The sequence below is a fragment of the Lygodium microphyllum genome, chromosome 2 (assembly GCF_053477565.2).
Source record: "Lygodium microphyllum isolate KBCC chromosome 2, Lygodium_microphyllum_v1.1.10, whole genome shotgun sequence".
NCBI lineage: Eukaryota > Viridiplantae > Streptophyta > Polypodiopsida > Schizaeales > Lygodiaceae > Lygodium > Lygodium microphyllum.
In genome coordinates this window covers 70,924,417-71,068,595 of record NC_141136.1, presented here as the reverse complement: position 1 = coordinate 71,068,595, position 144,179 = coordinate 70,924,417, and the positions used below count along the sequence as shown (strand labels likewise).

The window sequence follows — 144,179 nt, the reverse complement described above, 5'->3', positions numbered from 1 at the left end:
CGAGGGGCTTGCAAATACACTCCAACCATAGAGGACATTCAAGTCCTAATTCACAATGTTTCTTACCATTTTGTCTTCCATCATCTACTTTTGTAGCCTTGTTGTGATGGTAGTGGTTGTACACGAATAGGTTGTGACAAACTTGAGTTGAGACTCTCAACTTCTCCTTGGGTCTCGAATTTAAGTGGACTCCACTAGTGGTTACCTATGGCACATAATCCCATCATTAAGATACCTAAGGGGATCATTGTAGCTTCTCCTACTTCTTAGAATCCACTCAAACCCCAAAAGAATTTTGTATCAACTTGGGTGTGATCTTTATTTTCCTTGATCTCTCCTTAGACTATTAGGCATTTCCTAGCTTGTATATTAGCATTGTAGTCCTAACTCTAGGGTCATATTTCCTGATGAAGTCTAAGTGTATTATGAAGTGTAATAATGTCCCAATATCCTTGGCATAGTCTGCTAATCCACAAGTTACTATCAGCTCTTTTATTGAGTGGTATCTATTAATGAGATTTTCAAGGTTTGGCAATAAAATCTAAACTATCCTACTTTCCACATTTTTGTTTCCATGCCCAATTTGGTGTTCTTGAATGGTGAATACAATCTTATGCTCATTAAGCATGTCCTTGATCTGCATGATGGTCAATAGTGTGATGGTCATGAATTGGGAGGGCTAAGGGGCTACTACTTTTATAAAAGGGTTGATATTCATGCTCTCATAAACAAACACATTCGGATACTCCAACTATTCTAACTACACCTGCATCTATGCACATGCTCTTCATTTGAGAGAAATTGGGGTTTTTATAATTTTGCCATTAGTATCACGGTCAATGGAGTCACTCTCTAATTCATCATCACTCTCATTATCCTAGGAATGTCCTCTTCTAAGTCACTTTTCTCCATAGTGTCTACTACTTTTGCTTGCATTAGGGAGGCAAAGAGTTCATCGTGGTAATCAAACAAAACTTGGTGGAGTTCAATCCATTGCTAATTAGGCTTGTGAGTAGCTCCTTGAAGATAAACAAGTTAGCTTCATGCCTATCTCAAAAGTAAGGTAGCCATTGGCTTAATATCTTACATAGGTCAAGCCTATTTGTAGGGGTGGGATATCCCTTAGTGGAAGTGGGCATTGTTGAGTCAGGGTTCATCATGAAAACTAGTACTGAGAAAATGTAGAAAAAGGGTTGGAAAGGTTGTGAGATGATACAGTATCCATATAGCTTAGCTTCATTCCTTGTGTTTTGAGTTTGGTTTTTTTGTGTGTATGTATGCTTTGCTTCTTTTTTTTTTGTTTTACGGTTTTGTGAGTGTGGTTTTCACTCTTTTTTTGTAAAAAAAAAGTTGTAAGGGGCAATTGGAGATGTGGTGCAAGAATTTGGTGGTTCATAGTTTTTGTTTAGTGATTATTTAGTTTTTTGGGTAGAAAAATGTCAATTAAAATTACATTAAATTTATAAGTAGAGGAAAAGGTGTGGCTTTTGGGCCATTTGGCTTGGGTTTTCTTTTTCTTTTTATATTTTTCACATTTTCTCCTTTTTGTCTAGGCATAATTGTTCACTTGGTTTTGATTATTGGGGAATTAGCAATTGTGGTGGTTAGTAATTGCATATTATTGTTATTGTTGTCTTGTTCTTTGATTGGAAATAATAGGGGAATAAGTACAATAGGGGTTGAGGTTTGGAAAGGGGGGGGGGGGGGTTTCCAATTACGGGTTGTAAAGGGAAGGATGGGACAAGAGATAGGGATTAGGGGAAAACCATGCCCCATCTATATCAATAATCTAGGATTTAGGAATGGATGGTGGGTCATAGGATAATTTTTTTGGTGAGATCCTTTGAATTAATTGAATTTTAGGCAAGATTTTGTATGAAGATCTATATCTATAACATCATGGTTTATTACATATCAATTCCCACAATATTGTAAATTGTAAATACATGACTACATAAGAGTAGTTACATTAAGAGGACTTGCACCATAAGTTGGTTTATAAAATTTCAATTTGATTATGCAAAGCTTGGGAGTGGGGCATCATAAAATCCCAACAAGGAAACTAGCTAATTGGCAACCTATGCCCAAGACAATGAAAAAGGATATTCATACAAGCCCAAAAACCTTATGAATACAAAGTTTAGATGTTTGTAGGCTAAGGAAGTCTTCCTAGCACTCTCTTTTTTCTAAAAACTAGGGTATATACAAGAAGACTCCAGTTTCAATATGCACCTCATATATCCCACCACTATCCATGGCTACATGGAAAACCTCATGTTTCATATCTTCAATGGTAACTTCATTCTCAAGGTTTGCAACCATACTTTGTGCACTTGCGACTCTTTGGTTGCCTTTGATGAAACCCTAAGTCTCCACTTTATAGACCTTGATGATATTAGGGTTGGAGGAATTGATGGACCTATTACTACGCTGTAGACATGGTGGCACTTACTTTGCTGGCCATGTGGCCCACCCTCTTTATGATTGTTTCTAGTCCAAATGATGCATTCATCAAGTTGCATATCTCCTTATGTGTGATGTTTGTGCCTCCATCAACCTTCCATACAAGAGGGGTCCCTTACACACTATAACTTTTTCCACAACATGAGTATGTGTAAGATCTTTTGGACAATATCACTTCAATTGTGCTTTCGAGACTAGCCTTCTCAGGATGCCATCTTTTAGAGAAGAAGCTCAAAGCCATCACACCATGTGAATATTTTTGTAGCATCGTGCAACATTTGGTCTTCCCTCCAATCAATCCCATACACTTTACGATGTGATTGAGTGGAGTCTTGCATATTGTCCATAAAGCTAGATTGATGTTATAATCCACAACTGTGAATTGCTTTGTAAGTGGAGTGTACACATCATGTTTTGGCATTATGTGGTGCAGATTTTCTCCATTCTTAGAGTCTCCACATTCTAGATAAACATGCATCATAGAGTGAGATCTTAAATCCCTCTCTAGCAAGCCTGCCACCACAAACTATGCATGCTCTCTAAGAGGTTTGAATCCCTCTATAGCAAGCCATTTACCATATGTGCTCTTTAAGAGAAAGTGTTATCAAACAACACATCCACTATGTGAATCCCCAATGATGTTGCCATTGATTGTTGTATGTATTATGAAAATCACAAGACTTAATCCCAAAGATGATGAATTGATACTTGCCACCTATCTTCAGGAGACAAACCAATACAAGAAAGCACACACAATCGATGCTTTGATTGACAAGCGAGTTTACTTTAATGTCATTACATACCATGATTGGAATAGTCTTAGGCAACTCCACTTATCCGTACTACTTTCAAAGTGAATCTATGCTTATTGACTATCAATATTGAAAATGTGCTTACCATCCTCTATGTGCATTCACCTAGAGCTACCCAACATGAAAAAACAATTATTTTGGACTTTCAACAAGAATGTACATGCTTCTTGCAAGTAGATCAATGTGAGCTAGTGAGCATGACATCTAGACCAAGCATGATCCACAAAGAATGGATTCCCAAGGTAGAATACCAAAACAAATAGGTCCAATCTCATGCTAAGCCACCATGGAAGTCCCCCATCAAGCAAGAAAACAATACCAATGTCAAATAGCCAAACTAGATGGGTTCCTAAAGTCTTACTATGGGCATAGGTCTGCTATGTTGGCAACACATAGATATGGCTACCCTAGTTATCACATTCCACAATCACAAAACCCTAATCATCTAATTACAAAACGTTCCAATTACAACATTATCAATTGTCCAAATCACAAACACAATAGGAAAACAAGCACCGCAAAAGATAATGCATGATGCTAAGTCTCAACTAATCTACAAGGAGAAAGGAGAGCACTTGCTAAATGACTTCACAAAAACCCAAACTCTAAACCTTATCAAAAGAGCTACAAGGAGATGCAAACCACACTCTCACTTAATCAAAATGGCATCGTTTCAACTTGAGTGCCATTGACTCTAAGGTAAAATCATATGGTGCAAGTGTTTCTTATAACACTATTCCTAAAACCTATCTACAAAAAGATTTTGCAAAAGATTCATTAAACTCTAGTGGCATCCTTGTTGCAGCTTAACCCAGTAACAAAATCCGACTAGCTATTGCAATCAATCAAATTAGTACAACAAAGCTAGACCCACCTCTAAGCCTAAAGCACTCTTACAAGAGACCATCCCTCTTAGAATTAGCTACATGTATGGCCATAGATGTAAATGATGATATTTCAAAGGCTCTAACCCTATTTGCTCATAGCTATAAACAATATGATTTAGGTCTCTTAGACGAGAACATAGTGGAGGATGTAAAGTCTCTATCTTGCTCATGGGAGGATTTTGAACTCATATTCACCAAGGCCTCCTCCATCATTGGCAAACTAATTGCTACTCAAATATCTTAGGAGATAGCCTTAAAAGGATGCCTTATTACCTCCTTCCAATGTAGTTTTGTATAGACAACGCTTGAGGATCTCTTCGATCAATACCACTTAGCAAAATCTAAGTCCCTTTTCTTACAATGATGATTTATCACAGGTGCATAGTGGAAATATGTGGGTTGTCAAATCATGACCAATAAAAAACAAATATCACACCATTAAGCTAGTTAAATATGACCCACTTATGTCACTCCTACATCATTTTAGGTCCTTGCCTTGACCCATAATAGACCATTAGATGATAATATCATGCTCCATCACTACATGGATTGGATTCTTAATGAGGAAGAGCTCCATATTGCCAATAGGGATGGGTTCATATAACCTCCTAACTCAAATGTAAACCCCTTCTATGAAGGTGCATTCAAGGAGCATACAGAAGAAGATAGTGCAAAAGAAGGCAAAAGAAAAATCAAAAAATTACAGAGGCACAAGAAAAGAGAAAAGAGAAAACTAACTTAGCATATGCAACTTTTGAAATTAGAAAATTACTTAGAATTATTTTTATATAAGAGCATCAGGCTCACTCTCATGCAAGTTGTAACAACCAATATTGACCAAGCTAGTTGGAAAACAATTGAAAGAGTGTAAATTGTGTGTGCAAGTGAGAGAAGTGAAGGACACCAATAATCAACGACATATTGAAATACCATCCATGCCAAGTGTAATAAAGAAAGCCTTGGATCTCATAGAAAAAGAGAAGACAAAACCAAAGAGCAAGGTGGATGTCTATGCAATGCTAAGCATAGGTAAGCAAAATTCCAAATTCGACTATGAGAATGCAAGAAAGCTTATCCATTATCTATTCTCCAACACATAGCTCCATAATGAGTAGAATCTAGGTGGGAATGTTGGAGAGTATAGCAACATACAAAAGAACTATCGATGCCTTTGTTAGAAAACCATCCATTACAACCAAGATGTTGAGTGCGCAAGAATACAAGGCTTAAAAGATATGGACCCATGCAAACCATTGTAAGGAAGTAGAAAGGGAGAAAGCTATAATAAAAGCCATGCTGGTCAGATCTTAGGGTGTATTAACTATAATCATAGAAGAAACAATCAAAGTTTCACAAGCAAGAAAGATGTTAGGAACCCCAAAGCCTCCATGTGTATCAATGTAGAAGTATCTTCCACATTTGAAGGTACATTGAAGCAAGAACCTACAGAAGATACAGGGGAGAAGGAGATTAGCAAAAAGCTTGAGGCACAAAAATAGTCAAGGAAAAAAACATCAAGTCAAGCCTTTGGGAGAAGCCTCGCTAGAGAAGGCATGTAATCTGGCCTTCCATGCAAAGACTAAGCACATTGACATCCGTAACACTTCATGAAAGAGGTAGTTGAGGACAGAAAAATAAAGCTTGTGAAGATGATGGGCATAGGATGAGATGAATCTTACCAATTCACTCACTATAAGTCTCTAAGTGGAACATTATGCCTTCCTTAGGAAGACAATGGGCATAGGATGAGATTACATCTATTCCTCTTCCTATTGTTGTTGAAAGATATGAAAAATGATGTATGCTCTAGGAAGAGATGCTTTGTATCCCATAAGCATAGTAAGGAGTGTGGAACAACCCAAAGGCTACATAAGCATGTACTTGGTTCTTATTTCAATGCAATGCTATTGTACTTTGTCCTTTGAATCATTGTTATGTCCTACTCAAGATTTTGTTTATGAGTCCAATCACTTAATCTTGGAACCTAATTCGCTTGAGTAATAGTCATTGTCTCTTATCTATGTCATCATTGTTCATGTCTATGTATCCTATCCTCCATAGCTCAACCATGATCAAGATCCATGTTGTTTAACATGGTATCAGAGTCATGATGAGCATTGTTCCAACTTAGTTCTCTACTTCTTCAACTCTCTTCAACCTTAGTTGAGTTCAGCACATGACCTTATCTCTCACTTCATTTTCACACACTCTCTCTTGTCTGTCATAGCTAGCACCTACATGCATGCATTAGAGGAGTTGGATCTCTTAAATCAAGGCATATCTCACTAAGATTTCTTCTAAACTCTTATTTTTCTACTCATGGAGCTTCTCCTTGTTACATCATAGTGGAACATTGGCCTCCTTCTTGCCCAAGATTGTAAGAATTCATGGTTGCTAGTCCGATTGTGCCAATTTGTGGCTGTACACTCATCTCTATGCATACAGGCCACCATTCATCTTGCAATCATAGGGCTTTTGAAGCTCCATATCCAAGCTTTGTTCCCATAAAATATGTCCTTGAATGATCACTTCTACACATTGCTATAAGGAAAAGACCAATCACCTGCAAAATCCTAATGCAAGAAGCCATAGCCACTTTAACTAAAGCTCTTAAAACTCTTCATTTCTCTCATCTGCTTGGTACATTGAAGTCCTTGCCACTCTAATCTACTATACGGCTAAGGATTGCCAGATCAAATCAAAAAGGAGGGGAAGATTCAAGCTCAATAAGAAGATTCAACATCAACACCAAGCTTCAAGCATAGTATCTCTTGATACTCAAATAGTGTTGATTCACACTAATGCTCTTGTATCCTTTCACACAATCAATTTTAGCTCTCTTATTGGCCATTGTAAAATGATAGACATTGCTTGAGTATCTCATAAACTCGTGTTAAGACCTCCTCCAAAAATGTTTCAACTTGAACAAATATCAAAATTTAATGGTGAAGGCTTCCCTGCCTAGAAGAAAAAGACTATGTACCACCTCACAAGGAAAGACCTTTGGGATCTCTTTGAAGACCTTTGGTGTTTTCCCATAGTGGAATTTTTTTCCCTTCTTGGATGTTGCTTTGTAAAAACCCTTGCCAAAGATGTACATTTTCAAGCTTTAACTTGACTAGGCTACCTTTGAGCTAGTCTCTCAGGCAATGTCATCATGTAGGGGGAAAAAAGCTAGCATTTGAGGGAGGCATTGAAAGATATGACAAATGATGTATGCTCTAGGAAGAAATACTTTGTATCCGATAAACTCATTGAGAAGAGTGGAACAACCCAAAGGCTACATAAGCATCTACTTGGTTCTTATTTTGATGCAATGTTATTGTACTTTGTCTTTTCAATCATTGTCATGTCCTACTCAAGATTATGTTTATGAGTCCAAGCACTTAATCTTGGAACCTATTCACTTGAGTAACAATCATTGTCTCTTGTCTATGTCAGCATGGTTCATGTCTATGTATTCTATCATCCATAGCTTAACCATGCTCAATATTCGTGTTGTTTAACAATTGTACTTCTATGTACACTTTGTACTTTGTCACTTTTTTCTTGTTTTCTCCACACTCAAGGACATTCGCCTTTAAGTGGGAGGTTGTCGGGGGTTAAAGGCCACATGTGCCTAGCCTCCTACATTTACTTGTACTTACCGTTCGCGCATGTGTACATTGTAGGCAGTGGCTACTCGTCACTATCACATCATTATTACTCTTTACATGAGAATGGAATAAGGAAAGGCAAGTCACACATTATGAGTATTGGAGCTCCCACATGCCATATTACTCACTCTTTCTTGAATATCCATAGCACTTACTTCTCTCGTGCTTCCATTCGTGCTCCATCTTTCATCCAAAAAGCTACCATTAGTTTTCAATCCTAGTCCAATGATGATCCTAATTACTATGTAAACTAGGATCACATTCATTGACTCTGAGATGTAGCCATTCCCCTACAAGGAGTTGATTTCCAATACAAATGATCAAGAACTTTAAGAGTTGGTCCTCTACTAACTCGTTTATAAAATGTGTTCCTTGGTGACTCACAATCGCTATCAGACACCCAAATCTATATATCACTTGTTTACATAAGAATTTGGCTATCATTCTTGTGTCATTCTTTCATACAGCTCGTATCTTAGTCCATTTGGTTACGTGATCCATAGCAACTATCATGTATCACGCCTACAATTACTACACCATAGGTTTGATGGATCCCATAAAGTCAATCCCCCACTTTTTAAAAGGGTCAACAGACTAGAATTGACACTAGCTTCGTTTTATCCTTTTTGATGGGCGCATTTACACGACAGTAGTTGTTGCAATGTTTTAGAAATGCTACATCTCCATTAGCCAAAAAAGTTGTGATTGCAAAACCTTTTGTGCCATGGGAATGGCCTCTAAATATTTTTAAATGTGCCTCCAAATTTGTGATTGCAAAACCTTTCGCACTATGGTGGAGGCATTGAAATGGCCACTAGCTATTTTGGCATGTGCCTCCAATAGCATCTCTTCAAACTCGTGCCCATATACACACCTTCTCAATGATCCATCTTGTCCTAGCTTGCACAAGGCTCTATGCATCATTGCATGGGGACTAGGTGATGATGTGTTGCATCATATCTTTGCTAGTAGAAATGTCAAATCGGTTTGGGAGGAACTTGATAAAATTTTTGGGACGTGAGCTAAAAACTCCAATGTAAAATTACTCATGCAATTCTTAAAAGATAGTTCTTCTATGACCATGTACATTAATAAGTTTAAGAGCAAAGGGACTGTTTGTTGTACACCAAAGGAAATTATGGAGCAAAGGGTCGAGAACAAGGATTCAATTTCAACAACAAAGATCAGGTCACATAACATTAATTGGTAAGACTAGCCACATGGCTAGTGAATGTTTCCACAAGAAAAGAGGACAATAATTGCAGAATGGTAGCTATGAAAATCAGTTCATGAATGAAGAAGATGAAGAAGATGCTTATGTTATGGACAACAACTCTAACAGATTGTTTTGAAGAATTTTTCATTTGTATCTCTTCCATAATGGGTCTTGTGTTTTCCTAGAGTGGATGTTGTGTTTTCCCATAGTAGAATTTGTTTCCCTTAGTGGATGCTGTTTTGTAAAAACGCTTGCCAAAGATGTACAGTTTCAAGCTCTAACTTGACTAGGCTACCTATGAGCTAGTCTCCCGAGCTATGTCATCATGTGGGGGGGAAAAAGCCAACATTTGAGAAAGGTGTTGAAAGATATGACAAATGATGTATGCTCAAGAAAGAGATGCTTTGTATTGATAAACATAATGAGAAGAGTGGAACAACCCAAAGGCTATGTAAGCATGTACTTGGTTCTTATTTTGTTGCAATTTTATTGTACTTTGTCTTTTCAATAATTGTCATGTCCTACTCTTAATCTTGGAACCTAATTCACTCGTGTAACAATCATAGTCTCTTGTCTATGTCAACATGGTTCATGTCTATGTATTCTGTCATCCATAGCTAAACCATGCTCAATATCCGTGTTGTTCAACAATTGTATTTCTATGTACACTTTGTACTTTGTCACTTTTTTCTTGTTTCTTTACACTCAAGGACATTCGCCTTCAAGTGGGAGGTTGTCGAGGGTTAAAGGCAAGATGCACCTAATTTCCTACATTTACTTGTACTTACGGTTCACGCATGTGTACATTGTAGGTGGTGGCTGCTCGTCACTATCACATGATTATTATTCTTTAAATGAGAATGGAATAAGGGAAAACAAGTCACACATTATGACTATTGGAGTTTCCACATGCCATCTTACTCACTCTTTCTTGAATCTCCATAGCACTTACTTATCTCATGCTTCCATTTGTGCTCCATCTTTCATTCATAAAGTTACCATTAGTTTTTAATACTAGTCTAATGATGATCCTAATTAATATGTTAATTAGGATCACATTCATTGACTCTGAGACGTAGCCATTCGCTTATAAGGAGTTGATTTCCAATACAAATGATCAAGAACTTTAGGAGTTGGTGCTCTACTAACTCGTTTATAGAATGTGTTCCTTGGTCACTCACAATCTCTATTAGACACCCAAATCTATATATCACTTGTTTCCATAAGAATTTGGTTATCATTCTTGTGTCATTCTTTCATATAACTCATATCTTAGTCTGTTTGGTCATGTGATCCATAGCAACTATCATGTATCATGCCTACGAATACTACACCATAGGTTTGATGGATCCCATAAAGTCAATCCCCCATTTTTTAAAAGGGTTAATAGTCTAGAATTGACACTAGCTTCATTTTATCATTTTTGATGAGCACATTTATACGACAGTAGTTGTTGCAATGTTTTAGAAATGACACATCTCCATTAGCCACCACAGTTGTGATAGAAAAACCATTTGTGCCATGGGAATGGCCTCCAAGTATTTTTGAATGTGCCTCCAAATTTGTGATTGCAAAACCTTTCGCACCATGGTGGTGGCATTGAAATGGCCTTTAGCTATTTTGGCATGTGCCTCCTATAGCACCTCTTCAAACTCGTGCCCATATACACACCTTCTCAATAATCCATATTGTCCTAGCTTGTACAAGGCTCTATGCATCATATCTTTGGCATCAAAGATGTTAAATCGGTGTGGGAGGAACTTGATCAAATTTTTGGGACCTTTGCTAAAAACTCCAAGGTCATGCAATTCTACAAGTTGGATGTAAAACACGGCTCCTCTATGATCATGCACATTAATAAGTTTAAGAGCCTAAAAACTCAACTTGCAACTCTCAAGAAGAACATTGATGAAGATGAAGCCATAACAGTTCTGCTAGCAAGTGGTAATTAAGAGGCTTATGAGAACCTTGTATCTACCTTAAATAATTCTCCAAAACTCTCATTTAAAGACATTGAGTATTCTTTTCTTGATGAAGAAACCAAACATAAAAACAAAGATGCAAAGGGAGTTGTCTCAACACAAAGAGACAGTTTGTTGTACACCAAATAAAATTATGGAGCAAAGGGTCGAGGTTGAGGATTCAATTTTCACAACAAAGATCAGGTCACATGTCATTATTGTGGGTACACTAGCCACATGGCCAATCAATGTTTCCACAGGAAAAGAGCACGATAATTGCAGAGTGGTAGCCATTAAAATTAGTTCATGAATGAAGAAGATGGAGAAGATGCTTCCCTTATCGACAACAACTCTAATAGATTGTTTTGAATAATTTATCATTTATATCTCTCCCATAGTGGAATTTGTTTCCTTGAGTGGATGTTGTTTTGTAAAAACGCTTGCCAAAGATGTACAGTTTCAAGCTTTAACTTAAGTAGGCTACCTATGAGCTAGTCTCGCGGGCTATGTCATCATGTAGGGGGAAAAAAGCCAGCATTTGAAGCAGGTGTTGAAAGATATGACAAATGATTTATGATCTAGGAAAAGATGCTTTGTATCCAATAAACACAGTGAGCAGAGTGGAACAACCCAAAGGCTACATAAGCATGTACTTGGTTCTTATTTTGTTGCAATGTTATTGTACTTTGTCTTTTCAATCATTGTCATGTCCTACTCAAGATTTAGTTTGTGAGTCCAAGCACTTAATCTTGGAATCTAATTCACTTGAGTAACAATCATTGTCTCTTGTCTATGTCAACATGGTTCAAGTCTATGTATTTTATCATCCATAACTAAACCATGCTCAATATCCATGTTGTTTAACACTTGTATTTCTATGTACACTTTGTACTTTGTCACTTTTTTCTTGTTTTCTTTACACTCAAGGACATTCGCCTTCAAGTGGGAGGTTGTCGAGGGTTAAAGGCAAGATGCACCTAATTTCCTACATTTACTTGTACTTACGGTTCACGCATGTGTACATTGTAGGTGGTGGCTGCTCGTCACTATCACATGATTATTATTCTTTAAATGAGAATGGAATAAGGGAAAACAAGTCACACATTATGACTATTGGAGTTTCCACATGCCATCTTACTCACTCTTTCTTGAATCTCCATAGCACTTACTTATCTCATGCTTCCATTTGTGCTCCATCTTTCATTCATAAAGTTACCATTAGTTTTTAATACTAGTCTAATGATGATCCTAATTAATATGTTAATTAGGATCACATTCATTGACTCTGAGACGTAGCCATTCGCTTATAAGGAGTTGATTTCCAATACAAATGATCAAGAACTTTAGGAGTTGGTGCTCTACTAACTCGTTTATAGAATGTGTTCCTTGGTCACTCACAATCTCTATTAGACACCCAAATCTATATATCACTTGTTTCCATAAGAATTTGGTTATCGTTCTTGTGTCATTCTTTCATATAACTCATATCTTAGTCTGTTTGGTCATGTGATCCATAGCAACTATCATGTATCATGCCTACGAATACTACACCATAGGTTTAATGGATCCCATAAAGTCAATCCCCCATTTTTTAAAAGGGTTAATAGTCTAGAATTGACACTAGCTTCATTTTATTCTTTTTGATTAGCCACCAAAGTTGTGATTGCAAAACCTTTTGCGCCATGGGAATGGCCTCCAAATATATGCCTCCAAATTTGTGATTGCAAAACCTTTCGCACCATGGTGGTGGCATTGAAATGGCCTCTAGATATTTTGGCATGTGCCTCCTATAGCACTACTTCAAACTCGTGCCCATATACACTCCTTCTCAATAATCCATATTGTCCTAGCTTGTACAAGGCTCTATGCATCATTGCATGGGGACTAGGTGATGATGTATTGCATCTTATCTTTGGCAGCAAAGATGTTAAATTGGTGTGGGAGGAACTTGATAAAAATTTTGGGACCTGTGTTAAAAACTCCAAGGTAAAATTATGCATGCAATTCTACAAGTTGGATGTAAAACATAGTTTCTCTATGGCCATGCAAATTAATAAATTTAAGAGCCTAATCAACTTGCAACTCTTAAGAAGAACATTGATGAAGACGAAACCATAGCAGTTCTGCTAGCAAGTGTAAACCAAGAGGCTTATAAGAACCTTGTATCTACCTTAAGTAATTCTCCAAAACTCTCACTTAAAGGCATTGAGCATTCTCTACTCGATGAAGAAACTAAACATAAAAACAAAGATGCAAAGCGAGTTGTCTCAACACAAAGAGACAGTTTGTTGTACAACAAATAAAATTATGGAGCAAAGGGTCGAGGTCGAGGATTCAATTTTCACAACAAAGATCAGGTCACATGTCATTATTGTGGTAAGACTAGCCACATGGCCAATGAATCTTTCCACAAGAAAAGAGCACAATAATTGCAGAACGGTAGCCATTAAAATCAGTTCACGAATGAGGAAGATGAAGAAGATGCTTCCCTTATCAACAACAACTCTAATAGATTGTTTTGAATAATTTGTCATTTATATCTCTCCCATAGTATGTAAAAACCCTTGCTAAAGATGTACAGTTTCAAGCTTTAACTTAAGTAGGCTACTAATGAGCTAGTCTCCTGGGCTATGTCATCATGTAGGGGGGGAAAAGCCAGCATTTGAGGGAGGCATTGAAAGATATGACAAATGATGTATGCTATAGGAAGAGATGCTTTGTATCCAATAAACACATTGAGCAGAGTGGAACAACCCAAAGGCTACATAAGCATGTACTTGGTTCTTATTTTGTTGCAATGCTATTGTACTTTGTCTTTTCAATCATTGTCATGTCCTACTCAAGATTGTGTTTATGAGTCCAAGCACTTTATCTTGGAACCTAATTCACTCAGCACCAAAGTTGTGGTTGCAAAACCTTTTGTGCCACTGGAATGGCCTCCAAATATTTTGGCACGTGCCTCCAAATTTGTGATTGCAAAACCTTTCGCACCATGGTGGTGGCATTGAAGTGGCATCTAGCTATTTTGGCATGTGCCTCCTATAGCACCTCTTCAAACTCATGCCCATATACACACCTTCTCAATAATCCATCTTGTCCTAGCTTGTATAAGTGCCTTGTGCTCTATTGATAGGGCTTCGTTTTAATGAGGAGGTGTCTAAGTCAAGCTTTCTTTATTGGGTGCTTGGGTAGTCTAACTCTCGATATGTGGTCAATGATATAGTATGTTTGCTCTTTCTTACAACAATATTAAAGTTGAAATCTAATTGTAATAGTAACCATCTTGCAATGCATCCCATGGTGCTTGGTTTGTTCACTAGATACATTAAGGCTTGATGTTCTATGAAGAAAGGGAAGGGAGTTGCTAGGAGGCAGTGGAAGAATTTATTAAAACCATATATCATGCCAAGTCCTATGCGTTCTATGGTTGAGTAATTCATTTCTATATCCACGAGCTATCGATTTGTGAACCTTACAAGTCCATATTGTGTTCTCATGTAGGGGCAAAGCACTACTCTAATGGCAACTTTGGATACATCAATATGCACATTGAATGTAATCTCCAAGTCAAGGACTTGTAAATTAGGTGCCTTGATTAGATCCCTTTTTAATGCTTAACAAGCTTACTAGCATTCATTGGTCCACTCCTAGTTACCAAGAGCTTATACAATAGTCTTACAATGGTTGCATTACTAAGCACGAGGCATCTATAGTAATTGATGCATCTTAGTAAGCATTGTACTCCATTGGTATTTATTAGGGTGACAACTCCAAGATAATCCAAATCTTTTCATTCTTGGACATGACATGGCCTAAAATAATGCCATGTTTTTTATACAAATTAACATTTGAGTAGATTCGGTGAGAGTTGATATTACCTACATTTCTCAAAGACAACTTGAAGCTTCTCCAAGTATTCACCCCATGAAGGGTTAACACTGAGGTCATCTGTAAAAACCTTTAGATACTTGCAAAACATGTCCTTGACGATCATAGAGATCAAATACTATAAAATTTTAAGTACGTTGTTAAGCTAAAGCATATGACAATACACTCAGCCACTCCCCATTCAATGGCAAGGATTTCCTTGTACCAATCATTACGGTGAACCTATAGTTGATTGTATCCTAAGAAGTTGTTGAGGAAGTTGTGTGTCTCCTTGTCTCGCATGTGAAATCATATGTTTTGGATAAGGAAATAAATAATGGTCTCTCTTGGTGTGTCAATCTAAATAAAAAGTGGGTGCCATGATCTTACTACCTAGGTGCTTGAACTCACACAGTTCATAGCCACATAGGAAAGAAATAATGGCCTTAAAATGATTTACTTTACTTCCATTAGACCAATGATCATTTGACATGCAAATATACTATATATTATTAGAAGGTTTTTGTGTCTTTACACATGGCAAGAAGATCATGAGAGAGAGTAGATGTGAAAGCAACATTCACAATGGGTACAGGGGGGAGAGAGAGAGAGAGAGAGAGAGAGAGAGAGAGAGAGAGAGAGAGAGAGAGAGAGAGAGAGAGAGAGAGAGAGAGCGATATCACATGGTTTTGTGTTTACGGATTGAACAAGAAGTCTATAAGAATTAATTGATGTGCTTATGGATTAGCTATCATTGCTTATGCTAAAATTAACTTTATCTATGAGTTATCATGATGCTTGAGTCAAATCCACACTTTTGTTTGTGAGTTAAGCATCCAAGGCCTTTAATGGGCATTTTAGTGGCTATGTTTGTGACTCAAGGCAAGATGATGAAGTGGATTTCAAGTGCGAATGCATCGAAGGAGTTGCTCGTGATCAATGCCACAATTTGTATGTGCATACATGCTACCCTCAATTTGGGAAAATCATACCAAAAAAAGCATTGCATGGTGGTAGTCAACTCAAGAGAGAACATGGAGAATGTAGGGTGAAGATTTATAGATGCTGACGGATGTATGTGCATGGACATATCTAGTTATCTTTAGACTATTGTGGACTAATTTGAATAAGGTAAATAGGTTGTTCAATGCTATTCATAGCTTTCACACAAACTTCTACCTTGAATTGAGTGAAATCTATTGCTCTTGGTTGTCCCAAATAAAGGCATATTGTGTACGACTTTGAGGTTAACCTATCACACTACTATAGTGAATCAAAAAAAGGATTTTGGGCTAAGAAAAGAGTGTTCTTGAAGCTTGAGAATATAGAATTTTAATCTATGTGGGTTGCTTTGGTACTACATTATTATATGCATGTTTAGAGGCCAATTTTCAGCCTTTAATAAATTGTTTTGTGCTTGAATTCTTGTATACCACAATCATAGATCTTTTAGGCTAAATTAACTAGGGATTTCCCAAAGCCATAGCCTCAAAACTATCATATATAAGTGGATGTATATAATGCATAGGATTCGAGCGAGAGCACTTATGTGATAATTACAATCTACAGTTGGTTTCCTTTAGTCTCTTATGTTTCAATTGGGTTTTGCCTTAATCTTCTACAATATTTATTGTCTCTCTATTATGATATCTTCTTGCTAGAATCCCAATGGTTTTAGGCTAGACACAACAAATACCCCAACATAACCTGATGTAAAAGGTTGAAAAAAGAGTTTTTGCAAGATGGGAGATGCTACAGGTCCTTCTAATGATGTAAGGCAATTATTGAAAACTTTCATGATGTATTGCAACAACAATAGTAGTTGCAAGCATTTACAAAGCTTGAATCTAATGTAACCAAATCATTGCAAGTTGTGGAAAGCTAGATTAAAATTTTTGATGGTTAGAATGTTTCCAACTATGTGAATATATACTTAGAGAGGATGGATTTCTTTGGGATTCCTACACATAGGGTGAGCTAGTATTTTGTGTAGCTTGTGATCCATATGAAGCTATGTATAAACAAAAATTATGCAAAAGATTTAGCATGGGATGAATTTAAGAAAGCTTTGAAGGAATAGTATTTCAAATAGGATGCATTGTTAGTTTCTTGTAGGACTTTCATGGAGTGGGTTAAGAAACCTAATAAAGGTTTTGTTGCTAAATAAAGCTTTTGCATGAATTTAAGCATAGATTTGATGAGTTGGAATAGAGAGTAGTAGGCTCTAGAATTTGAGAAGATAAAAGTTTTTATAGGCCATAGATCCTGCTTTGTAATTGAGCTTAGAAGAGCTCCTTGAGGATGAAACTGTGTGATAGGGTTTAAGAACGTAGCGGCAAGATGTCAAGCATGTTGTCTCTATGCTTGCCAAGAGACAAATGAGATAGGCTAGGATGCACATTGGGCCTATGCCTTTATCCTCTAGTAAGGTCTCAGAGCATGCAAGAAAGCAGCATGTTTCTATAGCTATTCCTAAAAAGGAGGATGTGATGGATGAATTGGTTAAGGGTATGTGTGACCTACAATTAAAGCTTTCAAAGCTAGAGGATAAAGGGTGGTCGATAGCTCCACATACTCTAATTCGCAAAGGCTTTGTATAATGGTGTATCTCATATGATAGCATTGGACATAAGCTTAAGGATTGTGAGACGTACATGGATGTATTGGAAAAGAATTTGATTTTCTTTAAGGATGGCAAGATCCATCTGCATGAGACAAGTTTACCACTCAATCCAATTTTCAAAAAGGGTGGAATGTAGAAGTTGGTTGATGATGTGAAATGCTTATGTTAGTGGAAGCTGCTACTTTGGTCTATAGATTGGGAAGGATCCTAGTTGTGTTGCTATGTTTGGTAATAAATATGAAATTTAATCACAAGCTATGCATGCTGCAAAAAAGGGAAAGATTCCTAGAGCTAAATAGAATGATGCAGGGAAGAGTATTTGAGAGATGACATGATGGGATGCTCAAGTGGATTCTTATTGTGGAAGGAAAGAAAAAGAGGGATGATGGAAATCTAGGTATGTCTAAGAGGGTCACTAGATCTTACTCAAATTAGCCACCACCCGTTGCTAGGCCTATACGTAAGTATACAATGGAGGATGTTGCAAAAGAGAAAGTAGGAACATGCAAAGCCAAATGGAAATTGTAGTTAGCTATTGAGACTGCCACCAATCTAAAAAAGGTTATTGAGAACTGCATCTTGAATAGCAAAGTGGAATTCACTTTGGGAGAGATTCTTAGTATTTTCAATAGAGAGTTCCATGAGGAAATCATTCATATTATCAAGAGAAAGTGGCAGCTCATTGGGAAACTAACACATGCTATGATATAGGGTGAAGAAGAGCCAAGATTGCAAGGTATTCAAGAAGTCAATGATGATGATACAAGTGTTGCAATTGAATTTGCTAAGGCTAAAAATGTCATTGCTAATGGTAAAAAATAAGTTGCTACGGCTAAAAAAGCATTGGTTTGTAGCAACACATCAAAGAGAGTACATCAAATGTACTATAGTGATGAAATGATTTGAGGTGTGATATTTAGAAGTCACTATACATGGGATCATTGGGCTTGTGCAACTACTGACACAATTGTCAAGGTTGGGAAACTTGAAACTCCTTACATTGCTCTTGTCGACCATGGTTTGAAAATCAATGTCATCATTGGGAGTTTATATGAGAATGACAGATGGTTAATGGATGTAGTGTTAGAATATCATGCTCCCGTTACTCTTCAGTCAATCTATCTTTATGTGTGTGACTGACATTAGTTGGATACAACTGTACATGTGTGTGACATTCAATAAGTCGGTGTAGTCACTGATTTAACCACAGTTAGTCTTGGTTAGTCATACCTATGTGTGTAAGTCTCTTTCAGTTAGTATGATGGAAGAATAATGGAGGAAGAACAACAACGAGCTGAGGTTCATCTTCCGCTGCACTTTGTATCTCTCCCTCTCTTCCAACATGGTATCAGAGCTTGAATGCCTAAAGCTTAAAGGCTTGGCGGTGGCCATTTGACATCAAGACATCAGATCTGAAAAAAACGTCATCAAAGGAGACTATTGATGCAGCCCATTTTTTTGCAGAAGCTATATATTGCTACAAAAATGGTTTTTGGAGAAATTGCCCTCAAATCTAAGCCGTTTCAACGTGGTCTACAACTTTGCAGCAGAAAGTTTTTTCAAATTCCTCACACATTTTGAGATATTTAGCACAGACATGTGCAGACTAGTTGTTTATTGCAGTAAATAGCAGGTGATTCCAGGGCACTGGTGGCTTTCATCCTAACAATGTATATGCCCTTATTATCATGCATTTGAGCATGATATTGGAGTGTTAAATGCTCAATTTTGGAGCTTATTTGCAGGCTGAAAATAGTGAAGTGATTGTTGTCCTGAATTTGGAAACAATATACCTACAGGATTGAAGTATCTATGATGCTTATTTGCTACCGACAAATGCTTGGATCATACCACTTGAGTGGTAAATGCTTTTTGGGATATTGTGAGTGCTGAAAGTTTAAAGTTTGGATTGATTTATTGTTGGTTATGCTAGGGTATTGACTGGTTATTGTCTGCAGAAAGGATACCTATCATCTTCACTTGACATACATGCAATATATTCTGACCAGTTGGACATGTATCAACTCCTGCATAGAGTGGCAACTAAATGAGATGTTTTGGGGCTTTTTTGAGGTTTGAATACTCTTGTTTTAATAGAGAAAATACCATTGGTTATAACATTGGGCTGGCTATATTTGGTATTGCCGTTTGCATACATTACAAACATTGATACTTGTATGGGCATAGCTTGTTGCTGGGATGTTTTGCCACTACCATAGAATGTTTTGAACTGATTTGGGCTTGGTTTATGCTTTGTTGACTCTATTTTTTCAGTGTTGGAATATATTTTACAGCAAGCAGATTGCCAGGAAAATTGTCCTGAATTGTAGGAAACTCTCGGGGGGTTCACTATATATATTCTCTATATAACATGTGTTCATAGCCTATTTATAAATATCCTAACCTATGAATTTTTCTTGAATAAAACACAACCCTTTTCTATTCAATCTGTAAGTAACCCCTTTATATGACACCCTTCTGTATGTAAAAAATGTATAAAAATGCTATTTTGAAAACCCCTTATTTTGAACTCACGTTATATATACATATATTCATGAGTGACCCCCCCTCCCCCCGAGAGAAAACTGTCCTAAATAGCAAGAAACTGGTCATGAACTGTAAGGAAAAGGAGTGAGATACTTACAGGTTGTATACATCACTAAATACCTAAGCTAAATCTATGGAAAATGCTCAAGGCATTGACAATATCACTCAATTTGTGGGAGAAAAGCTAGACAATCAAAATTTTGATTTATGGAAGTTCTGTATAAAGAATTTTTTGGTTGGGAGAGGTTATTGGGACTTATGTACATGTGATGAGGCTAAACCTGAAAAACATGAAAGAAATCTGACAAATGATTAGAAAAGGGCTCATAAGCTATGGACTGATAGAGTATGCAAGGTGTTACATTGGTTTTCCTTATGTATATCAGATGCTATGGTTATACAGATTACTGGATGCAATTCTCCAAAGGACGCACGGAACATACTCATGAAGAATTATGGAAATGTAATACATGCAAGAAAGATTTAGCTAAAGCAACAATTTAATAACATGTCTAGGAATGGCAGAAGCATTCATGCCTACACTACAGAGATCAAGAACATAGCGAATCAACTTGCCACCATTGGATCTTTAGTGTCTGAGGATGATATGATTGCAGTGACATTGAATGGACTTAGCAAAGAGTATAAAGCATTTGATACATCTATTTTTGTAAGAGCTGAATCCCCTAATTGGGATGAGATGATTGATTTTGCTGCTGCATGAGGAAATTAAGCTTGGGCTGAATACAAGTTCTAGTACATCTCGAAGCAGTTACAATGTCCTTTACTCTAGCCAGCATGGTAGTGGCGGGGCAGAGGCCATGGCTCTTTTCGAGATCGAGGAGACACTCGAAACACTTATGGACAGCATCAACAGAATGCCTAGCATGGTACGAATACAAAGGGCCAGTGTGGATCTGGTGGCTTTAGAGGCCGAGGGAGATCACCCCGTGGTAGAGGTGGTAGATCTAGTTCCTGGTAGTCAAATGATCAGTCCAACAGGGACAAGGAATGTCATTATTGCGGTAGATATGGGCATATAGCCAAAGATTGTCATAAGAAGTAGGCTGATATGAAAGCCAAGGGTAGACAGTATGGAAATTATGTTTCATCTAGCGGAGTTCTTGATGATCAGGGTGACAGGTTTTTTGCCATGCAGCATGTGTTTAAGAATGCATCTAGGCAGAACATAGATGAGAGATGGTACATTGATTCAAGGGCTTCAAATCATATGACACCCCATGAAGAATGGTTTGATGAGATGGTTGCAGGTTCGTATGGACATGTTTGCACTAGGAATGACACCCAACATACTATTCAGCATAAAGAAATTGTACCTTTGTTGATGCCTGATGGTAAGAAAAAGAGCCTGCATGATGTACTACATGTACCTACACTAACCAAGAATCTTCTGTCAGTTGGACAGATGGCAAAATAGAAGCTGCAAGTAAGATTTAATAGAGATGGATGCTTTGTTGAAGAATATGGTAATGGCTCCAAATTGATTGTTAGAGGCTGAAGAGATGGCAGAATGTTTACTCTTGATGTGTCAATTCCATAATTAAAAGAAGCCATGTTTGCACATGATGATGGTGCTATACGGGATATTAAGATATGGCATAAGCGGATTGGTCATGTGAATGTACAAAAGCTAAAATCTATGTAGCAGAAGGAGATTGTGCTTGGACTACCTAAGTTCAAGTATCATGACTTTGGACATGTATGTGATGCATGCCAGTTTGGAAAGCAAGCACGGTTTCCATTTATGAGACATGTATGGAATAGCTCACGACCCTTGCAATTGGTACATTGAGATGTATGGGGTCCGTCTCATAATGCTTCATTTGGTGGTGCTTGTTATTATGTATCCTTCATTGATGATTTCAGCAAGTACACTTGGCTTTACATACTAAAACATAAGGATGATGTGTTTGATGCATTCAAGGCATTCAAGAAGCATGTTGAAAATGAGTTGAGCTGTAAAATTTCATGTCTTAGATTAGATAGAGGTGGAGAATATGCCTCTAATTACTGTGGCATGTACCTTGCTAAACATGGGATCAGAAGACAGTTAACTTACAGCTATATACCGCAGCAAAATTGTGTAACAGAAAGGAAAAATAGGGTACTTATGGAATCGGCAAGAGCTATGCTAAATGAGAAGAGTTTGCCAAGTGGTTATTGGGTTGAAGTAGTAGTGACTCCTATTTATGTGTTGAATAGAACCCCTACAGTAGGGATTCATGATGTAACTCCATATGAGAGGTTGTATGGTCACAAGCCTGACATTTCACACTTGAAGATATTTGGCAGCATTGTATATGTGCATGTTCCTGATGAAAAGAGAAAGAAATTGGATCCTAAAGCTACCAAGAGTGTGTTCCTTGGTTATGCATAAGACCGGAAAGCTTACAAGTGTTATGTACCATCTACACATGTGACATTGATTAGCATAGATGTTGTTTTTGATAAACTGGCATCGTGGTATGATAATCCTATTGTAGTGGCTACTGATGGATCAGCCAGCACTAGTAATGCTGAAAATACACCTACATTGAGTACATATATGAGTGGTCCTACAGGTGATGGGTCACCTATAGTAAGTCCTTGGTCAGGATGCTTGTGGAGTCGTACTCCTACATCCACTGACATGGATATGTCAATGAGGGGGAGATTGAATAAGGGAAAAGAAAAGATGCTTGAGGATGTGATAGGTCCACTTACAACAAGATATGAGTCATCCAACAATGACAGTTTGGATAGTGAGTTGGGCATTCCGTCTATTATGACTCTTAGAGCAAGGCAAAGTAATTATGTACCGCCTCATGAGAGGCAAGCTTAGAGTGAGCCACAGTTACAGAGATCTAAGAGAGTTAAAAAACCAATTGATAGGTTTACATACACTGGTTATTCAGCCTGCCATTATGCATATATGGCTAGTGTGACAGGTTACAAAGAACCTACAAAGTTTGATGATGCAGTTACATATGATAATCGGTGTGCTGCCATGGATGAGGAGTATGAAGCCCTGGCTGAAAATGAGACATGGGAATTGGTTGAGTTGCCTAAAGGCAAAGTCCCCATTGGCTACAAATGGGTGTACAAGGTTAAGTGCAAGTCAGATGGTTTGTTAGAATTCTATAAGGCCAGGCTGGTTGCAAAAGGCTATGCACAACAATATAGCCTTGACTATGAGGAGACTTTCAGTTCGGTGGCTAAAATGGCAGTATCTAGAACTGTCATTGCTTTGGCAGCATGAAAAGGCTGGAAATTATGGCAAATGGACATCAAGAATGTCTTCTTGAATGATGATTTGGTTGAAGAAGTATATATGGAGTAGCCAAAAGGCTATGTTTACTCGAACTTTCCTACACATGTATGTGAGCTGAAAAAGGCTTTATATGGATAAAAACAAGCACCTAGAGCATGGAATGCTCGGATTAGCAGTTATTTACAGCAACATGGATTTAGATTGGGTGATACATATCACAGTCTGTTCACGAAGAAGACAGATCATGGATATGTGTCTCTGGTGGTTTATGTACATGATCTTATCATCACTGGAGATGTTGAAGAGGGCATTGCTAAAATTAAATCATATTTACATGCTAAATTCAGAGTCAAAGACCTTGGTGAACTAAAGTATTTTCTTGGGATCGAGGTAGTCTCTATGCCTCAAGGTATATGGTTGCTACATAAGCAGTATGCTCATGACATGTTACAAAAGTATGGTATGGTTGAATGCAAGCCTATGGAGACACCTCTTGATCAAAATGTCAAGCTGCTGATTGATGTTGGGAATGACATAGCAAATGTGACAATGTATCAACAGATGGTGGGCAGTTTGATATACTTGTGACTATTACCCGTCTTGACTTATGTTATACAGTGGGCTGATTAGTCAGTTCATCGTGAAGCCTCGCAAACCACATTTAGATGCAGTCAAGAGGATCATGAGATATGTAAAGGCTACTATAGGTTATAGGTTGTTTTATGCATATGGAAAATTCCTTGACTTAACAAGGTTTACTGATGCTGATTGGGCTGGTTGTGCCTATGGCAGGAGATCAACCAGTGGTTATGCATTTGGATAGGGCAACAATATGATTAGTTGGCAGAGTAAGAAACAACCTACTATTGCATTGTCTAGTACAAAGGAGCTGCCTTAGTGGCTTGCGAAGCAATTTGGTTAATGAAATTGCTGAAAGACTTGGGAATACAGTTGGAAAGTAGAGTGAGATTGCATTGTGATAACCTCAACAGTGTTATGTTGGCTAGCAATCCTGTCTACCATGCTAGGTCCAAACATATTGAGGTTCACTACCATTTCATCATAGAAATGGTTCTTACAAGGCAGATTCACTTAATTCATGTGAAAATTGAAGACCATGTAGCATATATATATTTACCAAGTCTCTTGGTAAAGAAAAGTTCATATATTTCGGACAGCTACTTGGAGTTTATCAAACGGTTTGAGCTTGAGGGGGAGTGTTAGAATACCAAGCTCCTATTACTCTTCAGTTAGTCTATCTTTATGTGTGTGATCGACATTAGCTGGATACAGTTGTACATGTATGTGACATTCAATAAGTCGATGTAGTCAGTGACTTAACCACAATTAGTCTTGGTTAGTCATACCTATGTGTGTAAGTCTCTTTCAATTGGTATGATGGAAGAATACTGGAAGAAGAACAACAATGAGCTGAGGCTCATCTTTCACTCCACTTTATCTCTCTCCCTCTCTTCCAACATGTAGATCATAGATGGAGAATGTGGGTTGCCAATAATGCTCTAGGGGATTTGTATGGAGCTTGCCCGAATGTCAAGTTTACTATTGGATATATCTAAGATGAGCGATGCTTTTTTGTGTGGGATTCCTCTTCCTATCCTATTATACTTAGATGGTCATACATTATTAATGTGCATATGGAGACAAAAGTTTCGGATGGTCAATTAGCCTATGTATAGATCATGAGTCAAGCTGGTAAAAGGGCTTTAAAGTTTTTGATTATTTGTGTTAATCATGTTGAGAATAGAGATGCAGAGAAATGGTCCATTACCACCAAACGTAAAAGAAGTTATAGAGTCGACGAGTATCATTGTAAAGCGGAACTATGATGGTGCTAAATGAAAAAAAACTCTTGTCTCATATAGTAGGCTCGTGTACTTTTTCCATAGGTTTCTTTGGATTTTCAACATGGAGTTTTGTATGTTTTCAAAGGGTCGAGACTATGAAAATGATTGCAAATTAATATATTTTTAAGGCTGAAAAATATATGAAATGGCATGGATTATTGGAAGTTGATGAATTTATCTAGAATGTATGATGGGTTGCATCATATGACTACATTGGATGAACTTTCAATAATGCTAAAATTTGAGCAAAAAAAAAAAAACACGATACAGGTATGTTCTTTGTACACCTATCACATGATAGCAAATTTCGTGATGTAAGTGTAAGAAGGTCTATGCTTATATAATAGGGCTAAAGCTACGACTTGTACAAAGTATAAGATTGTGGATAAAAAAGTAAAACAAGTTGCATTGCCATTGCCTCCAAAAAGTGAGAAGATGATTGAGTTGGCTTCTTGTCAACCAAATTTAAGGGATTCAAAGAAATCTAGTCACAAGTTTACTGCAAATTCTCTCAAGGAGCTAAAAATAGGATGTAATGAGTTACTTTTGCTATGCTAAGAAGCAATGTTCTAAAAGGAGATGTTCTCTAGGCATAGTAGGGCTTTTGGCTTTCAACCACATGGGATTGGCCACATGGATCTAGATATTGTTACACATATAATCATTTTTACTATTCCACATGTACTATGGAACTTGTGGCCAATTCTAGTGCCAAAGGCTCATTTGCATAAACTAATTGATCTCTTGAATGAAAAGATCGAGATGGGAATTTTTGAGCCTTCCTCAAGTTCTAAGTCAAACATGCGGTTTGTAGTGCCCCAAAAAACGGGGCTTTGAGATTCATTTAGAATATGCACCTAATCAATAAAGTAACTATCAATTAGGTGGGATTACATCCTATTGTTGATGAGTTTGTAGAGGCTTTTGTTGGGAGAGCGATATACTCATCGGGAGACTTATACTTTGACTATGATCAACTCCAATTAACAATTGAAAGCAAGGACTTACAACCATAAAGACACCATTTGGATTAGTGAGTACGTGTATTTTTCCATAGGGGGCAATAAATTCTATTGCACACATGATGAATGCAACGAACAAAGGCAAGGCATATATCTACTTTTTGAAGCATGGCTTTCTTTAGAAGCATCCAATGCATTAAAAAGGAACTCCTTTGCGAGTAGTGTATGTGGCAAGGCTACTCAGTTGTTGTAGATCATGTGCAAGTTTCATGAAAGTCTATGGGCTAGTCATAGAGATGTATAGGAGATATTTGAGAAGATTGAAGAGAGATATTGGTGGAAAGGCATGCAGAGGGACGTTTCACATTTTGTGAAGACTTGTAGCACATGTTGAATGTATTCTTCTGTGAAATACATAGATGGTTTTCATCCTACATATCCTCTTTTGATGCTTTACAAATGGGTTGTAGATCCACTGATCATGCCTATGAGACAGTGATGCTATATGTAGGTTTCTACCAGAAGATGTGTTTTGTCGTTATGGATGTGTGGGCAAGGTTTCTGCTAAGAGGAGAGCTTGATGCTAATGAGGCTAGAGACATCTTCTCTAGATTGGGGATCAAGCTTCCACTCGCATATAATTCGGAAGGGAACGAGAAGAGTGACAGAGGGCATCCTCCAATTGTTAAGGCCTTACCAAAGGCATGTGGGGAAAAATTATGAGAGTGGCCACAATTGCTTCCATATGCCTTATGGGCTGATCGCACTACTCATAGTGTGTGGATGAAGAAGAAGACCTCAAACCTATTGAGAGGTTATGTGGCACATGCCAGAGGATGTGCATGTTTAGAGGGGTTGGATATCATTCGATTTGGTTTTTATGAGTTGAAAATTATAGGATGTCTATTAGTGACAGGATTTCATTTGTTTACCTATGGATTAGTCTCTCATTGTTTATGCTAAAATTCACTTTATCAATGATGAATTATCTTGATGTTTGAGTTAGTTTCACACTTCTATTTGTGAGTCAAGTGTCCGTGACCTTTAATGGGCAGTTCAATGGCCAAGTTTGGGAGTCATGGCAAGATTACGAGGTGGATTTCAAGTGTGAATGCATCCAAAGGGTTTCCCATGATTTGTGCCATAATTTGCAGGTGAAAACAAGTTGGCCTTATTCAAGAAAATCACAATAGAAAAGGCATTATGTCATGGTAGTAAACTCTAGCAAGGTGAAGATGGAAGAAGATTGGTAGATGCTTGTGGATGCATGTGTGTGGATAGATTTGGGTATCTTTAGACTAGTGTGGATTAATTTGAAGAGGGTAAACATGCTGTTCACTCGTGAGCTTTCAGAGGGAGTTCTACCTTGAACCAGGTGCAATCTATACTCTTGGTTGTCTCGATTAGAGGCATATTGTGGACGGATTTGAGGTGTAACTATTGCACTATTGTAGATGAATCAAAACAAGGATTTTGGGCAAAGAAAAGAGTTTTCTTGAAGCTCTATAATAGGGAATTTAGATATATTAGGTTGTTTTGGTATGGGGCTATTCTATGCATGTTTGAGGCTTGATTTTGAGCCACATAGAAATTGTTTTGTGTTCGAATTCTTGTATAGGAAGCATTGAATCTTTTGGGATGAATTAAACTAGGATTTCTCTGAGCCATAGCCTTAGAACTATTGTCTACACATGGATGTATATGCTAGACATGATTTGAGCCAAAGCACTTACATAATTAATACAATCTATAGTTGGTTTTCTTCTGTCTCTTGTGTTTCAATTGGATTTTGCCTTCATCTTCTACAAAATATATTGTCTCTCTACTATAATCTTTTCTTATTAGAGCCTTAGTGGTTTTAGGGCAGACACAAAAAATACATTGACAACAGATGCAGCTCAATTGGTTAAGTTGAATGCATGGTAACCAAAAGGTATTTCTTCAACTCTTACATTCCACATGGTCATTTATTATTGGTATAGAAAAAGGAAGATACAAACCTTGGTTAGAGGGTTAATAAAATAAGTGGCTTACCATTAGGGTAGCCATTAGACTACACAGAGAGAGAGAGAGAGAGAGAGAGAGAGAGAGAGAGAGAGAGAGAGAGAGAGAGAGAGAGAGAGAGAGAGAGAGAGAGAGAGAGAGAGAGAGAGAGAGAGAGAGAGAGAGAGAGAGAGAGAGAGCTTAATGTTATTAAGATTTTACAATCAAAATGTTTCGATAACACTTTGATGTTTAATATTTAATTATCAAAATTATCATTTAATATGCTATGCTTAAATAAAATATTATTATCAATATTTTAATTAATAAATTTATAATAAATATTTACAATATTAAAATATTATAATGATAAAATATTAAATTATTATTTTATTAATATTATTAACATGTAAAAAATATTTAATTAAAATGTTTCATAATAAAACATCCAAAATCTTTTTAATAATCAAAATGTTTTAGATACAAATGTTAAAGTGTTTTAAGATTGATATTAAAGTTGGTTATTAAGAAATGTTTGATGAATTTTAATGTTAATGTTTCAATAAAAACATGCTTTAAAATGTTTTCAATAGCAAAGTCGATTATTAAAACATTTATCTTTGAATAGTTTTAACATTAAGACTTTAAGTAATAATCCAATTTAATCTTAAATATTTAATAAAACATCAATTCATAACAAAAATGTATCATAAAATATTTTTTACAAATTAAATATTTATTAAGTTTTCGTTCAATGTTTAATAGATTGGTGATTTTGAAAATTTTTATTAAGTATTTATTATAAACATTGTCATAAATAATAAAAGTAACATTTATAATATGGTATATTAACAATTTAAATAAATAAATATATTTATTATATTACACACACACACACACACACACACACACAGATAGACATACATATACGGACACACACATGCCTTCCCCTCCTCCTTCCCTTCCTTTAAAAAAAGTTGGTGCGAAGCATTAGCTTAGGTGAAAGACCATATGAAGCATTGCTCTAGGATAGTATTATGGCATGTGAAGTGTGTGTGCATAAGTGGTTGGAGATACTAGCCCATGTGCTGAAAACTATGGCGTGTGAAGTATGACATCGATACATGCCCATGCACACTCAGAAGCATGTCCTTTTGTTTTCATGCACTAAAGTGCTATGTGGTCCACAACAACAAAATATGATACTTATGCCTCACGTCACTTTTACCACACGAACTGTGACTTAGGGCACAAAGTACACTTTGTTTTCATAACATTGTATGAAGCATTGCATGTGGCATGGCAGAAATATTATACGAGTGTCTGTCATGTTTGCAAAAGCACACACCCAATATTGCTTGGCACTTTGTGTTCATGAGGATGAGTGTTTATGGGGCAAAGTAATCGCGAAATGTTTTACCCTTGAAATGTCTAATTCTTGAAACATGGATAGGTCTATATTAGAATATTTTTTAGTAGAAATTGTTCTCTCCTCCTTCATATAAAAATTGAAAGAAAACATGTTTCATGGTTACCATGGATGGGGCCTTACTACTACTATTATGAGGATCGTCAACTCGATGAATTTTCAAATGCAACATAAGGAATCAGAAGTGCCTTATGGGAAATGCATTAGCAGTGCTACATAAGAACCTAGAGGTGCCTTATAACGCTTCGAGTGGAAAACACACGAAGACGCAAGACGAGGGAGAGAGGAATGTCGAGCGCAGCGGGAAGAAATGCCATGGATCATGGAGAAGCGGACTTCGGCGACAATTTCTTCGGAGAGGAGGACGAGGCCCCTGTCGACATGGAGGTCGTGAGAGAAGGCATGAAGCTTGTGCCCCTCTCTGACATGGGGTTTGGCGAGCATGACGTCGTGATGGATGTCAATTCCTCCATGAGAGACCATGTCTTGAATCCGCTCGGTCTGATTCTTCCGGACCAGGTGCATTTTCAGGTTTGCACGGCTTCTTTTTGCTCTCATTGTTGCTTAGTAGAGTGGCATTGGGGGGATGATGTGATTCTGACAGGAGGGCATCTCCTGATATGTGCAATTTAGAGTCTGTGTCAATGATGTGATTTCTCTCCTCAAACCCAAAAAAAAAAGAAACATTTAAGGTTACAGAAATTTGTTGTTGAAGATTGTAGGCGGACCTTTGTGAGCGTTCATTTGTTCGTTTGTGCGTGCGTGCGCGCGCGTGTATCTTATCTCAAAGCAAAAAATTGTACGTGGGATTATTTTGAAAAAGTAGAAGTAAGATGCATTTTCGTGTTGGAGATGGCACTAAGAAGATGTTAGGCCGGATTATGTTGGAAACACAGAAGTAAAGATACATCTTTGCATCTGATATGATATACTAGTGACTAGCTAGAGTGGGATCATTTCTAAAATACAGTTTGTGGTCCATTAATGCTTTTGTGATTCTGCATGTTCCCTGCCATCTATATCCACTCAGGTTTGTATTATATTCATCACTGGTACAATTGTTTATAACTTATGTCCCACTCTCAATACAAAAAAGGCATTAATTGTTTTGGAATTATCAACATCACCTTAGTCTCGTGTCTTTGACTATTAGCTTTGATGTTTGTTAGCTCCATTGAGCTTAATCAAGCGCCATTCACTTCCACTTTAAGCGATAATCCATCTTGGCTTCATTTCGTTCTAACTATCCAAATTGTTTATGATTGGGACATGTATGTACGTGCCTTCGAGGCGTGTGCACTTGACTTGGTATGGGCAATCAAACCTTAACTTTCGAGCCCAAGAGTTGGTATGCATGCCATTCTAGGGTGTGAGGCTCAAGATTGAGTCCTCTCTTATAGTTAACCTCAAGTATCCTTTTTACAAGTTGCCTTTGTAATTGTTTGCCATATCAAAGTGGTTGTTTGTTGACTAGGTACGGGTTGATGACATAGTAGACCGGGTAAGTAGAGGTACTATGGACATTTAATTCATTTTTGCATAGGGACCATATCCTAGACTTTTGGTTGTTCAAAGTGCCTAATAGCTACATGTTACCATACTCCATCATGGGTACTGGTCAAAGGGCTCTCATGTTTTTGTTTTCTTCTTTGAATAATAGTATGAGGGCTTCTTGATCATGCAGCCTTGCATGGAGAGGTTGTGTCGACTGATTCTGGAATGCATGGAGGCAACGGTCCTTTATCAAGACCTTGCACCTTTACAAAGCTAGACGACTTTCTTTATGCTTGATGGTTTCCCGAATTTTGAAGGAAGTTGTTGACATCAAGAGGCATGCCGAGTGAAGTTTGGATTTGCCTTGAGCATTTGGTGGTCTTGAATTCTATGCATGAAGTTTTCAATGCCTTGAGCACTGGTTTAAGGGTGCTCATTGTGAGAGAGCGCCAAGCATAGTTTGGTGTTTCGCAGATTAGTCAGTTCATGTGTGAGTCTATGTTGAATTGTATGGGCTGGGCATTTTACTTCAGTCATTATTTGTGGGCGCTTGATTTATTGGGGTCTGTTTGTGGCTGGTTGGCATTTATGACTGGCCAACTACATTTTTCTGGGCTGCCAGCTGTTAGTCGACTTTTTCATGGCTGAGGCTTAGTTATAGGTTGGGCTCCCTCCTCCTCACAACATCATCAGCATACTCTGTCATTTGCAGGTCCTGATGGAGAGAGCGAGCTAGTGCTAGTGCCCATCTAGCCAGTGACTCACTATTGTATTCGATTATCGCATGTTTTGGTATATGGATTTCATGTCTTGAGCATCCTTCTAAGTTCTCTTGGCAGTGTTCTGCTCTTTCTTTACGGTCTCTCTTTTCCCCTTGTGTTGTGCAGTATTTTACAGCAGATTACATGCTTCTGCGGCTGCACCCTCTTTTGACATGGCATCTGATATCCATGTTTGGGATCTAGGTGCTGTTTTCTACCATTGCAGGTTTTCCCTCACACTTTGTATTGCTCATCTGCCTTCTCTTGACTGCTGCTGCCCAGTCAACTTGTTTCTGCTCCAAACCAGCCAGTTTGCAGCCCTCCAAACTGTGTCTTCACATCAGGTGCCTGTGTTTGTATTTCTGTACTCATTTCTTCCAGTGTGCTTACAATAACTGCATTTTCAGTTTTTCTTATCCTTGCAGGCTGGATCCTGTTTCAGCAGTTGTTTAATGACAAACTATTTGTACATTGTGTGTGAATTTGTGCCCAATGCAGTCTATTCTGTGTTCTGGCTGTACTCTTTCTCTGTCTCTCTTCCCTACCTTGTCTTCTTATGCTATCCTCTCCGAATGGCACTGCCTTCTTGGTCAACCAATTTAAGCTTCATAGTCTCGGCTACCTAACTTGGAGTGCTGTTATGAAAGTATGGTTTGTGTACAAGCACTTGTGGTTTAGGTCCCCCACTATTCAACCTCATTCTTTTAGTGCAGATTTCAGCCATCAGCTTTCATCTGCGTGGCAGTCTACCTTTTGCAACTGCTGCCACTGCTTCATCATTCCTTGCAGTGCTTGTTGGTGCCTTCCTCCTTGGCTATTGCCCATTGTTTGGTGCCCTTCTCCTTGTATATGTTTGGACTCTTCTGCCATTGCCAACACTCACTTTGCCTTCTCCAACTTGTGTTTGGACACTCTCCAATATCTTTCGGTGACATTCTGTAACTTGCGTTTAACCTTTATCACTTCAGGCAACAGCTGGCGACACTTCTCATCCACACATCTCCTATTTAGCTGCGTTTGTATTCTTTTAGTATTGCTACCTTCCTCTTTCATCTTTCATTGTTGTCGCCAGTATCTTTGACATTTTTTGGTATTTGCATTTGATACTTTCTCTCTCCAACACTTTTTCTAGTGGTCACATCGCGTGGGATCCGTCCCTAGTGGACGTCACTCTTCAACACTTGTGTTTTAGTTTTGGTTGTAGATGCTGTGTTTCCTGAGCGTAAACCCTAATATATCTTCACATGGTATCAGAGTTGATGCTCTTCTAAAGAGTATCCTGTAGTGATTGTGGAGTCTAGTCTTTGTGCAAGACTTACACACGACTAGATTTTGACTCATAATGTCTTATGCATCTTTTTCTAGGGATCCTATGATGCCCTATTAGGGTTCTCCATCATTGGAGGCTTTGAGAAGGCATTATGGTCTCAAGGAGGAGGTAGATATACACCTTTACCTTTACTGTGCTCTTCTTATTGTTTCAGTGACCTTACAGATGAAGAGTTTGAGCAGTACTTGCGCATCATGTACAGTTCAGTCTATAGTCCTCCAGTAAGTGCTACTACTTTGTCTGGACTAAATAATGTCTCATGCACCTTTTTCTAGGGATCCCATGATGCCCTATTAGGGTTCTCCATTGGAGGCTTTGAGAAGGTGTTATGGTCTTGAGGAGGAGGGAGATATACACCTTTATCTTTACCGTCCTCTTCTTCTCGTTTTAGTCACCTTACAAATCAAGAGTTTGAGCAGTACTTGTGCTTCATGTACAGTTCTATTTACACTCCTCCAACAAGTGCTACTACTTTGCCTGGATTGATTGGTGAGTTTGGCCACCTCTCTAAAATTGGAGGTGTGAAAAAAATGCTCTAAATGCAAATAGTATGAAATCAATTGTACAACAAAGCATTGACAGAACATAGTTAGGGTTAGGGTAACTCAGATACAGAGAACACAATGAATTATAAAGTGAATGAATAATGAATATACAATGCTCTTGTAGCAAATACACTATGTAGTGAATATTGAACCTCGAACTCTTGTACCTTTGGGATCAAGGCAGGGTTATGAGTTGTAGAGTGTGTCGTACTCTGAACAGATCCTAAATCATAGCAAAGGCAGCCTTTGAGCGTCAAACACCAGCAAAAGCGACCAAGGAAGGTTGGATTTGATGCAGACAACAGTGCAAGAGAGAGAAAGACTAAAAACGTAGGTACCTGAGGAGAGAGAAAATCAGCACAACAATTATTAGGTACAAATGCAATAGATAGTGGTGAGTGAGTGTCAAGGCGGTAGCCAAAAAACCAAAACGTAGCATTTAGAGGAGATAGAAGATAATGGCGACAACAACCAGCTGATGGCGACAGCAACCAATTGTAGGTGACAACAGTCAACTGTAAGTGACCGCCCAATTGTAGGCGACAACTCCTAGAACTTGGTGACAGCTGCAAGTGGTTGGTGGAACCTTTGATCGAGATGTCCTCCGTGAACAGGGTGTGGGTAGTAGAGATATGGCTCTTGAAACTTGCAAAAACGAGATTGAGGGAGAGTAGTGGGCTGCATGTCTATTTAAGGAAAGTTTGGGGTACCCAAGCTAGGGTTTTGTATGTGGGACACAGTAACTCTTTAGGATTGTGTTTCTCTTTAAAATAAGAGGTTTTATTCATTAATTAAGCATGTTTTGGGGTTGTGTAAGTCAAACTAATGCATTTTAAGCTCAACACCCTTTCTCAGGCCCAAAATTGAGCCATGAGAAATAACCCCTTGATATATATTCTCTTTCACCCCAATGCGTCCTACCCCAAAGCGCCATGGCATCGGGCAAAGGGTGCACGTCAGTTGCCGAGTGACCTACAAAGACTATAGAGACCAGACCATGGTTATCTTACAAAGTGACCCCAAATGACCGCCATAGACGTCCAGGCGTTGGACCAAAGCAAAGGCGGATGGAATCAGCAATGGACTCTTTGATTTGATTTGATTTTTTTTTTTGAGGGCTTTTGGTGTGATTTGTTCAAAAGATTTAGTTTTAAGTGACCTGACATTTATTTCTTATGTATTATGTATTATGGACATTTGTAACTTCATCTACACTCTCAGGATGACATGATTGTGAAAGGGCGCTTGGGCAAGTGAACGATTCGACTAGTCTAAGTGGCACCGTTGCATCACATTCTGCATGAGCATGAATATTTACATTCCCCTTTGCATTACTCCATGTATCGGCATTTTGTTCATGTAACATGCATCTGTACGCATTTATCCCCTTTTTTGTCACCTTAGGAGTAGTCGACTCTAGATCCACCATAATCGCAGTATTGCACATGGCAGTCTGTGAAGCCACTATTTTTTGATACGCTTGTATGCTAGCTTTGCTTGTCTCGCTCGCTTTTTCGTCTTGCCTTTCTCTCCACATATTCTCCATATTATTGGCACACAAACACTCTCTCTCTCTCTATCTCTCTCTCTCTCAGGACTTCCTAGGCACTTATCCTAGTAGTGTGTGGAATTGTTTTGCTTGTTGTATAAAGGTCATGGCACTATCCATCCTTATTTTCCTGTACTTTGAGACACAGTAAGCTTTAAACATCATCATTGTTACTATCAAGAGAAGGAAACTACTCTCTCTTAAATTGAAAGGAGAATTAAGAGGGAAGCATCCTCTTGCTGTTAATCTAAATAAGTAAAAGAGGGTGTACTCAAGCTGATCCACGGTAGAAGACATTGAAGAACCACCGATTGACTGCCTTGGTCAAAATATTTGCAAAATTGTCACTTAACAGCACGAACTTTAGGCAAATGGTACATAGCGCAACCTATTCTTTGGTGAAATGGTAGTTAACCGCCACGTGCCATGTTTAAGGGGAGATGATGGGATTGTTTGGTAGGGCAATGGTACTGTGGTTGTTGCTGTAGAGAACTGTAGGTGACTGGCAAGGGAACTGAAGTGCAATCACCAGTAAGTTCCTCAGATAGTTGGCCTTCGTAGTGCCATCAAAGAGAGTGCGATAATTTGCCTTGGCCTTGGAAGCTACCACAGTCTTCTGCTTATGGCTGGCCCAAGAGATGGGTGTCATGCTCAAGGTGTAGAGGAAGCTACTATGAGAACGGTGGGTGTGAGGATCTTTTACCCAGTCAGAATTAGTGTACCCTTGCAAACATAAACCATGACCATAAGTTAGTCCAAAATTATAGGTATACCTTGAATATCTTAACATATGAAGACAAGCAACCCAATGAGACATTCTAGGTGCATTAAAATACTCACTAAGCAAACTAACTGAGAATGCAAGATTTGGCCTAATATGAATTAACCATAGTAATTTTCCTACAACAGAACGATAGGTATGAGTATCAAAAGGCTGACTCGAGGTATCCTTGTGCAGATGGACAGTGGGATCTAGAGGCATGGCCACTAGCCATGTCTGATTAGAGTAATATTATTCCACCAGTTGTAGGGCGTACTTCTATTGTGACAAAAAGATACTTCCCTTGGATCTAACAATCTTCATCCCCAAGAAATAAGACAACAATTCTAAGTTTGTCATCTCGAAGGTAGCGCAAAGCTATGCCTTAATTTCTACTAGAGAGTCGCAAAATTTGAGCCAATTAGTAGTATACCATCAACATATAACAGAATATAGCTGACTCCCATGCTAGTGGTGCGTATGTAGAGATTTGGATCATAGGGGGTAGAATGGTATTTATGAATCCATAAGAATTCATCCATCCAGTGGTACTAAGGCCTTAGCACTTGCTTTAACCCACAAAGAGCTTTCCGCAAGCAAAATACCTTGCTTGTTTGGTTAGCAGAAGAAAAGTCGGGAGGTTGTTGTCAAGAGGACGTGAAAATTTGATGCTTTGCTTATGTTTAATTGACATTTAATTAAAGGATTAATCAAATGTGCAATTAAATGATGCACATGTGTTGCACATGTGAGGTGCAAGCTACTTTTTCACAGTTGAAGGCCGAAGGACCCTATGAAAAAGATGGGTGTTAAAGGCAAAAGTTGTAACAAGTTACACTTGTTAGATTCTAGGTGAATTTTGGTGTCAGTTTGCCCCTATGACCATTAATTGGCCATTAAGTGTCTGTGGTGACACTAGGGACTAGGCATTAATTAATGGATTAATGCTTATCCAAGGGTCAATTAATGCATGGGACCACTTTGGGTTGCAAATGGCCTAGCCAATTAATTTTTGGATGGGCAAGGTCAATTTTCTGGGCATGGATCAAGGGCTGAATTAATTTTCAAAATTAATTAATTCTGAAAATTAATTAAATGGCTGGAAATTACTGAAAATGGATTAAGAAAGCTACCACTTGGCAAAACTTTCCCATGCAAGTGGGGGAAAGGCTAAATAGGGCTGAAGGGAGAGGGAAATCTCGTTTTTCATTTTGGAGCTGTTGGAAAGAGGTGTTGGATTGTTGCTGCCAGCTTTTGGGGCCAATTTCCAACCATTGGAGACCATTTTGGTGATGGAGATTGCATATTCTTGACCTTGGGAAGTTGACAATTGCTATTGATGCACTTTGTCCTGAAGATCACAGTCTCTGATGCTCCTATTGTTGTTGGTGTATCCATTTGGGGCTGGTATAGCAAGGCAGCAACTGATTTTGATCAGTTCTTCGCGACAAATCTCAAAATTTTCTCTCTCTACAGCATTCTCTTATCTCCTTTAGACTATGCTCAGCCATTCTCAGCAATTCTCAGCCATTCAAAGATCTCAGCCATTTTTGGTGGGTTGATATGTAATTTTTGCAGTAAACCCTAATTCACAGCAGAAATTAGGGTTTGGCAGCCACCTTGGGATCCGTGCCAGAGATTGGAGGCTCAAGGGACTGAAATCAGCAGCTGATAATTGAAGATTATCAAGGGATTTCAGGAGCCAGCCCATCCCGAATTGATTTGGGGCAACATTTGGCCAGCCAAGGGTCAAATAGGAGAAGAAGTCCTGGGTGAAACAAGGGGCAAATGACCTAAAAGGCTTGCTGAACATTTATGACAGCAAGAGCAATTGGTTAGCAGGAGGAGATTGAAGAATCTCAAGTTGCACTCCTTCCAATTGAATGAAAGCTAAAGAAATACCGCAAGGGGCGCCAATTTTGGGGCCAACAGGGTGTCTATTGTCCAAGAATGTTATGGTAAAGTCTGTATTTCATTTTATGTGCATTTATTTATTGCTGTAATGAACTTTTAAATCAGGTTATCACCACCCATTCCAAGAAGGAAGGCTGGTTTCATGGTTCCATTGCTGGGATACATCAAATCTCTTGATTTGGTGGGCTCGAGGCACCTGATTGCAAGCCAAAGCTTTGTGCTAGTGCTGATTTTTGTGCTCAGCTGAGAAATTACAGCAACATGTCTTTATACTGTGAGATGGAATCAAGCAGTGATGATGCCTCTTAGTATGGACATTCTCATGGGAATGAAAGAAATGCAATGCCTAATCTTGGACAAGGCTCTCATGATGGACAACAAGTTGAAATGTTACTGTTGGGCAAGATGCAAGGTGTTCGAGCCGTCATGAGGTAGATGACCGGAAAAGTGAAGAGGAATTTGATGACCAGTTCAAGAATTGGATGAGGACAGCAGCAAATCTCTTTGATGACCAGTTTAAGAATTGGATGAGGACAACAGCAAATCTCTTTGCTGAATTGGCAAAGGATCCTTAGTTTACCCGATTTTTGAATGCTCCGAAGAAGGACAGCAAGGGCAAGAAGAAGAAGTCAACTTCTACACCTTCGGGATAGCAAGATGCACCGAAGGTAGTGCCAAATCCTTCACTTGAAGCTCCTAAAGAGGCCAATGAAGCTAAACAGTTGGTACCTATGGAGCAAGGAATGCAAATGCAAGGCCATTATGGAAGTGCCAATCCAATGGATTTTGGACAGCCGGGCATGCATGCTATGATGGGGCAGCCAGGATACTTTGGTGGTAGCACGATTTTTCATGCAATGGTTGGCCAAGGGCCTCATACGGGAATGCATGGCACAAATCCCTATGGTATGCAGCAACCAATGCATGGTGTGCAAGGCCCATTGTATTCGGGTATGGCTGGAAATGTGCAAAACCCTATGTATGGTAGCATTGGCTCGATACCTGGGGCACAAAGTGGAATGTTTAGCAATGCATCTGCACCCCCAAATGCTTATGGGGCTCAAGGAGTGACTGCTGGTCATCCAAATGCGTCATTTCAGCTTGGTCATGATGTAAATACAGCAAATGCACCCTTTTTGCAGCAGCCAGTGTATGACAACTTAACTCCCAAAGGGGAAGCAAAAGACTATGATGAGGGTGGAAAAGCAGTGAAGTTTGAGTCCTTCAATGGTACATAAGATAGGCTGAAAGCTTTGACCTTCATTCAGCAATTTGATGCAGCCTATTCAAGGGGAAACTTTACCGAATCCTCTAAGATTCGAGAAAGGCAGCCACTTTCTTGAAGGGGAATGCATTGCAGTGGTGGTCCACGCTCTTGATGCAAGGTAGATCACCGTCAACATGGGTACAATTCAAGCAAATGTTTGCATTGAATTGGTTGACTAGTACCTTTGAGGTGGACATCATGACAGCTTGGAACAAGCTTGATGCAAAGGAATGTAAGAATTTAGAGCAATACAATAAGAAGTTTTGGGATGCATTGCTGCCCGTCACTTCTTATTGTGCTGTACCCCTTCATGAGCAAGTGGAGAAGTATGTATGTGGTTTGCCGAAAGGAATCAGGGATTTTTGCATTAAACCCACTGTTTCAAGCATGTCTCAGCTTATAAAAGCTGCTACTACAGCTGATACATTGCTGCGTGGAAAGGATGCCGGCTTTCAAGACCATGATGAGTCAAATGTCAAGGAAAAGAAGGCTGAGAAAAATGGCAGATCTGAAAATCAAGCTGAAAAGAGGCAAAAACAGTAGCAAAGACCTTCGAAAAGTGTGGCACAGCGTAGGGAATTGAGGGCTGCTAATAAATGTTACATATGTGAACAGGAGGGACACATTGCTAGGAACTGTCCTAATCAACAACAAGCTGATAACGATGATAGCACATGAGGGAATCAGTGATGTATGGAATATTACACTGGGTTGCATGTGATGAAAGATCGGACATGCATTGTATGTTAGCAAGTGAAGCATGGTAGGCAAAAGATACTCCTTCCAATTGAATGAAAGCTAAAGAAATATCGTAAGGGGTGCCAATTTTTGGGCCAATAGGGTGTCTACTGTCCAAGAATGTTATGGTAAAGTGTGTATTTCATTTTATGTGCATGTATTTATTGCTGTAATTAGCTTTTAAATCAAGTTATCACCACCCATTCCAAGAAGGAAGGCTGATTTTAGTTGCTCCACATAGACTTTCTCCTTCAAGTAACCATTTAGAAAGGCACTTTTGATGTCCATCTTATGGATTAGCCAACTGTGGTGAGTAGCAAGCATAACCAATAGATGAAAGGATGCCAACTGAGTGGTAGGTACGAAGGTTTCTTTTTAGTCAATGCTGTTCTTTTGCTTGAAACCTTGCATTACAAGACGAGTTTTGTATTTGTCTAAAGTGCCATCAACCTTTAGCTTGGTCCTAAAAATCCACTTTGTCCCGATGACCGGCTTGTGGCAAGGACAATCTACCAATGTCCAAGTCCCATTGCAATTATACTATCTAGTTCCTTCTCCATGGTCTCATGCCACAAAGGGTCCTAGAGAGCCTCCTCGGCTCAGAATGTGCAATGTAATTAATTGTAAATAACGATGCATATGAAGCTTGAAAGGCAAGCCGAATAGACCTTCTAGGGCCCTTTGGAGTGAAATCAAGTGGAAGGATTGTTGAATCCCGCATGGTTTGCTAGTACTAGTGAGGTAACGGGTCTTGCGGAGGAGGCTTGAGAGCTGAAGTATGTGCAGGAAGTTCGGGAGTGGGTAGTAGAACCAGCTCAGTAGGTACGATCTCAAATGACAGGTTCGAAGGTGAGGACGAAGAGTCTAGTGTACAGAACTGCATTATGTCCCTCTCATCAAAGATGACATTTCTTCAAACGATCACCTTGTTTATTCGAGGATCAAACAAATGATAAACTTTTGCTTCCGAAGAATAGTCCACAAAGATCAAGAGATCTACTTGAGGGGTGAGCTTTCCTATCTTGTCATTAGTAGTGTGCATAGAAGCACGACTACTGAAAGCTTTGACGTGTGAAATAATAGGTTGAGAGTCCAAAAATGCCTTGTATGGAGTCTTTTTAAAGGTTGTCTCAATCAGACATTGGTCGAGGATGTACACTGAAGTGTTGATAGCCTCGACCTAAAGTCACTCAGGGAGGTGTGTTGCAAATAGCATAGAGTGTGTGATATTCAGGATAGTTTGGTTTCTATGCTCTACGACTCCATTTTGTGTAGGGGAGTTGGTAGAGGTGAGTTGGCGTGAGATACTGTGCTCTTGTAGAAACTTAGAGAACTCATGGGAGGTAAACTTGCCACTAGAATTAGTCCTCATAGTATCCACACGACGACCAATTTAGTTATGAACCAGCAGTACCCAAGCACAGAAATACGTAAAAGCATCAGACTTATGCGTGAGGAAGTACACCCACATGTATCTAGAGAAATCATTCACAATCAAAAAGATACAGTGCACCATTTATGGCAGCAGTGGATGTGGGACCACAAAGATCTACATGAATGAGTCTAAGGGGTTTTGCAACACGAGTGATAGATTGCTGAGGAAAGGGTATACGATGCTGCTTACCTAGTTGACGTGCTTTACAGACCTCTCGAGAGAGTTTTAGGCATGGAAGGTCCTTAACCATTTCTTGATGTGATAGCTCATAAAGACAATCGAAGCCAAGATGTCGTAAGTGAAAATACCAAAGACGCTCAGAGTCCGTGATTTCGGGTATGGTGGCCAAAGCTTGGAAGCGATGTGTCAAAAGACGTGGATCTAGAGCATGGCATGAGCTATGGAGGATGGAAAATGTAGACAAGACTCATGAGGATATAGATACAGACAAGACCAACCGTCACACAAGTGAATTAGATTCCAAGATTGAGACTTGGACTCATAAACACATTCTTGTGTGTATAGACAATGACACTGACACTTGATTGAAAGGACAATAGTAGTGCATTGAAATAAGAGTCAAGTACAACCTTATATAGCTTTCTAGCTTGTTTCACTCTCCTTACTGTGCTTATAGGATATAGAGCATCTCTTCTTGCAGCATATATCATTTGCCTATTTCTCAACACCCCCCCTCAAATGATGAGTTTCTACACTTGCTGGCTTTTGGCCCCCCCTACATATAGACATGGTCCGGGAGACTTGCTCTTAGGCAGCCTAGTCAGGTCAAGCTTGAAACTTTACATTCTTGGTAGGTTTTTACACGATAACATCCACTATGGGAAAGAAAAGATCCACTATGGGAAGATACAATGAAAAATTCTTTAGAACAATTTGTCAGAGTTGTTGATGGTAGTGGAAGCATCTTCTTCTTTTTCATTCATGAATTGGTTTTGGTGGCGATCATTTTGCATCTGTTGTGCTCTTTTCTTGTGGAAACATTCATTGGTTGCATGGCTAGTCTTGCCACAGTAATGACATATAATCTGATTCTTGTTGATGTTGGTGTTGAGTCCTTGACCACGGCCTCTTGCTTCATAAGTGCCCTCGGTGTATGAGAGATTGTTGTTGGTGGTGTGTTCCTTTGCATCCTTGCTTTTAACTTTGCTTTCTCCATCAAGTAGTGAGTGCTCAATATCTTTAAGTGAGAGACTTGGAATGTTACTCAGGGTGGACACAAGATTCTCATATGTATCCTTATTTACACTTGCAAGCAGTATGGCTATTGCTTCATCTTCATCAATATTCTTCTTAAGAGTTGCAAGCTAGGTTTCTAGGCTCTTCAACTTGTTAATGTGTATGGTCATGGAAGTATTTTCTTTTATATCCAGTTTATAAAATTGTAATTTTACCTTTGAATTCTTTGCTTGGGTACCAAAGATTTTGTCAAGTTTCTCCCAAGCAGTTCTAACATTTCTGATCCTAGAGATACGATATAGCACATCATCACTTAGTCCTCAGGCAATGATGCCCAGTGCCTTGTTCATCTGTTGGGAATAAAGGCCCTCGTGCCTTTAAATGTGCTCGTGTGTGAACATATCCTTAGCACTTGTACTTACACATATATATCTATCTAAAAACCTAAAGGTACACACTCGTCATTGTACCTAAAATCGTGCTCACTCTCTGCTTTGCTTTCCCACACTCTCTCTGTCTCTCCGCAACTAAGGAACACCCATTGTCTTGATATTTGTGCTTGACACATCAGTACAAACTAGTATCAGAGCGGGCAAGAGAGCTCAAGTGTTATAGGAGTCTCTGGTGGACTCAACAAGTGTGAGTAAGCACTCAAGTACGAGCAGGAGTCTCTGGTAGGCAACAGTTACAGGTAGTGAGGACAGTCGATATCTGCAGGCATTGTGGGCAGTCGCAGGCAGTGAGGACAATTGATAGTTGCAGGCATCGTGGGCAGGCGCAAGCAGTGAGGACAGTTGACAGGTGCCACGTGAGACTCCAGCGAGGAGACAGGATAAGCGACGGGTGACCTGTGGACGGGACGACCAGCGGGCAGCCGTTTGGCTGGTGCGACAAGTCACAAACTTGAATGGCTGTTGACCCGTAATTCTTCTGTTTTTTTTTTTTCAAAATTTTGAGTTTGCTTTTGTCTCCTCTCCTTTGGGTGTTCGCGCGTGCAAGCACAGTGTGTAAATTTGTGTAGATTTAGGCCCACAAATTTGGGGCTTTTTCCAAATTTGGGGATCTCAATGCAGAATTGAACAATTTGACTCAGAAATTGCAAAGTTGGTGCACATTTGCCTAGAAATTTTTGGGGTTTTTCACATTTTAGTGAAATTCTTTTAATTTCACTTAGTGCAGGCAGGACTTGGAAAATTTGGGGATTTGTCTAGATTTGGTGCGAGCAAGATGCAACAGTGATATTTGTCTTAGAAATTGCAGGAATTTGTGACATTTTGCCTTTGACATTCGGGGCTTTTCATGTACATGCACAAATTGGGCTGAAATTTACCCAATTTCTCGACATTGATGCACATTAGACCCTGTGCAATTCGGGGCTTTTGCAGTTTGGGCAAAATCCGTGCAGCATTTGATCATTTTATGTACATGCAGGTTGAATTCCATGCAATTTGGACATCAACACTTGGTAAAATTTGGGGGTTTTGCTGAAATTGCTCTATTTTGGCAAAATTGGCTTGTTCTATTCATGATAGAGAAAATGCAGATGTGTGGTTCATGCTTTGAGTACAAAAATTTTGGGGCTTTTAACCGTTCGTGTCAAATTTTATGCCCGTGGGTACATGTACAACAGAAATTGCAGCTAAAATTTGGGATTTCTCATGTAATGTGATGCATATGCCCTTGGAACAACTGTAATCAGTTGTGAAATGCTGTAGCACATGGTTTGGTGCTTCTGAAAATTTAATTACACATCTGAAATCTGTGCTTCTAAGTGGTCATTTATTGCTGGTTGGTACCTGTTTGTCCCTTGGTCACTTGGGTGACAGTTTTGGCCTGCATTTGCTGAATTTTTTGTACACATTGGGGCTGAAAATCATGGCTGGCAGCAGTGACAGCAGTAATCTCATGCACATAAAGAAGCTTGAAGGAGCACATAACTTTGCAGTTTGGCAAAAACAATGCTACAATATCCTGTTGCAAAAGAAGTAGGCAAAGCTGATTAAAACCAAAGGGGCAAAGCCCGCGGTCATGGAACAGGAAAATTGGGATGAGTTAAATGATCTTGCATGCTCAACCACATCGAGCTATTGATTTCTGATGCCTTGTTGTTCAACATTAAAGGTTTGGATTCTGCTTATGCTATTTGGACTAGACTGGAAGAACTGTATGCACAAAAGAGTGCTGCAAGCAAAGTGTATTGGTTGAAAAGGCTTATGGATTTGCGTATGAAAGAAGGTACAACAATGTCTACTCACCTGAGTGAGTTTAACTCTATTTTCAACCAGCTGGTCGTCTTGAGTTTCTTGATTGATGAAGAATTTAAGGCTATGTTCTTGCTTTGCACTCTTCCAGAAAGTTGGGATACATTTAGGATTGCTATGAGCAATTTGAATGAGATTCTTTTGTATGCTGATGGTGAGAGTGCTATACTCATGGAAGAAATGAATCGGCAGAACAATGCATCTAATAAGTCTTCTAGCGCTTTGCATACTAGGCAGATCACAACAGAAAGGCAAATCTGATAGCAAGGGACGTAGTAAATCACGTGGCAAAGATGTTGAATGCCATCATTGTGGCAAGAAGGGTGATTTTAAACATGACTGCTACAAATGGAAGAAAGAGAAAGGAAAGGGCAAGAAGACAGATGATAGCAAGGAAGAGAAGAAAGACAGTCAGGCTAGGAAAAGTAGTGTCAAAATTGAAGAGGTGAATGTAGTCACTCATGATAGTGATAGTGGGAGTGACGTACTCTTTGCCTCTTCATACTTTGGTGCACATGCTTTACTTGGAGATACAGATGATGATTACATGCCTGCCTGGATTCTCAATTCAGGTGCTTCCTTTCATGTTACCCCTCATTGTGAGTGGTTCTCTGACTATACAAGGGGTTGACATGGTGTGGTCCATCTTGGGGACAACTATGCATGTGACATTGTAGGTATCGGCAGTGTGCAGTTGCAGTTTCAGCATGGCTCTCTTCACACTTCAGCATGTACGACATGTACCTCAGCTCAAGAAGAGCTTGATTAGCACAGGGCAGTTAGATGATGATGGTTTTCATATCACCTTTGGTCCTTTGGTGATGGAAAATGGAAGATCTGTAAGGGATCTAGGGTTATTGCTAGAGGTTGCAAGAGTGATACTTTGTATCCACTTCATGTATCTAGTGTGCGTGACCATGTTGTTGCCGTGATTGAGCAGACAAGTGTTTCTTTGTGGCATGGCTAGTTGGGACACATGAGTCAAACAGGAATGAAAGTGAATTGTCTTTGTTATGCTGATTTTGAGCATTGTGATAATTGTATTTATGTATAGACGTCTCATAAAAGGTCACTTTCTTTGAAATCTTCTCCTCTAGAGTTAGTACATTCGGATGTATGTCAGATGCTAGGGTTATCTTTAGGAGAAAGGAATATTTTGTCACCTTTGTTGATGATGCTACACGGAAGGTATGAGTTCACCCTATTCGTAGCAAGGATGAAGTGCTTGATAATTTTAAAAAATTCTTGGCATTGGGTGAAAATCAGACAGATAAGACAGTTAAGTGTCTTCGCTCTAACAATGGTGGGGAATACATGTCCAAGGCCTTTCAGACATTTTGTGACAGCAAAGGAATAAAGAGGAAGCTCATTGTCCCTCATAATTCACCCCAAAATGGAGTTGCAGAGCGTATGAATCGGACCATTCAGAATAAGGTCCGTACGATGCTGTCTCATGTTGCATTACCCTATGGTTTTTGGGCAGAGGGTGCTATGACAGTCGTATACTTGATTAATCGGTCACCAAATATATCTTTGGGAGGGGGAGGGGAGGGTGGGGGGGAGTTCCCCAAGAAGCATGGTTGGGCAAGCCACCTTCGTATGCTCACCTAAAAGTGTTTTAGCTGCGAGGCTTTTGTGCGCATTCATAAAGAAACATGCAGCAAACTTGAGTGAAAGTCCTGTAAATGCATTTTCCTAGGATATGGTGACGAGGGTGAAATGCGGTATAGATTGTGGGATCCCGAGAAGAGGAAAGTAGTACGCAGCAAATACCTGCTGTAAATGGACTTGTAAATGCAGTAAATGATGCTGGAACTGTTCAGCCAGCTATTGCCCATGATAATGAGCCACTATATGTGCAGGAATAGCCAGCACAACAAGCTGTTAATGCTGATTTGCAGGCTGAAATACTAGGACAGCAAGCTGAAAATGCTCAGCCACCAGCAAACAATGATTATTGGGTTGGGAACTTGTTTGTCAAAAGGATTGCTTGCTCTGTATTCGTGTATGTGCCGTAAATTACGCGAACGAACCTTGTTTCTTAAAAGAATTAATTAAGGAAGCTGGTTTTAAATGTCATACATAAATATGATAGGACCTAATTAGATAACTAAAGAATGCCTATTGAGGGAAGTGGGTGGGTGCAACCCTCGATGGGTCCATCCTATGACGTACACCCCGTATCCAAGAACCAACGCATACACCAAGTAAATGAGCGTCAGCCCACTGTATTACAATGGCATATTTACTGTTAAATGAAGCTCAAACGGTGCCCAAATCTGCTCCAAATCAGTCCCAAAGCATAGATATAGCATCCCATAACATCCGGGCATCATTGAGCATCAATAGACATCAAACGGGCAATGCCAAGAAGCATCAAAGAGTAAATGTTAAGTGCTGCCCTGTTTTGATAGTTCAGGGAGTATGTATATAGCAAGGGTTGAAGGGGGAAGCACTGGAATCAATCACCGGGAGACAAGCACTAATGTTGGGGAGTCCAACAATGATTGGAAAGGTTGCAAGAGTGCTGGGAAGCCAGGGAAGAGTTGGGAAATGCCAGGAGTAGGTCAGCCCAGCCCCCTAAAAATGCGTCGCATTTTGCGTTGGCTGTTCCTGGGGGCTTGGGGGTCTTCAGCAGTGCTCGGGGGCTCCTGGCAATGTTGAGGGGGCTCCGATGCAGCCCTGGAAGATCCCAATGAAGGTTTGGAAGCTGATAATCTTGGTTTTGTATGTTGATGACATGCTCATTGCTGGCAGGGATACTCATGCCTTGGATTCATTGAAGCAAAGTCTTCATGGCAGTTTTGACATGAAGGATCTCGGTGATGCAAATTACATTCTTGGCTTGTGAATACTCAGAGATAGATCAAAAGGCTTACTCTATCTATTTCAGTACGAGTATATCTCCTAGGTTTTGTAACGTTTCAATATGGAGGTGGGGAAAACAATTGGGATTCCATTGCCTCCATATGTGAAACTCAGTGCAGAGGACAACCCTACATCTGATGATGAGAAGGCTGAAATGGCCAAGATACCATATGCTTCAGCTATTGGCAGTTTGATGTATGCTATGGTTGCTACACGTCTTGACATTGCCTTTGCAGTAGGAGTGGTTAGCAGATACATGGCAACCCGTGGCAAGAAGCATTGGGATGCAGTGAAAGGTATTATGAGATACCTCAAAGGCACAAAGGAGTTGTGCATTTGCTTTGGAAAGCAGAAGGCATCTGTTGTTGGCTTTACGGATGCAGACTATGCTGGTTATGCAGACTGCAGAAAGTCCACTTTTGGGTATGTGTTTACTTTCATAGGAGGAGCAGTCTCTTAGATCTCCAGGCTACAAAAGTGTATTGCATTGTCTACTACAGAGGTAGAGTATGTGGTTGCCATTGAGGCACGCAAGGAGGCTTTATGGCTTTCACGTCTGGTGGGAGAGCTTGGCATCACAGTGCTACCTGTTCTCCATTGTGATAGTTAGAGTGCTATCATGCTAGCATGGAATCCTGTCTTTTATGCAAAGACAAAGCACATACAGGTGAAGTACCACTTCATTAGAGATGTACTTGACAACAAGAGCATTGAGCTTGTCAATGATAATCTTGCAGACCTTCTCACGAAGGATCTTCTAACAGAGTGGTTTGCTCATTGCCGACAGATGATGGGAGTTAGATAGATATATGTATTTTAGCTTTGTACATACCTAGACTTAAGGCACATTGTCTTTAGGTGGGAGGTTGTTGGGAATAAAGGCCCTCGTGCCTTTAAATGTGCTCGGGTGTGAACACACCCTTAGCAGTTGTACTTACAGATATATATCTATCTAAAAACCTAAAGGTACACATTCGTCATTGTACCTAAAAAAAAACGTGCACATGCTCTGCTCACTTTGCTCTCTCTCACTCTCTCTATCTCTCTGCACCTAAGGAATACCTGTTGTCTCGATCTTCGTGCCGGACCCGTGGCTACATCATCATCTTCAATTCTTTGGTTTTTGGTGGAGCTATCGTAAGGATCCCGCTTTCTGAATCTTCTTCCCCCCCATCTGCATCACTTTTATAATCTTCAAAGAGATCCCAAAGGTCTTTCCTTATGGGGTGGTGCATGGTCTTTTCCTGGAGCTTCGAATCATTGGCAATTGGCTCGATAAGAAAGTGTCATGTGGTAAAGGCCATTAGGTTGTGCCATGCTGCGAGCAATCACTAACACAGTCTGAGAGTGTAAGACCTTGACTGTGGTTGCTATGAAGAAAACTGCTCGCCCCAATTGGCAAAGCTGCAGAACAGACAAGTTGTTCACCCCAAGCTGGGGGACATGATAGACATCATCCAGTGACGCGAGATCTAGACCCAGACTGACGCGACTTTGGGCATGAATATTGTCTCCGAAGTTGTTTTCTATGTGGGGACTCTCGACTGCAAGGGCTCGGGAAATAAAAATATCTGCTCTAGGAGTCATGTGATGGGTAGCTCCATTGTCCATAAGCCAAATAGGTATTAACGTGCTCAGCTGTGATGAGTGGACCTTTACAGGCACTTTGTTAGGAGGCAACTCACAGATGTGAATGTGACTAGCATCCGATGTCTCTAAGGAGACAATGTGGGCCTCTGTAGACCAATTAGACAAACCCTTTGGAGTTGAGTAGTTCTCCGATTGTGATGATGGACTAGCGGCAATGTGGGTCTACTGGCCTTTGCATAGCCCTTGCTGAGGGTTCCCACCACCTTGCTTCCCCTTTTGGGGGTTATGGGATTCACTAGCCCTATTTGGATTTTGATTTTGATTTTAGTTTTGTGCATCATTGCCCTATTGCCCCCTCCGAAGAAGATGCAACAAGAGTCCCCTCTATCAAGGATGTGTTATGAAATTGATTGAACATTTGTATGTAACGCAACAAGTGACACTCAAACTCATAAAATGTGGGCATTTGAGGCTGTGAAGTTACGTGTTGCACAAAATGGAAATATTTTCTTGACAGCTTGTTAAGGAATGAGGTAATCTGATCATCAAAGAACTTAGGAGCCCTAGCGGTTCAAATAACTTTGGAGCCCTAGCGGTTGAGAACTCGTCGAGGAGACGCCAATACTCAGCCAACTTGGCATTCAAGTCATCCTTGTCGGTGATTTTAAAATTTGACCTCATGATCCAAATTAATGCAACGGGTCCTATTTTGCATAGTGGTTAGTCAAGTGTGTTCAATGCTTGGATGCTAAGTTGAAATGTGGAAGCTAAGAGTGAAGTGCAGGCAACAAGCCTTGCATAAGCTCGACACTTCCATGAGTGGATGACCTTGTATGGAACAAGGGTGGGATCAGGTTGGGGTTCCAACCCCTCCACTAAATCCCATTGGTTTTGAGAGTCTAAGACATGCCTCATTAAATTTAACCAAGTGGTGTAGTTGACTTGTTGAAAGGAGTCTTGTTTTTAAATGCATGCTTGGTGGATGAGGAACTAGAACCATGAGGTGTTAGTGAAGATGGATAGATGGGATAAGATGGTGGTGGTGGAGGTAGATAAGAAGGAAGATGGAGTAAAGGTGGATAGGTAGAAATAGGCTACTGATGTCCAAGGAGTGCTGATTGTTGCGGAGGTACCGAAATGGATATAGGTCCATATGATACCATTGGTGTAGGTGGAGGCACTGGGACACAATAGCCTTGTCCAAATGTCGGCTAGGGCACTATAGAATGATCGGATGGTCCACTAGGTAATCCCATAGAGGCAAACTACGGTACCAAACAATCCACACTCAAAGAATGCCCTGGAGGGGGGAAACTCGAAAGTCTGTGTGTGGGAGGATAGGCTCCCATCACAGGAACACCACCCGAATAAGGGAAAGGACTCCTAAAGGCTGTGCCTAATGAAGGAGCCCTTTGTGTGGTGTGTTGTGGAAACATAGGTGCACTTAATGGAGGTTGAAAGGAATGTGCAGCGGAAGATGAGGGAGGGATGGGTGGGAGCCCAAATGGATTTGTGATGGATGTTGTTGGGGGAAACATCGTAGGTTCCTTTTGTCCATTAAATGCATTAAATAAAGATGCACCTACTCCATATTGACCATGAGAAATAAAATCATTTGAAGAAAAAGGAAGGGTAGGAATACTTACAAGTTCTGCTTTTAGCTTCTTACCTAGTTTTGAGTTCATGAAGAAATACTTTGTCTTTCTCATTACTCACAACCCAAAGCTTGTTTTTAAGAGTCGCTTCTTGATAACAGAAAATACAGAATCAGTTGACATAGAGTCTGAAACAGTAGGGTTTGTACCGTCAAAGTGAAGCAATGCGGAAGTGAATGACCAAGACAAAGAGTGAACACAGAGAGAGAGAGAGAGAGAGAGAGAGAGAGAGAGAGAGAGAGAGAGAGAAACAAAAAATATGGAGTGAAGAATGCTGTATAAGGATGCAGAATTATACATGAGTGCAAAGAGAAATATCTGTGTATTTCTCTACCTTGAAGATCTTGGTCTCTGTCATCCTTGAGGGCACTCTCTAGGGTCTGCAGCCTAAAATCTGTGGAGCACAACCGATAGAGGCTGCTGGAAACAAAGCCTATAAATAGGCTGAAAATAATGCCCAAAATAATGCAGCCAACTACTGGTCGAGTGGTGCAATCTGATTGCATGCCACATGGCGACTGGCCAACTGCTTGCCATGTGGTGCCTGCGACAACCTGCTATGTGTCCTACCCGTCCGAGAGATGAGTCTCTAACACCCCCCTCAGATCTTGGACACGGCAGAAGGCTAAGGGATTTGGAGTGTTGTCGAAGTAAGGCTTGGGGAAGCGCCTTGGTAAACAAGTCTGCAAGATTGTCCTTTGTCTTGCAATAGACTAGGAAAATGGCCTCATCTAGAATCTTCTCCCGAATGAAATGGTACTGAATCTCAATATGCTTCGTCCGAGCATGAAACACAAGATTCGTGGCCAAGGCAATGCAACTCTCATTGTTGCACTATAGAACAATAGGACCTGTCTACGGGCAGCCAAGCTCCTTCCTCTGAAGCCACATTGTCTCACATGTAGTAGAAGATGCCACCTAATACTCCACCTCAGTCAAAGAGAGGGGAACCATAGGTTGCTTCTTGCTGCTCCATGAAACAGCACCAGCACCCAAGATAAAACAATAACTTGTGGTGGACCGTCGATGATCTACATTACCAGCCCAATGTGAATCACTCTAGCCTGTAAGGACCAAGTTTGTAGCACCTGTACCAGCAGGATAGTAGATCCCAAAATCAAGAGTTTCTCGTAGGAACTGGAAAATCCTTTGAGCAGCCTGCCAATGCACCATCTTGGGTTCACTCATGAACTCGGCTAGCACACTGATAGCATAACCTAAGTCAACATGGGTATCAGGAAGCCAAATCAAGAAACCAACCAACTGCCTATAATGGGTAGCATCCGCCAAGGGAGAATCGGAATGAGGTGTAGTCTTCCAATTCGGGTCAATAGAAGTCGTAAGAGACTTGTATCTCTCCATCTCACATGTAGCCAAGAGTTTCTGTACATATTGCTGCTAGGAAATAAAGATCTCCCTCGGAGTCTAATAGGTCTCATGACCTAGAAAGAAGTGAAGAAGTCCCATGTCCGTCATCTCAAACTTCTCATAAAGTGCTGCGTTTGTCTGCTTGACCATTTGAATATGGTCACTTGTCACAGTCAAGTCATCCACATAAAGGACAAACAATACATGACCTCCACCTGAGGTGTGTACATACAACTGGGGGTCGGCTTTGGAATGCCAATACCCTAATTTCTCCTAGAGAAACAAGCCAATCTTCTCATTCCAAGCATGAGGAGCTTGCTTAAAGCCATAGAGAGCCTTCCACAACCTGTACACCTTACCATCAGAAAAATCGAAGCCTGGGGGCTGCTCAATATAGATCTCCTCCTTCAACTCTCCATTCAAGAAGGTAGACTTCACATCCACTGATAAATCGGCCATCGCCTGTGGCTAGCGAAGGCAAGAACTACGCGAATAGTGGCCATCCAAGTTGTAGGGGCAAAAGTATCGTGGAAATCAATGCCTGGGTGCTGTGCAAAACCTTTAGTGACAAGGCGGGCCTTGTGCTTGTCCAATGTGCCATTACTACGGTACTTGGTCTTGAAGACCCATTTGACTCCAATGATCTTCTTATGAGGAGGTTTTGACATGATATACAAAGTGCCATTGCTCTCAATAGACTCCAGCTCTTGCTTCATCACTTTCCGCCAATGGTCATGCTGTAAAGCCTCCTTCACGGAAGTGGGCTCCCGATCTTGCATGACATGAGTCATTAAACAATAATTAGTGTAAACAAGCTTAGTGTGATGTGCTTGGTTTCTCCGAGAACACTATAGGCTATCCTGCAGTTGCCACTCCTCAGGGACCCTCTCAATCCTTGCATCATGAAGAGTGTCATGAGCCCAACGAGGAGGAGGCTGGGATCTTGCCTCGTCGCTCTCCATCTCTTGAAGCTTCTGGAAAGTCCACCGACGGCAGGGGAGCAATCGATGAATCCGGTGGCTGGGAACTAATCTCCTCATCCGAAGAAGAGTCATCAAGAGGCACAGGCTCTAGAGGGACAGTTGTTGGGGCCCAGCTATCATCGAGATCTCCAAGAACAGGGTGTTCCTTACCCCCCTCTGAGGCTGAAACTTCCACGAATCGAACATCATGGCTTGTGTAGACATCCCGCTTAATAGGATCATACAATCGGTAGCCTAGGGATTGCGAGCTATAGCCCATAAACACCTGACTTTTGGAAGCGCTTCAAATTTGTCACACTGTGTCTTGGCGATGTGAACATAGGCATTACACCCAAAAATCCTGAAATAAGAAGCATCTGGATTGGTGCCAAAGTGAGGTTCATATGGAGTTATACGAACAACATCGGAAGTAGGGGAACGATTAAGGATGTGAACTGCAGTAGCTATCCCCTTAGCCCATGGACACTGAGGTATCTTACAATGCTCCATCATGGTACGGGCCATCTCGATCACATTGTGATTCTTTTGCTCCAAGGTGCCATTCTCTTGAGGGGTGTTTGTATTGGCAAACTCTCGGTGAATACCACGATTTGCACAAAAACGAGGAAGCTCATTAGAAACAAATTCTCTGCCCTTATCTAATTGTAAGGCCTTCAGCTTCCGGCTTGATTGGTTTTCCTCAAAGAGCAACCAATCCTTAAAGTTGGAGAAAGCCTCCGACTTCAGCTTCAAGAAATAAGACCATGTCATCATGTTGTAATCATCCAGAATTAGCATGAAATACAGGCTCCCTCTAAGGGACTCCGTCCTCATCGGTCCACAAAGATTGGTTGAAACAAGCTTCAAGGGTGCTAAAGACCGTCTCGAAGCCTTGCCAGGAACAACATCACGAGTTTGCTTCCCAAAGATGTAGGATACACAAGGTTGCTGGCTCACCACAAGATCCAACAAACCTAGAACAAGTTGGAGAAGTCAAGTCAGAAGAAGACCACAACTTGTAGACTCCATTCTCCTCATAACTGAAGAAAGAACTTGTCTCGATCCTTGGTTAAGAATTAAAAAAGAATCCACATCAAATTCGACCAAAAGGCCGAGGGCACAAATCTTGTGCACTGAAAGAAGACGATATCCCAAAGCAGGCACATAAAGTACCTTAGATGTATGGGCACACCGCATCCATCTGGAATAAGCTGCATGTGGCCCCATCCGTGTATGGGAAAAAACGAACTGTCACCAATGAGAATTTGGCCATGCGAAGGCTGAGCAACGCGTGCTGAAGAAGGATTCATGTGCTGAGAGGCACCGCTGTTAACAATCCACTCCTGAGTATATGGGGCCGTTAATGCAGCATCAGAAGCTGTCAGGGTTGAATCTGCAACCACCTCCAAGTGGAGGAAATCAGCTGATGAGGGGGCAACCACCGCTCTGGAATTCTTTGAAGATTTCTCCTTCTTCTCCTCATTGGGGCAATCCTTCTTCCAATGACCTGTTTTGCCACAAATGTAACAAGTAAACTCCTTGTCTTTGTCCTTCTTAGATTTGTCCTCCTCCTTCTTTTGGTCCTTCCCCTTCTTCTGAGAGGATTGACCAACCAAGGCCTCAAATTTTGAAGCATTGGTGCCTTTCAGTTACTCCTCTTGGTCCAAGACAATAGAACCAACTCTTCCCACTGAAGAGTCTCAGGACCGCCTTGAAGCAATCAAGGCGGAACAAAAACGAGTTAGGTGGGGCGATAACTATGAAAGAAGAGTTATCGCCATGTCTGCAGAAGTGATCACCTTCCTTGTGTTTTGAACTTGCATCTGAAGTTGCCTCAGCTTGTTGATATGCTCTCGCATAGAAGATGACTTGTTGAATTCATGGTCCACATCTGTACTTCCAAAGAAACTCGCTTCATGACAGTTATCCAATTGTACATTTGATCAAGCTCCGGCCATATCTCCCGGGCCAATGAGAAATGCTCAATATGAGAGATAACAACGGTAGTACATGAGAGAAATAAAAATGAGCGAATGCAATCATTGAGTTTGTCCCAATGTGCTTGAGCCTTTGCCAACTCCAACTTTTCACATGAAGAGAGTGTGGAATCGTCTCGTGAAGAAGGACGATGGATAGCCTCCATAACAAGCTTTGCCAAATCATAGGACTCTAGAATGGCAAGCATCATGACCCATTAGATGAGGTAATTCCCACCATCGAGCTTTTGATTTAATGGAAAAGCTGGTAAGATGGGCACCTTCCGGTCCATGATCGCTTGAAACTTTGTCTCGGCCTTAGAAGACATCTTCACCTACAACGCTTGCACAAAACACAGAGTAGTCCCCTTTGACTGTGAAAATACAGCTTGCTAGGGCTATGGTTCACTTGTCCCGCTCCTTCTTCACCCACCGGTGGCGATGAAAAGGTGAAATCTGCACTTAAAGGCCCAAAATGTAGCATTCTTCCTTCTCTAACAGCAAAACCCAGCAACAACTTCGGTAAATTGTCTCCTTTTTGGCACGTCCATGCTCACCTCAACCTTGTTTTGATGCGCAGCCCATCCACTCGCACTTGAACGTTGAAAAGGCAGCCTTGGGTTAGTCCTTCAATGCTCTGATACCATGTCAGAGTGAAGCGATGCAGAAGCAAAAGACCAAGACAAAGAGTGAACACAGAGAGAAGAGAGAGAGAGAGTGAAACGTAGAAAATTTGCAGTGAAGAATGCTGTATAAGGATGCAGAATTATACATGGGTGTAGAGAGAATATCTGCGTATGTCTCCACCTTGAAGATCTTGGTCTCCATCAGCCCCGAGGGCAGCGGTCTCCACCGTCTGCAGCGTGAAATTTGTGGAACACAAATGATAGAGACTCCTAGAAACAAAACCTATAAGTAGGCTGAAAATAATGCCCAAACTATTGGCCGAGTGGTGCAGTCCAATTGTATGCCTCATGGCGACTAGGTGACTATCTGCCACGTAGCGCTTGCGGCAGCTTGCCACGTGTTTTGCTTGTCTTGGAGACGACTCTGTAACATGTACCTGGCATTGGACAAAAGAAGTACTATGAAAGTGATGAGTAATCTAAGCCAGGTTTTAGTTTGCAGACGGCCGGTTCGTAGTGGAGATTCCGAAGGTCCTGCAAGTTCACTAGTTCTATGCACTGAATCTAAAGGAGAAAACTTGGGCTTACCTTCAACCTGTTGTTGAGCCCTAAGCATAAGAATGATGGTGGTGGGTGTAAAGTCCCTTCGGGTGTAAAGTCCCTTAATCTCAGCGTGTATAAACTTATATGGGTGTGAACACACCCTTATTTGTACCCTAACATATAAATACATTTTATTCTTTGTGTACCATCACAAGCTGCTACACTCATCTTGGGATTCTCTCACTCACACTCAAGATTGTTGCTGCTCCACTTCTGACTTGCATTCCATCGGGCACCCATCTCAACAAATTGACCTGCCTCTAAGATGATAAGTTGTGAACCATTGCTTTCTCCATTGGACTTTCTTCTGATCTCATCATTGAGAATAGAGCCCCGAACACCATAAAAGGTTAGAGGAGGGTTGCTACTAAGTGAAACAACCAAAGACTCCTAGCTATCAAGTAAAGTCATCAACAAGAAAATAGCCTTCAGTTTATCATTGAAGGGCTGTAAATTAGAGTTGTGCAAGTGACTCAAAATCCCTGTGAAAGCACTCAACTGTTGAGATGTGAAAGCACTTGATTCACTAGAGTTGTACTTTCATAAGTGCCCATTAACTTTTTCCATATGGCACAAGCCGTATGGAGATGCTTAATGTTTGTAAGTGTATCATCAGATACAACCATTTTAATGTATGCAATAGCCTTCTTGTGGAGTCTAGCCCAATCCTCATGTGCCATAGCTGCATGCTTATTTTCCAAAAGAGCATCATTATAGTCCTTGAGAAACAAAATGCCTTGCATCCTATCCTTCCACAGATCAAAGCCAGTGCCATCGAACCTCTTGATTTCAAGAAGGGATTTAGTGTCATTGTTGCTAGAGGCATTAGTGGCCATTTTTTAGGAAACTGCCAAGTACCAATGCTGTATTTTATGACAGTAAATAACAGGCTGAATATTCAGCTAATTTCAGGCCAAAATTTCAGGAAATAAGAGCAAGATTTGATCCAAAAACATGTACAGCAGTAGAAAGAATGATGTTGAAACATGCTACATAGGGTGACGTTGACAAAAAAAGGTCAAATTTCAGCATGAACAGCCAGCCATTCAGCAGCCATTAGCTTAAGCTTTTGTTCCTTTTGATGGTGAAAATGAGCAGCAACCTATTGTCTACAGCCAGAAGATAATGAATAACAAATATATGCATAGGATGGAATAGGATAGCAGCAAGAAAATGCTGAAAATCAGCCACTAGGTGATGGCGTGCACATACTTGAGGATGTAGGTCCATTGCTTAACAATATAGATTATTGGGTAAGAAGGTCTACACATGTCAGAAGGCAGCCACAGAGGTTTCAACCATCTTTGGAATGCATTTTATTGATTGATGAAGGTGATCTCTGACATTTAGGGAGGCAAAGTCATGTGAAAACAAGAGAAAGTGGGAGCTTGCTATGTAGAAAGAGATTAAGTCTCTGTTTGCAAATAATACATGGGAGCTTGTACCTTTGCCCAAGCCTCAAGGATAGGAAGGCGATCCCTAACAAATGGGTTTATGAGGTGAAATGTATTGATGGAAGCCCAAGTACAAGGCACGTTTGGTTGCTAAGGGCTATACATAGAAGGAAGGCATAAACTTCGAGGAGGTTTTTTCACCAGTGGTAAAGATGACTATGCTTCATGTTTTGTTTGCTCTCATTGCATCCTTGGATTTAGAGTTGGATTAGATGGATACAAAGATTGCTTTTCTTCATGATGGTGACCTAGATGAAGAGTTGTACATGAAATAGCTCGAAGGTTTTACCATTCCAAGGAAAGAGCATTTGGTTTGTAAGTTGAAACGTAGCTTATATGGGCTGAAACAAGTCCCTAGATGGTGGTATAAAAAGATTGATACTTTATGCTCAGCCATGGATTTAAACGCAATCATGTAGATCATTGCTTATACACTAAAAAGGTTGATGATTGAAGCCTTATTGTGTTGGTTCTATACGTGGATGACATGCTGATTGCAAGAAAGCATAAGGCAGCTGAGTTTAGCCTTCTCAATGAAAGATTTGGGGGCAGCTGAACACTTTTTGGGCATGCGCATTAGAAGAGATAGAGAGCAACACTTGTTGTTTTTCTCACAGGACAAGTACATTAGTAAAGTACTTGACAGGTTTAATACGGCTCATGCTAAGCCTCTTTGTGTGCCTTTACCGCCACATACCAAGCTTAGCAAAGCTGATTGCCCAAAGAATGATGCAACTGCTAGTACTATGAAGGGCATGCCTTATGCATAAGCTTGTGGATCTTTGATGTATACCATGGTTGCAACTCGCCTTGACATTGCTCATGCAGTGGGAGTTGTTAGTAGATTCATGTCTAACCTTGGCAAGCCACATTGGAAAGTAGTGAAATGTATCTTCAGATACTTAAAAAGGTACATAAGAGAAGTGTATATGCTATGGAAAGGGTATACTAGAGTTGTGAATTGGACATGGCAAGAGATCTTGACACCAGGAAATCTATTAGTGGGTATGTCTTTACTTTGGTTGGTGGGGCTATCTCTTGGTGTCCAAGGTTGCAGAAAATTGTGGCACTGAGCACTACAGAGGTTGAATATATTTCAGTTATCGAAGCTTCTAAGGAAGCTATTTGGCTTGGCCGTCTGGTTAAGGATTTTGGTATTTCTTTATGTGTCCCAGTGCTTGGTTGTGATAGCTAGAGTGCAGTATATCTGGTTAAGAATACCATGTTTCATGCATGTACTGAACACATAGATGTGTGATATCACTTTGTTCGACAGGTTTTGGATGATGGTCTTGTCACGTTGACTAAGGTCAAAATCCAAGATAGCCCTGCAGATGTTCTCACTAAGAGGCTTTCAAAGGCTCAGTATGAGTATGAGCATTATATTTGATTAGTGGGAGTTGGTTAGCTTAAAGGTACCACTTCGGGCCTTTAAGTGGGAGGTTGCTGGTGTAAAGTCCCTTTGGGTGTCAAGTCTCTTAATCTTCGTGTGTGTAAACTTATACGGGTGTGAACAGATCCTTATTTGTACCCTAACATATAAATACATTTTATTTTGTGTACCGTGACAAGCTGGTACACTCATCTTGGGATTCTCTCACTCTCATTCTCAACACTGCTATTGCTTCACTTTTGAGTTGCATTCCATTATACACTTATCTCAACAGATGAGACCATACTTAGTAGTAGAAATTTGATATGGTTTGTGTTCTCCATAGTAGTGTGATGGTTCTCCGTCCATGTCAAATCGAGCAATAGCAAGTTGGGAGGGATTGGAGTGGTGTTGTGAATGTGTTTGAAGTCATCTGACCCTTCTATTGTTCTTGCTTTCGCGAATGAGCTTTTTGATCAAAGGCCAAAGTTTCTCAGAGAGTACCTAGCTCTAATATTGTGAAGAAATACTTTAAGCACAAAAAGCACAAAACCAAACGTATGACAAAGCACAGACTAATAAGCTTAGAACACAGGTAGGGTTAGGGTTAGGGTAACACAGAGACGGTGAACACAATGAATAGTAAAGTGAATGAATAATGAATATATAGCGCTCATGCAACAAACACACTATGCAATAAATATCGAACTTTGAACTCTCGTATATCTAGGATCAAGGTGGAGGTTATGAGCTAGAGAGTGTGTCATACTCCAAATGGATCCCAAATTGCAGCAAAGGCAACCTTTGAGTATCAAATACCAGCAAACGCAGCTAAGGAACGTTGGATCTAATGTAGATGGTAGTGTAGGAGAGAAAGAGACTAAAAATGCATGTACTTGAGGAGAGAGAAAATTTGAACAACACTTATTAGGTGCAAATGCAGCTGGCAAAGGCGAAAGAATGTCAGGCGGCGGCCAGAAATTCAAAATACAGCATTTAGAGGAGAGAGAAGATGAGGGAGATAGTTCTTATCTAATGGCGATAGCACCAGATGTGCTGACATCAGCATTAAATTGTAGTTTATAGCTCTTGGGACCTGGCAACAGCTGATAATAGGTGATGAAGGCTGAAATTAGGCGCTAGATAGTTGTTGGAAGCTTTGACTGCGATATCCTTTGTGAACGGGGTGTGGGCAGCATAGATATGCCTCTTGAAACTTGTAAAAGCGAGATAAAGGGAGAGTGGTGAACTACATGTCTACTTATAGAAAGTTTGGGGCACCCAAGTTAGGGTTTTGCATGTGGGACATAGTAACTCTCTAGGATTGCATTTCTTTTTAAAATAAGAGGTTTTTTTCATTAATTAAGTGTGTTTTGGGGCTGTTTAAGTAGGCTAATGCATTTTTAGCTCAACAATAGGGACAAAATAGATTTTTAGAACTAAAGTGGAAGTTAATGAAGCTTTGGATGAGTACAAGGCTCACCTTGTGGTACAAGGGTTTTGACAAGAGCGATGGATTGACCAAATATATTGGTGTGCACTACCATTTTATGAGAGAGTTGATAGAGCTAGGTATCTTTTGCCTAGAGTTTATACTATCATTAGACAGTTTTGTAGACATTTTGACTAAGTTGGATAGAATGATCCTTGAGGACTTGTTCTCATCCATAGCTCCCTTGCACAGTCTAGTGGGGAGAGAAGGCGGCTTCTTCTCTTGGTGCTTATAGGATTTTGGTCACCATTCCTTCAATGACATATGTACTTTGTATCATCATTTGTTTGCATCTTGATTATCATAATTGTAAAAGGGCGCTTGGGCAAGATAATAATTCTGCTTAGAGTGCATTGTCCAAGTAACACTATTGCATAGCTTATTGCTTGAGCATGACACTTTGCATTACCTTGAGCATGACACTTTGCATTACCCCTTGCAATATCCCATGCATTGGCAATGTTTTTGTGAACATACATTTGTGTATATTTATCGCTTTTCCTTGATAGGAGAGTGATCAACTTGAATCCACCATGTTCGCGGTAGCGCATATGTTAGAATTTCCCCTATGACGGCATGTGATACATACTTTCATATGTTTTTGTTACCAACACTCGGGAGGGGTGGTTGGGATAGCTTTCTATTTTGTGATGTTGGATCCAACCATTCTTTCTTTCCCCCCATGGGGATAGATACTTAAAAAAAAAGAAGAAGCTTAAAGTAGTTACATTTGGGCTCTTGAGGTAAGATAACCATCATCTTTTTAGTCTTGGTAGGTTTTGGGGTAGTCAATCTTCACCCTTGAGGCTTGGACCAATGCCTTGGCTACTTTTGGGGTGGGACAGCTTGGGGTATTATGGGCTGAGCTATGCTTTGCAGTCCCTCTTGGTTTCTAGTTTTGGGCTTTGGAGGGGGTGTCAAGCTAAAAAGGTGCATTACAAACTTAGAACCTTAAATAGCTCTTTAAAACAGTCCCAAAACATGAAATTACCAAACTTTATGAGAGATCACCAAAGTGTCTATGTCCATAGGCCAACACCCAAACTTTGGGAGGACGATCCACATCTGTAAATAGAAGGCTGCCTAGCCACTTCAGCCTATCCTTGTTTTGGAGATTGCTGGCACCCAATTGCCGTTGCTGTCTGCCTCCCTTCCTTGGCGGGTACTTCAGTTCATGGTGCAGCCAGCCCTTCATCAGCTCGAGATGTCCTTCCTGGCAGTTGCTGCCATCATCCCCATCTTGTTTAGTTGCTTCTCAGCCTTGCATTTGCTGTAGTGAGCTGCTGCTTTGTTCATCCTGATGTTCATCGCCAGATAGTCACCAAATTGCAGTAATTAGGTGGGTTTAGAGCAGCCTGCTGCTGTCCAGCACATTCTTCCTGACCAAAAGCAGTTGCCAGCTGCTAGACTTGCGTTTCTAGTTGTTGCATTGGCATTTTCATCTTTGTGCAGGCTACCCTACTGCCATTCCGTCTGATCAGCATGATCTAGACTTGAAATCTGCATTTGCAGCTGCTAATTACTTCCAAAGGCTACTTGGTATGATTTAGGATCCATTTTGAGTATGACACACTCTCCAACTTATCTTTGCTCCATTCCATTTTGAGATACGAGAGTTCGAGGTCTTGTATTTACTCTTGCATAGTGTGTTTATTGCAATGAGTACTTCTTCAGTCTTCATTTATTCTTCATTATCTTTGAGTTACCCTTTTCCTTTGAACTCTACTATTATCACTTTGTGTTTTGTTGTACACTTGTGTTTATCTTTTGTGCTCAAGCATTTCTTTACTTGCTTTTCTTGAAGCCCATTTAATGGGATCGTTCTCTACAACCTACCTCCAGAGCTAGTTGGTGTGGCTTATGCTGTACGAGTCTAGTCATTGGTAATGCCTATTGGTTTTGATCATATGATTTCCATGTTGCTTTAGAATGAGGCTTCTTTGCATTTGCAAGGGAGGTTACTATTTTAGTTTGGTGGCAAGTAGGAGGCTTTTATAGAGTGGTGACAAGTAGTAGTAGAAGAAGAAAAGTTAGTGCTAGTATTGTTGTAAGAAGGGGTGTTGGGAATAAAGGGCTACCATGCCTTTTATACGTGCTCGGGTGTGAACACACTCTTGGCACTTGCACTTTACATATAACTATCACGAAAACCTAAAGAGGTAAAACTCATTGTACCCACACATCACGCATCTCATACACACACTCTCTCTAATGCTGCTCACTCTTTTGCTCTTTCTCTTCACCATTGCCATTGCTGAATATGTTGGGTTTCACTCACGCCTGTGCTCACAGAGGAGTGTCGGTGACACTAGGGCACTTCCTACCCTCTGTACGAGAGGTTTTCTCCCCAAATTTATTTTCTTTATATGTTACACATTTATGGGCACTTATCATGTATGATGTTGCACACACTTTTGGGTGTGAACACCCTCTTACAACCCCAAGTTTTGAGGGTTGTACCTTGTATTTTCATCTTACACTTTCAGTCTATTGCATTGGGTGTCGTGCTTCACTCTCCACACTAACTACTGCACTCTCAATTGAGCTTCTATCCTCTCCATCTTTCACATTTGGTATCAGAGCTCAACGTCAGCTTTGCCCAACCAGTGGCCATCACCAGCTGAGCCACCACACTCTAGCTTCTCGGCACTTAGTCCAACAGTCAGCTCCATTTCTAGACCTATAGGGTTGCCAAAAAGGCACCGAGACTGTTTCAATCCCCCCTTGCGCCAAAAGTCCACCAACGCTAGTGCCAGTTGCGCTCCACCTCTGTGCCCTGTGTATCACTCGTCTATGGCCAACGTTGCCCTTGCCTAGTCGCTTGCGCCGCCCTTGGTCTGTCTCCTTGACCATCCCCTCACCTTTCCTATGCTCGCCATGCCCCAGCAGCGCTTGCCTCGTCATGTCCTGTGCTGCACACGACTGCAGCTCCGCCTGCGCTTGTGGCCAGCCACCTCGATTGCGATGTCTCCAGCTCGACCAGCGCCGCCTACCACTAGCACGACTGTGACCAATTGCTCCCTGACTCCAGATAGCTCCTGCCACTGTGAGGTACCAATTTGTCAAAGTAAAAATTATTTTTTATTCCAAATTAATTTCTAGAAAAAAAGGCGGCAGGCACAACAATATGGATACGTGTGTGGGACACGATTGATGCCAAAATTTCTTGGCAAATAAGTTAAGAATTTTGGGGCTTTTGGGTTTTGTGAAGACTTGTAGTCTGAAATAGACTGTTTTTTAGCATTTTTGGGACAAGAAATTTTGGGGTTTTTGCTTCTATAGTGTTGCTGAGCATTGAATGCAACTTGGACTGCGTGCATTACAGAGAGTTTTGACAGAGTGTACTTTAGTTTGCTAATTGCAACAAGTTATTTGCTGTAATTTTTGAGAATTTTGAGATTTCCAGGTTGGTTCAGCTAGGACATTGCTTTTTTGCTCTTTTATTTTTGGCATTGATTATCATGGCAAATCAGGGAGGTGATGTATTTACCTATGTGCTGATTGCAAAGAATCTTTGGGACTACGTAAGTGGAGAAGAAGTTAGGCTCGGAGTTGTGGGTCCTGCTACTACTTCTCCAGGAGGACGTGGATAATGGGCAACTCAGCTTGTTCAGCCTGCTCCACTACAGCCACTTTCCCAAAGATCAGCAGCTCAAAAGGAATGGGATACACTCGATGCACAAGCTTTGTCGTTGATTGCATTGGCAGTTTAGCGGTCTATTATGCCTCACATTCGATCTGCAGCTTCTTCACGAGAAGCCCGGCTGACTTTGGATGAGATATTTGCTAGTAAGAATGAGACCATCTCTTTCTTAAAGAAAGAGCTTGAGACACTGAAAATAGATGAGGGTGATTCTATGCAGGATCACCTAAACAAAATTTAGGACTTGCGTGAGCAGCTTATGAATTTCGATGAGTATTACTTTATAGAAGATGACGTACCAGCGAGATAGTAGGGTTTTGGGGGAGGAACATGGAGTGAACTCGACAAACATGGAGAAGAGAAGAGAATAGAGAAGAAACTCTAATGAATGGAATAATGAAGTTCTGAATCATGGAGTGAATGTGATACAAGGGAACAAGGGTGTCGTAGCACAAGGAAGATGATGAAGACAGCCATGAACCACGAACCATGAACCGCAATGTCCTCCTGAAGGGGTGTGAGGGTAGTGGAGAGGTTGGAGAGAAGAGGTGACGGATTGAATAAATCAGCCGTGAAGAGTGAATGAGAGAGTGGGCTATAAATAGGCACAATCAGTCTAGGATAGCGCCCCTTTTTGGGGTTGCAAACCCTAAACGCAAAACAGAGAAACACAAAAAAACGCAAATTGCGGGCGACGGATGAAAGGTTTCTCAACACCCCCTCTCAAGCTCAAAAAGGGGAATAAGAGAAGAGTGAGGTGGAGATGCAATGCTATATGTTGAAGAATGCTCATGCAGCAGGTGCCACTTGGACAGTGCTTCTCGTGGGGAAATTGTTCACTTGCCTAAGTGCCCTAGTACAAAGATGATAAAAACATGCAATGCATAGGAGGAATGTCGGACTTTGTGTGGTGCCGAGAACCATAAGGATATGCTCGTACTCGATCTCAGGAGGTGGTTCCATGCTGACCAAGTGATCAATGCAAGAAAAGAAGAGGAGGAAGAAGATGTAGAGGATCCCTAAGATTCAAGATTTCCACCGGAAAGGGAACTTATAGTAAAAAACAGTATATAGAGTGAACTAGAGAATCCGAAACTCAACCTCAAGAGAGAAGCCACTAGCTCCGTGCATCCATGCTGGAAGAAATAGGAAGGCCTCGTTACAAAGTCGTGGCTGAACCTATGAGGTCCTGATCTAGTTGGTACCCGAAGATCTTGGGTATTAGTAGAAGAGATGATTGGTCGAAGACGGCCACCCCAAGAAAGTAGAGGATGGGTGAAGAGCTGCATGTGGAGTAGGTTTTCTCTCTGAGCGGGGAGGTGGAGGGTGTCAGAAGTGGAGCAGCGGTGGAAGCATAAACATGTGCTGAAGTAAACTGCTGAAACACAAGACAAAAAGAGAAAAGAAAAGAACACTATACAGATGAGAACTCAGATGTATGCACGGGAAATGGAATCCATATATTTGAACACGAGACAGTCGCACACAATAGTGAGTCACTGGCTGCGTGGGCACTGGCACTGGCACTGGCTCTGGCTCCTCTCTCCACAGAGTTTGCAGATGGTGAAGATGATGATACTGACTGAGGAGGAGCACTGAGTATAAATAGGCTGAAAAAGTGGGGAGCAATAATGTTGGTCGGATAGCATTAATGCTGGCCGATTGGTGCATAAAATGCTCGACTGGCATAAAATGCCACGCCAGAAAATACCTAAAATACCTAATAAAAATACCCAGCCCAGATCAAGCTCAGACTCACACATGAGCTGAACAATACTCATCTAACACCCTCTCTCAGATCATGGGTGATCTGATACAATACAATAGGATAATGAAAAGGGATCAGAAACTATACAACATAGAACCACCAAGTAGAACCATGGATACCCAAGCAGTGGGTGATCAAGCCACCACCAAGGTGCCTCGGAGAGAACCTGATGTCGATGTCGATCGTAGCAAACACCTGAAAATAGAGAAGATCATAGCATGTCTCTGTGTCCATCATCAATGTCTCGCAGGAGCATACAAGACCATCTTGTCAAAAATTCCCCTGAACATAGGTGACCATGGATTTCCCGCCTTTGGCCAGACCGCCAAAGTGTCCCCTCATGTGAGCTCCAGACGAAAGCCTCCTGCTCTCTGTTAGATAGCTAGCTCATCATGAACCTGGATGTTAATCCCAGCTCCAGGATTTGATTCCGCCAGACTGAAGTCGATGCGTCAGGGGGGTCCCTCTTTGGAACCTGTGCATCTATATAAAAGTATAGATGAGGCGCGGCTGCCCCATCTGAACACCCGCTCACGCTCCCTCTTTGGCACAAGAGAGTCGTGAGGGATGACCTCATCACTACCACTAGAAAGCAGCTGAGGAAGGGGCCACCAAGCCCTGCCTGCGATCCGAAGAAGAGGATCCCTTCCATGCCTTGGACTTCACCTTGGTCGGAGGAGCGGAGTCGGAGTCTGATGAAGGAGAGGACTCATCGGTAGAGTCAACAGCCCACTTCTTCTTCTGCTCCTTCTTCCTGGAAGCCGCTAACTTCTTGCAGCCCTTCCACAAATGTCCCTTCTTGCCACAGTGGTAACACTGGGCTTTCGACTTCTTCTTCCCGTCACCCCTCTCTAAAGCTACATAAGCCTCGCCTCCATAATGTGCCGGAAGCCACCCGTAATCTCAAAGATGTCTCATGCTCAAGAAGCATCGAGGTCATATGTGTAAAACTGACAGGAGGCGATGATGTTTGCGCCCGCAAAGCATTGGCCACTCCATCAAACTCCGGGGGGAGCTTGTAGAGGACCGTCCCGAAGAGCAGATTGCATGTGCGGAAGCTGGTCCTGTACCTGCGTAACACGAAGAAGAAAAGACTGAATAGTATCTTTCGGCTCAAACTTCATCTGTTGGAGCTGGCCATAAAGTGTGACTGCCCGCATGGTGGAAGGTGCCTCGTACATCTGTTGCAACTTCTGCCATACTTCAAGAGATGTCCTACAGGAGGTAACCGCCGGTAAGACCACTTTAGAAATACACCGAAGCAACGCCGAGTAAGCACGGGCATCGTCCGAGTCCCATGTGAGCACTGCTTCCTCATGGTTGTCCTCATCAAAGTCTTCAGGAAGAGGAAAAGGACGGAGAGGTCGAGCAATAGCTCCACAGACGATGTACCATAACCGCTTCTGCACAAACCAAGCTTTTATGATAGCACTCCATGTGAGATGATCAGGTCCATGTAACTTATCATTAGTGGAAGTGCACGGAGGAGCCATATGGAGAGGATAAGAAGAGAAGTAGAGAAGAGATGGAATTGAGAGAGGAAATACAGCCAAAACACAAGCACAGACTACAGAAAATGAGAGTTCACATGCAATATAACCCAAAATCTGATCAATAGAAGACAAAATCTGCTGCAGAAAGTCAAAAAATCAGTCAAAAACTGCCAAAAACAGCAAAAACTGCCTGAAGTAACAGTCACCCAGCCAGGAGAGATGCTGAATCTGCAAAATGCAAGCTGTAAACTGGAGAAAAACAGATAGAAAACTGTCACCAGCAGCTGCAGATGAAAAACGCAGGCAGTAGAGGGTGAGTAGGCAGCAGGCGATGGCAAGACTGCAAATAACGCAGGTTGAAAACAGCCCTAAAACAGGTCGCCTGGCTGCGACAGTAGTCGTCTGATCAGCAGGGGTACAAAACAGTCCTGAAATCAGCAAGAAAACACAGCAGAAACACAAATCTTGAAAACTAATACCATGTCAGAAGTGGAGCAGCGGTGGAAGCGTAAACATGTGCTGAAATAAACTGCTGAAACACAAGACAAAAAGAGAAAAGAAAAGAACACGATACAGATGAGAACTCAGATGTATGCACGAAAATGGAATCCATATATTTGAACACGAGACAGTCGCATACAACAGTGAGCCACTGGCTGCGTGGGCACTGGCACTGGCACTGGCTCTGGCTCCTCTCTCCACAGAGTCTGCAGATGGTGAAGATGATGATACTGACTGAGGAGGAGCACTGAGTATAAATAGGCTGAAAAAGTGGGGAGCAATAATGCTGGTCGGACAACATTAATGCTGGCCGACTGGTGCATAAAATGCTCCACTGGCATAAAATGCCACGCCAGAAAACACCTAAAATACCTAATAAAAATACCCAGCCCAGATCAAGCTCAGACTCACACATGAGCTGACAAATACCCTGCTAATAGAGGGGCCCCGCTAAAGTCGAAGAAGAAGTAGATGCTTCCTTTGAGGGTAAAGAAATAACATCCCCCTTTGAATCTCCCTCTGAAGTAGATAGAGAATCCAAAAACTCATGGATCACGGACTCCGAAATGTTTGATGACGAAGGAAGTGCCACCATTTGTGTCGAAGAAGGTATCTGGGGTGCTGAAGAGGAAGCCAGAAAGCACCTAGAAGTGGCCTCTCGAACTTGAGTGGAAAAGGATGGGGAAGGAGGAGGCATAGGATGAGCAAGAGGTGGGCAACAGTTGCTGTCTCTCAGTGGAGCAGACTGGGTACCCGAAGAAGAGGAAGGAGTCGAGCAGCCACTGTCTCTTGAAGGAGCAGACTGACGAGGAGACGATATCAATTAATCACTGTCTCTCGATGGAGCGGAATGCAGATCTGTAGGTCGTGGAAGCCACTGTACCCGAAAATAAATGGGAGAAGACTGTCGTTGACATTGCGACGATCTCCAGGAGGTCATAGTGCGAATCGATCCTCCGTGTGCTCGAAAGGACTTAGTGCGCATCGGATGCATCTTATTGCCTTGAGCCTAGTACTCTGATAGCCGATGTAGAATGGTCTCTGTGGCCCAGAAAGAAGAGGTGGCACAAGGGGTGCCTGGTGGAAGATGCATATACTTTGGGGGGGTGGGGAGCAAAGGTCGAAGTCGGCAAGCATCGGTGGTGTCTTCGGTGATGCCAAAGTAGGAGCACCCAATAGTTTGGACATTTGTTGGTAAAGAAGCCATGGATACCATTGTGCCTTGCTAAAGAAGGAAGAGATCAGCCACCATGAACTACGAACCACAATGTTCGTCTCAAGGGGTGTGAGGGCAGTGTGAAGCACGAACCACAATGTCCGCCTCAAGGGGTGGGAGGGTAGTGGAAGGGCTGGAAGTGAGCTGCTAGTGGGAGGAGGATGCGACTAGCAGTAAGAGATTGCGACCAGTAGAAAAAATGCAGGTGAGGAGAGAGAAAGTCTAAAAACGCAGGCAGTAGGAGAGAGAATGACTAAAAACGCAGACAACAGGTGAGAGAAAGACTAAAAACGTAGGCAGGACAGCTTGCAGGAGAGAGAAAGACTAAAAACGCAGGTAGCAGGACTGTGATGATGTGGTACGCTATACAGCAACAGGTTTGCAGAGAAATAGCAGTCGCCTCGCTAGAATCAGCTCCAAATTGTGTGAAGAGGGCTAGAAATCAGGCGCCAAGTGATGGAGACAGCATTGGATAGCTTCGGTTGAGATGTTCTCCGCGAACGGGGTGTGGGCAGCAACTTGAAACATTTGAAATCTGCAAAAACGAGATTTTGATGCAACGGAAGAAGAAGAGAAGTGGATGCCGAACATGCCACCGGTCTTTCCCTATACTGGAGTGGAGGAAGTAGCTGCTAGGTGAGCAGATCCAGCTTTGATACCATGTCAGAAGATGATGTACTAGCGAGACAGCAGGGTTTGCGGGGAGGAACACGGAGTGAACTCGGCAAACATGGAGAAGAGGAGATGAGAGAAGAAACTCTGATGAATGGAATGATGAAGTTTCGAATCATGGAGTAAATGTGATACAACGGAACAAGGGTGTTGTAGCACAAGGAAGATGATGAAGACAGCCACAAACCACGAACTGCAATGTCCTCCTGAAGGGGTGTGAGGGTAGTGGAGAGGCTGGAGAGAAGAGGTGGCGGATTGAATGAATCAGTCGTGAGGAGTGAATGAGAGAGTGGCCTATAAATAGGCACACTCAGTCTAGGATGACGCCTCTTTTTTGGGATTGCAAACCCTAAACGCAAAACGCAGAAACACAAAAATGCAAATTGTGGGTGACGGATGAAGGGTTTCTCAACATTACTCAGATGCACAGCTAATATCTACTATATTGAATTCATTGCTGCCCTCGTACTTGGCCTTTCATACAGCCTTGAACCTCTGTTGAGGCAGAGAAAGTGAGGACCGAGCCACGCAGTGCTTACTAGCAACAGAGAGAGTGAGAGAGATAGAATGTATAGCAGTGAGGAGAGTGAACACAATTTTTTGGGTACAATGACGAGTGTTCCTCTTTAGGTTTTTATATATATATATATATATATATATATATATATATATATATATATATATATATGAAAGTACAAGTGCTAAGGGTATGTTTACATCCGAGCACATTTAAAAGGCACAAGGGCCTTTATTTCCAACAACCCCCCACCTAAAGGCAATGTGCCTTAAGAGGAGAAAAGAATCAGCTAAGTCTAGGTATGTACAAATCTGAAATACATATATCTATCCAACTCCCATCATCTGTCGGCAATGAGCAAACTGCTCTGCTAGAAGACCCTTCGTGAGAAGGTCTGCAGGATTATCATTTGTATGCACTTTGACAAGCTTAATGCTCTTGCTGAGAAGTACATCTCTAATGAAGTGGTACTTCACCTGTATGTCTTTCGTCTTTGCATGAAAGACGGGATTCTGTGCTAGCATGATAGCACTTTGACTATCACAAGGGAGAAGATGTAACTTTGTAAAGCCAAGCTCTCCCACTAGACGTGAAAGCCATAAAGCCTCCTTGCATGCCTCAGTGGCAGCCACATAGTCTGCCTCAGGAGTAGACCATGCAACACACTTTTGTAGCCTGGATATCCACGAGATTGCTCCTTCTGTAAAGGTAACACGTACCTAGAAGTGGACTTTTTGCTTTGTGCCTTTGAGGTATCTCATAATACCTTTCAATGCTTTGCAATGCTTTTTACCAGGGTTTGCTATGTATCTATTGACTACTCCCATTGCAAAGGCAATGTCAGGATGTGTAGCAACCATAGCATACATCAAATTGCCAACGACTGAAGCATATGGTATCTTGGCCATTATGTTGTGGTACAAATTATGTTGTGGATTATGTCATGCTGACAAATTGTGGTGAACCGTCATGCTTAATGAAGCAATGGACAGAGAGGACAGCAAGACATGGCATAAAGCTATGCTGTCAAAGGTGGAATCTCTAAAGAAGATTGGTACTTGGGATTTGGTGCATTTTCTCAAAGGGCAAAAGTCCTACCATGCAAATTGGTTTACAAGATGAAGGTCACTTTTGGTTTCACACCAAAGTACAAGGCATGACTTGTTGCAAAAGGGTACAAGCAAGAACATGGGATTTATTGAGAGCGTGGCTAGCGGAAGTACGAAGATTTGCAGCAAGGGAAGTGTGTAGGTGAGTGAGAGTGAGAGTGACAGAGAGAGTAGGAGCTGATTTGGGTGTACCAACAATGTGTTGGTACACAAAGAATAAAATGTATTTATACTTAGGGCCCGTAAGGGTGCATTCACATTTACAACATAATAATACATGTGTACAATACATGGAGGTATATAAAGGACCTTTACATCCCAACAACCTTCCACTTAAAGTTCCGAAGTGAATCTTTAATCAACTCCCACTAGTCGTATGCAATGCTCATGTTGAGCCTTGCCAAGACTTTTAGTGAGAACATCTGCAAGATTGTCGTGTGTTTTGATCTTGGTCAATGTGACTAGACCATCTTTTAGAATCTGTCTGATAAAGTGATATCACACATCTATATGCTTTGTGCGTGAATGATACATGGCATTCTTAGCCAGATACACAGCACTCTGGCTATCATATCCCAACACTAGAGTACTCATAGACATGTTGGGATTCTTTGCAAGTCTGCTCAATCATATAGCTTCCTTAGAAGCTTCAGTAGAGCTGATATGTATTCAGCTTCAGTAATACTCAATGCTACGATGTTCTGCAACTTGGAGCACCAAGAGATGGCCTCGCCAGCAACTGTAAAGACATACCCACTAGTGGACCTGCGAGTGTCCAAGTCACCTGCCATGTCTGCATCACAATAACCCTGCCGACTAAGTGGACCCTGCCCATAGCAAATACACTTTCTTTGTGTACCCTTTAGATATCTAAGAATACACTTGATAGTCTCCCAATGTGGTTTTCCAGGATTTGACATAAACCTGCTGACAACTCCTACTGCATGAGCAATGTGTGGATGAGTAGCGACCATAGCACACATAAGAGAGCCACAAGTTGATGCATAAGGGACTCCCTTAATAGCATTGGCTTCTATGTCATCTTTTGGGCTGTTGGCTTTACTAAGCTTAAGATATGGAGGTAAGGGGACACCAAGAGGCTTAGCTTCAGCCATGTTAAATCTGTCTAGTATCTTTTCTATGTACTTCTCTTGAGATAAGAATAGCAATTTCTGTGTTCTATCCGTGCGAATCCTCATGCCCAATATATGCTTTGGATTCCCCAAATCTTTCATGGAGAAAGTTGATTTCAGCTGATCTTTGAGAGTATCTAGGCTAGTCTTTCTTTTCCTAGCTAGTAACATATCATCCACATCCAAAACAAGTATGATGGGGTTGCCATATGTATCCTTTTTCATGTACAAACAATGATCTGCATGGCTGCATGTAAACCCATGAGAGAGCATAAAAGTGTCAAAAATTTTTGTACTATTGCCGTGGTGCTTGCTTCAGCCCATACAAGTTGCGTTTTAGTTTGCACCAACTGCTCTTTTCCAGGAACTACAAAGCCCTCCGGTTGTTTCATGTAGATTTTCTCATCAATTTCACCATGTAAAAAAGCTGTTTTCACATCCATTTGGTGCAACTTTAAATCCAATACAATAGTGAGAGCGAAAAGCACACGTAGAGTGGTCATCTTTACAGTAGGTGAGAAGACCCCTTGGAAGTTAATTCCTTTCTTGTGTGCATACCCTTTGGCAACCAGTCTTGCCTTGTACTTGGGTTTCCCATCAACTGTCTTTACTTTGTAAACCCATTTGTTTGGAAGAGGCTTTCTTCCTTTGGGCAACGACACAAGCTCCCAAGTATCATTAGCATACAGAGATTTAATCTCCTCTTGCATAGCTAGCTCCCACTTACTGCTGAATTTGCATGACTTGGCCTCTTTATATGTAAGAGGCTCATCCTCATCTGTAAGCATCACATAGTACAGAGAGGGGTCATACCTATGTGGCTGCCTTCTTAAGTGTGTAGACCTGTGTACCCAATGATCTACATTCTCAGGAATCGGGTCTACATCTGGAGGCATGTCATTTCCAGCATTTATTGGCTGCTGTAAGCAATTTTCAGCATGCTGTTCATGCTGTACTGCACCTTCATTTTCATTTCCAGCACCTATATTTTCATAATCAGCAAGTCTATCTTGCTGTCCATGACCTCCTTGCGGTTCTATTTGTTGTCCATCATCATCTGGCTCAAAAATAACCAGCTGATCATCAGTTTCAGCCTGTGGTACAGCATCATGAGGTTCATCATTGGAAGTAATAGATGACTGCAAATTCTGAAATTTGACCTTTTTCATGTCTTCATCAGAGGCTAAAGTACTTTTCAGTAACTTTGTCTCATTAAACACAACATTACGACTGCAAAGAATTTTCTTGGACTGTGGTGACCATACTCTATAGCCAAATTCACCCTCATCACCATAGCCCATGAAAATGCCTTTGGTGGATTTCGGGTCAAGTTTACTCATCAGCTCATCTCTAACATGCACAAAAGCATCACAATTGAATATCTGTAAATGGTCATATGAGGCCGATTTGCTAGACCAAACCTCCTCAGGGATGCCATTATTTAAGGACCTGTTTGGAGAGCGGTTGCAGATGTGAACCGCGGTTTTAAGTGCCTCTTCCCAAAATTCATGAGGGAGATTAGCAATGGATAGCATGCACCGCACTCTCTCATGTAAAGTCCTATTGTCTCTTTCAGCCACACCATTTGAATAAGGGCTGTAAGGAGTTGTAAGCTCCCTCTTGATTCCTTGCAAGTCACAAAAAGATTGAAACTCAGTAGATGTGAACTCACTCCCATTATTAGTTCTCAAGCATTTCAGCTTTCTACCTATCTGAGTGGTCACAAATGTAGGAAAAATTTTAAAAACAGCAAACACTTAACTATTCTTTTTCAACAGATAAACCCAAACTTCCTTGAACAATCATCAATAAAAGAGACAAAATATGCAGCACCACCCAATGATTTCATGGGCATACTGCATACATCAAAATATACCAAGTCCAAGACATTGGCTTACGGGAGAGACCTGAGTAAAAGGAGATTTTCATTTGCTTTCCAAACTGACAGTCATTATAAAAATCAAGTTTAGAGCCTTTTTCATCAACCCTTTTCAAAGAGGCAATGACATCAAGTCCTTTCTGGCTCATATGGCCTAATCTCTTGTGCCACAAACTCCAAATGACAACCAATTTCAGCAACTGCAAGAAACTTGCCATTCAAAGCTTTACAGTGCAGACAATACAAAGTTTCCTTCTTGGTTGCTTTTGCGATTAGCATGGAATTCTTTTTCAATTTCCACAAACCATCACCAAACAATGTAATGTAATCATGCAAGTCAAGCTGTCCAACAGATAGTTAACTTTTCTTGATGCCAGTCACATATCTGTCATCTTTCAATACAAGCTCTTGCCCATTATCCAAAGACAAGTGTACAATGTCTATCCCATCAATACTGCAAGCATGGTTATTTCCAAGATATACTTTTTCATAACTACCTGCATTGAACAAAGCAAAACACTCCAAGCAAGGAGCTATATAGAAAGAGGCACTAGAGTTTACAATCCAAGTTTGAGTGACGCCATCATTAACTGACAAAAGTGCATCGATTACATCAGTGTTGGTAATATGCATATCTTGCATGTGACATACAAGGGCATTATAATCTACTGTATATAGTACATCAGCCTCTGCATCCGAGAGCTCCTCTATGACTACACTGGAGGCCACATTGACCTTTTCCTTGCCTTTGGCTGCCTCAGATGCATTTGTCTTATCCTCTTTTTTCTTTTTGTCTCTTGTATTGTTCTTTCTCTCTTGTTCCTTCTTGTAGTACTTGCAATTAGGCTTCTTGTGGCCCTTTCGACCACACTAATAGCAAGTAATATCACTCTTTTCCTTTCCTTCGCTCTTGCTTCTACTTCTCTGTCCAACATTTGCATTTTTATTTTTAGCCCTGCCTCTAACATTGTAAGTTGAGTTGCTGCCTTCTCCATTAGACTTACATCTAATTTCTTCATTCAAGATTGAACCCTTGACATCATCATATGAGAGATTGGGATTATTACTGAGAGAAACTACCAAGGTCTCCTAGGAATCACGCAGTGTCATGATCAGAAAGATCGCCCTTAACTTATCATCAAAATCCAAATTAGCATCCTTGAGTTATTTTAAAATACCTGTAAATGTACTCAAGTACTCAGGTGCAGGCTTGGACTCATCCATTCGCATATTCACCAACTCACGCATTAAATGCACTTGATTAATAGATGTGGTGATCTCATAGGTAGTTTTCAACTTCTCCTATATTGCATGACCAATATCTAAGCCCTTAATGTTTGTCAAAATGTCCTCATTAGTGACACCCATCTTTATATAAGCCACAGTCTTTTTGTTAACTTTTCCCCAATGTGCATTGGACATTTGTGCAGGTTTATCTTCTTGCAAAGCATCCTCACAATCCTTTAAGAACAATATGCCTTGCATACGGTCTTTCCATAGAGGAGGAACTTCATGTTGCAAGTCGGCTTAACTCAAGTGACTTTTTGACAGTTGTATTGGCTTACATCACACAAGTGGGCATTCGTCCATGGGATTTGGACTGTTATGCGACATCCTCACAATCCTTTAAGAACAATATGCCCTGCAGACGGTCTTTCCATAGAGGAGGAACTTCACATTGCAAGTCGGCTCAACTCAAGTGACTTCTTGACAGTTGTATTGACTTACATCACACAAGTGGGCATTCGTCCATGGGATTTGGACTGTTATGTGACTCTTGAATATAACCCCAAGTTTTACAACTAGTTCTTGAGAAAGTAAGGCACATCACGAATGTGCTCAATGCCCATACACTTTGATTCCACAATCCTCGGAAAGATTTTCATCCTTTGGAGGGGGTGGGGTGGGGGGGGGAGTAATGGATGAAAACTCAAAATAGGAATTGAATTCTAAAGGAAAAGAATGAAGGTGTGGATCGATTGGTATGAGAATTCTTAATGTGGGTTTTTTGGGTTATATGTCTTATTGTATGAGAATTCTTATTTTTGAACATCGCTCAACTAGCAATAAACCTCTGCTGTTTTTACATAAACCAGCCACCCCTCATGCAAATACTGCAGAAATTTACCAAAATCTGTACAGAATCCCAAATTTCTAGGTTCAACAGTGTGCAAATGTCATCCAATCTGACCCAGCTGAGCGAAATTTCATCAATACATGAAAACCCCTAATTTTTATGGGTCCAATGTCAATAAATTTTACTCAGATGAGCAAAAATCTAACAAATTTGGCAAAATTTCCAATTTAATTGAGGTCAGCATACACAATGTGTGCAATTTCTGACACAAATGTCACTGTCAAGCATAAACAACATCAAATTTGAGAAAAGCCTCAAATTTCGAGAAGTCGATTTGCACATATTTATGTTGTGTGCGTACACATGCAAACACCCAAAAGAGCAGGAAATAAGAAAGATTGAAAAATTTTTGATTTATCAAAAAAAGGGGGGAGGGGGAGGGGCCGTTGACCTGCCCGTCCCATTGGCCCGTCACGCGTGCCTCTTGTTGCTTGCGTGTTCCGCTGGCTCGTTACGCACGCCTCTTGTCACCTGCTTGTCTTGTCGGCCCCCGTCACGCGACGTGTGACGCTCGCTTTTTTTCCTGCTCGGCTGCCCGTTGGTGCCGTTGGTCTTCTACATGACTGCTTGCTAGTCTTCTGCACAACTACTCCCGCTGGTCTTCTGCACGACTGCTCGCTGGTCTTCTCCATGACCTGTGCTGCACAAGTTGTTTTTCTTTGAGTTGACCTGTGCTGGTCGTTTGCACGCGACTGGTTCTGCCTCACGTGTGGAGTGCTGTTTGTAGACTGTTGTCAATCTTGCGACCTGACACTCTTGGGAAATGCGGACATTGTAATCTGGCTATGATACCAGTTATTGAGAGCATTGCTAGCGGAAGCGTGAAGATTTGCAACAAGGGAAGTGTGCAGGTGAGTGAGAGTGAGAGTGACAGAGAGATTACGAGCTGATTTGGGTGTACCAACAATGTGTTAGTACTCGAAGGAGAAGAATAAGAGAAGGGTAAGGACTCCCTTGAAGAGGGTGTCTCCAAATGTAAACTCTTACTCAGGCCATGCAGCGAAGGTGAAGGTTGTGAAGGCTTCTTTTTTAGCTTTCTACTGTCAGTGGTGTTGCCATCCCTTGTAACTTTGGAGTGCTAGAGAGGGGGTGTCAAAGGGTGGTGGTGGCAGGGTCTCCGAGGTCCATCGAGATGTGAGTGTGGTGGACCTAGGTTTTTGTATTTCAAGCCTCATTCATAGGCAAGTGTGGCGGAATTAGATTTCTGCTTTCCACAACATCATTTAACTCGAGTAGTTTGGAATCTTGGAGGTGGTTTGACTTCCAGGTTCATGATGGGATAGTGGATAGAGAGCAATCTTTCATCTTAGAATGATTTTACATAAGGGGAATTTGATTGATTCGTACAATCAACATTCACATTAATATCTTTTTAAGGCACCTTGGTGGTGGCTTGATCATCCACTACTTGGGTATCGATGTCCTATTTGATAGTCATTGTTGTATGTACTACGACGAGATCTCTATAATTCTATACTTTGTTGTACTGATCACATATGATCTGAGAGAGGGTATTAGTAGAGTGAAAGGGTGAGTGCACAATGGAGTGCGAGATCAAGGCGTTAGTTGAAGAGCAGAGCAGAGTTGAGAGTTAGAGGGAGTGAACACAGAGATAGGTGTACCTTTACTGATGGTACACAAAGAATAAAAGAATGTATTTATATGTTACGGTACAAGGTACAATAAGGGTGTGTTCACACTCGTAAGATTGTATATACGGAGACGAAGGGACTTTACACCCAACAAACTCCCACTTAAAGGCTCGAAGTGGTACCTTTAAGCTAACCAACTCCCACTAAACGAATGCAATGCTCATGTTGAGCCTTTGCAAGACACTTAGTGAGAACATCTGTAGGGTTATCTTGGGTTTTGACCTTAGTCAGTGTGACAAGGCCATCATGCAGGACCTGTCAAATAAAGTGATACCGAACATCTATGTGTTTGGTACGTGCATGGAACATGGCATTCTTAACCAGACATACTGCACTCTGGCTATCACAACCAAGCATTGGAGTACGTGAAGAAAGACCAAAATCTTTGACGAAACAGCCAAGCCAAATAGCTTCCTTAGAAGCTTCTATGGCTGAAATATATTCAGCCTCTGTAGTACTCAGTGCCACAATTTTTTGCAATCTTGAACACCAAGAGATAGCTTCACCAGCCAAAGTAAAAACCTACACACTAGTAGATTTTCTGGTGTCAAGATCTCCTGCCATGTTTGAATCACAAAATCCCTGCAACTCTAGTGTACCTTTTCCATAGCATATACATTTTTCTTGTGTACCTTTCAAATATCTGAAGATACATTTCACTGCTTCCCAATGTGGCTTGCCAAGGTTTGACATGAATCTACTAACAACTCCCACTGCATGAACAATGTGAGGGCCAGTTGCAACCATGGCATACATCAAAGATCCACAAGTTGATGCATAAGGTATACCCTTCATGGCGCTAGCAGTTGCATCATCCTTAGGGCAATCGGCTTTGCTAAGCTTTGTATGTGGTGGTAAAGGCACACCAAGAGGTTTAGCTTTAGCCATATTAAACCTGTCAATTACTTTTTTGATGTACTTGTCTTGTGAGAGAAACAACAAATGCTGCCCTCTATCTCTTTTAATGCGATGCCCAAAATGTGTTTAGCTGCCCCCCAATCTTTCATGGAGAAGGCTGAACTCGGCTTCCTTTTAAGATCATTTAAAGTACTCTTTTGCTGTCCTACGATCAGTATGTCATCCACATATACAACCAGCATAATAAGGCTTCCATCATCAGCTTGTTTAGTGTATAAGCAGTGATTTGCATGACTGCGTTTGAATCCATGGCTAAGCATAAAGGCATCAAATTTTTTGTACCATTGTATAGGGGCTTGTTTCAGCCCATATAAGCTGCGTTTCAGCTTACAAACCATATGATCTTTTCTTGGAATAACAAATCCTTTTGGTTGCTTCATGTACAACTATTCATTTAAGTCACTATGAAGAAAAGCAGTCTTCACATCTATCTAATCCAACTCTAAATCCAAGGATGCAGTGACAACAAACAAAACACGGAGCGTAGTCATCTTCACCACTGGTGAAAAGACTTTTTGGAAGTCCATGCCTTCCTTCTGTGTATAGCCCTTAGCAACCAGCCGTGCTTTGTACTTGGGCTTCCCATCAATACATTTCACTTTGTAAACCCATTTCACATGCATAGTTATTACCCAAGTAAACTTTTCCTAGGCAACCTGCAGTGTATTTAGAAAATGACTCCAAAGAGGGGGTAACATGAAAAGAGGCAGCGCTGTCCACTATCCATGATTGTGACAGGCCATCATGAGCTGAAAGTAAGGCATCAATTATCTTCTTTTTGGTGATGTGCATATCACTTGCTGCTGCCATAATGTCTGTATCATTACATGAGGCTACAAGAAGTATCTCTTCAGTGTCAGAAAGCTCTTCAATCACCACACTAGATGCAACATTTTCTTTTGCAATTTCTTTTGAGAAGAGTTGTTATCATCTTTCTTTTGATCCTTCTTTTTCTTACCATGTTGTTTCTTTCTTTCTTGCTATTTTTTGAAGTACCGGAAATCGGGCTTTTTATGCCCTTTACGCCCACACTGATAGGATGTGACATCCTGTTGTTTTCCCTTGCTTTTGCTTTTGCTTTTCCCTTTACTAGCTGCATTACCCCTCTTTTCAGAATTGCCTCTCACATGGTAAGTTGAGCCACTGCTTTCACCACTAGACTTTCTTCTAATTTCTTCATTAAGGATTGAATCTCTTACACCATCAAAAGTCAAAGCAGGATTGTTGCTAAGTGACACAACCAAAGATTCCCAGTTGTCAGGCAAAGTCATCAATAAGAAGATAGCTTTTAATTTATCATCGAAAGCCGCCAAACCAAAGTCCTGAAACTGACTCTAAATCCCAATGAAAGCACTCAAATGCTCAGATATTAGCTTAGACTCATCCAACTTCATGTTCACAAGTTTACGCATAAGATGCACTTGATTCACAGGATTGTATTTTCATAACTGTCCTTAAGCTTTTTCATATAGCATAACCTATATCATGACGCTTGATGTCTGTAAGTATATCATCAGATAGTGCTATCTTAATGTTTGCAATGGTCTTCTTATTAAGTCTAGCCCAATCCACATCTGTCATAGTTGCAGGCTTAATTTGCGAGAGAGCATCTCCACAGTCCTTGAGAAATAAAATGCCTTGCTTCCTATCCTTCCACAAGTCAAAGATAGTGCCATCAAACCTCTTGATTTGAAAGAGGGATTTAGTGTCATTGTTGCTAGAAGCATTTGCAGCCATTTTTCAGCAATAAAGCATAAATTCAATGCTGCAATTTTGGGAGCAAAAATGAGCTGAATATTCAGCTGATTTCAGCCCAATTTTTCAGCAAATAATAGCAAGATTCAGTCCAAGTACATGTATAGCAGTATAACGAATGACTTTCAGCAGTATGACTGCAATTTCAGCATACATTAAATGCATGCATCAATGCCAAGTAACTCCCACTTCAGCAATATCACCAAAAATACATCTGCACCGATTCCAGATGTGGAAATGATCACTATGACTGCTGCAACATGAATAATCAGCAATACATCAACTCAATGGGAGCTGTCCAATATGTGTATTGCATACGTATGTGCTCGTATCATCTTCTGAGACCCAAAACACCAAGAAATATCTGTAATTTCTCCAAAATCGCACAAGCGAGAGATAAAAAATCTCTTAAATTTCTTTGCTTATAAACACAAGATTTCTTCAGCAATATTCCCAAAGTGCCTTTCACGCATTAACTTTGCCAAAATCCATTGATTTCAGCAAAGCCCCAAAATTTCACTGATCGATTTGCCTTGATTGCATTAATATATGTTCCCAAAAGTATAAAACGGGCAAAATTAGCTAAATTTCACAAATTTTGCAAAAGCCCTAAATTTATCAGGCCCAATTGTGCACCAATGTTAGCCAATCTGACTCAGCTGAACAAAATTTCACAAATACAGCAAAAGCCCCAAATTTTATGGATCCAAAGTTGAGAAATTTCACTCAAATAAGAAAATTTTCAGTAAATTTGGCGAAATCCCCAATTCAAACGTGCACAATGTTTGTAATTTCTGATGCAGATGCCTTAATTTTGCATGAGCAGTACTCAACCTAAAAAACCCCAGATTTTTGGGCATAAATATGCACAAATCTGAATTTTGTGCTTATGCACGCGAACCCTGTCAGGCCAAGGGGAAATTCAAAGAGAATTTTGAAGAGAAAAAAAACAAATTTGTGGTCCTTTGAAAAATGACGTGACGAGGTCCGTCGACCTGCCAGTCACGTCCTGTCCTTCGCCCCGTCAGTTACGCAGGTTGCAACAGTGGGTTGGCCCGTTAGTCACACAAGCTGCAGGTTGCACTCATCAGCAATCACGTGTCGCCTGTTGTTGTCCAGTCGCCCGTCGACTGTCGCACAGCTGTCGCAGGTTGCGCTTGTTCGGTAGTCACGTGTCGCTTGGTGCCATCCAGTTGCCTGTCGATTGTCGCAAAGTTGTTGAGTAGCAGTCTCGTCCAATCATGTCCAATCCTTCGCCTGCGTTGGTTGTCAGCTGCACACTCGAGTTACACTTGGCACCCTTTAGTCAGCAATCCCATCGACTGCTTGTCCCACGTCTGCCTTTGACCTCCAAAGTGTGCAGTCTAAGCTCTGATACCAGTTTGAAAGGGTGAGTGCACAATGTAGTGCGAGATCAAGGCGTTAGTTGAAGAGCAGAGCAAAGCTGAGAGTTAGAGGGAGTGAACACAGAGATAGGTGTACCGTTTGTGATGGTACACAAAGAATAAAAGAATGTATTTATATGTTAGGGTACAAGGTACAATAAGGGTGTGTTCACACCCGTAAGACTGTATGCACGGAGACGAAGGGACTTTACACCCAACATAGAGTACATGTCCCGGTGGGTGCTAGGACCCACAACGAGTGTGTATATCTTTTTTGTGACATTGCCATTTTGGATGGTTGATTGCATTTATTATGCCTATAATCTTTGGCTGATTTGTTATTTTTATGTTTTTATTTTAGGCTATTCATAGGTTTCTCGCCCCCCCCCCCCCCCGCCCCCCCCCGTGCCATTGTACTTTTCTTGAGCCTTGGTACATGTATTCTTTTTTGTGATTCTATTCTCCTTGAGTTCTTGTGTTCTTGCCATTTGTTTTTGTTTTTTGTGTTCATTGCAGTTTTTATCAGCAGTGTCTCTCTGCTTCTATCGCTCCACACATTTCTAATCGAGGAGAGTGCCGAGGATGGCCTTTCATGGCACAGTAGAGACTATGGTTGCGACTTGGGGAGCCGGTAGCTTTTGTCACATACAGCACCTTCTTTCACCTAGCCTCTCATATGGTCTGGCATTATAGCCCACCAGATTGGTTGTTCACACAATCATTGTATTTATGATGTATTTAGTTGCCCTTCAAGAGGTTCTTTGTAGTTTCTATTTTTACCTTTGGGGGTATTTTGTCCAATATGTCTTTAATAGAACTTTTTTTCTCTGAAAGATCAATAATATCAAACTAAAGATCCCTATGCATGCCACATGTGTTGTGTTTGCAAAAATGTTTTCTTTGTACTTGTATGACCTACTCCCAATTCAGTTTTTGTGACATTCCATGTCACAATAGCTCAGCTAGTCCGGTTTAGGTGATAGGATCCAGTTGATTGTAAAGGATGTTATTGTGGGGTGGATGATTTCGAGAGTTTAATTTAGTATGTCTGAAATTTACTCTTTGGTTTACTTTTTACTTAAACAAGGAAGTTAATTTTTGGAATGTCCTTTATTTTAAAAGTCCACCCTATACTTCTTTGTTACTTTCACTTTAGGGTGCATCAAAAGGTGATATTGGAGCTGGATGTGCGAGTTATCCACCAAAGGGGAATCTTGAAGGTAACTCTATTCTTGAGGTCTGAATGTAAAAAGGTAGAGAGTGATATGAAGCTAGGAGCCATCAACTGAATATTATGATAACTGATCAAGAGTTTGGTTTTTTCTTGCACATTAAAAAACTTACCTAAAAAATACACATGCAACCTCTTGCCAAGACATACAACACAAAACCTTCTTATCTTGTTTGTTTTCTCTTTACCTCTGCATCTTGTCCAGTTCTTTCCATGATGCTTTACTCAAAATGCTTCAAAGGGATCCCTTGTTCATCATTAGATACTATACTTTGATTTTTGAGAAGGTTTAAACATCTTTTTCTTGAATCTGATCTCACGAGTTTAGCCGTATATAGTGTCTAGTTTTGGTCTCTTGTGCTTTGCTCAAATGTAGAAAGGTGCCGTGGGTGCTCGATCTACTTGCTGTCTGTTTTCAGGATCCACCTTCATCTCTTGCCTTTCAGTCATCATTGTACACCAGCCGGCCATCTCCGTTACTCTCTCTAGTTGGTCACACCCCATGCAAGAGCTGGCACCTAGTTGATTCAGTGTATCGGCATCCTTTCCAGGCTGCCACCCTGCTCTTGGAGGTCATCACCAGCTTGCTGCCACTAGCCTGTCTACTCCTCTGCCTAGTTTTCTAGAGGTCCGCCCAGCTTGCTACCTACACTCCCTGCTGTCAATAGCTGCCCCCAGCCTCAAAAGACCAAAGCATTTAGTTGTTCAGTCTATTTACGTATATTCTGTTCACTTGCTCATTTTTTGTGTGAGCAAGTCTTGCATGTGGAATAGGTTACTAGTGGCATCAGTTAAAAATCCCAAATTTTGATGACTTTGGGGTTACTGTTTGGGTACAAGCATCCTTAGCCCCTCACCTTAGGAAGTTTCAGCTAATAGTCAGTGAAGAAGGTGCAGCCAGTTGATTGTGCTATTATTTGCTTGTCATTAATTCTTGAATCTGGATTATATGTGTGTAGTATTACCATAATGTTAACTTTTTGTTTGCTTTGTGCTGCAGCAACTGCTGCAAAGGTGGCTGCTGAAGTTGCTGCAGATGTTGTGACTAGTGGTGCAGTTGCTGAAGCTGGACCACCGCCTGATTTCAGCATGTGGACTGCGGAGGATGACTTGCTGTTAAAAAATGCTATGGAGGTGCTGATTCTTCTATTGATCAGTTTTAGATGAAGTATGCATCTACAATCATGAGTTAAGAATTCCAGAAATGCAGTGAGCTTAAATGTTCTCAACCTGCAAGCTTCAGGCTGGTGCTGCAGTGGAGGCACTTGCAAGAGGTGCTGTAAAGTTCTCACAGCGCTATACAGTGAGGGAGCTGAGAGAGAGATGGCGAGCTCTTCTTTACGATCCAGAAGTTTCAGAGATGGCTGCCATTCGAATGCAAAAATGTGAAATACCTGTAAACAACCAAGGGAAGTTGTCATACATGAAAAGGCTCAAAGATTCACAAGATTCCCTTAAAAAACGGAAGGCCAATAGTGTTCGAACTCATTATTACAAGATGAGGAAGCAGATTGATGCAGAATGCGTTGCTGATCATCTACTGCCGAGCCTTGAGTTGGATGCAGAAGGTATGAGTACGATCACCTACTTCTAATCCAAGATGATTTCTCAGCTCCAAGCATGTCTATGCTTCTCATGTTTATGCGTTTGAAGATGCAGACGCGGTTACTCAAATGGTTAGGCTGCTGGCTGTTGGTGGAGTTGGAGCAGTTGTTCAAGCACTTCCATGTGCTGGAAACGAGTCTCTTCATGAAGACTCCTCTTTTGTTGGTCTTATGCCACAAGAAGCCTCTCAGTTGCAAGTGTTGGAGAGTATCTCAGGGCCTGTGATAGAAATATCGAGTCAAACTGAACCAAAGATTCTAGAACCAATGAGTGACATAAAACCTGTAGAAGATGCAGCTATGAAATCTTCTCCTCATGCTCCTGCTCTTGACAAGCACCCTGAAGAGGAACCAATTGCAGGTAGTGGCATGAAGTTTCAGGGTGCGCAACTTGAAGATTCTCAACCTATTCAGGGGAAGGTTGATAGTACCACAATTCGTACTTGTGAGCCCTCAGAATCAGAACGTGTTTCCAATGAAGTAAATGAAACTGGTGCAGACGATGATTTGGCTTCTTGTAACAAGCCTTTGATACTACCTGGTCATGAGCATATGATCTGTGTACTCAACACTGAAGATACAGATATACCTTCACCTCTGCCTGGTTCTGCTTCACGCTCACCATCCTTATTTTCTTCTATGTTTTCACCATCGGACATTAGGGGTGATGAAAATGAATCAAGTATCTCTGGTGGAGGTTATGAAGGGACTGCTGGTATAAATCTCAGTGCTAATGACCTGAGGCCACTTGATCCAGACAATGCTTTAGGAGTTGCATCAGCTGTCAAGGAGGAGCCTACTTCAGATCTTTTGCAGAGTGGTAACAAACACTTACTGGATCCTCACAGCTTCAAACCTTTGGGCCATAAGGTTGTTTCGGATGTCTGTGCTCAGATCAAAGACAAAGAAGCTGTTGAAAGTGCTGGGGTTGAGTGTACGAACTCCAGATTGGTTTTGACATCACAAGGTGCTCTGGATGTAGAGTTTAATGGTGCATCTGTTGATCTGCAGACCAGGTCACAAGTGGGGGTATCATTCTCTGATAATGAACCGGCCCTTCCTTCACAGATTGGTCAACCTGAGCATCCTCTATACTTTGAAGACCAAACTGCTGATGCATTAACAGCATGCCAGGGAAACTCTGAGGAGTGCTTAGAAAGTGAAGAGGAGATGCCAAGTTTCTCTGATGTCGAATCCATGGTATCATACACTTGTGCCACCTTCTTATATTTTTTTACTTGTTGTCATGTGAGGTAACAGGTTCTCAAAGAAGATCATTAATATACTATCACATTTGAACTTGTAGTACAAAATTACAATAATCAGCAGCAAAGATCAATCGCAAGTCCTGGGTGGTAAATTTTAGATATGTGGGTCAAACTGTCAGAAGTGGATGCAGCAATGGAAGCATGAAGAAATGCTGAAATAAACTGCTGAACACAAGATAGAAGAGAGAGGAAAGAGAAAACATAAGAACACTGCAAAGGAGAACTTAGAGATGTGCTTGGGAAGAATCCATATACCAAACACGAGACAATTGCTTACAACAGTGAGTCAGTGGCTTCATGGGCAGTGGCATCGGCTCTCTCTCTCCATAGGGCATACACTGGATCTGCAAGTGATGAATAATTGAATGTGGAGGAGGAGCCTGAATAAATAGGACAAAATAGTGCCAAGAAAGTAATCAGGTTGGCCAGCATTTAATACTGGTTGGCTAGCATCAAATGCTAAAATAATCACCAACATGACAAATAAAAATGGAGTAAACAATACTAAAATGCCTAGCGCATCCTAGACTCACTCCTGAGCTGACTGTACTGCTAATAGAAACATGATTAAGGAATTAGTTGACAGAAGTGTGACCTTTGACAGTGGGTAGCATGCTTTTATGTCCACCACTTGCTGAAGAGAGAGATTGAAAAAAGAAAATGTTGTTATTCTGCATTGGAGGTTATGATGGTCTCATGAACATCTCATCATGGAAAAGAACAGGGAAACCTGAAATAATGGAAAAGAAAAGGAAAACCTGAGAAACTGGTAAAGCAAGATTCAATCCAGTGAAATAAATTAGGTCAATGGTATCTATGGTTGTGGCACGAGTTTGTCCTCTAGGATGTTCATTGACACAGCAAACAAATTCAAATTTCATTCATATGTAGGTATGGGTGTTGAATTACTTTACATTTTTAAAGTTAACTTGATTTAGACTCTCTGTAACAAAGTTATTTCTTGTAAGTTAATAAACAGCATATGAATTTTTTAAAAATTTCATAATTGAGAAGTATCTTGGAACTTGTCTTAGACTATTGCCAATTTGGGAAATAGCTGCAGACAGACTTGTACAGTGCCAACTTCCAAGGTAACTAGGCAAGCGACAGACACTTGCTAGAGACTTGCTTAGCTTGTTGAAAATTCAAATATGATCTTGGCTGATGACTCTGGATTTAGGGCACCTGAAGGTTATGCCATTATTTACATATCTAGTTAGCAGCCACATTTCATGCCATAGGACATGGAAGTCCACATAAGCCCTCTTCATTCATGCACCTTTAGATCACATGGTATGCTCAATGAGATTATCTCAAATGAAGATGTCAAACTTACAAGTTTTTGGCATGGCTTATTTGAAACTTTGAAAATTACTTGGGATTTTTAGCCTCTTTTCATCCTCATACTAGACCCAATGGAAATATGATTCTAATTCTTGGTAGTCAATCAGCTAGAGTAGGCATTTCCTTATTGAGGCTGAGATCATAATTGCTAGGAGTTTTGGAAACAGGGAGATGAAGACATATAATATAAATATATATCAATATACACGCATGTGTGTATGTGCCTAGTTGTAGGACATTGTATAAGCTGCTACTTTAGCCTTGACATAATTATATACATACATTGCTAAACATACACATTACACTCACTATTTAGTAAGGTTGCTAGCAAGAGTTAAGAGTGAGTACTACCTCATAGTTAGTAGTTATGCAAATCTTTGTGCGACTCTGTGCATCCTCTGATACAAGATGGCTTTGATAAAGAGAAACAAGCATGCAAATGCATGCAATAAAACTAGAATTCAAAGGCTAGATATGGAAGCAAAGGGAAACACATTGCCTAGTGGCTGAAAACGGAAACATGGGTTGGCAAAGTGCAAGCCCAGTGCGTGCAACTTTTTTTCTTTTTTTTGCGGAAAACCTTTTTTCAAAAACACGACCTCAAAATGGGTTTCAGAGTTTCTGACATGTTTTCATTTCAGGCAACTATGACTGAGATGCACGGCATGATTTTCATCAGAGGTTCGGCTACATGCAAGGCTAGATTGGAGGCCCAACCCATCCCTCAAGTAGTAGAGGTTGGGCTACATGCAAGGGTAGATTGGGAGGCCCTGCCCATCCCTCTAAGTGTATTAGAGTTATTGATGTCCCAATCAGAGGACTATGAACTCATTGGGAGCGTTGCGGGATAGCAGATCTGTAGGGCCACTACTAGCTCGTCTTCAACAAGGAGAACCCTTCGGTATATGCCACCTTTGCAAAGCTCTGCTCCTCCACCATTTATTCCCTTTGCTGGCATCCAGAGCAGCTTCAAGGGGACTCTTGTCATAGACAGGAGCTTTAGAAAAATTTCTTCATTATTTTGGGGCCACCATGTTATGGAATGGCCACCCCCTGATGGTGCTATACGATCACCTAGCTTCTTTCCCTAGACCACCTAGCTGATGTAGACTTTTAACTCTACCTATGCTGCAGAACTCATCTTCCTCTTTGATGTTTCTGAGCAATATAATGAGCCACATCTTATTTCGCAAAACCAAAATGGTATGAGCTAAAGAAGTTGTCAATATGCTTTGTAGTGTATGATAAAGTGATCAAAATGTCTTGTTTCTCCCAATATTCTATGCCACAGTGTGCAGTACTGAATGGATGAGTGTTATTTGCCTGGTGAAAAACATCTTCAAGAAATTTAGGCTTTTGCAATGTAAAATTGCAGATATTAGATATGGATTTGGACCCAACATTTGACGAAGATGCATCTGCAAGAGCAGGTTGGTCTAGTTAGATCATTGAGTATGTCCTTTCAGTCTTGACTTTACCTTTTGAGTTTCTTGTCTAGATGCTTTTCGTAATGCTTCTGACTTCTAAATTTTCATAATCATTGTACTTTTCTAGACCGGTTCATTTGTCAAGCTAGTGTGTTTTCTTGGTCTTCTAGATAGTATTGCAGAATTAGTTAACATCTGGTCCCAATCGGTTGTACACCAACAATTTATAAAGTGTGAAAGAAAGATGTTTTAGCATGAAAGTAGGGCAATGATATGGTATTTTAGCTTTTAACCAGAAGAAAACTGTGTGAAATGTTCATTTCTTGTGTTTTTTTTGGGTTTTTATGTGTTTTTTTAAGAGGGGAGGGGGGGGGGGAGAACCCTACTAAAAAAAAAGAGCACCTAACACTATGTAGGTCCTAGATACATAGCAATGGCTAACAAAATGAATCTATTTTGATGATTGTGTGGACATGTTCAGGCCAATGATAATAAGCTCAAAGCTTTTGGAAAGTTTCAGTCTTTTCATTGGGAAGGGGTCCCACAAGAATGAATAATGCTGTTCTCTGCTCAAGGCTTGGTGATAAAGTATCTCAAATGCACTTACAATTTAAAGAAATATTTGGTTTCATGCCACAAAGGTTCACTGCTCTATTTTACTGTTTTTAAACCAAGAATATATGGGCTGCCCATAAGAATGCAATTACCATAGTGGGCACTTTGGTATTTTGGTAGCCTAGTCAACATCAGTGTAAGGGATTTAAACTTCATTGCCATAATGGATAAAAAAGATGATAGTGGGTGGTTTTCAAACACACACTGATAGCCTGCCATCGCTTGCTCCCTAGTTTGCGAACTTAATATTGGGCATGATACGGACATGCATTAAAGCCCCTGACCATGGATGGTAATGCGAAGATACCTGGAGATGACCAAGCCCCATCCCTAGTAATACAATCTTATGATTGGCCAGTCAGTTACCTACATGTAGGTGCCATTGGAGCCCTTTACGGCTCTGTTCACTACGTGAACGAGGATGATTGAGGTCATCTTGACTCAGCAGAGGTACAATGGAAAACCATGATAGAATGGAATGTGCAAAGTGGATCTATTGAAACTACCTATATTACAGTGATGAAACTAGCACGTTTGTAGCAACAAACTTGCAGCCACAACATGGAGCTTTCAAGTGGTGATTGCAAATATATTGCAACAGAGAAAATTATGATAATGTTGGCTATAATCAAATTATTTCACTAAAATATTAACGCAAGGATGCAAACATGTTTTTCAGTCTTGGAGGGTTGGATATAGTTTTATGGAACTTGGTACTGAAGTGGTTGAATCCACTTTGATGGGACTGAAAGGAGAAAGCACAGCTTTCTAGAAGTAAGAAATCTAATGGTCTGTGAAGGCATGATCCTGTAACACTACCTGTAGGTGTACAGAGCATCTTATAAACACTGTAAAGTAGATGTATCGTGAATTGATGTAATTCGTGTTTGTGAGTGAAGCCTAGCAATGTACAAGAACAGGTTGACTGGTTTGTTTTTCACACATATATTTGTGAGGTACAAAGTGGCTTTATCAAGAAGTGAGGCTATCTATCTCTGTGTGAGAAGCCCATAGCAATGCACAAAGGTTTGTTTACCATGTGTGTGTGCACGCATGCTAGGTGTCAATCTATCAGGCGCAATTGACAAAATTTTTGCACATGTGATATCATTGCACTTAATAATATATACATACCCTAAATTGGATATACATTGACATTGATAATTTGCTCATATTTGGCTTTTGATTGCAGAATCCCGGCGCTTGTACAAAAAATTTCGGAAAACCTTAATGAGGTTGGAACAAGGCGCAAGTGCTGCATTTGAAAGGGCATTGACTCGTCAAGGAGCCATTGCAATGTTATATGGACGTCATTCAAAACATTATATTAAAAAAAATGAGGTAAAATTTCCTTCAAATAGAACTTAGGCATTTAGCAAGTTGATTATCATCAATATGTTAGCCAGTCATGCCAGTTGTCAGAGTCCAGACTACTATATGCAATGATATTTTTTCTTTTAGAAAGGAAAGTGTCATCTCATAAGATCTTAGATCTCAAAAATGTCATGGTGGCTGTGTTAGCAAGGCCTATCTCAGAGGAGTATATATGCACAGCAACTGGTAAGTGGTATATGGTCACACATGGGCCTTCTTTTCAAGGGGGAACAAACTCACTGACCATCCCGTAGAGCAGGAATGCATCACATCCCTGCTACTGATTTGATCTGGCATGCTGCATTCCCTCACTCCCGGTTTAGAGTATGGATAAGGTCTAGGTGGATAGTAGCCTAACCATCAAAGGTGTAACATGACTTTCTGGGTCTGCTTATTTTGGATGGAGAACTCACTACACACTGCAATGTCTGTGCCTGCTGGATACAGTCTGGCCTTTGCCATTTCAGACAGCCCTTGGTGGGTCTGCCTCTGCTCTTGCCTAGCCTGGCTGTCCTCTCCTGTTTCTGCCTGCCCCTCCATCAAACCCTCTAAGCCCAGCTTGCTTGCTTCCCTGTGCAGCACACCTTGTCTCCTTGTCTGCCGTCTGCTCTTCTTTCCTGCTCATTTTAAGCCCCTCTGTCCTGCTTGCTGTGCTTCTCTCTACTGCAAACTTTCTGCTCCTTCCTCCTGCCTGCCAGTTCAGCCTGATCCTCCCCGCCTCCTCTCTTTTCTGCTTCTCCCCTGCTGCTCCTTGCTGACAATTGTCTGTCACTTCTTTTCCCCTCAGGAAAATGTAAAAAGAAAGAAATCAAAGAGAAAGAACGCCCTCTTTGTCCCTTCATCATCTCTCCTCTATCAAACCACATCCCCCCCTCTCTTTTGTCATCCCTTGCCTTAGCAGCCCTTAAGCCACTTCAGCCTTTCTTCTCCCTCTTTAGAACTGTTTCCCCCCACCCTACACTTTCTTATCAGTATGGAACCAGTAGGAGTTTTTTTCTTTTTGGAGGGGGGGTGAGAAAGACAGAAAGCTCTATTAATGTCCTTTGGAGGCCAAAATTGACCCATAGGACAGATTGAAAGATTCATTACATTCTATTTCGGGTATCAATACCATGAAGGCACATAAAAAGAAGCCAATCTAGGGTTTGCATAAGCTCAAGGCATGTCAGAAGATGATGTACCAGCGAGAAAGTAGGTTTTGTGGGGAGGAACACGGAGTGAACTCGGCAAACATGGAGAAGAGAAGAGAGGAGAGATGAAACTCTGATTAATGGAATGATGAAGATCTGAATCATGGAGTGAATGTGATACAGGGGACCAAGGGTGCTATAGCATAAGGAAGATGATGAAGATAGCCACGAACCATGAACCACAATGTTTTCCTAAAGGTGTGTGAGGGTAGTGGAGAGGCTGGAGAGAAGAGGTGACGGACTGAATGAATCAGCCGTGAAGAATGAGTGAGAATGTGGCCTATAAATAGGCACAATTAGTCTAGGATGGTGCCCTTTAAAGGCTGCAAAACCTAAACGCAAAATAGAAATGCAAACTGCGGGTGAAGGGTTTTTGAACACCCTGTTTTAGGCCCAAAAAGGGGAACAAGAGAAGAGTGAGGTGGAGATGCAATGCTACATGCTGAAGAATGCTCATGCAGCAAGTGCCACTTGGACAGTGTCCCTCGTGGGAAAATTGTTCACTTGCCCAAGCACCCTAGTACAAAGATGATGAAAATATACAAAGCGTAGGAGGAATGTTGGACTTTGTGTGGTGCTGAGAACCATAAGGATATGCCCGTACTCGATCTCAAGAGTTGGCTCCATACTGAACAAGTGATCAAGGCAAGAAGAATAAAAGGAAGAAGATATAGAGGATCCCTAAGATCCAAGATTTCCACCTGAAAGGGAACTTGCAATAAAGAACAATAGACAGAGTGAAGCGGAGAACCCGAAACTCAACCTTGGGAGAGAAGCCAATAGCTCCGTGCATCCATGCTTGAAGGAATACGAAGGCCTCGTCACCAAGTTGCGGCTGAACCTGCGAGGTCCTGATCTAGGTAGTACCCGAAGCTTCTGGGCATCGGTAGAAGAGATGACTAGTCGAAGATAGCTAGCCCAAGAAAGTAGAGGATGGGTGAAGAACTTCATGTGGAGTAGGCTTCCTCTTTGACGTGGGAGGTGGAGGGGCCACCGTTGAAGTTAAAGAAGAAGTAGATGTCCCCTCTGAGGGCAAAGAAATAACATCCCCTTTGAATTTCGCTTTGAAGAAGATAGGGAATTCAAAAACTCATGGATCACGGACTACGAAAGATTTGATGATGAATGAAGTGCCGTCGGTCATGCCGAAGAAGGTATGTGAGGTGCCGAAGAAATCCCAGAGGTGGTCTCTCAAACATGAGTAGTTGAGTGTGGGGAAGGGTGGTGCTCAGAATGAGCAAGAAGTGGGCAACAATTGCTGTCTCTCAGTGGAGCGGATTGGGTAGTCAAAGAAGAGGAAGGAGTCGCAACCACTGTGTCTCGAAGGAGCGGACTGACGAGGAGACAGTATCAAACAATCACTGTCTCTCGATGGAGTGGACTGCAGATCCGTAGGTCATGGTAGCCATTGTATTCGAAAATAGGTGGGAGAAGACTGCCGTTGGCATTGCAACTATCTTCAAGAGGTCGTAGCGCCAATCGATCCTGCATGTGCATGAAAGGACTTAGTGTTAGTGCGCATTAGATGTGTCTTTTTGCGTTGAGCCTAGTATTCTGATAGTCGATGCAGAATGATCTCTGTGGCCCAGAAAGGAGAGGTGGCACAAGGGGTGCCTTATAGAAGACGCATATACTTCGGGGGGGTGGGGAGCAAAGGTCGAAGTCGGCAAGCATCGGTGGTGTGTTCGGTGATACCACAGTAGGAGCACCGAGTAGTGTGGTCATTTGTTGGTAAAGAAGCCATGGATACTAGTGTGCCTTATTGAAGAAGGAAGAGGTCAGCCACCATGAACCACGAACCGCAATGTCCGCCGCCTGAAGGGGTGTGAGGGCAGTGTGAAGCATGAATCGCAATGTCCGCTTCAAGGGATGGGAGGGCAGTGGAAGGCCTGGAAGTGAGCTGCCAGTGGGAGGAGAATGCGACAAGCAGTAAGAGGTTGCAACCAGTAGAAAAACGCAGATGAGGAGAGAGAAAGCTTAAAAACGCAGGTGAGGAGAGAGAAAGACTAAAGACACAGGCTCTAGGAGAGAGAAAACAACAAAAACGTAGGAAAAACCAGCAGTAGCAGTTAGCATGCTAAAATCAGCTTCGAATAGTGTGTGATAGGCTTGAAATAGGTGCCAGACTGTTGTAGACAGCAATGGCTAGCTTGGATCACGATGTTGTCGGTGTAGGGGGTGTGGGCAGCAAGCTAAAATACTTGAAATTTGCAAAAACGAGATTGTTTTTGAATGGAGAGTGATCAGTAATAATCGCTTTGCTGTAAACGGCTGCAAACTATGGGTGGAAGGTTGGAAACAAGTGCTAGACTGTCGATGACAGCAAGGGATAGTTGAGACTGCGATGTCCTTCGCGAAAGGGGTGTGGGCAGCAAATTGAAAACACCTGAAACCTGCAAAAACGAGATTTTGATGCAGTGGAAGAAGAAAAGAAGTGGATGTCGAACTTGCCACCGGTCTTTGCCTTCACTGGAGTAGAGGATCTTTGCCGCTATTTGAGTAGATCCAACTCAGATACCATGTCAGAGGATGACGTACCAGCAAGACAGTAGGGTTTGCGGGGAGGAACATGGAGTGAACGAGGCAAACATGTAGAAAAGAAGAGAGGAGAGAAGAAACTCTGATGAATGGAATGATGAAGATTTGAATCATGTAGTGAATGTGATACAAAGGACCAAGGGTGCCGTAGCACAAGAAAGATGATGAAGACAGCCACGAACCACGAACCGCAATGTCCTCCTGAAGGGGTGTGAAGGTAGTGGAGAGGTTGGAGAGAAGAGGTGACGGACTGAATGAATCAGCCGTGAAGAATGAGTGAGCAAGTGGCCTATAAATATGCACAATCAGTCTAGGATGGTGCCCCTTTTGGGGCTGCAAACCGTGAAGGCAAAACGTAGAAACACAAACTGTGGGTGAAGGGTTTCTGAACACCCCCTTTTAGACCCAAAAAGGGGAATAAGAGAAGAGTGAGGTGGAGATGCAATGCTACATGTTGAAGAATGTGATGAAAACATGCAATGCGTAGGAGGAATGCCGGACTTTGCGTGTTGTTGAGAACCATAAGGATATGGCCATACTCGATCTCAAGAGTTGGCTCCATGCTGACCAAGTGATCAAGGCAAGAAGAAAAAGAGAAAGAAGATGTAGAGGATCCCTAAGATCCAAGATTTCCACCTGGAAGGGAACTTGTACTATGTAGTAAAGAACAGTAGATAGAGTGAATTGGAGAACCTGAAACTCAACCTCAGGAGAGAAGCCATTAGCTCTGTTAATCCATGCTAGAAGGATACAAAGGCCTTGTCACCAAGTTGCGGTTGAACCTTCGAGGTCCTGATCTAGGTGGTACCTGAAGATCCTGGGTATTAGTAGAAGAGATGACTCGTCGAAGACAGCTAGCCCAAGAAAGTAGAGGATGGGTGAAGAACTTCATGTGGAGTAGGTTCCCCCTTTGACGTGGGAGATGGAAGGGCCTCCGTTGAAGTCGAAGAAGAAATAGATGCCCTCTCTAAGGGCAAATAAATAACATTCCCCTTTGGAGTAGATAGGGAATTGAAAAACTCATCAATCACAAACTCCGAAATGTTTGATGATGAAGGAAGTGAGGCGGGTCGTGTCGAAGAAGGTTCTTGGGGTGCTGAAAGACTTCCAAAGGTGGCCTCTCAAACCTAAGTAGTTGAGTGTGGGGAAGGGTTGGGCTCAGAATGAGTAAGAGGTGGGCAATAGTCGTTGTCTCTTAGTGGAGCAGATTGGGTAGCTAAAGAAGAGGAAGGAGTCGAGCAGCCATTGTCTCTCAAAGGAGCGGATTGACGAGGAGATGATATCAAACAATCACTGTCGCTTGATGGAGAGGACTACAGATCGGTAGGTTGTGGTAGCCACTGTACCCGAAATAGGTGTGAGAAGACTGCCACTGGCATTGTGACGATCTCCATGAGGTCGTATTGCCAATCGATCATCCACGTGCTCGAAAGGACCTAGTGCGCATTGGATGTGTCTTATTGCCTTGAGCATAGTACTCTGATAGTCGATGCAAAACAATCTTTGTTGCCTAGAAAGGAGAGGTGGCACAAGGAGTGCTTGGTGGAAGACGCATATACTCCGGGCGAGGGGGGGGGGGGGGGGAGCAAAGGTTAAAGTCGGCAAGCATTGGTGGTATGTCCGGTGATGGCACAGTAGGAGCACCGAGTAGTTTGGTCATTTGTTGGTAAAGAAGCCATGGATACCAGTGTGCCTTGTTGAAGAAGGAAGAGGTAAGCGACTATGAAGTATGACCGCAATGTTTGCCTCAAGGGGTGTGACGGAAGTGTGAAGTACGACTGCAATGTCTGCCTCAAGGGGTGGGAGTGAGCTGCCAGTGGGAGGAGGATGTGACCAACACTAAGAGGTTGCAACCAGTAGAAAAACGCACGCGAGGAGAGAGAAAAACTAAAAACGCAGGCTGCAGGAGAGAGAAAACAACAAAAACGTAGGAAAAACCAGCAGTAGCAATCAACATGCTAAAATCGGCTCTGAATAGTGTGTGATAGGCTTGAAACAGGTGCCAAACTGTTGTAGACAGCAATGGCCAGCTTGGACCGCGATGTTGTCGGCGTCGGGGTGTGGGCAGTAAGCTGAAATATCAAAAATGTACAAAAACGAGATTTTTTTTTTGAATGGAGAGCGATCAGCAATAGTTGCTTTGTGCAAACTGCGGGTGGAAGTCTAGAAACAAGTACTAGATTGTAGATGATAGCAAGGGACGGCTGAGACTGCGATGTCCTCCGCGAAAGGGGTGTGGGCAGCAAGTTGAAGACACCAGAAACTTGCAAAAATGAGATGTTGATGTAGCGGAAAAAGAAGAGGAGTGGATGCTGAACCTATCACTGGTCTTTGCCTTCATTGGAGTGGAGGATTTTTGCCGCTGTTTGAGCAGATTGAGCTCTAATACCATGTCAGAAGACGACATACCAGTGAGACAATATGGTTGGTAGGGAGGAACACGGAGTGAACTCGACAAACATGGAGAAGAGAAGAGAGGAGAGAAGAAACTCTAATGAATGGAATAATGAAGATCTGAATCATGGAGTGAATGTGATACAAGGGACCAAGGGTGTTGTAGCACAAGGAAGATGATGAAGACAACCACGAACCACGAACCACAATGTCCTCCTGAAGGGGTGTGAGGGTAGTGGAGAGGCCGGAGAGGAGGTGACAGACTGAATAAATCAGCTGTGAAGAATGAGTGAGAGAGTGGCCTATAAATAGGCACAGTCAGTCTAGGATGGTGCCCCTTTTTGGGGCTGCAAATCCTAAACGCAAAAACGCAAACTGTGGGTGAAGGGTTGCTCGACAAGGCCAACTTCTAGGTCCCAAAGACCCTGAGATTCAGGCACTTGTTGTATGAAATTTGTTCAAGTAGTTAAAATTAGTCTTATCCATGAAGGCATTCTTGGCCGTTGCAACAGGAGTGGTAGTGTTAGAAGTTGGATAAGGTTTGTAATGGGAGTAGGGTGGATAGGGTGGGGGAGTGGAGTATACTTGGAAATGAATCCTATAGAGTGTCCACCATGCATGTAGAAAGTGTGGATAGTGGAGCCGAATGTGAGCATGGATTGACTGGGCATGGACATGCTGACCACATGAGTAGTCCATGGAAGAGAAATAGGGACATGTTGAGCAAAAGATGGAAATCCTTGTATAGGAGTGACCCATGGAGTGTGTGACGACACCCCATAAGCAAAGGATGGGAATCCTTGTGTCTGGAAGGTCGATGATTGGGGAGGTGAGTGATTGGGGGTAGTGAGGGGAATGCCCATCATAATTGTCCAACAATAAAAAGAAGTGCTTACTTGTGGGTATGTGGAAAGACATAGTGCTAAAAGGTGGTGTTGAGAAGCTATTTTTTCAGTTTACACACTTCATTCAGGGTTTCACACTGACAGCCCCAAAAAGGGTTGTTCCACATTTTGGCCACTTTTTTAGTGGGTGCCACACAGTGGTGTTCCACCCTAGACAGCTCCTTGAGGCTCCACCTTCACCAGCCTTTTTCATTCTGGAGGTCTCTTTGCTTGACATCATCATCTCCAGCTTGGTGTCATTCTAGCCTTTGGTGATAGTCTGCATCACCAAGCATCAGTGATTTCATCACTCGTCCATCACAAGGGCTGTTGGAACCTGGGTCTTTGCATCTTGGCATTACTCCTTTGTCATAGAGGCTATTGGGACTTGCATTTTTGCAGCTTGGCTTATCTTCCATCATCTCACGTCATCATTATTTACCTGGCGTCAACATTTGGGCTGCTCTCCCTGCGTTTGATAGATCCAACATTTTGGGATTTGCATTTTGCTGCCCAAGTCACTCCCCGGCATCAGAGGACTGTGGTTTGCTCCCTTGACAACTGTCCTTCACCTTCCAGTGATTACTTCGATAGCCCATTGCTTGGAGGATTGTGTTTCACTCCCTTCACTATGCAGATTTCCCACAAGTGCTACTGCTTGATTCAAACAGGATAGTGCAGTTATCTTCTGAGCTTTGGCTCTGCTGTATCAATTTTTCTTCTCATACCATGATTTAGTGCATCATCATCGTATTTTTCTTGTGTTTTTGAGTTTCTCTTCTTTTTTAGTGTTTGCTATACACACATTGTGTTACTCTCTGCAAACCCTACTATCTCTCTGCACTGTCGCTTATTTTGACATGGTATCCGTCTTCAGAGTATACTTGTTATTTTTGATAGGTGGCATTCCCCCTATTGATGTATCATGGTGCAAAGTGGCAGTGAAGTGAAGATAGATGGAACATGGTGTGGAAAAAGAGAAAGTGCTAGGAGCGGAGATGGAGGATCCAACTCCTAGTGTGTTGGATACGGAAGTGGAGTGGAAGTCCAGGTTTTAGAATGAAGAAGAGAAGAAATTGAGGTGTGGATTAGAAGAGGGTGGGATCGGAGTGACTTGAGAAGATTGATTTACATGCTCAAATGAAATAAAAGATAGATATACTTGATGAAGGATGTCTGCTTCGAGAGGCCCCTCTATTGAAGTTTACATATTGAAAATCATTTGGACCTTGCACAACAAAAGGAGGACCAGGAGAGGGTTTTGGTTGATACAACTCAAAGGGGTTGTATGAACCTAACATTGGGCCTGGCTGATATGAAGAGGATTGGTCGCTAGTCGCATGTCGTATGTCCTTCATAATTGGAGAGGTAATTAGTCTCACCAACCTGTCGGGATGTAGTAGCAAAGTCGGTAGGAGGGGTGTAAGCTTGACTATACGTGATGTGCAGGTATTCTCCTCCTCCTTTGTTGTGTGATGAAAATTTGAATTAGGAGAAGAAAAAGAAGTTGAAGGTAAAGGTGGGGTGTCATCTTCCTTGTGGAGTCCATAATGGCTTCTCAGGACCTCTACAGATGGAGAAGCCTAATAAGATATCATGGGGTCGTGAGAAGAAGGTGTTTGAGAAATTATGAATCAGTTACATGTCATTTGTGTACCTCGCACAAAACCAAGCGTCCACAGTATCTGTAGGATACTCTTTACAAGAGCACTGGCTATGATACCATGTGAAGAGATGCTAGGGTTTGCATTGAGGAAACATATAAAGTATAGCCACGATTGAAACACACAGACTCAAATAGTGATGTGCAAAACTTAAACCTTGAATGCAAAATGCAAAAACACAAACACAAATAGAGAAGAAAGAGATGTCTATTTATAGATGTAGAAGGATCCTCTCGAATAAGGGTTTCGCATATGGGACACAAAAAGTCTCTAGAATTGGTCCTTGTTTAATGAAACTTTTGGTTGTTTGTTGTTTTGAGGTTTTTTTAAAGAGCTAACTAGTGGGTAATAAATTTTCTAGCTCTGCATCCCCTTCCCCCCTTGGGTGTACTTAGATAGATCCTACAGGATGGTCGGAAATGCTACGGAAGGATTACAAGATCAGGGCAGGGGGTTACAGAGGTGGGGTGAGGTCTAGGGTAGACGACAGGGAGGGTAGGGTCGGCGTCAAGTCTAGGCCGAGATTGAGAGTAGAAGGCGAGATAAAGCCGGGTTGGGGCAAAGAGATACGAAAGACCACCACTCTATTGATGATATTGGGAGTACTATTTAGAACCTTATATAGGCCAAAGTACACATTGACATACTTATCCCTTACTAAATGTAGATAGGTGTAACACATGTTCAAACACACACACTCTCTCAACACACCCTAATGTGTGTTCACATATGAGAGCTACAAAGTATCTAATAAACCCTCTTTAGAGCAAAGGTGGGTGAGACCCTAATGACAAAAAGGTTATAGCGTTTCACCACATCCCACTTGTCTTGGAATAAAGTTTAACCATTTACACCCAACCATCTACACCTCCCATTCAATGGGTGTTTGTAAGAAAAAGATTGAGGTAAGTAAGAGACTATCCTTGTCCTTCTCTTCCCTCTTGTCACTCTTTTGCCTTTGAGCTCAAATAAGTTAGAATATAAGAAATTGGGTGAGGCCCAATTTGAGTCTATCTCATTGAGAGAGACTTTAGCAATGGTAGCAGCTACATTTTCAATCTCTATCTCTTCTATCAAGCTAACATTGTGTTGCTTGTGCTCCTTGTCCAAATTTGGCATGCCTATGACACTTGGTTCATATTGGAGCCATCTCCCAAGGTTGAATACTGCCACATTTCGATTGGTGGTTGAATTTTTCCCCCTCTTCCAGTTGGGGAGGGTCAAGTCTTCCTTCATCCATTCGATCTATTTGCATGGTGTATTGCTATCCTTGCACTTTTTTAACTAGCATGGAGCCATCTCCAGAGGTGTAGATTTCGGCTTGCTCGGTCAACACACGAGCCTCTCTCTCGATCAAGTATAAGTAGGTTCGATATACCTAGTTGACTGATTCTCCTTTGGCTATTTTGGCTAAGGGATATCAAGTCTACCATCATCATCAAGTTCTTCTTTATTCTTGGCACCATACAAAGATCAATATCAGGCACCTCTTCCTTCTTTGGCATCGATATCCATGGTTGAGAGGGGTTCCTATTTTGCACCGGCATTCTATAGGTTTTGGCATTTGTCTTCGACATTGGCCTCTCTTCTCCATTGTATCTTCCCTTTGCATTGCATGATCATCATCATCTTTGTAAAAGGGTGCTTGGGTAAGCAAACAATTTTTCCACGAGCATAGTTGTCTTTGTGGGTAGTACAGTACAATATGTATTAGTACGATTTCGTACAAAAAAAAGAGTACTTTTGGCCACACCCCCTCAACCTCTTTTTTTTTCAAGCATCAATCTTCCATACGTACGTTCATGCACACCCCTCCATACCGCCACACACCTGCCCCTCTCTCCCCCAAAAAGCCTCTCTCTCTCTCTCTCTCTGTGACATGGGGGTTCCGAAAGAGCTCAATTGGGGTATTTTGGCACTGTATGAGAGAGTTGTGGGCGGAGTCCGGATACCTGAGGGCCTTTCAGCACCAATTTACTCCACCATTGGGGTGAAGCAAGGATGCCCGCTCTCTCTGACAGTATTTGGCCTGTATATTGATGGGATTGCTGATTATATTTCACAAGAAGGAGATAGAGGAGCTCCACTAGCTGGCGCTTGGATACCTCTCCTATTGTATGCAGATAACATTGTATTGATAGCTGACTCTCGAGAGGGTCTGTAGACACTTGGATGCATTACACTCCTATACTTTGGATAGTAGGCTTTCAGTGAACCTTGGTAAAACCAAGGTGATGATATTTAATACTACACCACAATGGGCCAGGAGATCAACACCTAAATTCACATATGGATATGAGGAGCTGGAGTATGTGGATTCTTATACATACCTGGGAGTCTTATTCACAGGGCCCACCTTTTCTATGCGAGAGGCAGCAGACACTAGACTGACTCGCGGATACACAACACTAGGTGGTTTGGAAAGGATGTGCTCACAGGTGCAATTCTAAGAACAATGCACCAAGCTATGGCTCTTCGATACACTAGTCACATCCACACTACTTTATGGAGTACAGATATGGGGGCCCAATCTTGACCACCGTAGTAGATCAGGGCGCACTTATGACGGATGGAGATCGATGGAGAAACCCCTAGTGTCCATGATATTCAAGATGATCAGATGTAAAGCCTTAGTGCCATAGGAGATTATCAGAGCCGAGCTAGCAGCTACACCGATTGTGGTAGAGGCCCTCACCCGATCGGTCGCATACATACATAGCCTATGGGACTTACCCAGACACAGATATGCACAGTTGGCCCTTGAGTCCTCCAGGCAGCTTGCCAGAGAGGGTGATACTTCATGCTGGTATGCACAGATGTCAGCCTTGTTTGAGCTGCATGGCTTTAGCATGGACAAGTTACCCCCCCTTCCAGTACTCCCTTGATGCACCATCTCTTGATTTGAGCATGTTAGAGATTCGCCAGATCATCAGGATGGATCTTACCCAGTTGGATATTAGGTGGACATGGTTGATGCCAGAGCAAGAGCTAGGGACAAAGATGGCTTTCTACCGCGAGCATTTCCTTCATACCACAGATGATGGATTTATTGTTCGCTCGAGATACATGGATACCCACCTTTCTCATGGGATCAGATATACTATTGGCCAGTTGTACACCTCCTCACATCAGCTAGAAATTGAGTCTGGCAGATATAGATCCATCCCACCAAAGCAGCGCGTATGCCAGATATGCCAATGGAGCATTATATTTGCCATTGCCCAGCGTATTATGAGATCTGTGGTCATTTCCATTGTCTCTTTAGAGACGGATTTAGACTACTATCCAGAGTCATGGATTTTACCGATCAGCGATGCCTTGGCCTCTTTTTTCTTGAGATATGACGGCTTCGTGACATGCGCCTCAGGAGTACAGTTGCCCCAGGATACCGAGGCCCTTTACAGAGGCAGCTCACAGACTTCTTTATAAAGGAGACTCAGAAGACTTTAATATAGTTACAGCCACAGTCCACACGAGAGCCTCTCTCACCGTCACAGTCCACACACAGACAAGGAGTATTGAGTGATCGAGCCATTCAGCTTAGCCGATCTAGACGTCCTAGGCCTTGACATAGACACCCACCAGACCTTCATAGGCGGATACAGTTGATTATTGCTCGGGCTAGAGCTAGGCCCTCCATACCCACATGAGATTGTACCATTTTGGAGATCATTCTTACTAGATAGAGCTCTATGTTTTACACATAGCCATGGTTAGTTTCCTTTCTTATTCTTCTTGTGTTACATATTTTGCCCAGACAGTTGTACCATCATAGACATGATTGTAACTCATGGTCTCATAGGTCATTTTGGCCTTTTGTAGACGTTAATATTTCATTTCATTTCATTTCTCCCTCTCTTTCATGATCAGCCTCTCCACACCCTCTCTCTCAAGGTTCTCACACCATCCCCCCCATAGAAAAAAAGCCTACACTGCTTTTATTTGTATGACCATTTATGTATGATGTATCCAATCCCATCTATTTACTTGTCACTTGTATGTTGTAGCACATATTGCGCATGAGGCATATACCATGGACATTTTGGCATATTACACTCAAGTAATCATCTTATATACTCTAATAGCATTGCTCTTTAGACTTTACACACTTATTCTATCATTTTTAGTCCAAAATACCCAAGATGCTTTTTTTTTCTTGGGTACTAATATCTTACTGTACCTAATAAAAATTTAAGGTACCATTTTGTACTGTATATTATCATACTCTATGGTATTGTACCTTTTGTCCTTGACAACTATGCCCATGAGAAATACTATCCAAGTGGCAAATGCAACATACATATTCTCATCATGTAGCATTACTCTAGGCATCTCATTGTGCAGAGTAGCCTTGAGCGGATCTTGAGCTATTTCCAGCAGCCTTTTGTTGAGTTAAAAATGCATTAGCTTCACTTAAACAGCCCCAAAACATGCTTAATTAAGGAAGAAACCTAGTGTATTAAAAAGAAATGTGTTCCTAGAGAGTGTCGGTATCCCATAAGCACAAACCCAGTTGGGAGGGTTCAAACATTCTATAAATATTTATGCTAGAGAGTGTCGGTTCCTAGAGAGTGTCGATATCCCATAAGCACAAACCCAGTTGGGAGGGTTCAAACTTTCTATAAATATGTATGCTGCCCTCCATTAAGCCTTAATCTTGTTTTTGCAGATTTCAAGTATTTCAGCTTGTTGCCCACACCTCGGACATGAAGGACATCACGGTCCAAGCTAGCCATTGTTGTCTACAACAATCTAGCTCTTGTTTCCAGCCTATCATACACTGTTCAGAGCTGATTTCAGCATGCTGACTACTGCTGTTGGTTTTTCTTGCATTTTACTCTCTCTCTCTCTCTCTCTCTCTCGTGCAGTTTGCATCTCTCTCTCTCTCTCTCTCTCTCTCTCTCTCTCTCTCTCTCTCTCTCTCGCATTGCCGTCTGCATCAGATTTAGCCTTCCTTGGCTGCTTTGCTGGAGTTCGACATTCGGAGGTTGGGTTATTGCGATTCAGGATCTGTTCGGAGTAGCTCATTACCCCTACCCTGATCCTTGAGAATAGGAGTTCGAGGTACAGTATTCATTCATTACATTGTGTGTTTGTTGCATGAGCATTGTATATTCAACGGTCCTATCATTTCATTCATTCTCCATATTCATTGTCTTTGAGTTACCCTAACTCTAACTGTGTTTTTCTATCAATTTGTGCTTTGTTGTATGGCATTATTTACCTGTGTCAGGATATTTTCGTCACATGGTATTAGAGCCAAGCTCTTTGGGAGAAGCTTAGGCCTTGATAGCAGGAACAACATAAGGGCAGATGACTTTGAACACTACCACTCCACTTCTCACATCCGAGCTAAATCCATCGAGGAACGAGTTGGGGTGGGCCTCACAGCTTGCTTTACAAGCTCCCAAGATGGCCAGACATACATTGGACTACCATGGAGATCCATGATCCTATGAGATTAGTGCAGCTAAGTATGATCTCATTTTGATGCATAGAGTCCAGTAAGAGATAGAGGGTAAGTCTAAATTTCACCCTTGAGATTTGGTGCATTGATCTATTGACCATGCAAGAAGGGCGGAATCCCCACTTAGGATTGGCCATCTGCAAGTGCAAACTTTCATAGAGTACACTCCATTGCCTTCATACGTGGTGGTTGTGTAGGCAAGGGGGGGATGTCAATATGGGGCATATGATGTGATCTACTAGAGCCTCACCTTACATATGTTTGCAAGCCAGTTGACCACCCCTCCTCGATGCCGGAGGGCATTGAATGACCATGCCCCTGCTACCACCTACTCAAATTCCTTGCCCACAAGTACACTGACAGCGAGTGTCACGAGTATCTGCCGCTATAAGCTCTCTATAGAGTTGTACAAAAATCATCTCCTCCTCTTCGTCCACCTCCTGATGTATATTCGGAAGAGTATCACCCGTCAAGTTGAATGTGTCAACATTCACCTACACAATGCACGTATGATTGTAAATGCTAAAGTCTAAATTGTAAAGTATAAACTTCAAAGTTCAAAGTTTAAAACAACAAATTTCAAATTTTATGGTTAAGTGTTTAAACTTTACCTACTTCGGACTACCCATACTCATCATATCCCTCACCATGCATAAGTTAGTGCAGCAATAGACTAGCTGCTCTAACTGTCGTGTGTTAAGCCAATTGCGAATCTTTGTGTGAATGAGAGAATAGACACTCCAGTTTCTCTCACATGCACCCGAAGGGCAATCTTGGGCAAGGACCCTCATGCCTAAGGGCTGAAGGATCTCCAATGCGTATCCAAAGTTTTGCCACCAAAATAAAGGCTTCAGAAGTGACTCTCTCCTCCAACAAGTGGGAGAAGCAAAAGCCATATGCCCTCTTTGATCTGCATAGCATCATGTGCACTTGTGTCTCTGTGATTACTGTACAAGCACGTGCCTTGATCAATGCCACTCTAAAAAAGTGAATGAGAAGGTCCATGGTGGACCCCTCGCAATCACTCATACGTAACACCCTATAAAAGGGAGTCACGACAATGACAACGGCATGGAGTTTTTGCTAAAACTACTCATTAAGCCACAAGCATTGCATGGCTGTGGTTTCCTCTGTCTCATGCTCATCCCACTCGTTCCATAGAGTAGACACCAATGTGTGTTGTGCAAGGTGGACCGTACCTCATAAAGGCGCTCCAGCAATAACCACATGTAAGCAAAGCGAGTTGATGAAGGCTTCTTCAACTCGAGTGTGCTATGATCACGATACATCACAAGCACCTTTACCTTTACCATGAAGAGGTGACAACTGATGTAGCTTTGCGGATCACTCTCTTCACCCACTTGAGCTTCCCAATGTCCTCCATAAACAAGTTCAAACAATGACTTGCACATGGAGTCCACACAATCGTGGCAAACTTGGCCTCAAACAAATGGCCCATGCGCTGATAATTTGATGCATTGTCGGTAAGAACTTGCACCACATTCAAGGGGCCCACCTACAACCAGAATTTACAAATTACAAGTATAACAACAATACTTGGAGATTAGAGAAAGAGAGATTGGAGAGTTCAGCCTTTCAAGTTTCAACTTTCAGGATTCAAGAATAAAGAGAGATGGGTTTGGGGCCTGGGGGAGGGAGGAGGGAGGAGGGAAGAGAGAATTGAGATAGATATTAGAGAGAAATTAGAATAGAAACTAATTATAATAATGAAAGAAAGTGAAACAAATTTAAAAGGCAATGACAAATGTATACCTCAATGATAGCTTGCCGAATGTGGCGATAGATGAATGCGCTTGTTGTTTTCCTCCCTCTCTTCCTTGCATCTATGACCCGGAAAAAGTAAGTGCCGAGTGGACATGCGATGAGTATGTAGATGATGCCTTGCTTTTTACGATCACTCCATCCGTCGGTGAGAATAGAGCAACCATATTTTATCCATGCAATCCCAATAGGATCAAGGGCTCTATCAATCCTCTTTTTCTCTTTATCAATCTTTTTCGTCCTCATATTGTTATATGTAACACTGGTCCATCCTTCACATGGATCCACATTGGCAATGACTTTTGCTATCTTCTTCCATTGCTCTTGCTTTAGGACATTGAATGCAAGATTGTGCTCAATCACCGTGCGTGCATCAATGTCCGCAAGGCATTGCCTTTCTCTAAGAAAGGCAATCGATCTACGCACATGATCGGGAGCTTGAGAGTGAGAGGATTGTCTCTCCCACATCGCATCAGCCTTCACTCTCAGTCTTTTCTCGGAGCCGGATGTGGATATGGAGTCCCTACCACCAATGGTAGAGACCTCTTCCGCATCGGTTGAAGATACGTCCACATTTGGTGCTTCCTCGTTAGTAGCCATAGGAGTTGGTGCTGATAAGCCACTTTTTTCTCCGCTTGTGGATCCCCCTCTCATCTTGGAGAAGATCTCCTCCACGATGTTTTGAGGGATCTCCTTGCATGGAGCAACTTACCCTCCCCCCCCCCCGTCTTGGAAAGATGTTGGAGAAGCTGAGTTGCACCACTTGTATAGCGCATCCTGCAATACTTGCATGTCCAATGGTGGGAGCTGGACTTCTTTATGTCTCTCTCCACATGGATTGCATGCAAATTGAAGGCCTCGTGCTCCTCACGAGTCATGGTGCCGATGACAGATGAAGAGGCTCTGGGAAGAGAGAGAGAGAGAGAGAGAGAGAGAGAGAGAGAGAGAGAGAGAGGGAGAGTGATTTACGAAAAAAAAAAGAGAGGGAGAGTGAGATGCTTAAGTCTTGACTCTTGATATTTGAAAGTTGAAAGAGAGGGAGAGACTAGAGAATTGGGGTAAAGTTGAAAGAGCAAGAGTGAGAGAGAGGGGATGGGAGAAAAGAATGGCAAATGCTTTGATAGGGTGCGGGATAGAGGGGATGGGAGATGAGATTTGAGAATGGCAAATGCTTTGATAGGGTGCGGGAAAGAGGGGATGGGATGTGAGAATGACAAATCACAAGTCCATTGAAGAACCAAGAGAGAAAGATAAGAATGGTAAATGCTTGCTGAATTGGTGTAGAAGCATGGAGGAGAGGAGCATGCTTTGTAGATGAGAGAAGGGTCAAAGTTCAAATAGTCAAAGAGGGATCAACAATCAAAGAGGCCTGCCAGTTGGATGGAATCCAAGGAGGGCTTTGGGGGGGGGGGGGGAGTGCATAGTTGGAAAAGGGGGTGAGATGAGGTATCCAAGGCTTCCCACCGCTCCAAAAAGTGCCATGCAAGGAAAACACGGTGGATTAAAGGCAACAGAACACAGGAGGACGCACAGACATTGCGGCAAAAGTGACTGTGTTTTATTGTACGAATGCGTAGGGATACGTATGATACAATTAGTATCGTACGATGTACAGAGACAACTATGAAATCAAGCAAGGAAATCACAAGGAAACTCCCAGCAGTCTCAACTCAAACTTGGGTGGTAGAATGTACCCAAGAAGAATAGGTATTGTCAACATTGTCCAAAGGTTAGTCATTTTGACGAGGAGTGTCAATCAAAGGCAAGAGGCAGCGCACCAAAACCGAAGTCACAGACCCCTGTCCTAGAGTCGGGCAACCACTCTCAGGGGAGGTAGGGTGATGGCAAGGGGTAGTGAAAAGGTCAAACCCACATTGCTACCGATCAACCATCTCAGTTGACAACGTTCTTAACTTCAGAGGGCTTGTCTGACTCGTCTGTTGAGGCCCAAATCCGATGCAAGTCTCGTCCCTATCTGTGAGTTGCCTCTCAAGACGAGGTTACCGCAGAGACCCACTCGTCACACTTCCAAGCACATCAACACCTGTTTGGATTGTGGACAATGAAGAGGACATATTCTGTACTCGAGCCTTGGCAGTCGAGCATGTCTGCATAGGAAACAACTCCTCGGTCAAGATATAGGCTCAAGGTTGTGTCAATTTTTCCACTGAGAAGGGTTTGGATTTGGCTTCCGTGGACAATGTATATCACGTCCATTAGCTTGGGGTGAACTTGTTATCTGTTTAGTAGCTTTATCGATTGAGGCGAGTAGTTTTCTTTACAACGACCACAATCGAGGTCCTTGACTCTTAGACTGGTATAGTGATTACTCGTGGTGAGACACAACCTAATGGCCTATACCACATGATTCATTTCTTACCGAGCCAACAGCGGAGGGCTCCGTGTTCCATAGCTTCCAAGCATTAGCCACATCTCGGAAGTCTGAACAATGAGTATCTTTGGCATTTCCGCCTAGGGCATCTTGGTTATTACTCTCTTATAAGTTGTCTCGCCGTGAGCTGGTTGTGGGCCTTCCTCTCTTGAAGCTAGCTCGAGATGTCTGCAGAGCATGTCGGCTTGAGATGCAGCATTGTATCCCATTTCCTCATTAGTCTACAGATAGAGCTGAGACACCTCTTAGATTGATTCACATTGATCTTTGTGGGCCCACATCCACCAGTGCCTTGAACGGCGGACTGTACTTCTTTTTGATAGTGGAGGATCATTTGAGCTACATGTGGATGTACTTCCTCAAGCTTAAGTCCAATGCTTTTACATATTTCTCTACTTGGGTGTTGCTGGTTCATAACTAGACAAGTCGTTGTGTTGGTTGTATAAGAAGTGATAGCGGTGGTGAGTTTATCTCCCATGAGTTTTTCGAGTTTCTATAGCAGCATGGCATATCTTGCTAGCTTAGCTCTACCAACTTTTTTTTTCAGAATGAAGTCGTAGAGCGTTGGAACCGGATAGTAATAAAAATGGCACGCTCTGTGCTGTTTGCAATAGAGCTCCCTGAGCGCCTTTGGATTGAGGTTGTCAACACTATGGTGTACATCCTCAACCGATGCTGGGTGTTTCTCAGAAGACCTCGTACGAGGCATTCTTTGGCTCTCGGCCTATCATATTCCACTTCAGAGTCTTCCGGTGTCATACATATACACACATGCCTGATGAAAGAATGGAGAAACTTCTTTGGTTAATTCATACTAGGCTAGACTTAGCTTGCTTAGTTAGTATTCTTAGTCAGTATTTCATAGCACCTAGGATGTCACATTGGATTGCACGTCTTTGTGTGTGGCATTATTTACGGTGTACCAATTCTTATGGCCTCACTTATGGTTTTGGTTTATATTTGTAGGGGTACAATGATTCTAAATAGGTAGGAGATCTTGACACTCGGCGTTTCCATGGCAGCTACCTCTTCACCTTGGTCATGGCTTGCATTTCTTGGTCTAGGCGTAAGTAAGAGATATTGGTGGCTTTTACGGCCGAGGCTCAGCATAGGGCTCTCTTCAATGGCACCACCGAGGCCATCTAGTTGAGGAGCTTAGCTACAGTGCTTCCCTTCCCTTGTGACTCTCTCACCGTTGTCTACTGCGATAAGCAGAGTGCCATTGCCCTTGCAGGCAATTTGATCATCATATCACGTACGCAACATGTGGGAGTCCACTTTCACTTTTTCAGAGAGCAAGTTGAGCTAGACACTATCCGTCTAGAGTTTGTGTCGTGATCAGACAATTTTGTAGACATTTTGATCAAAATGGTTAACTGGTTGGTGATTGATTTTCTTTGTCCAAGTTCGGCTTGGATACACTCTCCTCTACTTCTTCAGATTGACAGGGAGAGGTTGCTTCCCTCTTGCTTTCCCTTCTAGTTTGAGAGGGGGCGGCTATTTCTCTTGACAGTGACAGTGATGATACTTACAATTTTTAGACATTCATTCATTCATTCATTCTTTTGTATTGTACTTATGGACATTTGTAACTTCATTTGCATTGTCAGGATGACATCATTATAAAAGGGCACTTGGGCAAATGAACAATTCCCTTGTGAGGGCACTGTCCAAGTGACACCATTGCATTGCATTTTGTGTGAGCATGAGATCTTGCATCCCCCTTTGTATTACCCTATGCATTGACAATCTGTTCATGGAAACATGCATTTGTGCGTATTTATCTCTTTTTGGTCTTTTGGAGTGGTCGACTCTGGATCCACCATATTCGTGGCATTGCACATGATAGTTTCCAAGGTAGTTGGTCCTAGCTTTCTTGCTTGCTTTGCTTGTCTTGCTTGCTTCACATCTTTGCTATATTTATGTCGCTCACACCTTAATCATTTTTCTTCTTCATCAACACCCAGTAATGGTGGGGATAGTATGCTTGTTTTGTGAAGGTCTTGGGTTTGACCATCCTTTCTTAGTCTCCTGTTCGGGGCACTTATAGTCAATAGGACGAAAACTAATTTGAAACCCTTACTTAATGTTAAATCTATTAAAAGTACAAAGCCCTAAAAATAAAAAGTCCATAGTTGATTTTATTCTCCTTTGTAGGACTTGGTAGGCCATCGGGCAGCCGACGTGCACCCTTTGTCTGATGCCCTGGTCTCTTTGGGATAATCACTTAGGCTCTCTTGGTAAGATAACTATTGCCTCTGTAGTCTCAGTAGGCCACTGGGTAGTCGATGCTCATTCTTTGTCTGATTCTCTGGTTGCTTTGGGGTGGGATGCTTTGGGGTAAATGATAAAAGAAAAAAGAAAGACTTGGCTCTTGTGGCACCGTTGTTAGGCCTGAGAGGGGGTGTTGAGCTAAAAATGCATTAGCTTCACTTATATAGCCGCAAATATGCTTAATTAAGCAAGAAACCTTGTTTATTAAATAGAAATGTATTCCTAGAGAGTGTTTGTATCCCATAAGCACAAACCCACTTGAGAGGGTCCAAACTTTCTATAAATAGCTATGCTGTCCTTCATTTAGCCTTAATCTTGTTTTTGAAGATTTCAGGTATTTTAGCTTGTTGTCCACATCTCAGATGTGGAGGACATTACGGTCCAAGGTGGCCATTGTTGTCTACAAGAATCTGAGACTTGTTTTTAGTCTACTACAACACTATTTGGAGTTGATTTTAGCATGTTGATAGCTTCTACTAGTTTTTCTTGTGTTTTTAGTCTTTCCCTCTCTTGCAGCATGCGTTTGTTGTTTTCTCTTTTCTCACCTACGTTTTTAGTTTCTCTCTCCTCACCTCTGTTTTTAGTCTTTCTTTCTCGTGTACTATCATTTACATTAGATCCAGCCTTTCTTGGTTGCGTTTGCTGGTGTTTGACATTCGGAGGCTGCCTTGCTACGATTCGAGATCCATTCGGAGTATGATACACTCCCCAACTCATTACCCTTGCTCTGATCCTTGAGATATAGGAGTTCAAGGTACATTATTCATTCACTATATAGTGTGTGTGCTGCATGAGCATTGTATAATTACCACTATATCTGTATACTCCATTCGTCATTGATATCCACGGATGGTTGGGATGGCTTGTCTGTTTTGTGGTGTGTTGATTCTAACCATCCCTTTTCATTCTCCCCCTTGAGGCATAGTTACGTAATAGCTGCAAACCGTTTTTTCTCCAAAAAACATAAAAAGGTTCAATGTGGTTCCATCTGTCTTTGTGTAGTTGACGAGGATGCTTTGTTTGATGCCTTGGCCTCACTAGGGTGATTACTTGAGCTCCCTTGGTAAGATAACCATTGACTTTGTAGTCCTGGTAGGTGACTTGATAGCTGAGGTGTATCCTTCGTTTGATGTCCTAGGGTAAAAATGGGTTTGAGCTTTTCTTCCAGTCCATTCTTGGGTGCAATTTCGGACTTTGAGAGAGGATATTGAGCTAAAAATGCATTACAAACTTATTAGCTCTTTAAAATTGCCTCAAAACATGTAAATTACCATAAGTCTCATTAATTGATGTATGGCCTTAGAGGGTTTCTGTGTCCAATAAGAAAAACCCTATCAAGTTTTAGCTGTGTTTGACATTTTGTTATACTTATTGTGTTTCTCCTAAGTTTTTGTGTGAATGCTTCCTTATCTATGGGTACTTGTTACCGTCTAGCTGAAAAAGGGTGTTTTCCTTGAGTAAACACCCGTTAGTGGGTATGGTACTTAGTAGGTTAGCGATTGTACTTTCATATCATTCTCACATAGTGTATGTGACATTCCAACACTCTTTTTTCTTGCTGTTCACTTGTTCACTATGTGTGTGGGTATGTGCGCGTGTGCATGCTGCTGAACCCTAACTTAACAATAGTATCAGAGCTTGATCTCTTGCGAAAAGTTGTGTACTTGGCAAAAATGCATTGAGCTTTGTTTCCTTAAGGTCGATCTATGCGTGCTGATGAGAAATTACAGTTTGTACACAGTGATATTTGTAGACCCATGTGTGTCACATCGATTGGAGGATACTTGTACTTTGTTACCTTTATTGATGACATGACTCGTCATTGTTGGGCATATGCCTTGAGGCACAAATCTAAAGTATTTGCATGGTGTAAAACCTTCTTAGCTTGAAAATGGCAATGGATGCAAGTTGATTACACTTCGTATCGATTGAGAGGGGGGATTACATGTCACAAGAGTTTACCGCTTTTTTGGCTGAAAGGGGCATTACACATTAGTGTACTACGCATTACATACCTCAACAAAATGATGTGACTGAAAGAAAAAAATTGTAATTTGATGGAAATGGCACATTGTATACTTTCACACTATAAGTTGCCCCCAAAGTTTTGGCTTTATGCTATGATGTGTGCAGTGTATGTGCTCAATCGCAGCCCCAGTAAAGCATTGGTTGAATGTACACCTTATGAGGCTTGGAATGGCTAGAAACCAGCGGTATCACATATTCATATATTTGGTTTTTTGGCATATGCTTTAATGCCACAGCTACAAAGACATAAATTGCAAGACAAGGTTGTCAAATGCCTTGTTATTGATTGTGGTGCATAAAGTAAAGGGTGTTGCTTGTACAAACCCTCCGCCACCAAGTTTTTTGTTTGTAGAGATGTGGTTTTCATCGAACATACTGGTCAGCCCTTCCTAGAGTGCAAAAATCAGCCCAATGTGGGGCCCACAAACATGTTTGACAGTTTGTTGCCATTATGTCAACAAAGTGCACCTTATTTTGGTCAATTTTAGCAACCTATTGAGTGTTTACAGCAAACATATGCTAAACGGCAGCCTTGATCAAGGTATTGCTGATGCTGAAGTGGCCAATGAGAGGGCTGCTATTCGGGAAGATAAAAGAGCCCTTAGATGGCTGTTGGATACATTATAGGACAGCAAACAGTCTGTTTCACCTCGCGATAGAACTAGAGCTGCCACTCGCCATGCACATGGTAACTTGGTTATGTAGGCACTCTTGGCTATTGCATGCAATGAGGAACCTATCTCTATCTGTGATGCTTTACAAAATGAACATTGGGTAGCAGTTATGCAATAAAACATAGACTCTATTCATAAAAATGGCACATGGGAGTTATATGACTTGCTTGTTCACAGGCGTGCTATAGATACAAAGTGGATTTACAAATTAAAATGTAGATTTGATGGTAGAATTGATCGCTACAAAGCACATCTTGTTGCCAAAGGGTATGCCCAATAGCATGGATTGCCTATGATATGACTACCATTCGTAGTGTCATTGCTTTGGGTGCTCATTTTGATTGGCACGTGCATTAGTTAGATGTAAAGACTACTTTTTTGAATGGTGATCTTCATGAGGAGGTTTATGTCACACAACTTCCGAGCTTTGTTCAGAAAGGCCCAGTAAGCAAGGTGTATTGGTTGCATAAGGCCCTCTATGGTTTAAAGTAGACACCTAGGGCATGGTATAAAAAGATACATGCATACTTGATTGTTCTTAGTTCCAATAATTCACACATTGAAAACACACTTCATGTCCATAAATATGGGGATAATCTCTTGATTCTTATTCTTAATGTGGATGACATGTTGTTGAGTGGACCTTATGAGACACAGATTTTAGCCTTAAAGGCTGAATTGCAATATGCTTTTGATGTGATAGATCTTGGCCACTTGTACTACTATACTGGCATATCTGTAAGTCTATCTCTACTCCAATTGAGATAGGCTATGGGTTTACACTTGAAGATGCAGGACATCCATTTGATGCTTCTCTTTATCAATAGGCTATTGGTTGTTTATTGTATTTGTGTAATACACTGTCAGATATTCAGTTTGGGCTCTCATAGTTGGCATGCTTTATGCATAGCTCTAGTACTACACATTGGCAAGCTGTTAAATGTGTCTTTCATTATCTCAAAGACACTCAAACATTGGTCCTTTTTATCCTAAAGGCACTTCTCTTTGCTTGCATGTATTGACAGACAATGATTGGTACAAGGGTGTCCACTAGTGGCAATTGTTTCATGCTTGGTAATTCATCCATTTCTTATTTTAACAAGAAGCAGTCTACACAGACCACATCTAGCTGAGAAGCTTAATACAAGGTAGCATTTATAGCTACACTGAAATGTCTATGGCTCAGACACCTTTTAGTCGATCTTAGTGTGGGATAGGAGTCACCCACTCTTTCTATACTGACAGTTAGAGTGCCATGGCAATTGTGAGGAATCTACTTTTTCATACTCACACTAAGCTTATTGAGGTGCATTATCACTATGTCAGAGAGAGGCTCCATACAAGGGAGATTGATTCGGTCTATGCCTACAAAGGATAACTTGGTAGATATGTTTACAAAAGCTCGCTCTGTAGAGAAGTTTGAAGCCTTTTGCAAGGCTCTAGGCTTGATAACATTTGGGGATTAATCTACCTATTCCTTGTATACGTCCACATCGCTGGTGGACAAAGCATCCATTTGTTTCACATGTCTAGCACGCGAGAGATTTATTTAGAGCTGATTTGATGCCATATTGGATAGACGACATAGTCTAAGTACTCGAGCGCGCACTCTGTGATCGACCAATCGAGAAAGCCTGACTTATGCGACCCTTCCTTAAAATCCAACCCTATCAGTTGATAGCAGGCCAAATTTATAGACTGGGGCAAGATGGGTTGCTACGAAGATGCGTGTGTGAACATGAAATGCATGATGTACTGATAGAGATACATGGCATGATTGCAAGAGGACACTTCAGCGGAGACACGACAACCCGGAAGGTGTTGCAGTCTCAACTGTGGTGGCTTACTCTCTTCCGCGGTGCAGCACAATTTGTAAAACATGGCAACGAGTGCCAACGGACCAAAGTCCCAATTTGCAAGGATCAAATGGAGCTAACCCCTATCATTACAAGATAGCGTTCTAGTTGGAGAAGGGTTTTTTCCTTATGTGAATACACATCAGTGGACATGGTACTTGGTACGTTAGGGATCGTACTTTCATATTGTTCTCATATAGTGGATGTGACATTCCAACACTCGTCTCTCTTGTTGTTCACTTATTCACTTTGAGTGTGTGTGTGTATGTGTGTGCAATCTAAATTGAAGGAAATCTTATACACGCGTCAGGGCATGAGCGAACATTCTCCTTTTGCTTTGGGAATCAATATGGGAGCTTTAGAGTACTAAGATAAGGGACCAGTATAGTGGCACGCAACTTTTCCCCCTTCAATCTCAGCCATTAAGTGAGTTTGCAGAAAATTTAATCTTTGAGGCCCTTTGCTTCCTTTAGGTGATACTCCAAATTTTTTTTGAGTTGCTATATGCCACTCTTAGGGAAGATTCGAAGCTCTAGAATCCATTCTAGTTCATTAAAAACTGCCCACAGAAGCAATATAGATCTACAACAATAAAGAGGCACAATGTGTCAAGATTGTGGGAGAGAAGGAAGGAGTCTCACTCGTAGCTTTCTTGCTTGCACAATGGGGGAATACACACACAGGTGGAGGCTGAAAATAGTTTTCCTTTTCTTAGTTGTGTAAGCCAAAAGAACTCAAGTACAGAGAAATAGAAGAACCCTATATATGGGTCTCAAACCAAACTCAACTAACTAAGGTGGCATACTAACTGAGCCATGAACTAGAGTAGATAAGGATAGTTGTCATCTAGCTATTATTCATGGGCGGTGTACCAACTGCATCTGCAGCTAACAAGTCGGTGACATAAATGCACAACGGTCACCCTGGCATATCACGAGTGGAGCTCGATATCTCAATACTCCCCCTCGAGCTCAATCCCAATTCCTGCATACCAAGCAGGTCTCTGAACTTGCGCAGCTTCTCTGCACCCAATGCCTCCGTGAATATGTCAGTTACCTGATCCTCTGTGCTGACATAAACTAGATCAATAAGACCTAGTAAAACCCTCTCCTGCACATAGTGATAATGCACCTCAATGTGCTTTGTTCTGGCATGATAGACTGGGTTATTTGCCAAGTGTATACTGCTCATGTTGTCACAATAAATGACAACTCGCCCATCTGTAGGCTGATGCATATCATAAAGTATCTTATACAACCAAGCTACCTCATATGCAGCCATTGCTGCATCCCTGTACTCAGCCTCTGTGCTCGACAAGGCAATTGTAGGCTGTTTCTTGCTACTCCAAGTGACTGCAGTACTCCCAAAAGAGAACACATATCCATTGGTAGATCGTCTATGAGAAATACTACCAGCCCAATCAGCATCAGTGTATCCATGCAACTGTATCTGAACTCAAGTCTCATAAAATAGTCCATACTGCAATGTGGACTTCACATACCTGAGTATGCGTCTAGCCACATCCAAATGCGGTTTCCTTGGAGCCTGCATAAACTGACTTACTAATCCAATAGCATAGCTCAAATCCGGCCTGGTAATAGTCATATAAATCAAGCTTCCTACTATGCGTCTGTACATAGTAGGATCTTCAAGAAGCTCACCTGTATCTGCGCTCAGCTTCACATTGTGCTCCAAAGGAATTGAAATAGGCTTACAGCCTGTCATCCCATATTTGGAGAGCATGTCCAATGCATACTGCCTCTGCAAGAGCCATATCCCACTTTAGTGATCTAATCACCTCAATGTCCAAGAAATAACGCAGCTCTCCCAAATCCTTCATCTCAAACTTTTGCTTCAATAGCATTTTCACATGAAGGATATCTTCATCACTATCACCTGTCATAATCAAATCATCAACATAAATGACAAGTAGCATAATACATTTCTCTGTTTTTCTCACATAAAGTAAGAAATCTGCGCCTTCGAAATTTGAAAGCCAATAGTGACAAGATACCGTCCTATCTTGTCAGACCATGCTCTAGGTGCTTGCTTCAGCCATACAAGGCTATCTTCAACTTGCAAACAAACTCAGAATCAACAATATGCACATAACCTGGTGGCTGCTCTATATAGACCTCTTCTTGCAAATGACCATGCAAGAAGGCATTCTTTACATCCATCTGATGTAAAGACCATCCCTTTGATGCAGCCATAGCAATGACTACTCTTATGGTTGCCATCCTTGCAACCGAATTGAATGTTTCTTCATAATCAATGCCATATGTTTATGCATACCCTTTGACTACTAATCTTGCCTTGTATCTATTCACAAAATCATCTGCATTGTGTTTCACCTTATAAACCCACTTACAATCAATTGCATTCTTATCTTTAGGCAAGGGTACGAATTTCCATGTAGCATTTGTTTTCAAGGCATCTATTTTTTCATCCATGGCTTTCTTCCATTTTTTTTTCCCCATGGCTTGCTCTAAAGAAGTGTGTTCTGGTTCATGTATCACTTTGACCATATAGGCATAGTGAATGGTTGTAAATCCATCATATTTCAGCCTATCCACAGGATATCTAGCTTTGGTAGAGCTGCGGAAAGTAGGTTCACTCCCAGATGCTCTCAAAACATCCATGGTCTTCCTTACTCCAGGTGTAAAAATAGAACGAATACCCAACTCATCATCAATGCTTTGTTCTGAGCCACTGGATTCACCATCCACATAAGAGTGATCTGCATTCACATCAAACATGGACTGATCTACCTTTTTTTTTTCTTTTCGTGAAACTTGTATACCATTATCTGCATTGTTTTGAGAAGATTCTCTTGATCTCAATCTACCTGTCCATGGCGAAGAATAGGAACCACTGCTAGAGAACACTCTAGATCTACTAATATCTTGTGACTGTTGCTGTGAATTCTGTGCAATATTACCATTTTTTGCATCTACATTATCCATCACATTTACTGGTTTATACCAGCTACTCATCTCATAAAAAACATCTCTGCTCACTGTAAACTTACGAGTAGAAGGGTTATAGCATCTATACTCTTTCTGCTGCAGAGAGTAACCAATAAAGATGCATTTCTCAGCTTTGGATCCAACTTGGATCTCAATTCATCTGGCATATGAACATAGGCAATGCAACAAAAAAATTTCAAATGAGAAATATCTGGTTTCCTACCAATATACCTCTCCTCTGGAGTCATTCCATGTATTGCTGCAGTGGGAGTCGTGTTCATTATGTAGACTACTGTAGCAACTACTTCAGCCCAGTAAAAATTTGGCAAGTCTTTTTCGTTGAGCATGGCACGAGATACCTCTCCAATATGCCTATTTTTCCTTTCTGCAATTTCATTTTGTTGTGGGGTATGACTACATGAATATTGCTGCTTTATGCCATGCTCCTGCAGAAACCTTACAAACTCATTTGAGAGGTACTCTCCTCCTCCATCTGACCTTAGGTATTTTATTTGCAGGTCTGTTTTTTTTTCAACCATAGCTTTAAGAGTTTTGAAATGCCCAAACACTTCACTTTTCTTTTTCATAAAATACACCCAAACTTTTCTGCTATAGTCATCAATAAAATTGACAAAATAATAACAGCCTTCAATAGATGCAGTTTTAGTAGTCCACACATCAAAGTTGATTAATTCCAATGGCTTCTTACTCTCTTGAATATGTTTAGGAAATGGTTTCCTTGCCTGTTTTTCAAATTGACAGGCTTCACATATCTTTCTTTTTTCTGTAACCTTGAATTTAGGCAATCCTGCAACAATATTTTGGGCTTGCATTGATTTAAGCCGTTGTACATTAACATAACCAATGCGTTTATGCCAGATATCAATATCTGCAACTATACCGGTTCCATGTGCAAACATTGCTGCACTCAATTCAGGCATGTCTGCTTCCAACGTAAACATTGTGCCTTTCTTATTTTCTTTTGCTATCAAGCGACCTTTATTTTTCATATCCTCAACAAAGCATCCATTAGAATTAAATCTGACCTGCAAGCCGTGCTCAACCATTTGACCAACAGAAACCAGGTTCTTGGTGATATTCGGGACATGAAATTACATCCGACAAGTATTTCTTTTTCCCATCCTGCATAGACAAATGAATTTTTTCAATATGCACAATAGGATGTGCAATATCATCACCAATCTCCACAAATCCTGGTTTTTTCATTTTCCTTGCATCCTGCATCCATTCTGCATGACCTGTCATGTGGTTTGATGTACCTGAGTCAACATACCACACATCGTTGCTTTCTTTTGCACTTGTCACAGACTTGGTCATGTGCTGCACCATAAACAAATGCTCATTTCTGTCATCACCCTGTCTACTAGAAGATGCATAATTTTCTTGTTGCAATTTTCCATTCATGATGTCATTCTGCTTTTTATAGCAGTCTTTAGCTGTATGACTCATTTTACCACAGTAGTAGCATTCAAAATTGCTGTTTGCATTTTGGCCTCTTTGCCATCCACCACGACCTCTTTGGCTCCCCCTGCCTCTAGAGTTACCACGTCCTCCTCCATAGGACTGGTTTTCTTGAGTTTGCTGCGTATTCTGATTTCTACCACGGCCTCCAGATCGGCCTCCTCTACCTTTGCCTCTAGCTCTTCCAACATTTGAGTAGAAGACAGCTTCTTTTGAAGTTTCTCCTGAAGAAGATGCACCATCATTTCTTTGCTCCTCAGAAATTAGAAGAGCAATCAATTCCTCAAAATCTAGAAATCTTCCACGGACGGAAATGGATGTTCGGAACTGTGCATAATTCTTTCCTAGACCATTCAAGGTCACAGAAACTAAATCATCATCTTCCACTGGCGACCCAATGGAAGTAAGTGTATTTGCAATCTTCTTCACCTTCATGAGATAGTCATTGATGCTCATACTGTCTCTTTGCACATTGTGCAACTCTTGCTTGAGCTGCATTTTTCTGGCTTGTGTATTTGTGCTATACATTTTTGACAAAGTATCCCATGTCTCCTTTGGCGTACTTGCATCCTGAATATGCACAATCATAGAGTTTGAAATATTGATAGACAGCCAGTACATAACTTTTCTGGCTCTCTCATGCCATCCTTTAAATGCCTGCATTTGTTGTTGATTGGGAATATCAAGAAGAACTGGTTCTTCTTCGTTTCCTGCAACGAATTTCCAATATCATTTTCCCATAAGGAAATTCGTCATTCTAAACTTCCATGCTTGGAAGTTGTTCTTGTCAAGCTTTTCAGTGACAATTTGTGAAAGAGAATCAGACGCCATTACAGAATACTCCAAAAACTTCTGTCACTGCAAAAAACATAGCTTCAGCCTCACAAGGACAAATCTGCAAAACTGACGAAAGTGGTATTTGACCACACAGTCACTTCCTAGTGACGATTTTGCATCAACAGGCAACAAGGATGATTCTGTAACTCCCAATGTCTTTGCACATAGGCATACGATGCAATTTCTATAGTAACTTTTCATCGACCTGTAGAAGAGTGGTCGCACAGCAAAAAACAGGGCATTTTTCTGAGTGCGTGCGGAAAACTTCCGTCTCCAAAACAGGCCTTGAAATTTCCTTAAATCAAATAAATAGGGTAACTGAGGGCTAAAGCCCCGAACCGCAGCATATACTGTCCTCTTGCTACACCGCGAAGAGTCTCTTAATCTGAGACAATGCACTCTTGCACTTTTTGGCTGTGCTAGCTGCAGAGACTTGCTCCCAAACTCGAAAAATGAAAGCAACACTGGTCCTTTTACCAAAACGCCGCGAACTTGGTTTTTTTTTCTTGAGCTCCTTACCACGAACCAGGCTATGATACCATGTCAAGATTGTGGGAGAGAAGGAAGGAGTCTCACTTGTAGCTTTCTTGCTTACACAATGGCTGAACACACACACCGGTGGAGGCTGAAAACAGTTTTCCACTTCTTAGTTGTGTAAGCCAAAAAAACTCAAGTACAGAGAAATAGAAGAACCCTATATATGGGTCTCAAGCCAAACTCAACTAACTAAGGTGGCATACTAACTGAGCCACGAACTAGAGTAGATAAGGATAGCTGTCATCTAGCTATTATTCATGGGCGGTGTACCAATTGCATCTGCAGCTAACAAGTCGGTGACATAAATGCACAACGGTCACCTTGGCATATCACGAGTGGAGCTCGATATCTCAACACAATGTTTGTTGAAATTCAGGTTGTAGCTTGACATAGTTAAGGGGGCCTTCAAATTACTAGCCCCCTTACCCTACTAGTGTTTTTCTCTTTCTTCTCCATTTGGAGCTCTCTCTCATCTATAGTTGAGACCAATGCATTTCTTCTTAAGTTCTTAGGCATTTCTTATGATAAACTAGTCAAAATTTCACTTTTTTTTTGTAATAAAAGTATCCAAAAAATGTTCCAATTCTTCGATTTTAAGAGGATTACACGACTGAGCCTAGGAGAATGCATTGAATGGGATTGGAGCATTTATTGAGAATAGTCATATCCAACAATCTATTGAAAAGTTACATGTGTGAAATTGAGAATAAACATAACAAAAGTTGCCTTCCTTTTTCCATGAAGAGAAATTTTATTTACTACACATCAATGATAATCACCACCAAGGTAAAAGTATACACAAGATTTCTCTAGATACAAAAAGGAAAAACATATGGAGGAATGCTATACCTTGGATTTTTGCTTAGGGGAAATTATAAAAAATAGATACAAAGATAATAGAACAAGTAGCTTGGCAGTATGTAATGCCAAGCCATGAACCAAACCCCTAATGAAAGAAGGTGCCGGTCTCTTAAGTAGAAGGGCTTGTTGACTCTTGCTTATGCAATCCAAGTTATGGTTCGCCATGTAGTATCTCCATTTTCTCTTTAGAGTATGAATGATCTCTATACATATAGGGGTGAGTCTCTCTAAAGCAGTCCGTGGCTTGTCTGCATCGATGCATTATATGTGAGAGGGATAAAGAAGACTTTGTTGTCCAGTTCTTCTTTAGTAAATTGTGGAATGCAGGTCACTTTTGACGATGACAAATACATGGTCAGGGATAAGGAATTCTTAACTTCGGTGGTCATTGGCACATTATATCATAATACTAAGCAAAGCAATAAAATTTCATGTCCTCATGACAATAACTCTTCTCCTTTTCCTTCTATTACATTTGCACAAGCATTACTTGATGCTCAAGCAAGAAGGAGCACTTCCACTCCTCGAATGATGGACAACTCTTGCTTATAGTGGATCTCGGATGTATTCAGTGTATATCTAGGGTATTGTGCTAACAATATATTGGCCATGAGGTCACTATTTAGTGTACCAGTTATTGCGGTTAGTATGCAAATAGGTATGGTTTTCAATGTAGCTTTGAAACTATATACATTTGCATCACTATGCATTAGGATGCATCACTCTCTGATCATCAAAGATTGATTATCGGTTGCTGATTTTTAGTGATGATCAGCAATTTTCAGTGGTATTTAGCTAGTTCTGTGGATAGCAACATGTTTTATGAATACCATTGATAATTCAATTATGGGTTGTGCTTAGTTTTTTCTTTGCTATGGTTGTTTGACGATAATAGTTAAGATATGCTAACAGGAAATGCATGCTATGGGTTTTTGGCAATAGTATTGGATTCTTTATGAGGCTTATGTTTTATGTATACTGGCTGTAAATTTTTTGCAAGTTTTTGACATTAGTATGACTAAGCAATACTTTCTGATGTTGTTTTTACTATGATGTCTTTAGGAAATTCTAGTGCAGTTTGTTTTGCTTTGGTACATTGCAGTGCAATCGAGGATGATTGCAAGGATTTTAAGGGAATGGTTTGTCACGAGGATGCAAAATTTTATTACTTTGCTCAGCATTTGATTAGAAGTTAATTAATGTGCTAATGTGACTTGCAGATATGAGGTGCCAGTTAATTATTTCCAAGTCTAGGACCCAAGATCCCAAGATATAAGTAGATGCCAATGCTAAAAGTTGTGATAAGTTATGTCTGATAGGTGCTGGGTGGTACCCAATGTCACTTTTGGACCTAGATCGATTTACTGGCTATTAATGTCATTGGTGATATTAGAGACTAGGCATTAATTAATTAATGTCAATCTAGAAGTCAATATTTGCTCAGGAACACTTAGAAGACAAATTGGCTCAACCAATTTAATTATTGTATTAAATCAAATTTTAAAATGAGTATTCTGATTATTGATTTAATAAGTTGGATAATGGGATTAGAAGGCTACAACTTGGAAAACTTGCCTATGCAAGTGGAAAAGATAGATTTTTAGGTTATAGAGAGAGAGATAGATATATTAACGTCTACATAAGGCCAATGTGGCCTATGAGACAAAATCCAGATTACATCCATGCCTAATGTTATCTCATCAGTAATGTAAAGATAACATTACAAGTAAGTGGGTGGCCTATGAAATAATACTGAAAATAACTATACGATGGAGCTATACTAGGGTTGAACCATGTGTAGTGTTGTTTCATCGATAGAAAAGAAAAGGAAAAGAAAGGAAAGGAGAACCAGATCAAATTTAGCCATGTTCAAATGTGTGGTGGAGACTATGGGCTGTAGCTGGTCTCAAGATCTGCACATGATCTCATCTATGATGTGGTCCCTAGCTGCTTCACTGATATGCCTGGTGGTGAGTCTGCGGTGTCTCGTGATAATGGCTCTAATCCGAGTGTGGTGTGGCCTCCTCGGACGTGGTCCTGGTAGACGGAGGTGTCATGCTCGATGAAGGGAAATGGCTCTATTTAATGTGACTCCACGGTGTGGCCTGTAAGGTGTTTGGCGGGGTGGTTCTATCTCTGTAAGACTGGTAGTGTCAATAGGGTCGGCTTTGTAGAAGAAGTCTAAAACTGCTCTCTGTGTGTGTCCCTCTGGGTGAGCTGGCCTCTTGTTTCACAGTAGTGCAATTCGGCGCCTCTCGAACTCCAGGAGGAAGAGATCTAGAGAGAGAGAGAGAGAGAGAGAGAGAGAGAGAGAGAGAGAGAGAGAGAGAGAGGTTGTTTCAGTGTGGTGCAAGCTGAGAGAGACAGAGAGAGAGGTCGTTTCAGTGAGGTCGTTTCAGTGTGGTCATTTCCAACTAGCTAGAGATCATCTACGAAGAGCCAGTGACATGCCGTGAAGAGACTATAGTAGTAGGTGGCAATAGTTTGAGGGTTGCTTCAGCCAAATAACTCGTATTTGGTTTGCTCCATCTATGGAGACAACTTTCATGGTTGTCTAGAGAGAGCAGTAATTGATTTCTTCCATCTTCTCATGATGGAAGTTAAGACATTTTCTCTCTGACATTCTCTCTCATACTACAGTCATTTCTTAACTGCCCTAAGTAATTTTGAGCAGTTTGAGTCATTAGAGGTGGAGATATTGGAAAATATTTGTTGTAAACCCTAATTTCTCTGCCTAATTTACAGAGAAATTAGGGTTTGACAGTCATCTCGAGATGCTTGCTCAAAATTGATGGCCTAGGACTTGAATTCCAGCAACTGAAACTAAAGAATTTCAAGGAGATTGAAGAGGCCAACTAGCCAATTTTAATGTGGGCTAAATTTGTCGCACAAGGAGCAGGGTGAAGACCAATTTCCAAACCAAACCAAGGGGCAAATTTGTGTAAAGGCTTGTTAGTCGGCTTTGATAGCAAGAGACACTCGGATTAGCAGTGGGAATTAGAGAACCTTAGTTGTATTCCATCCATTTGCAATAAAAGCTAAAGAAATATTGCTATTGGTATTAGTTTTAGGGCCAACAGTTTGTCCATTGTCTAAGATTAAAGTGGTAAAGTGTGAATTTCCATTTATGTGAATTAATCGCTTGCTGTAATTAGTGTTGAATCAGATTAGTACCACCCTATGAGAGGAGAAATGTTGGTTTCAAGTACAAGGCTTTTTCTTATAATCCCTTGTACATATATTCACATACAAAAATTGATATTCAAGAGGACTTTTGCAATGGTCAACCTATGGAACTCTATCTTTTGCATGATCCTAATCAAAATGTTGCAAAGGAGTAGAAGTAAGAGAGGAAGAAGGAACAAATGTAGAAACTTGTGTATCTTACACTTCGTAGATGGAAGAGTCTAAAAGAAAGAAACAAACTTTGAATCTCTTTCTCCAACAGGGGGACCCATCCTTCATGGAGGTCTTGACAACCTTGCAATATAATCAAATTTATGTGCAACATCTAAAGAGAAAGAATCGTATATATTTTCATTGAGTAGTTGTTATCACGGTACTCTTTTTCTATCAAGCTCTTCGATCTTCTTTGCTTTGTGAGTATTGAAGCTCCTCATTTGTAATAGGATAAGGTTTTGTTTCTTCACGATAGTAAAAAGTATTTCCACCCATATTGGAACCTTGCGGGGTAGGTTGTGGAATCCATTCTTGCCCAGTTCTTGGCATAGTTGCTCTAGAGACATGGTTGGTGTGGAAGTATTCAATGCCATCTTCCCTTTGTTCTTGTTTTTTAAGATGGACTTTCCAATCAAGGGCCTAGGTTTCTTTAATGAGTAAGTAGCGTTGATACCATGTAAAGAAATGCTTGACTACAAAATACAAACACAATCATATAAGAAATACACAAACTAATAAAGAAACATAGTTAGGGTTATGGTAAAACAGAGTCAATGAACACACAGGATGAAAGAAATTTGAATAATGAATAAATGCAGTGCTCAATGCAGCAAACGTACTACACAAGATGAAATAATAAACCCCAAACTCCCATATCTTTAGGACCAGGTAGAGAGTACTAGCAGAAGAGTGTTTTGTACTCTAACAAATCTTGAAACACAACAACAGCCTCCAAGAATGTCTAGCAGCAGCAAATGTAGCCCTGATGATGGTTATATCAGTGTCAAACAGGCAGTTAACAGCAAAAGGCAGCAAATGCAAGTTGTTTGATGATGTGACAGACTGGCGACAGCAGATCAGGCAAAAACGATGGCAGCAAAAGGTCCTCCAGCAGTAAATGTAGTCTTGGCAGTAGTAGACATCTTTGCTAGCTGATTAGTAGTAGTAGACAAGCTGAAAATGGTCATGAACAGCAGCAAGGGGCTGGACAGCAGGTGCTTGATGCTAGAGAGTAGTGGGAGCAGCTCAAACTAAGAAATGCTTTGTGAACAAGGTGTGGATAGCAGAGAGATGGCACTTGCAAACTGCAAAAATGAGACCATGGTTGAGTGGTGGGCAGCTTGTTTGTTTATAGATGGATGGGTCCTCCCAAATTAGGGTTTGCCTTATGGGACACATAAATTCTCTAGGAACACATTTCTTTTTAATCAAAGTTTTGTAAATAAATAAATTAAGCTTGTTTTGGGATTGTTTAATATAGCTAATTAGCATATAATGTATTTTAAGCTCAACAAGGGTTGGAAGAGAGAGAAATGAAATGATATATTAACGTCTACAAAAAACCAAAATGACCTATGAGACCATGAGTTACAATCATGTGTATGATGGTACAACTATCTGGGCAAAATATGTACCACAAAGCAAAATAAGAAAGAAAACTAACTATGGCTATGTGTAAAACATAGAGCTCTGTCTAGTAACAATGGGCTCCAAATGGTACAATCTCATGTGGGTATGGAGGGCCTAGCTCTAGCCCGAGCAATAATCCCTTGTATTTGCCTATGAAGGTGTCGTTGGTGTCTGTGTCGAGGCCTAGGACGTGTGGATCGCCTAAGCTGAATGGCTCGATAGATAGAGAGAGAGAGAGAGAGAGAGAGAGAGAGAGAGAGAGAGAGTCTGAGTGAGGGAGTGTGTGTGTGTGTGAGTGAAAAATCAGATCTGAAAATCCACCATTATATTGATGAGCAAATGGTACAGTTGGATTGCTCTTGGTATATAGGCTCCATGTATGTAGTCGAATGCTCAAAATAGTCTTCATTCTGCTGATGCCCATGATGCCAAAAATGATGGCACCATGAATAATGTACCCCTCGCTGCTCATGCCTTCATCCATCCCAATTCTTCATTTCTTTGTTATGTGCCCTTTCATATCTTATGTATTTCATTTCATTTATTTAACTATGGCTGTCCCATGCTCCTCATTTCCCAAGGTCATTTTGACAAACACAAAGCGCAAAATGTGAAATGCCTTGTGGTCTTTGACATGTGGCTGACATCCTGGCTGCTCACAATCTCAGGTAGCACTCTGCCGTGACTTTTACTTTTAAATTTGCACCAAAATATGTCTTTTATGTGCTTGAGAATGTGGTATCTCCACCAACTTTTCTGCATGTCTTTAGCTTTAAAACTATTGTGTGTGCCACAGAATTCTCCCAAAAAGCCTGCCAAAACTTAAAAAATAATGGCCTTAAATCTGGCTCTCAAAAATCTTCCTTGGCCTAAGGTTGTCCTCTCCTCTAAAGATTTTGTTAGATCTAGCTATGAGATACCATATTCTAGGGCTTTGATTAGAATTGCACTTCAATAGATAATTAATTGAGTGCACTTGTATTTAAGTTTGTAAAGAATCAGAGAATTACCATTAGTGGTATTTAAGCTTGTGAAATTTCTAATTGCATATCAGTAGCACAGACTTTAAGGTGGTGAAATTAAATGAGTAAACTCTGTTTGGGGTATTTTGAATTGTGTATGCTAATCTTTCCATAACATAGTGATAGGTGATTACAGTTTTTAAGGTCAAGCTTCTGTGAAAGTGGATAAGGTTGAACTTAATAATCATGCCTGCTATGCAAGATCCATGTGCATGGTTGTGCTGCTATTGTACATCTTCTCACTCAAGAGACGAACTACATTGCTGATGTGATCTAACCCTAGGCCACAAGAAGGGGGGGAATCCAAGTGTGGTTGTTTAGGCATAGTTGTGTCTACTGAGAAACATTGTTTTCAAAGGTCTGTTGCATCATCACAGGGGAGGGGATCCAAGTCTGGATGTTTATGCATAGGTGTGTCGGCCGAGAAATATTGGTTTCAAAGGTGTGTTGCATCATCACCAGAATGCTCTGAAGAGGCTGGTTATTAACACACATGATAAAGGGATGTGCGGTTTTGACTTGTAAGGCCTTTTCATTAGATTCTATGATCTGTGATTATCATATTGTTAAAACTTGTAGAAGGGCAGAATTTTAAATATACACTTCTGTAATGTTGATTACTCATTGTGCACACCTCTCTTTTTATGTGGCATGCTTCAGTAATGTCAAGTTAACTGTAACTTTGAAGTATTTAATTCTTTCACCTAGTATGTTAGCTGAGGTGACAATAGTCAATAATGTCCACGCAGGTTCTATTAGGGAGAATGACACAGGATAATTTTGTGGATGTTGATCTGGGAAGGGAAGGACGAGCAATTAAAGTCTCTCGTAAACAGGTTTTTAATTTGTTACTAGACATATATTATAGTTGCTCATCCTTCAATTTCTTGAATTGGTAAAAGAGCTCCCCTTCCCCTACCTTTTAAAAAAAATTCACCTTTCCTCTTTCTCCTTGATTTGTGGGAAATTGTGAAGGGTTTTCTTTTTTCCTAGGAAGGAGGGGAGAGGGGGAGGGCGGTGGTGTGGGGTATTCACATCTGACCCATTTCTTTGGAAGCTTTTCTTAGGCAACTGTCAAGCTTAAAGAAGATGGAGTTTTTTATCTAAAGAACATTGGTAGACGAGCCCTTTCCGTAAACAACATCTCCATTCCAAATGGGAAACATGCCAGCCTTGGTTCCAACTGTCTGATTGAGGTCATAAGCAATTGAAGTTCTTGTTTTGAGATCTTTTATTGATAGCATCTTTTACAAGTGTTTGTGATAACATGCACATTAACTGCAAAACAAGAGGCTGTTGTATGGATAAACTAGGTTGTTCAAAGTTCATACTTTTTGCTATCTCTTCTCTATCATATTTGCAAAGCAAAGAAAATATGATTTTTTGAAAACATTAAAGACAATGATTGTATAGCACACATGTGGACTTTGTATATGTGTGCATGTGCATGTGCACACGTGCATGTGATCATATGTGTGGGTGCGTGCGTGTGCTTAGTGCAAAAGCTTTGCTTTTGCTTTGATATCTTTATAGTGTTCCAATGGGGATGAGGCATATCCCACCAGAATTGATCAACATCAGCCTTCACCTACTAGAGCCTTCTCTCACAGCCTTTTAGGCTTGTATTTTACTAGGGCGATAACCAAGAAGACTTGATCTCCCCATTCAATGGACACCCATATAAACCAAGGATATGTGAAGCTTGATGCAAGCTTCCACAGTTCCCTTTGAATGAAATATGTAGTCTTACTCCCTTCCGAGGAATTGTCCAACCTCTCATACCCCCTACTTTTCATTTTATAAATGGTAGTGAGTATTTCCTAGACCATGGTTCTCAAGAGTTTTGATTGCTCAAGATTATCTTAAAGCCTCACCTCATGAACTAGGGCCATAGCCTTTTAGTGGTCATTTGGGGGCTTTGGCCTAGGAGAATTTTATCTAAAATATTATCTTGGCTATAAAACAATCCAAATGAATTGTATGAGTCTATGGCCCTACTTTTTCAAGTGAGGCTTTAACATCATCATGGACAATCAAGACTCTTGAGATGCAAGGTTTGGGCTTTACTTACTATCATCGCAAAGTGGAAAGGTATTTTTGGGAGGGGGTAAGGGGTTCAAGAGTTCCTTGGAGGGAAGAAAGGCTACATATTCATATAGAAGGGAGTGTGGGAACATGCATCAAGGGTCAAAGACTAGTCATTAGTCTTTATAGGTGTGAATTGAATGGTAACACGAAGTCTTCTTGGTCATTATCCTAGTGGATTGCAAGTTTGAAGAGGTTGAGAGGGAAGGGGTCAGATCGGCAAAGGCTTTTGTGAGTATTGCTAGTGGGATCAGCCTTGTCCTTGTTGGAACACTAAAAAGATTTCATAGCAAGCTTTTGCACTAAACTTATGTATGCATATTTATGTATTGTGTGCATGTGTGCATATAGGATCATTGTCTTCATGCTTCTTTTCAATATTACTTTACTTTTTCGCAAATTATATTTGAAAAGAAGCATTATTCTAGACAGTCAGTTCTGACTCTTCAGATCTGACCTTTTGAGCTCTAAACTAATGGTATGGCATGGACTGATAGCTGATTCTGTGGTGCAGGTAGCGGGATTGAGATTTATCTTTGAGATCAATAACAAGCTTGTGAGACAAAGAGTGTCACAGATGGTCTGTTCACGGCTGCATATTTGACCTCTGTTGTTTCTACAAAGAACCATCAAGGTTTGTATTAGACCTGACTTATCATGATAAAATTCACACGTGTATCCCAGTGAAAATAGCTTATTATAAATCTCTAACTTTCTTGGGTAATGAGTGGTAGGTCATGAAGATTTTTTCTATGGGGTTTTTTCTCGAAGAGGGAGGGTTGGTGTGTGAATGCTTCTGCCAATCCTTGTTTCCAATGTCCACATGCATGTTACATATGCAAACAAGATCGTTCACTTTGTGTGCAGAATCTCATCAAGGACGGATACAATTGCCCCTTCATCGGCACTACAAAGTACAATTAGTGGAGAGAGACAATCAAGCTACCATCCAGGTCTGTGATTTGAATGTGCGTCTCTCTAGAGAAACTATGGTACAAGGCAATGGATCTTGCTTACTGTAAGACTGGTGTAACATGTTAGTGCAGCTGCTCCTAGCTATGGATCATATGAAAAGGCTGTGGTAGATCATATGGAGATTATTGTGTCAAGTTCTCAGCTTTGCAGCCAGATCCTCTGCGGATTTTCTCAGTTTAATCTTCCGACTCTGGTTCAAGATTATTGATGGTGGGATGCACATTCCTGCTAGATTGGCTTGGAAAGATGACTATAGTCAATGTCAGCTTTTGCAAACAGATGGGAGCTACCGGCCAATGATATTTCTAAACTTGTAAATTTGCTGCCTGATAATTCCAAGTGAACACGATTGTTTTTCTGTTTGCTTTTGGATTTTTGCCTCCTTCAAGAGGTTTCCCTCCAGTAATACAAAGTATTACCAAAAAACTGTGTGGGTGTAGTAAAACTTTCAGGGCTCCCATTGCAATAGAAGGAACACTTAACAAAAAAGAAAAAAGCGAGTTTTCACTCTGGATCAACATAGCCCATTTCTTTCCTTCAGATCCATGAACATCCACATCCAGCATAACAATCTATCTGGGGTGAACTTTGGTGTAGTCAGTTCCATATGGTATTCTTGTCAACCTTAAGTAAACAGCAGTCTGCCTGTCAGAATAATTTTTTTTTTGTCAAAACTAGCAGAAGAGACTCAAGAGTATCATTTGATTTGAGTCTTATAACCTTTTTTCACATTCCTCAACAGGTTCAAGGTTCAAATGTCCTGCATTTTTCGACATCTGTTAGACTCTCTTGCTTAAAGTCAGGAGACTGAAACACCTCCAAACATACAGATTGCAAACTATAGGCAACCCATGATTCATTCACACGGCTTGGCACTGTCAAAATGGATTGCAGTTGTCCTAGCAGTGGGCATCTTATTGGTGCCCAATGCTCAGCTATCTAGGTGTGTAGTCAGTTGTCCAGTTGGGTGGTCTGACTTATGTACAACTCTGCCGTTACAAAGTTACTGTGAATACATTGTACTTGGTGCTAGAAACAGGGATCTTGTGGATTGTTAAGGAGATTGTGCATCCTCTTGGTGGTTACATCTATGCTGTGCACATTGCTGACGTAGTGTCTTATATGATGCCAAAGGCTTTGTGGTGTTGTTAACACAGTGGAAAGATGTTGGGGGAAGTGGACATTTTTTGTATTGCACCTCGACGATCTGGTAGCTTTATTAGCTGGCTTGGAGTACCCCCTCGCTTCCTTAAGCTCTATTTAGGGCTGGATCATCGTTCTGTTGGCCTCTCACGAGTGGACCACCTGAAAATCACCCTCATTAGCCTGGATAGCATATTTAACATCTTGCCCCTTGCTATATCTCTCTCAGTTAGGGAAACTGTGTGGTGTTCTGATTGTTGTGTAATTGCTCCAGTTGCTCCCTAGTGCCTTATGTCTGGCTGCTGGGTCCCACACCACATGATGTTGTTTCCTCTATCAGTTGCTGATATTGCATAAATTATGTGACTTAATTTATCAGTGTTAGTCCTAATTTTGTCCAAGGGATTACTTGTGGTCGCATTTTTACCATTGTATTGCTTGTCAGGTCCTCCAGCTCCTTGATATTTTCTGCATGGCATGTGCTTTTGCATGCAACTGTTTGCTTATAGCAGTTTGTGTGCATGCTTGGATTGTTTAGTCTGTACTTCTCTACATGATGGAATGTGATCATGCACATGAAGCAAAAAAGATGTAGTTTAGACCATATGTTGGCAACTATGGTCCTATTTGATTAAATAGAGATCTCAGAGTTTCAGTCTTATTTCACTTTGAGCATATAGCAGGGTGAAAGGGTTTCCTCTATATAGTGATGATGATGAATTACCATCACATGCACCAGGCTAGGAAAGGGCAATTTCGAGGGTGGAAATAGGACATCTTAATGATCTGATCCAGTCCCACAATACCTTGTGATAGATGATTTGCCATGTATTATTATGTGAACATTTGGCCTCTCCAACATCCTCCGTCCCTTGTTAACATCTACTTCCTAATCAGGTTGGAGTGATGAGTGTGACGAAAGTCATAGTTGAGGTCCCACCTCCCTTAATTGAATCTGTCCATCCTCTCCTCTCCTAGGGCAGCCATATCTGCAAAGCCCCATGCAAGTATACACCTATGTCTCTCTCATTGAGAACTTGGGTTTGGAGAAGGTGGCATGAGGGTCCGCATGAGGTGGTTGCTCAGCCAACCATTTGCCCTGCAAACTGTGCTTCTAAATCAGTGACTTTGGTCTTCCAAGCTTCACTAGGAGATCCCTATTTATGCAAATGGTGTAATCCCAAAACGACATTGAAAATTCGCAATTGAATTAGGATAGCCTCTTGATAGTCATGCCCATAGGACTCTTATCAAAGGCCTTGGCAAAACACACAAAGTTACCCTTTGAATGGTGGCTTACAAGATAAAAATGTGAGCTTGGATAGAGTATTCTTGCCTAAGCCAAGCCTATATAGTTGTCTTATGCCCATGGTTCTTTGCCCCTCTACTCACTTTTGTGCAAGGATAGTGATCTTGTTATAGTTGTTGGATTCTATGTGGCTCTTGCCTTATGGGCTGAGGCCTTATTGTTGCTAGTTCAAGATCATGGAGACCCTTCACATGGGTCTCCATTGAACATGTATGCTAACAGGTAGGACTAGTAGGTTCCTCGTGTAAACATGCTTATTTATGAAATATAACATGATCATGGACTTTACTAGTCTACTTGGCAATTCAGCACCAAACCAACCCTTAGTCATAAGGTACCTCCTTGTCAAACTTGTTGGAGTATGTCAAACTAGTTTTTCAAAGTGCATAGAGGGTTGGCAATCCAAAGTATGCAATTGAATGATAAATTAAATGGTTTGTGCGAATTAGCAATGGAGTAACACCCCTTTGGTTGTTACTTTACATTACCATATTTCAATTGATCTAGTATGAAGGGGACATTGGATTGATAAATTGCAACCAACAAGCATGGAGTTTGCAAAATACTTTGATCTTGGATGTGATTGCTTGCACTATGGAATGGAAATGAGATCATATCATTTTACACCATATCGAACATGTGAGTAAACCTAACACAATGCTATGTGTCATGTATTCTAGGAGTTCTTGATAGAAAATATGGTTCTATTCATGAAAAGGTTTAATTTCTTATAGACTTAGCTATTACTTCTCTTCCTATTTATTATGGCTTGGAAACTCCCACAAAGTGACTAAAGAGATGGCAGCACATCAGGGAGCCAAATCATCTCTTGTAAGAAAACTTGAAATGCTTCTTTCATCGAGGGATACCTCACAAGCAATTAATATGGCTATGTATGCAACATGAATAAAAATGAAAGCATTACAAAGTCCAATTACGTCACCATCCCCAAAAACATAGATAGTGAAAAACAACCAATATATGTGGTTGCATGGAATTGTAAATTTGGGTTTCCAAAAACCCACTACTTTGAATGGATAGAGCTTCCAAAACAAGCTCGGACAGGGGAGACTATGCGCTTAGTGTCTTACAAGCTAGAAACCTGTGATGAGAGCTATTGACAATTGTAGTATATAGAATATAGAGGAGTTTGAAATTGTAGACAACCCACTAATATTCTCCAAATGAAGACTTCATATTGAGGAGGTAACTTTGGAGTTTGGAAACATGGAAGATAAAGTTGAAGAATTGAATCAATCCAAATGTTTAAAGGCAACCAAACTATGGATCACACAACACAATGCAAAGCACAAGGTGAAATTGCCAAGGTAGTTAGCATGGAGGGTGCATGGGAAATTTATCAAGGTGGAAAAGTTATCTTAAAGGAGTTCAAGGAGCATAAGAACTAAGTTATCTTTGCGGCAAATAGGTAGTTTATCAAGGTCACAATGTCATTATAGAGGAGCACAAAAAACGTTAGTATTAAGTTACTTTTGGGCCATGATGGATTAGTAACTTTAATAGATTTAGTAGTTAGTTTATTTTTTGGTACTAATGACACCTTGGCATGGATTCTTTTTGTGCCAGCGACTTTCTGAAATGGAGTATAGCTAAATACTTTGATTTGTGTCTCTTTCTCCTATACACTGTTGATAAGTCTAAAAGGATGTTAATATAACATTCCTCTCTCTCTCTCTCTCTCTCTCTCTCTCTCTCTCTCTCGTAAAAGAGAGAGAGAGAGAGAGAGAGAGAGAGAGAGAGAGAGAGAGAGAGAGAGAGAGAGAGAGAGAGAGCCCCACCATTGCAAAGTAGACATACAAGGTGTTGAACAAGATGTGCATGGATAGAGGGTAGAATGGGCTCCAAGAGAGCGACCAAATTTCATCTTCATTGTATCTTATTTTCTTAATTTGCAAACTTTGTACCACTAATATATGAGAAGTGTTGTGTGTTTGCTATCGGCTCCATGACATTAATTGTTGGTGTTAATGGTATCCTATGGAGTGTGAGAACCCCCTTTTCTATACTAGCAACAACAAATTGATTTGTGGTTATAACAGCTTGATTGATTGTATCATTTTTTTAATTTAATCAATCACAAAAGATAGACTATTTTTCAATAGTTCAATGTGCTATAGTTGTAGCAACATCCATACCATCATCTTTTACATCGTTGTTCTATTGTTTAGGGTAGGTCTCTACAACCCATACAAAAAACATGAAAATTGGCCAAGGTAATATAATCGAAGTTAGAGTTTTCAAGGGAGGGGGTGGGTTGACAAGCTTAGGAGACTCCATTTGTATTTGAGAAGAACCACTAGCATCTTCCCAAGCATCTTGATTAGTAGCCACCATAGAAGTAGCTTATGAAAGGAGGCTAAGCACATTAAGGGAGAGGAGAGGGAAGAATAAATCTCTCAAAGATGGAGACCAAGGGTTCATGGATATCCATGATTTATTATTATAATTTTCTCAAATAATTGGGTAGATCATAATTTGGTGTAGAAATTTTGAGCAAGGATAAGAAACATGCATCTCCATATGGAAATCAAATAGTGCTTGATATAGTACTTTTCTAAAGCCATGGATAAACACTCTAATTTGCTAATACTCACTATTCTAGCATTGGTTCGCCACCCACCTCACATGTAGCTTGGGTTGTTTTCGAGTAGATATTTGTAGCCAAGGACGAGGCATGCATCTCTTTTTTGCGAAGAGAGTTGGCAAATGCTTGTATGAATGAAGGTGATTTTATGACTTATCATATCACATATGTTTAGGATATGTGTGAGCAATTGCTCAACATTAATGAGGTGATTGAAGGTGATATGGTCAACATCACTTTGAAGTCTCTTCTAGAGACATACCTTGATTTTCACACTTCAATGAATTTCTCACCTCAAGGGGGCAACTGAGCCCCTCACATTCGTGGAGTTGACTAGCCCCTTGCTTCAAGAGAAGTAAGTGATTCAACTATGCTTTCTAGGTACAAAGGTAAAGAGAAAGGGAAGCAAAATGCAAATAAGCCCAAGGCTAATGTTGGGCAACCTTCAAATAAGGGTAATGAGGGTTGAAATGATGAATGGGTTGCCTCTCACCCATCCAACGTCCAATCCTCACTAAGAGAACTAAGAGGAGCATCACCTAGCCAAAGGGAGGATGGGCTAGGACATCCCTTCTCTCAAAGAGAATCAAAAGAACCAAGACACAACTTCACAAGAGAGAATATATGTATTAGACACTATATTAGAATATGAGAGAGAGAGATTAGAGGAGAGGGAGACAAGAGGAAAAGAGGTAGAGGAAGCTTGCCATTATGTATTCATGGAATGAGAAGATGAGAAGAGAGGGAGACAAGAGGAGAAGAGGTAGAGGAAGCTTGCCATTATGCCATGTAATAAAAGAACTCACTCATAGCTTACCTCAAAGAGATGGACTAGCATGAGGGTATTCTAAAGTACTCTCATATGCTTGTCATTATTTACATCTCCATGGGCTCCTTATATAGCCTCCATGAGGGATTAGATTAAGCTAATCTTCCTGATTAACATAATCCTAGATTATGTATGGCATTTTTGAAAATATGGAGAATAGTGGATGGAACAAGTCTCCACCTTGGTCATCATGCAAGAAGCCAAGGGTGGTGGTAGACAAAATAGAGAAAGGGAGCTAGATTACAAGAGGTGAGTGCCCAAAGCACATTATTATAATATATTTACAAGAAGGATAGAATGGAAAGTTGATGTGGTGAAAGAGAGGAGAAATTTGCATGTAGCCAGTAGTCTGCGCCTTCGTAACTTCAAATCGGTGAAGAATCTGAAAAAAAGTTTCTTCTGTAACTTTGTAGACCAAGTCGAAACCGATCGGGCATCGCGAGAATTTTCTTGAAATTTGATTTTCCTTGGGAGTTATTACGATTATAAAAAATGGCCTCCAAAAGCTGCTTTGACTTTAGTTCCTATATATATATATATATATATATAAGCATGTGACATAAGGGGTCCATGCTTGTAAACTTTTGTATAAGATCCAAATGATACCATGATTATAAAAAATGGCCTCCAAAAGCTGCTTTGACTTTAGTTCCTTATATATATATATATATATATATATAAGCATGTGACATAAGGGGTCCATGCTTGTAAACTTTTGTGTAAGATCCAAATGACACCATGATGTGGATATTGACTTGTGTACTAGGGTGAGGTGTCCTTTAATAATGGTGATAGATTCCAAATCTTAGTGATGCAAGTGAAACCCACGTGTAGTTGGAGGCTAGTCCTTTGAAAAATCTATGCACTCACTCAACTTCTAGGTGCAATCCATTTTCATCTTCACTAAGATAACCATTCATTTTATCTTTACATTGACATCCCTTCTAAGAACTTGTTCCCCCCATTTGCTGGAGTTATCATAATCGAGAAGCAATGTAACATACTTAGTGCTTGAAGAGTAAACCCAAAGTGATATGGTAAGGATCTTGATAGGAGTTTTGGCCAAATTTTGTGGTAGAAATTCAGTTTGTAAAAAACCCGGATCATTAGCCCTCCCCTTAGGCTAGAGGCATTGATGCCTCTAGCTTCCTAATGATGGTACAATAGAGCAGGGAGGACTGCACCCCCTCATTGGTGGCTCTTCGCTGAATGACTGCTCCAAAGTGTCCATATTTCTTTGAAAATAAGGCTTGAGTCACCATCCATTTACCCTTGTCTTGTAAACCCTCCCATCCATGTCACCTAGCTTATAGCTGCCATTTGGATATCTCCTTATGACCATGAATGGCCCTTCCCACTTGAACACAAATTTAGCATCATTTCTGTTATCAAAGCGGTTATGATAGCATAGCACAAGTGATCCTTCCCTTATGTGTTTACTAGCCATCTTCTTGTTAAATGTCTTCCTCCTCTCTTCAACCTGCATGGAATAGTATTGAACAGTTGCTTCTCTATCTAACTCCAGCCTCTCTAGATCCAAGATCCTTTCCTCTAACTTATTATCTTGATTCTTCTCTCGACCGGCTACCAAAACACATAAGCTGGCCAATTCCACGTCTATAGGAAGCAAAGCCTCCTTGCCATAGACGAGGTGAAATGGAGTATAGCCAAGTGAGATTCTAAATGAAGTCCTATAGGCCCAAAGAGCTACACTAAATTTTTTATCCCAGTGCTTGGGATGCATGTGTACTTGCTTGGTAATTATCTTACAAATCAGCCCATTCACTTTTTTGACCAAACCATTACACTGTGGGTAGTAGGGAGTAGAATGCATGCGCTTGATTTTTAGCCTTTCCATTAGCTCCCCCACTAGATTGGCCCTAAAACTAGGACCCCGGTTAGAGATAATTTCCAAAGATGTACCAAACCTGCAACAAATGTTTTCAAACACAAATTTCCCCACTTCTCGGTCTATAATCCTACTAGTTGTTGAAGCCTCTACCCACCTCATCATGTAGTCTACACCCATTATGATGTATTCCTTGCCAGATTGAGTTCGTGGAAGTGGCTCTATTGCATCAATCCCCCGTTTCTCAAATGGGCCATATGTAGTTATGGGATTTTGTTCCTCATGCACTAGCTTTCTTGGTCCGGCCTTTTGGCAATCATCACAAATGTGGCACCAATGTTGTATATCTCGATGCAGACTAGGCCACACAAAACTGGCTTTCGGAGAATCTTTCTGCTAGTTATTTCTTGAGAAAAATGTCTGCCACAAATCCCCTCATGGCAGCTCTTAATCACATCCATAATTGCCTTTGCTATTGGCACCCTTTTAAGCAGTGTATCTTTTCCTTTGCAATACAACACATCATTTATCAAGCGATATTTAGTGGCCTTAGTAGCCAACCACCTTTTCTCACTCTTACTCATATGTGTAGGTGCCTCACCATACTCAATAAAATAAAGCACATCTTATAGTTGAAACTTACCCTGAAACAAGGAAAGCTTTCCGACAATGATGCCCACCATTACCTCTTTCAAATTTTCAGCTGCTAGAGCATCTATGTCACCATTTGTGCGCCTTGGTGGCGGCACAAAATAGATTTGGGTTTTCTGTAGCTTTCTTATGAGAGTTTTAGCTTCTCTCATTTTCACTGCTAAATTATCATTTTTACAAGCCCAGATTCCTTTCATTCGCTTAAAAATTAGCATAGAATCCCCAAAAAACATTAAGTCGAGTGACACCATGTGAGAGACATCACCACAAACCTGAAAGCAAGGCTTAATATTCTACCTCATTGTTAGAATGGATATCCTCCAAGCTGATACCTTCTCCATAAAGTTTGTCACCTTTGGGACTGAACACCACTATTCCTGCTGTTGCCCTATCTTTAATACACTTGTAGGTCCCATGGAAGTAAGGGTATGGGCATTCTCCACCCGTGGCAGATCCTCAAGAGGAGGTGTCTCCTCTTTTACCTTTTTCTTCTTTTTTTCCTTCTTTTGATGGCGTCTATGGGTCAAAAAATTAGCTAGGCAGGCCCAAGTAGAGTCCTCCACCTTGAAGGTGTAGTCAAACTCTTGGAGTTGTATCACCCACTTAGCGATTCTGGCTGAAACATCCATGTGCTATAAGGCATAGGGAAAATGCTCTTCTATCATGATCACTGTGAGAACGGTCTAGGGAGAAGATAAGGATGAAAATTTCTTCTAGCAAACATTAGAGACAAAAACATCACCTCCACCATCTTGTACCCTCGTTCTGATGCTATCATTACTCTACTAGAAAAATAAACTGGCCTCATCAGGCCAGTTTTAACATCCTTTTATATTAGTGCTGCCGCCTAGAGCATCTTCCCCAAAACTCATGTTGACAAAAAACTCTTAATCCCAACAAGGCTGTAAAATTATAGGAAGGATGCTAAGATCCTTCTTCACCTCGTGAAAGCACCTTTCGCTTTCGTCACTCCACAAGAGCTCCTTAGAGTGGGTCAATTGTTGCAGTGGAAATACTAATTGGGAGAGGAGATGAATGAACCGCCCACATATATCGCACCTTCTAAATGAAAGAGGTTAGTTGCTTCACAGAAGATGGTGATAGCACCGCCAATAGGGCCTTAATTTTGTTTGGATCCGCTTCAATGCCCCTCTCACTTACGACATGCCCTAACAAAGTTACACTACTTTTACCAATATGACACTTCTCATGGTTTAGTTGCCCCCCCATTTGTGCGAGGTCATTGAAACCTTCATCCACCTTCCCTAGATGTAGAGCCTTAGAACTATAAATACAAAAATCATCAATAAAGACCCTAATGGACTTCCCAAAATATGGCTAGAAGACATAATTCATGAATCGCTAGAAGGTAACTGGGGCATTTGTTAATCCAAATGGCATTACTTTGTAAGAAAAACACCCCCAAGTGTGATAAAGGTTGTCTTCTGTTGATCCTTCTCAGCTATTCAAATCTGGAAATAACCTGAACACCCATCACAAATAGTGTATCTCTCATGCCCGGCCACCTCATTGAGTATTTCATCCTAAAAGGGAATAGAAAAGTGGTCTCTCTTTATTGCAGCATTTAGCGGCTTGTAGTCCACACAAATCCTCCATTTACCATTCTTCTTCTGTGTTATCACTACAGGTGAAACCCACTCTGAGTCCCCTATTGGATAAATGAAAACTACATTCAAAAGTCACTGCATCTCAGTGAGTAGAGTGTTTTGTTGAGCTACTCCCAATCGTCGTAGTTGTTGCACCACTAGCCTTGCTCCCTCTTTTAGATTAATGTGATGTTATACTGTTGTCACATTTGTGATGTGTTCATAATCAAAAGTAAAAAGTGCAGATTGTTTTATCACCACTTCCATGTAGGCTACCTTCTCCTCAACTGATAGATCCTTAGCCAACATTTTTTCTAGCCCCTCCTTCTCGACCTTTGGAAGCTGTTGTGGAATTTCACTACTAGAAGGCCCTTTTAATGTAATCCCCATCACTTCTAGAGAGCTTTCTTTCTCATTAGAAGACTCCCCCTTTGTCGTAGACGACCAATCCTCGCTGGAACTCCATTCATCAGCTATGGTCTCTAACACAAGTTCCTCATGTCGGGCCCTCCTTCATACTGTAGATAGTGCTCTTCCATTTTTTCTGCAGCCCCTTCTATGGCCTTAGCTCTAAAGCCCCTGTCTCCCAATCTTATCTGGCTTTCATTCCCATTAGTCATGGTTGCCCGAGAATGAGTGGATAGTCGTCCCCCTTCACTGGCATCACATACATGTCAAGCTCCAATTGCACTCCACACACCTTCACTTTGACTTTCTTTATAACTCCCAAACAAATTACTACTACATTGTTAGCCATTTTGGCCCCAAATTCAGTAGTTTCATTTACCTCTAATCCCAAACGATGCATCAACTTTTCTGTCATAACACAAATCTCTGCACCTCCATCCACATATGTCTTTGATACTCTCTACCCATTGATTTCAGCTTCCACTAGAGGCACAATATCTTTTGTCTTTCTAGCCTGGATTGCATTCACATGTCTATTCTTCATGGGTCTAATGCTTACCATCTTTGACCATTGTCGCCGCACTGTTGGAGATAGATGCAGTAATTGTGGCCATGAAATTTTTGGCCCTTGATCCCTCACATCAGTAAGCAAATCATAAGCTCTAGTACCTTTACCCAAAGAAAAATCATCTTGCTCAATGTGTCAGGGTGAGCGAGTCCTCCTCTTTTTACTCCTACGTGTCTTTGCAGCCTTTGAAGACTCTACCTCCTCTTCCATATTTTCAACCTCCTCTAGTGGTGTAGACTCCATTCTCTCAATTCTACGGACTTTCTTCATCGGCATTAATTCAAGCTCTACTACTTTGGCATTCTCTTTGACATCGCTCTCATCCAAACTGATCATCCTGACGTCACGATTCTCTAGTGGCTAGACAGGCAAGGATGACACCTCTACAAGTGGTCAAGGATGCTAGAGAACTTGAACCGGTAGTGGAGGACCTGGATTCGATGGAACAAGCCTCTCCCTAGGTGGTGTCACTTGTTGTCCCCTCCTTCTTGGTTGGAACCCATTTCCTGGCAAACACCTGGGACGAGGGAAAAAGTATATACCATGGCCAATCTCCCCACAATTATAGCAAACATACTCTCTTTCTTGTCTCCTTGGACATCAATCGCCTTCATTTGTGAGGGGAGGGGGCCGTACTCCTTGCACTAAATTCAACGAAAGGCTTTCAAGTTGATTATTAGTAATGCGTTGTAGGAGCTCTTGCTGTGGCATTTTCGGTTGAAGTGGGAACTATGCTATTTCTCTAGGCCTTGGCATGGTTGGTAAAACCTGCATGGGCTCAACTCCCCCCTTCAACTGAGCTTGATCCTTCAATTTTCTATCTTTCTCCCTGGCATAAGTGACTGATTCTTCATAGGATATGGGAAACTTTTCTTTGAACTTCTCCCTTAGTAGAGGGTGGAGTTCGGCTAGAAAATAATCTTTCTTAAGGAAATCAGATACTCTCTCTCCCTCGGCTAAGGAGGCTGTCCATTTATCCCACAATTTTATAGACATGCCTTCATATACTTTGTACTCCCCTGGTAAGGTTTGGCAAAGATCTAGGAGTTGTCTCCAAATATATTTAGGAGGCTCTGTATCTTGGTACTCA

The 144,179-nt window shown here is 41.1% G+C and overlaps 1 protein-coding gene across 7 annotated transcripts; it reads left to right on the top strand.

Annotated features, from left to right (window-relative positions):
- Positions 1-29,719: 29,719 nt before the first annotated feature.
- EMB1967 (Forkhead-associated (FHA) domain-containing protein) lies at positions 29,720-132,842 on the top strand. Of its 7 annotated transcripts, none has more exons than XM_087694923.1 (12): positions 29,722-30,073; positions 83,694-83,757; positions 84,769-84,902; positions 85,012-85,336; positions 85,422-86,572; positions 89,360-89,414; positions 91,219-91,367; positions 129,810-129,896; positions 130,128-130,256; positions 131,660-131,779; positions 132,013-132,098; positions 132,187-132,842. In XM_087694923.1, the coding sequence occupies exons 1-10, from the start codon at positions 29,831-29,833 to the stop codon at positions 131,747-131,749; spliced, it is 2,427 nt and encodes an 808-aa protein (XP_087551049.1). In that variant the 5' UTR covers positions 29,722-29,830; the 3' UTR covers positions 131,750-131,779; positions 132,013-132,098; positions 132,187-132,842. The 7 variants fall into 7 exon arrangements, with proteins under 7 accessions (XP_087551071.1, XP_087551080.1, XP_087551091.1 ...); XM_087694936.1 differs by having other exon boundaries at positions 29,722-30,061; positions 132,192-132,840; XM_087694922.1 differs by having other exon boundaries at positions 132,192-132,839.
- The last annotated feature ends 11,337 nt before the right edge of the window (positions 132,843-144,179 follow it).

Excerpts from the sequence above, each read along its gene's own strand:
- EMB1967 (XM_087694923.1), top strand. The coding sequence starts at position 29,831 with ATGTCGAGCGCAGCGGGAAGAAATGCCATGGATCATGGAGAAGCGGAC. Across the intron at positions 86,573-89,359 it reads TCTCTGATGTCGAATCCATG|ATATTAGATATGGATTTGGA; the intron begins GTATCATACACT and ends GTAAAATTGCAG. Across the intron at positions 129,897-130,127 it reads TTAAAGTCTCTCGTAAACAG|GCAACTGTCAAGCTTAAAGA; the intron begins GTTTTTAATTTG and ends AGCTTTTCTTAG.